General features: G+C 37.5%; 1 non-coding gene and 1 pseudogene across 1 annotated transcript; both read left to right on the top strand.

Annotated features, from left to right (window-relative positions):
• Positions 1 to 59995: 59995 nt before the first annotated feature.
• On the top strand, positions 59996 to 90102 carry LOC147577466 (non-histone chromosomal protein HMG-14 pseudogene; annotated as a pseudogene).
• LOC112850532 (U6 spliceosomal RNA) lies at positions 77608 to 77711 on the top strand. Its single transcript, XR_003222656.1, has one exon. It is a non-coding gene; the product is annotated as a U6 spliceosomal RNA (small nuclear RNA).
• Positions 90103 to 144179: the final 54077 nt, after the last annotated feature.

Raw genomic sequence — 144179 nt, 5'->3', positions numbered from 1 at the left:
GGCCATCCCATTGACAACAGTTGCGGACACTGTATAGAGGTCAAGTGGTGTTTGGCAATTAGGTGGGCTTCGGTGACAGTTGAGAAAAGGATCTCAGCAAATGTTGAAGGAGGAAGCCAGACTAGAGTGAAAAGGGCAAGTGTAGATTAAAAAACAAAACAACAATTTGACAATAAATTTCAAAAAAAAATAAAAAACAAAACAAAACAAAACACGACGCATGTAGATAAATATTTAGAAAACTTCTATACGAAAGAGAAATCATGAATATCTCCTGAACTTTCTGGATATTTTTGTCTTTTCTCTGTAAGGGAAGTCTAAACTTGAGACCATTAATTTTTGCCTAATTTGAGAACCACATCTCAATAATATACATATATAAGGCATTTAAATTTTGTCTCACTGTCTTAAATATTGTTATATTGCCTTGTAGACCACATAACATACAGGAGAGGGCTGTTAAAATGGGGAATTGGAGCATAAGCAATGAGAGATGTAGACAATATCAATAGCTATCTAGTTTTACTACTAGATAGTCTTGCTACTAGGTAAACCCATTTATAGGACTTATCTGCATCCTTGTTTAAAGCTTCAGGGATTTTGTTCTTGTTGGTGTTAGAGTTCATGATATTGTTTACCTAGAACAGTGATCTCAGTAACCAATTAGCTGAGAAACTACTTTTGACAAATAGCATACAATCCATGTAATAAGCTGCAGAACAATTAACAGTGTGTTTTTGTCTAATAAGAAAAGGAGTTTTGAACTCTGTCCCCTTCTCTTTAGTTACCTAGTGATATGGCCCAGTAACAGTCTGTCTTTCCAAGCTGAGTCAAAGAAAGCAGGTATGCGGAAGCTGCAGATGTTAAAATTGCAAATTTACACAGCAGAGAAGGCCCCTCGACACCCGAGGTCACATATAAATAGTGATGACACACATGCTTGAGTATACCTCTCCAATAGTACAAAGGGAGCTTCTTTTTTTTTAAATCACAAAAATAGTTGGCCAGCTGTTGCAGCATTTCCCTGACTAGTTTCGAGATCATGTCTCTTTCCTTTGATGGAGACAGCCAGCTACCTTTCCCCAGCCTCTTTTAAGCCTTGCAGCATCTGGGAGTTAAGGAAGGAGAGATTTTGTGTTTGTGTTGTCACAAAACAGTCTGCCACTGCTCAGAAGCAGCAGAAAAGATGTATATAAAGCATTATATGTAAAAGGAGACTGTCCTAAAGTTGGCAGGAGGAAGATGTGTGAACAGATACAAACAAGACTGTGTTACTCACGCTACTGCTGTAAGATGTGGGGTTCTTTGTAGAATCGAGCTGGAAGCATAGATCCACACCACTTTCACTGGGAGCAGAGGCTCCAAACTGAACGAAACCCATACCAACATTAGGCCCTTAGTAGTGTGGCTTTCACCCACGCGGTCCATTTGAAATACAGTTGATCCTGGAATAATGCAGGAGTTAGGTGTGCCGGCTGCCCCTGCACAGTCAAAAATCAGTGTATAACTTTTGACTCCCCCAAAGCTTAGCTACTAATAGCCTACTGTTGACCAGAAGCCTTGCTGATAACATAAACAGTCGGTTAGCACATATTTTGCATATGTATTATATACTGTATTCTTATCATAAAGTAAGCTAGAGAAAAGAAAATGTTATTAAGAAAATCAGAAGGAAGAAAAAATACATTTATAGTACTGTTCTGTACTTGTTGAAAAAAAATTGCGTGTAATTGAGTTTTCTACAAGAGCTAAAATAGCTAACTAGAATTTCTGGAAAGTAAGAGTCCATCCAATCTTAAGCATCTTTTTTTTTTTTTAATCTCTAGCATATCACAGTCTGGCACATAATATATATTCAATAAACAAAGCTAAACATTTCTCAACCCCCTCTGCTACTATATATGCACTTAGTGTTAATTGTCTTTTAATTACACCAAAAGTAATGTCTCTTTTGTGGTCGTGAGTGACCTAATCTTCAGAGAAGTCCCAAACGTGTTAGAAGACATGCATTTATAAATTACTTCCCATTAGGACCTTCATGCTTTATAAATATAAATGTTACCCCATTTTTCCAGATACCTACAGACTACCACTCTCACAGTCATTCTGTCCACTCCCCTCCCATTTCCTCCCCTAAATGTACACTAACCCAAGCATCTGTTGGCCTCACTGCTAGTTTTCTGCAAAGCTCTCTCCACTGCCCTCTAGGCTGCAAGACAGGGTCAGATCAGAGGCTAGGACAGTTGAGAAGGGGCACACACAACCAGGACCAGTGCTGAAGAGTGGTGTATAATCAACACCTACTTTTTGAGATCATGGTCATTCTCTCACCCTTACAGGCATTCAGTAGAGTCGCTGCTATACTACTTGAGTAGATGGATTTAAGCTTAAAGAAATAGAGTTTAATGTAGGCCTATCGGTAGTAGCATCAGCCTGTCAACTATAAATATCAAAAACATCACCACAACCTTTGCAGATTGACAGCAACTTTAGCCTAGAATAAAATCAAAGATTCTTGCTCCCTCTTTCTTCCTTTAGAATGATTGATGTATTTGGTCAGATTCTCATATTGTTCCTTTCCTAGCAGCCCTAAACTCAGATATCGGAGCTACATCATAAGATGGTGATGTCATTACACATTTGTACATCACCTTACAATTTTTTTTCTTATACATTACTTTGTCTGAACTCGGTATCACACAGAATGATAATATTGAATTGTTTTCGTTTATAGAAAAAAAATCAGAATTATGCCTGGCAGAACTTGTACGTATAAAAAATTATGGGAATTTTAAACTTGACATTCCAGAAAAGTTATATGGCTCACTAAGCCTCATTTTTCTGTTCTATAAAAGAGGTATGGCAATAGTATTGAATGCATAAGGTTATTTGAAGATTAAAGAAGTTAATATGTGAATATTGAATACAATACCGTCTGGCACATGGAAATGTTAGCTACAATTGTTTTGTGTCACTAGTGCTGTTAGTAATGTTAGTATTGTCATAGATTCATCCTAGAGAATTACCATTGCTTTGACTTCACAGACTTTTATGGTGGTGTCTATATAGAGCTTTTATAGTGGATTTTGATTTTAAAGCCAAGTTGAAGCAAGAATAAATAGGATATTTCCTTGTGCTTTTGCTGCTATCTGAAGGGGGCCTTTTTTAAAACACCTTTTTTACAGGCAAGTGGATAAAATCTAAAACTTCCAGCTGTCTCAGTCACCAGAGTAGTTAGTTATTACTGGGTTGTAGACTTACAACATTTTCTTCATCACAATCTCAGGTGTGATTCGTTTTATTTTAAGATTTACCTGGGGCGCCTGGGTGACGCAGTCGGTTAAGCGTCCGACTTCAGCCAGGTCACGATCTCGCGGTCCGTGAGTTCGAGCCCCGCGTCAGGCTCTGGGCTGATGGCTCAGAGCCTGGAGCCTGTTTCCGATTCTGTGTCTCCCTCTCTCTCTGCCCCTCCCCCGTTCATGCTCTGTCTCTCTCTGTCCCAAAAATAAATAAAAACGTTGAAAAAAAAAAAAATTTAAAGATTTACCAGAGTCATTTAAATGTTGTGATTACTTAAGGCCAAGTGTTTCCTAGTGGTGGGAAGTACTCTTAGTTTTATATCCTTTCTCTTCATAATTCAATGCATAATTACCAGTGAAAGAATGTGGTTCAGACTACGAGTTAAAAGATGGTACTATACCACAAGCGAACATTCAAATTTAAATTTTGTATTTTTAATTTCAAAAGATTGCATCTCCACTAATAGATTAAATCTGGGGCAAAAGATAGTATTTTCAGGCTTTGTTATGACACTGTGTTCTTCAAAATGTTATGTCCTGTCCTTAGCAGGAAAAGACAGTCAGTCCCAAGCCCCTCATCTCAGCTGACCCTCGCTCCACCCACTAAACTCTTCACAGAAGACAGAGCTGATTTTAGCCACCTGTGAAGTGGGAAAAGAATGTCTTCAGTGCTCTTTAGGTGCTGTTTCAATTGTTTGGGCAAACTCTCCACCTACCTTTATACATTTGCAACTTTGTTCGGTCTTCAACTCTAGGCCAAGAATTGCAGACATCCACAGTTGTGTAAAATCCCCACTGACAGTTTCTGGCCGAGCGCTTGCACAGATGCCCTCCCCATGGAATCTGCCCTGCCTTCCGGGGCTGGGCACTTGTCCCACAGGCTCCCAGGCCTCTCTTGCTCTGTGACAACGCCCATTCATTCCCCAGCACCTCTGGCAGTAATGGACACTGTATCTTAAGCCAAGCTGTTGGGATTGTCCACGCCTTTCAGTCTTCTTGAACATGTGTATGGTCAGCTTTCCTTTATGCAGTGCCCACATCTGGGAGGCAGGCCCTGCTCAGGTAGCCTTTGTCCAGACAAACTCTGGAGGTGCAGAATTACCAGTCCTTTGAACCCTCCAGACTGCCAACAGAGGAGTTACAGTTTCTTATCCTTTAGACTTAACAGGTGTGAGTCAGACACTAGTTCACCAAGCTCCACGGGACACATATGATACTTGATGTGGGGGATAGGTGTTCTCCATCACTCCTCCTTGGGTAGAACACTTGGGGATGGAGACAATTCAAAGAATACTGACAGTGGTCCCAGAAAATCCTCTCCTAACATCCAACCCGATATTTAGGAATCCATAAGCTGTAAATGAGGAATTGATTCACAAACTAGAATTGGCCACCTCCTGGGCAATGCTTGCATGATGGCCTTTCACCCAATTTTGGAACATTTAAGGGGCTCCAACAAAACTGAGAAAAAAATAGTTCCACTTCAAAATAATATAACCAATGTGTGAATTAGTACAGAAGCACATGTAAGAGGAGATTTCACTTTTTCTAGATGAAATTCAAAACATCACTGACCAAATTGAAGATCTCACAATAATAGAGACTCTGTTAACCTTCAGGGATCGATACATTTTAAATGAAGAAGCTATGGAGAAGGTGATGAGTAATACAATATGAAATAAATAATTCTAGGCTTTTCAAACATCAGTTGGGAGCATTATTTAAAAGGAGACCTTAGAGAGCTTTGCTCAGATTTCCCCACATTCTTATGCACATGATTAGGAAAGTGTAAGATCTCCTTATTAGCTGGCCACCAACAATGCAATTTAAATGACACACTGGACCAGATGGACTTAACAGATATATTCAGAACATTTCATCCTAAAGCAGCAGAATATACATTCTTCTCCAGTGCACATGGAATGTTCTCCAGAATGAACCATATACTGGGACACAAATCAGCCCTAAGTACAAAAAGATTGAGATCATACTGTGCGTATTTTCAGAACACAACACTATGAAACTTGAAATCAACCACAAGAAAAAATTTGGAAAGGTAACAAATACTTGGAGACTGAAGAACACCCTACTACAGAATGAATGGGCTAACCAAGCAGTTAAAGAGGAAATTCAAAAGTATATGGAAGTCAATGAAAATGATAACACCACAACCCAAAACCTCTGGGACACCACAAAGGCAGTCATAAGAGGGAAGTATAAGTTTCTCTGGATCCACATAAGAGTGAAAACATATGGTATCTGTCTTTCTCTGTATGGGGGGAGGGGAAAGAAAAAAAAAAGAGGTTAGAGTGGGAGAGAGCCAAAGCATAAGAGACTCTTAAAAACTGAGAACAAACTGAGGGTTGATGGGGGGTGGGAGGGAGGGGTGGGTAGGTGATGGGTATTGAAGAGGGCATCTTTTGGGAGGAGCACTGGGTGTGTATGGAAACCAATTTGACAATAAATTTCATATTAAAAAAAATATTTGTATAAAGCAAAAAAAAAAAAAAAAAAAAAAAAAAGAGGAAGTATATAGCAATCCAGGCCTTCCTAAAGAAGGAAGAAAGATCTCAGATACACAACCTAACCTTATGCCTTAAGGAGCTGGAAAAAGAACAGCAAATAAAACCCAAAACCAGAAGAAGACAGGAAATAATAAAGATTAGAGCAGAAATTAATGCTATCAAAACCAAAAAAAAACAAAAAACAAAAAAACAAAAAACAGTAGAACAGATCAATGAAACCAGAAGCTGGTTCTTTGAAAGAATTAACAAAATTGATAAACCACTAGGCAGTTTGATTAAAAAGAAAAAGGAAAGGACCCAAATAAATAAAATCCTGAATGAAAGAGGAGAGATCACAATCAACACAACAGAAATAAAAACAATAATAAGATAATATTATGAGGAATTATATGTCAATAAAATGGGCAATAGGGAAGAAATGGACAAATTCCTAGAAACATATACACTACCAAAACTGAAACAGGAAGAAATAGAAAATTTGAACAGACACATAACCAGTAAGGAAATCAAATTAGTAATGAAAAATCTGCCAAAAAACAAGAGTCCAGGGCCAGATGGCTTTCCAGGGGAATTCTACTGCACTTCTTTAGTTTTTGATGACCATTTCCATACACTGAACCTTTTCCTAAGATATCGATTCAAACTAAGCTCAGCACATGAACAGAACAGAAGACAAAAGGGGAGAGAAAGCAACAAAAGGAAAAAACATATGAAATTCTTGCAGCTTGAACAAAACTTTACCTTCATTTAAGCTGCAGTCTGTTCTGAGCTGTGTTCTCTTCTTTCAGCCACATGGATCCTCCCCTTCGTTGAAAAGATATTGATTGCTCTCCATTTATGTGAGTGTTTCCCATTACAGCTTAAGAGCTATGTTTAAACTCTTGTCATGAAGGTTCTTTTCCTTGCTCCCTTCCTCTTTTCCTCCTTCCTTACTTCTTTCTTCTTTTTTTAAGATAGAAATCTCTCTCCTCTCATTGCACCAAGAACTCTCATCCCTTCCACTCACCTCTCCGCAGCTTTTAGGTAGTTCACTGAAATGAGCCCTACCCATAATCCTAGTGATCATGCTTCCTCCTCTCTTTGTCTTTATCCTGAGATGTAAGCAACTGCAGTTTGAGGTTTTATACATGCAGTTTGGGCAAAACTGGAGCACTGAGGTCTAGTTAAGAGTGAAGACTCATCATGAAACTCTCACAGCTATGACAAACTAGGCCTTGCTATTTGTTTAAAAATGAAAGAAATGAAAAATACATTTCTCCTTATTTCTGGTAGCATTCAGCAAATCTATTTTATAATGTCTGACAAACTTTATACCACATCACCTTATTCATTACATTAGAAAAATAATCTTGGGGCGCCTGGGTGGCTCAGTTGGTTAAGTGACTGACTTCAGCTCAGGTCATGATCTTGCAGTTTGTGAGTTCAAGCCCCGCGTCAGGCTCTGTGCTGACAGTTCAGAGCCTGGAGCCTGTTTCGGATTCTGTGTCTCCCTCTGTCTCTACCCCTCTCCTGTTCATGCTCTGTGTCTCTCTGTCTCTCAATAATAAATAAACGTTTAAAAAAAAAAAAAGAAAAAAGAAAAATAATCTTATACTGGCACCATCTGCAGAAAGCATAAAAATGCTCAGGCTATCATTGAGCTGGTGAATAATCTATGGTGAAGTGGTCTAATAAAATCAATCTTCAATAGTTCAGCCCATCATTAATTCTAGAATGACTATTTGGCCTAAAATGGAATTGTATTCATTTCTCATCAAGTTGAGGTCAGTGTTACCTATATTCAAAAAATCCAGTTCTTTATGTGATTTCCCAAGAAAGAAAAGTAATAACTATTTAATTTTAATAATAGTAATGAGAATACATGATTAGGAATAGGTTTTTTAAGTAGTGAAACTAAGTAATCATGCTGAATGCAAAACGGAAATAAAAATGCAAATAGAAATACTATCAAAAGGAGTAATTTAAATCATGAACTTGATCCACAGTAATTACAAATAAATAGAAAATATTAAAAAATATATAGCCTACTTTTTAATGAATTAGAAATATAATCATTATCAAAAAGTACTTTTTAAACTTTGTAGGGTGAAAGTTAACACCAACTTTTGCAGGACTTTGAAAAAATGGAATCAAAAATATTAATATTTCTGTCCTTTAGCTTAGTAGTCAAAGTTATCAAAAATTTATAAATTATATTTGAGGATGTTCAAGTCTTTAGTATTTATAATAAAAAAAGCTAAAAATAATGCTTATGTCCAATATTGGTTTAAATAATTTACAGTATACACTTAAGAAGGAATATTATACACATTTCACAAATCATGTTTTCAAAGAACATTTAATAATAGTGAAAAATGCTATGAAGTGAAGAAAAGCTAATATAACTTTTTTTTTTTTTTGAAGAATGATCAAACATATGGAGAGCTCAATTTGGAGACAGAATGCAAAGGAACAATCAACACTAGAAAAAGAAAACGCCAAGTGTGTAGGAGTGGTCATTTTTGGTGATGGGTGTATTATAATTTTTCTTTATTTTCTTCAATAAACATGTATTATTTTATGATCAGAAAGGAGGGGAGATTCATTTTAAAAGCAGTCACAATGATGTAGATAAAGGTGGAGGAAACAGAATCAACTGGGTAATAAATGGAAGGAACGGAAAGAGAGAGAGAGATGGAGAGGGAGTGGTAGAGAGAAATGAAGGTGGGGAGATAGAGGAGAGGTGTGACACCAAAAGAGAAGGGGACAGGAGGGAGGAAGCTAATGTTGAAAATGTTTAGTAGAAGCTCCAGAATTTCCATCTAAGATTAGGAACAGCAGTCTCCCTCAGAAAGGTGAACTTAATTCTCTAATTGTTAGATACAACTATGACAATAGTATATTTGAACTTTTTGTCAGTCCTAGGTTTATCAATGGATGTCTGAATATTATATAAAACAATGGAGGAGTACTACCATTTTCATACTCCATTACCTTTTCTTAACTGTTTTTGTTTTGTTTTGTTTGTTTGTTTTAGTTATTTTGAGAGAGAGAGAGAGAGAGAGAGAAAGGGAGTGTGAGTGGGGAGGGGCAGAGAGAGAGAGAGAGAGTCCCAAGCATTTGGCTTGATCCCCAAAACTGTGAGATCATGACTTGAGCCAAAATCAAGAGTTGGACGCTTAACTGACTGAGCCACCCAGGCACCCCTTAAACTGGTTATTTTTAGTGACTTAAGTATTAACAGAGATAATTCTTCTCAAATCAACAAGGATTTTTAGTGAGAAGAAATTATCATCTTTTTCTAAGGAAAGGACATTTATTGAATTTATACCATATGACAGTTATAACTAGGTGCACTACAACAATCATGCAATTAAGGGATTATTATTCCCATTTTATTGTTTGTTAAACTGAGATTCAGAGAATTTAACTCATCTTCTCAGGGTCATACAATTTAGAACTCCTGAACCATAATATATCCCTAGTTTCTTTGATGAGTCCTCTTCACCATAATTCCTTTACTTACTGATGAGTCTCTCTCCTGGTCTATAGGCATCCTCCAAATGTGCTCTCACTGAGTCATCATAAAGAATTAAACGTTTGTTTTAATAAGGGGACATTTCTGTTTTCTATGTTATTGTCTCCACCACCAGAACCAAGACAACTATCTCAGCTCACTGTGAAAAGTTATCTAAGAGACATAGCAACCAAAATAACTACAGTGAATCCCATAATGTACCACCTGTACAGATCTGAAACTCTTGTTCTCAAGCTGCTCAGAGTGTTGGTGAGTATATCTTCACAACTCACCCAAAGTCATGCTGCATTTCCAAGAGCAGTGAAAATCCAATGACTGGTTAATAACTGGAACATAAACCTTTCACCAATCTCAGGCAACTTTTAAGGGTCATTCCAATAAGAGGGCTTCCAGTAGTATGGGTGAAAGCCTCTTGCATAAATCCATTGCAGTTGAATCTTGCCCTCTGCTCCATCCTGCTTTCTTTACTCCCTTCCTTTCTAGGTGTTGACCCTAGGAGAACTTTCCAGTAAATGTCCTGCATACAAATGTTCATCTCTGAAGCTGCCTCCAAAACAACTCAGTCTGAAACAGTTGGTGCTTCAGGGTCTGAGAAAGCAACTCTAAAATGAGGTTTTGAATCTGGACCATCTGATAACTAGGCTAGCAAGGAGAATATTATCACTAGTGGCCAATGTACAGATATAGCCCCTTTGCATGTGGTAGTAGTACAGTTGTTAAACTGTTACTGGTTGTGAATTGAAATAATATACTAGAGGAAATGCAGTAGTAGATGCAACGTGTAGGGCAATGAAGTGAATTGTGTTTATAAGGGCAATAGAGTTTGATGGCTATTGTTGGGGGCCATTGATGATTTTTAAAAAGACAATGAAAACCTGATGGTGATTTATTACCATTTAAGGATTCATATGAAAAATAGATGGCCTCAATGGCAGCAAAGAAACTCTTCACCTGTGTCAGCTATAGAGGTTTCTGTGCCCTCAACATACCTATCACTTCTCTCTTATCCATTTTAATTAACATTATGTCATGTATGTAGTAAATAAGTGTGATGTTCTATGGGATGTTCTCATAGTCCTATTAAGTCTTAGGCTACAGCTGTCCCTCAGTTACTTCAGACTCTGTGCACTAAGAGACCAACAGGCATGAATGAGGAATCGACATTTTTGCAGATTTAATTGACCTTAATCATGAGGAGTTGGATATGCTGTAATACAAGTGGGACAGTGAGTAATATGTTTAGTACCAAGTGATCTTGCACAAATTACTTAACCTCTATGACTTCATTTCCTGATCTGTAAAATGGAGAGATTAATAATGGTAATAATTAAGGTTATTATGATAATTAAATACATTAACATATAAAAATAGAGTAATTTGTGGTATATTTTATACAAGTACTATATAATATTAGCTATCATTATAGTTTCTATGAATTGTACCCAAATTTCATTGTTCACATTTAAAAAAGGATATTGTACTTTTTAAAAATGTTTATTTATTTATTTTGAGAGAGAGTGTGTGCACACGTGGTGGAGAGGCATAGAGAGAGAGGGAGAGATAGAGTCCCAAGCAGGCTCTGCACTATGAGCACAGAGCATGACACAGGATTTGCTGTAGGATTTGCTTTCACCTTATGGATCTATGCAACTAAAATATGACTTTCAGAGACAATTAGTTTATTGGTAGATGCTATTCTACAATTCATTTATGTACCACCACATTAATGGTGGATGTTGGCCATGGTTGTCATCTTGTTAACTAAATCTTTCTAAGCATTGTTGATGGGGAGAACACAAGGCTCAGAAAGATTATTTCCTAGATTTTCCCTTTCCCATTAAGGACCAAAAAAAAAAAAAAAATACAATGTAGGCCTTGACTACTAACCATGGTGATAATTTTCTACCTTATAGTTAAGCAATTTTTTCTATACCATATATGTCTGAAACCTGCATCAGATAGTTTAGTGTTTACAGCCTAAATATTAAGCAAACTCTATTTACTAGAGCAGTAGATCTCAAATGGTATGTATAAAAATCCTAAGAAAATGTTACTAAGTTACAACATCTCTTTTCCCAGTACACCTCATTGTATATGATAACTATTCTCACATTGAGGCAGGTGAGAATGTGGGACCTGGGTGACTGGAAAATCCTCCCGGTAATTCTAACAACTCCTCATGGCTAGCATCACTCCTTATTGATTGAAAATTCCAGGCCAGATCCTTTTCTTCCATTCTATACCTAATTATGTTCCCAGGAAATTATTCAAACTCTTTAAGGCTACTACCACTATATAGCTTGCCTTCCATATTTCTTGAGATTTTTCTGTCTACATTAGAGGCAGTATGATATTCCTGTAATCTATAATGCTTCAAATCTGGTTATTTCACAAGACCTTGACTCTGAACTTTCAATTTTATTACCCCTAGAAGATCTTTCCCTGACAAACAAAAATATTATTTGTTCTTTTTCCCATTCCTTGATAGAATTTTCTTCAAAAAGACACTGAAGTATCTAGATAATTGACCTCTGGTATGTCATTTTTATGTATTTCTTGAAGACAGAGCTCTGCCTTATTCAATCATGTGTCCCCTGCATTCTATGCTAATGCCTTGAACATAACAAAAGTTTACTATATATTTTTCCCTTTTCCTTTGTGAAGTCAACAGAATAGAGTGTGGTAATTTTTATCCTTTTCTGAGTATAAGAATCACCAGGAGAATTTGTTTAAGAAGTAAATCCCTAGCTTCTTTCAGAAGAGAGTTTTATTCAATGGATGAGGGAAGGAGGTAAGTCATCTGCCGGTTCAACAGCACTCCCGGGTGATTCTAATAATGATGGCCATTAGAATAGTTGAAAAAACAGGAGTCTAGAGTTTATTCCATAGCTTTACAGGCCAGGAAACTTGATTTTGCCAATAAACCCAAAGGTGATCAGGATCAGAGCAACACATTTACAATAAACTTGACCATAATGATAACATATTACCTTAAAATGAAAATTAGAACTACAGGGAGACTAATTAGCTAGTCAGTACATTTTTTCCTATAAGGAAATTAACATGAACTATTATAAAATTATAACCAGAAAATTGCTTTGTGAACCAGGCCAGTTGTGTGGGCGATGTTCCAATCAGTGACAATGGCCTATTCAAAGTTGCTTCAGAAATAAAAAAAAGCTCTATCATTCAGTTATAATTATTTTTATAAATTTCCTTCTAGCAAAGAAATGTAAAGTGTAAAGTCCTTTAGGCAAAGAAGTTCTAATTTTGCTGCAGAATTTGGTAGTTTGTTTCTACTAGATTGCAATATCTGGGAAGGGTACTGTGTGCATTTTCACTTGGCAGATGAAGGCATTTTATATGCATGTGTACACACATACTGAAAACCATGCCAAAGTTTAGAAAAGATAAAGCACAATGCCTTTACACATGTTAGGGGACAATTTAGAAATACAGAAAAATGGCTACCTGTCTAGCACCATCATCATCAGGAACGAAATGGACAATTCTTTTTTTTTTTCAATATATGAAGTTTATTGTCAAATTGGTTTCCATACAACACCCAGTGCTCATCCCAAAAGAGGCCCTCCTCAATACCCATCACTCACCCTCCCCTCCCTCCCACCCCCCATCAACCCTCAGTTTGTCCTCAGTTTTTAAGAGTCTCTTTTGCTTTGGCTCTCTTCCACTCTAACCCCCCCTTTTTTTTCCTTCCCCTCCCCCATGGGTTTCTGTTAAGTTTCTCAGGATCCACAGAAGAGTGAAACCATATGGTATCTGTCTTTCTCTGTATGGCTTATTTCACTTAGCATAACACTCTCCAGTTCCATCCATGTTGCTACAAAGGGCCATATTTCATTCTTTCTCATTGCTGCATAGTACTCCATTGTGTATATAAACCACAATTTTTTTATCCACGAATTGGACAATTCTAAACAAATATTCACTAGCAACTGATCAAAAAAGCATCAAGTTTCTGTCTATGAACAAAATAAGAAACTTCCAGAAGAACTACCAAAAGTAGCACAATATAGCTGGAAAAAAAGTAAAGAAGAAAATAACTGATTTGGGTAAGAAGGAAAACAGTATAAAACTAGGAGGAGGCCCAAAGAAGGCAGCCTCATTCCCTGGGGGATTCACACAAGCCTAGAACACATCTTTTTGTTCTCCCCCTCCCCCCATAAACTAGTTTAAAATAAATGTGTGGATCCACAGATGCTAACATTTCAACTTCTGCTTATTGATATTTAAATGGGTTTTCATGAGTAAAATGTGTTCAATAGCCAAATATTTGTGATATCTCCTTGACATTACAGGTTAGTTTTCAGAAGACTAGGGTAAACGGCGATTCTGTGCTATAGAATCACTAGAACAAAATCACTACAAGAACAATTATATGTGCAGTATCTTTTTGTAACATGTCTCTAGAACATTAGAGACTAAAACATTAGGAGACTTGGTGATGGAGAAAAGAAAACATTAAATTGAGAAAAGATTTCATGTGCACGAAAGCTACTAATGTGCATAAACAAGAATCTTTAAAATGTCATCCTGGTAGAATTTAACACTCGGGATATAGTATTCCCTTTAAAAGTACTCTACAAGTGGAGGATCTGCGCTTAAAGAATTAAGGGATTTATATATAATTCTTTCTGCTTCTCTGTCACTAATTAACCGAAAGACCTTGGTAGCAAGTCACTCAAATTCTCCAACCCTCAGTTGCTTCTCCATTTTCAAAACATAAATCAATTCTACAAATCTGGGGCCTGAGTTAAAATTAGTAAATGGTTGACTAAAGATGGCTACAGAATCTTAGCTCTTCCTCCCATCAAGAGGTAGAGCCAAATTCCCTTCCAGTTGAATATTTTTGTTTGAAGCCACTAAGTTTTAGAGTGGTTGTTTATATAGCAGTAGATAACTGGGAAAGTGTAAAAGCTTTGCAAAAGTCTGGCTTGCTAAAGCGGGTTTCTCAACTAGGTTCTGTAGAGCTCTAGGATACTACAAGATATTGATGGACGTTCTACAACAGATAGTAAGTTTTTTTTGAAAAAGCATGATTTTTGAGCTTTGAAACTGTGCAGTGCTTGTGCTCACAGTAATGGATGGTGACCAGGAAGTTCTACTATGAATTTCATTATTGACCCCACATAGAAGCAAACAGTAGAATTGTCTTTAGTTGTTAGATTCCATTCTCCAGTTTTGGCATGAGAAGCTCTTGACAATTAGTGCTTTCTGTGTTGGAAGAAGGGGATGATGTTAGGTTAATGACAATAACCTCTCCTTTCCAAATTACCTTCCTCAATTTCCTATTACACATCGCCAAGTGACTTACGGGCATGAACAAGCTCTATCAGTGTAATGGAATTTGGAGGGAAATTTTCACTATGAAGAAAAAATTATGATGTACTCAGGTGCACTTACCTCTTTTCTGTTGCTGGCCATATTGCAATACATAGATTACATAAATTAGAAATTAGTTGTAATGGGATGATTTTTATTTTTATTTTTTGCAATTTTCCCATATAGCTATTTTTATTCCCTTTGATATTTTATATTTCATTAATCAATAATATTGATTTTATATTTCATTAAAATTTTTGGAATTACAAGCATGTCTGAAGATATACAATGTGGTGTTTTTGAAGAGGAAGTATAAAGAGGAAAACAAGAATTTGAGATCTACCCTAACATAATTCTGATAAGGCTCATGATGAAGACATTGAAAAAAATTCCAATAACAAACTCTGTGATAAGTCAATTTAGTGATGACATGTCACAATGTATTAAAAAGGTTTTGTGTCATAAACTAGAAACCAATAGCTTCTCTAAATAGGTTGTCAACAGATGTTATCAGGAAATGTTATATTTCAGCATCTGTGAAATTTGAAAATGATAGTGAAATTCATATTTCCTTGCCTGTTGCAAAAAGCCGTCACCCAAATGCAAAAGGCAAAATATTTTTTTCTTCATTTTTTGGAGAAGAACTGTCTTGGTATCTATACTGGATGGTACTCCATTAGAAATTTATGTCTTTCGGGGCGCCTGGGTGGCGCAGTCGGTTAAGCGTCCGACTTCAGCCAGGTCACGATCTCGCGGTCCGTGAGTTCGAGCCCCGCGTCAGGCTCTGGGCTGATGGCTCAGAGCCTGGAGCCTGTTTCCGATTCTGTGTCTCCCTCTCTCTGCCCCTCCCCCGTTCATGCTCTGTCTCTCTCTGTCCCAAAAATAAATAAACGTTAAAAAAAAATTTAAAAAAAAAAAAAAAGAAATTTATGTCTTTCTTGGGAAAAAAAGAATATCATGAATGTGTTCACAACATACTATTTTCTTCACACCAAAAAGGTGCTGAGGTCAAATATTCTTGAAGATGAAGTAACAGAAGTCCTGAGTGATGGTCAAAAATTGGTTAGTTTTATTAAGCAAAAACTATTTCACTTAAGAATATTTCAGAAAACTGTGTAAAGACATATAAACAAGGTATTTAACTAAAGGAAAATTGCAGGAGTACTGTCAAGAAATTAGCCAACCAGATTTGGCAGAAATGCTTTGAAAATGAGGCACGACCACACAACATTGGTCTATGAACTTGGCAGACATTTTCAACACATGAACCATTTGTACATACGTCTTTTAGGTCCCAGAGAATATGTTTGACTTCAAATGTGGCTATTCTTGGATATATTATGTTGCAAAAGAAATCATAAAATGTCTCCTTTGCTGCTTGGGCCTGAGACTAAGAAAAGAGATGAATAAATCCCAAGTCACATGGAAAACTCTTGAAAGTAGGGCAGAACTCTACCGCACAGTCTTTACAGATAACTGGACGAATGAAACTTTCTCTGAATATTCTTGTCAGCCAAAGAATGTAAATTTGAGAGACAAGGATGAACTTTGTGAATTATATCTGATCATACACTGGAGAGACAATGGACTGATCTCCTCTAGACTAGTTCTAGATTTTGAGGGGTGGGGAAGAGTATCCTCCCATTTTAAGAAAGAAGTGAACATTTTGCAATACTTTTCAACTTCTTACATGTTTTTTTCAACTTCTTACATGTAAGCCTTTTCTGGTTCATCAAGCATCAAAAGCAATGGTAGAAATTGTTTCATTTCAGCTAAAAAAAAATTATCTGTGTGGCTTCATATCTGTTTCAATCATAAGTTGAGTATTTGTGCAGCAAAAACACAAAACAAAACAAAAAACGTTTTTCATTAAAAGGTAAACTTTAATTTTTTAAAATTTATTTTCAAACCTTACACTTCTATGATATATAGATACATAAGTAAGATGAAGTAACCAACTTGTGAATAACTGATACTTTTAAGTCTATGACTAAGTCTTATGTCACTTATTAGAAAATATATTTTCATAATTTGTATAAAGTTTGTGCCATATCCTATATTTTTACTCAGAGTGCTTTTGCTTATGACTTTATAATTTTGTCATTCTATATTACCAATAGTTTTTTATATTGCAAATAGTATCAACTGTCAGTTTGCAGCTTGCATTTAAATTAAATCTACCAAGTGTGCATTTAGAAGAAATAAATATGATTTTGGCTTAAGCCAGTTGTTTAACAGAAATTAATTATGTGTGCCTTATGAGTGTTTAAACCTTATAAAACAAGAAGAAAAAGATTATGGAAGATTAAGAAAAAGTGATTTGAGAGAAACCCAAAGCCATATCAAATCTAAGCAAAATGCAAATATGTTTACATCTTGTTAAAGAAGGGAACTAGAAGTCAGGGCACTTGTGCTTGACATTTTAGGGACAAAGGAGAAGGAGAGGAGTGAGTCATGCCAGAAGTTAGAAGATCCAAATGGCAAAAAGGGGAGATGTAGAGAAATGTACATGCTGCTGACTACTTTTTTGGAGAAATAAGTTCAGAGAAAACATGAGAAAATAGGTGTGGGACCGTGAGAGAGACAGTGACACAGAAGAAAGGAGAAGCTTTGAAGAGATGTTAGCTGAGGCTGAGGTGAGCCAGGAAGCCAGGGGATACAGAAGAGGCTGGTAAAGTGGATCATCCCCGAACTATGGGATAGACTGTATGTAAAGGAGATTCTCTGGGCAGTAATTGTAAGGGAGTATTAGAGAGCCTCTTAGATTGCCTGAAGAATATTCTTATTTGAATGAAAAAGTTCAGAAATTTTAGCTCTTCCATCTTCAAAGAGTTATGAGGTTCTTATTGAGGCCAGGAACAAGGCAGAGAAATAAGGTAAACAAGGAAGTGGAACCAGAACTGTATTCAAATCCAAATTAATGCATAAAGTAAGGAGTTCAAATGAAACAACGGAGTACATGTCATGAGTAGGAATATTTTTACTACTGCTAGTAATAACTCTAACTGAAGGACTGGGCACGTGCAAGGCTAAAGAAATCCTGTAAGTAGAGAGAACAAGAAGAAAGTGAAAATGGAACATCCAAGTCCCAAGACAAAAGACTGGGAGAGCAGTTTATTTCTGCTTCCTTTGGTGGTGGCCTTCAGAGCTGTCCACTCATGGAATGGGGGAAGACTCTGCTTAGCTGCGTTTTACCACATCTTTACTATATATCTGTGGAGAACCAACTTCGCCCTTTTTCTTTCTCAAAAAAAGTCTTGGTAGTAAAATATCCAACAATGATACATTAAATGATTCACTCTTTATGGTGAGAATTGGCTGTACTTGGCTGTTCCTTTTTCTGTATATACTTTCATTTCTCTACCATAACATGGTCACAAGCGTTTGGGGCATTACAGCTTTCCAAAATAGCAAAATATCTTACTGATATTTTAGGAGTGCTCTAATTGGCTCTATTTTCTTAATTACTTCTAAGTTCACAATTTTAGAACTCTGGTAGTATCTATATTAACATATATCTGATGACAAAATGCTAATGTTTTATCTTAAAAACATTCCTAAACCTGACAATATAAGCCACAGTGGACTAGAGAGTGTCTTCTCTAATTTTGGGTTCTGTCACTTCATTCTGTGTCACTTAGTTCCTCTGTCTGTCATCACTCAGATTTGTGTAATATATACTTTCTAAGTTACCCTGGCAATCAGCTTCTCGGAAGGGCCATGCCAGATCCTTTAATCTTTCCCAAAGCTTGCCTTTTCTCAGTCATAATTAAATGATAATTATAAAACCCTACATGATCCCAGCTAAGATGAAGTAGGTAATAAAATGAATTATTTTTTGCTTCTGATGTCTGAACTTCTTGCTGGACTGCTTATAAATTAATCTAACATAAGAAGAAAAAAAATATCTTCTGGTAGATAAATTTGTAAAACTTAGTAATCTAGAACAAAAGTTTTTGATGATAATCACAGCTTTTTTATTTGTTTCTGAAGTTAAAATTTCATGGAGAAAATTTTATTTATTTATTTATTTGCTTATTTATTTATTTATTTATTTATTTATTTTTGATAAGAGACATATAGTTTCTATGTATATGGATGACTCAGATTTCACTTCTTGTAATTGTAACCCAGTGGTCTGGGTTCTTTTTCTGAAAAGTACTGGAGCAAGGCTTAATGTTTTTGGGAATCCAGGCACATGCAAATTGTCTAAATCTTCATTACTCAGTGGAGCACTATATGACCAAAGGTCAAAATATACTCTAGAGGCAGTGTCATCACCCTTTGATGATGGTGTAAGGTCAGTAAATATTGGTAAGTCCCTTGGGTTCTGAGGATTCTGACAGTATGGCATGGAAAAATAAGATTAGACCGCAGAAATTATGGGCTCCAGTAGATTTTCTGCTATTTGGATTTTCACAAAACTGTGGACTGTGGCACATGGCTGAGCTCTCCCAATGCCGTCCAGACATTCCTTGAGGGTGACTCATCTAGTTTTGAGTATCACTGACTATACGCCTCACTGCTTTTTTTCACTTTTATACAGAAAGCCTAAGGATCATTGGGGGAAAATGAGAAATGAGTTTCAAAGGAGGATTTAACAAGTAAAAGGCATGGAGTTTGCACCATGGAGGAAGAAAAGCAATGGAGAAAGTAATTAAAGTGTGCAGAGACTCATTGAATTTAGCAAGCTAAATAAAGCTGTGGTTGGGCCTCATCATGGTTAGCATTATTCAGGAACACCACTATTTTCTTTCGTTCTTCTCTGGAAGTAACCATGAATCATATTCTTCCAGTTACTTTACAAAAGGTGGTGCTTGTGAGAAATTACATGTCATTGAGATGTGGTACATTGTCACTGAGCTGTGTGATTTGAATTGCAGTCAGGAATTCTCAGAGAGTTTTCTACCTGGATTACGACATAGTCATTCTGACAGGGGCGTCTTAGAGGTTGTGTGACTGGAGATGAGACATATTCCTCTCCTTTTGGGTCTGTTTTTTTGTTTTTGTTTTTGTTTTTTGTTTGTTTGTTTGTTTGTTTTTGGCAAGGCAGTGCACACTGAGCTTTGGTTAAAGTGTTCTTTACTCCGTGTATATCTGGTCATATCCTTCAGTGTTTCTACTCCAGTTACTGGATAGAGTCCAAAGCCCTTAGTATGACTCCACATGCCCTTCACAATATGTCTTCTGGTTCTTCCATCCAGCCTCATTTCTTGCCCCCAGTTCAAAACCCAGGCTTTGTCATTCAGAATACCTGTAGTCCCAGAAAGATTCTCATAGGCACGTACTGGCAGGTGCATTATCTCACCTTCATCAGCCTCGTCCCTTTCCTTCAACACACAGTACAGTTTTTGCCTCCTTTGTGAAGACATTTCTCACATCTCATAAAGTTCTTCCTGTTCCCACAACTCCTATAGCTTTTCTAGCACTGATCACATTTACACAGCCCTACCTCTTCAGCAAGACCATAAGCTCCTGGCAGACAGGGACTGTATCATATTCATTTTTACATCCCTTAGAGCACAGCAGTGCCTGAAATAATACAGGAGGTCCATTTATTTTTAAATTTGAAATTTTTAATGAATTTTTGCTTTGCCTGTAAGGGAAATGTTGCTGGTAGCCTCTAAGATTGCTTCCGAAAAACTTACCTTCTGCATTTATGCTCTTATATAATTCCCTCCCCTTGGACTGAATTTATTGACTCACTTCTAGCAAAGATAATGCAGCGGATGTGATGGGCTATCACTTCCAAGGTTAGGCTACAAAAAGATTGTGACCCCTACCTTGTTAATTTCTCTCTCTCTCTCTCTCTCTCTCCTCACTCCCTCTGAGCAAAGCTACACAATTTTGTGATCTTTGTGTACTCCTAGGGACTTAGTTTCTCATAATTTCATCTCACTCTGAGTTACTGCTTCTCTTCATTTCCATATTTCAATATCTTCTTTATTCCCATATCAATCCCTTCTCTATCTTTGTTTTGACTCAGGTGTTGGACACAACAAATTTTCCTAGATTTCACCAAATCCACTCACCCAATGCACTTGTATGTGTAGAAGACTCTCTAAAAGTTTAGGTCAGGGAAGAAATTTACAGTCCAATAATGTACATAATTAAAATTGCATGTTAGACCTTTCTTTTCTTAAGTCCTTAAGGGATGCCCACCCGTGGATCTGTTCAGCAGCATTTTTTTCTATCAAGTATCAGCTCAAAACATGTTTCCTGATTCTTTCTCTATTTTTCAAACTCTTTTCCCAGTAAGTTTATTTTTATCTCTAAGGATTTATTTATGTGCTTTTCTAAACAGAAGTATATCTACTCTGGATCTGAAACTTAAGTAGCCCAGAAAAATAGGCAGAAACTAGACATTCTCGTCTTTTTTTTTTTTTCCTGTCTCTTGTAACAGTCTGAAATAAAAAGGATGAAGATATTTTTCGCCACTGGTATGCTTTGTGTCATCTCAAAAAAGCAAAAATCTTTAATAGTTAGCTTTTTTTTAAAATATAGGTGCTTTCCCCAGAAGTGTATATAAAAATTTTAGCACATAAAAGGCATTTACTTCTTTTTGTTGTTATTCTTTCTTTAATAACTATTGGTCAAATTATTTCATCTCCGTTGGCCTTGCCAGCCATCTAGGCAACATGCAACATTTTTTTTCAATATATGAAATTTATTGTCAAATTGGTTTCCATACAACACCCAGTGCTCATCCCAAAAGGTAACACGCAACATTTTTTGAGCCCACATTTGTACCAGAAAAAAAAAAGATAAAATGATAAACAAAGTAGCCTCTTCCCTCAAGCTATTTGTTTCTGAATATAATACATATTGACTGTCCTCTCTATATACAGATATAAGCACGACTGTGTGGAGGGTTATGTGTGTATCTTTATGTGTCCTCTGTGTCTGTGTGTTTTCTGGAATATTTTTTCACACTAGTTCTACTTCTGCATGCTCAGACTCTCCATCTTCCATACTCAAGTCTATGGTAATCTCCCTCCCTCATTTAAAACAAAAAAGCCTTTAGGGGTGCCTGGGTGGCTCAGTCAGATAAGTGTCGGACCTCAGCTCAGGGCATGATCCCACGGTTGGTTGGTTCAAGCCCCTCATTGGGCTCTGTGCTGACAGCTCAGAGCCTGGAGCCTGATTTGGATTCTGTGTCTTCCTCTCTCTCTGCCCCTCCCCTGCTCACGCTCTGTCTCTGTCTCAGAAATGAATAAATGCTTAAAAAAAAAAATCCTTGAATTCTCCATTTTGAAGTTATGTTCCTGAACTTCCATAGCATGTTGTATGTACTTCTTTTATGGACTTCCACTTTCATTCATTTATTCTAAATCTATAAATGTCTCATATCTCCTTTTGACTATTGACAATTTGATGAAAGTCTCCCCATTTGGTTCCTTTTTGTGTCCTTCACAGTCCCTGCTGAAATGCTTGCCCCTTACAAATATGCAGTAAAAATTGACATTTTATCATCTACTTCCCCATTTGGAATCTAAGAATCTTCTTTGACTCTGTATCAATTACTTATTGCATCACTTGAGCCAAATTTCATGTTTCTTTTTTCATAGTGTACTTAAAAGTCTACTTTTCCCTTCTTACATGAATAAAATAAAATCTTTAGTCCCTCCCTGTCCTATCTTGGTAAACTTAAAACAGCTTTTTCTGGAAACTTATACTAGATTCTGTGGCCAAAATGATTTTCTCCTTTGTTCTCTTAAAAATTTCAGCTGCCTCCTTGAAATAAATCACTGCTTTCTCCTCAGACTTTCCATTAAAAAAAAAAGAAGTTCCTTGCCTGAGCTTCCTAGCTATCAGTCTCAATTATAGAATTAAATATCGTTGTTTATTCTTATTAATAAAGATATAAACCACACAGTAAAATATGTTTTGATAATTACTTTTTAGATTAATTTTTATCTCTGTAATGTTTTGCTCTCTGAGCATAGAGGGGAAAAAAGAAAAAAGAAAATCTGAGACTTTAAGATTATAATAAAGATATTTAATACCATAACCATTACTTTAAAAAAATAAAAGAAAGGCTAACAGTATATACTGGATTATTATGCTTTTTATATGTTTAGTTAATGCTAAATAGTTACACATTATTCGGATCATATTTTGGGATTCGTATGTATAAATATGTATATGGTAACCGCTCAAAAATATGTACTGATTGATGGCATTTCTAAAGAAGTTATATGAACAGATAAAAATGACATCATATAAATCTGATAAAATGAAAAGAAATATGCAACTTCTCAGAAAATACTTAATGGAGAATACCCCCAAATTCTATGGATACTTTGTAACCATGTAAATACTATGCCCTAACTTAAGAATGGCATTGGGGGTGGAAGGTAGCGACAAAAACTAGAAAATAGCCTGAAATAACCTTCATGGGACTGGGTTATATCAATTAGTTCATGTGGTTCTCTATTAAACAGAAATAAAAGTCTGGACTCCCTCACAGTCAATTAGAATTCCCAGGAACTTCTTAGATCATTGCTTTTTCCCAGGGAAACAGAATTTTCTATATTTCCTTGGTATTGGAAATAGAACAATTATATATCCTAGAGTGCACAGAACCATATATGTTTTTTAAAGGCCTTTACACAGCTAGATTGTATATCAAAATATATGTCCCAAAATATAATTCTGAAAAAAAAGGGAACCCTAGAATCTTTGGAATCAGAATTTCAGAATTTTGGTGTTCTAAGTTTTAGGTTTCCTCTTAGAGGCAGCTCTCTCTTCTCTAAACACTGTATTAATTCTACTAACAACGTGGATTGGTTGAATAAATAGAACAAAATAATACTTTACCTCCAACCATTGGAAAGACCAGAGCCTGGGGCCAATCCATTAGCTCAGCTATCAGATTCTATCTCTCAAACATAAATAAAGACTCTAGAACATGAGTTTGGGTATTTGAACTGAAACTGCATATAGATTCAGATTTGCTCCTTCATTTTCTTTTAACGTTTGTTTATTTATTTATTTTTTTTGAAAGAGAGAGAGAGAGAGAGAGAGAGAATGCAAGCAGGGAAGGGCCAGAGATAGAGGGAGAAAGAAAGAGAATCCCAAGCAGGCTCCATGCTATCAGTGCAGAGCCTGGTGTGGGGCTCGAACTCACAAACTATGAGATCATGACCTGAGCTGAAATCAAGAGTGGGAGGCTTAACCAACTGAGCCACACAGGTGCCCCTCTTTTACATTTTTGACTACATGTACAATAATGAGAAGGAAACAAAGCTGGTCTCCCCTCTTGACTAGAAAACAAAACAGACACACCAACAAAAGCTCCGGTACTGCAGGCCTCCAGGTTCTCAAAGATTGTCTCCAGTGAGGCCTGGCTGAGATTTGCTTCTTATTCTTCCATATAGCCTTCTATTTAAGTTAGCTTCAATGAGGTCTGTACCAAAACATCTGGACTAAAACACCAGTCTTTGAGCTATAAGTTGCTATTACTGGGGAAAACACCATAAAATTGAAGCAGATTTCTGCTCATCCCAATTGAAATATACTTTAAAGAGAGATACTTCATGGAAGGCAGATTTTTTTTTCCTTGACAATATTTCTTCTCTTCCTTAACTACCACAACAAATATTTTAAAGCAGAACTTACCTTAAACATTATTCCCTATAAAAAGTTGAAAAAAAATTCAAATTACTATTATAACCAATCAAAGAGAGCAGAGAAACAGCCTGATCACCTTCTTTTGTGCTTTCAACTAACTAACTGAATGGTTATGGACAATTCACTTTCTCATAACCATAGCTGGGAATCAAGGGCCAGTTGCCTCATCTAAACACAGAGGTTATATTAGAAGCCATCAAAGATTTGTGCTCACAGGAAAGAATTTCAGTTCTAAATTCATAGGAAGTGGTGCCAAAGAAAAATTATAAATAGGCACAATTAGGTTTTTCCAAGTTTTCAATTAACTTGCCCAGCTGTGAGCATTGTGATAAGATTGCGATGTAATTGTGATTAATGTTGTCATCATTATGATAATTTTTATCATAACAAATCAGGAGGAGATATCCCACAGCCACAAAGGCAACAATACAGCACAGGTTGCTGCTAATACTAACAATGTCTTTCATTTACATAGAGTTTTACAGCTTAAGAAAATACTTTCTATACATTATCACGTTTGATCTCACACCTACTCTATGAAATGTGCTTTGATAACATATGCCCACAGAAATTTGAAGGTAGAACCATGAAGCTCACCGACAGGGGATTTCCAACATAGGGGAGAAATTGGTATGATTTATAATGCAAATAAAACTGTGATTGCCAACATTTTAAGTGGGTATGTAGGTCAAAGACCACTTTGGAATCTGAAAAGAGACATAAACCTTTGCCAATAAATGTGTATGCCTACAATTATTGACACTTGAAATCAATAAATAGAACCCCTACAAGCTCAAGGATCCCTCATTATTTACTCTAGATTCTAAATCTAGATTCTAAATCTAGGATTTTGGACATTTTGGGAAGTCATTAAAAAAATGGAAAAAAAAACAATTTTCTGATATATGTAAATGTAGATAGAAGGAGGAAAGATATTTAATATTTGTTGAGTGATGCCTAAATGTTAAATATTTTATATTCTTGTCCCAGTTAACACTAATACAGTAAGAGTAATCTTCAACTTATAGTTAAAGTTCAGATAGATTTAGTAACTTGTCACACAATTGGAAAGCAGTAAGAATGATCTTCAATTTACAGTTAAAGTTCAGATAGATTTAGTAACTTGTCACACAATTAGAAAGCAATGGGGGAATTTAAAGTTAAGTGTCTCTGGTCTGCCCAAAGTATGACTTTAAACTTTATTATTATTATTTTCTTAATTTGAGAGAGAGTGTGTGTGAGTGGGAGAGAGGGATGGAGAGAGAGAGAGAACCTTAAGACCTGATGTGGGTCTCAATCCCACAATCCTGGGATCATCATCTGACTAGAAATGAAGAGTTTAGTGCTCACTCAACTGAGCCACCCAGGTGCCCCTAAAATAGTCTAAGTGTCTCTGGCTTATAGAAAGGATGTATTTTTGTAACTGCACCATACCAACATGTTAACATACTGTGTAGGAAAAGAAAATGAACACTTTGTTCTTGTAATTGTTGCTTAAGAATTTAGATGCCCATCTTTTAGAATTTAGATGAATTAGTTCTTTTAGAATTTAGATGTTATAACTACATGCTTAAAGTTTTTAACAAGAGGTGAGGAGAGATGGTGTAGTGTGTGAAGAGGTGATAATGTTGTGTTATATGTGAGAAGTTGTTCATATTGTAAGGATATATTTGAGGTAGAGAAGACTAGAGACATGGCAAGAGTTGGGTAAGCATATCTCAGGCCAGTCAGAAAATATGCTTTACCTCTGGCATCACAAGCAAGGAAGAGATATAAGCATTCCTACCAGAGTAAAATATAGGACTCCCATGAAGGAAAAGGTAGGGTCATAGCCGCCACCTATCTTTAGCTATGTAAGCTCTGCTTCAGGCCTAGAGCTCTCCTAGCACACTTGGAAAGATCACCCTTTGGTTATCCTTGGAGTTACCCCTTACCATGAGTGTGATCTTTGGTCTATCCTTACCATGCATGCCTTTATTGAGCTAACCCTGTAATTCTTACCCTATTTCCTTGAATGAACTTCACAACATTGTCCTTAGTACCTTTTAGGGTCATCAGTAATAGACTATGAGTGAAAATGAAGCTCTTTAGTTCTCTGTTCCTTGTTTCCCTTCAACCAGTCTGATTGCCAAAGGATGGAACCAGCACCCTAGAGTAGCTTCTAACAGAAGACTTCACCAGAGCAATTCCCATGGAAGCTTCTCCTGGGAATTCAATGCTACCATTTTTGGGCAAAGAGAAGGTCATTTCTCTAAAGACTAAGGCCCTGGAATTCTCAGTTCTTTGCTTTGTTGTTGTTGTTGCTGTTGTTATTTGTATGTAATATGCTTCCTTCACAATCTCCATGACAATGCTACATGATTCTCCAGCTTGGCCAAGGGTCAGAATCATCTGTTGATTGCAGGACTTTATGCTTAGGGCTTCCAATTTGGTAAATCTGAGGAGGGATCCAGAAATCTAGCCATTCATCTATCTATCTATCCATGTATCTGTCCACGTTTTTTTTTGTTAACTCCCCAGATTACTTGGTAATCAGTTTGGAGTATCTCTGCTCTATAGAACACACAGGAGCAGGTACACAGTTGAGACTTTTTACTTGGAATATCACTCAGAAAGAAATATTCCAAAAATAATTCAGAGTTTTGAATATGTTATAATGCATTTTAGGAGGCATGATCATTTTTATTAGGGCAGCTTGGAGTGAAGACTGCATGCAAATTAAGATATAAGTACACAGGTATGTGTTATTCATCAAGTTTGACACAAGCTGCGTGTGCCAAAAGGTTATTCTCTCTTCTAGTTAACAGATCCACCTCATGCTTGAGACTTCTTTCCTCAGCCTCAGGCTGAACCTACCTTCTTGGTATCACAACATCCAGAGAAAGAAAGGCACTTTTCTGTTTGAAACTCTGATTTATCATCCAAACTTCAAATCCAGAAAAACCTCCTCAAAGTCACTTGAACTTCTACAAAACCAGACCTTCTCTGCTTTAATTTCAGCCTAAGTGAGCACATCTTGGGTTTACCTCTATTCTGAGTTACCTTTTCTGTAATAACCTTAATATTTATGCCCATTTATAGCTCTTGTTTACCTAAGAAAGGCTACCATAATAGGTCCTCATTCCAGCTCTACTGCCTCAAGTTCGTGATTTCCTCCAACTTATCAGAGTTAGTCCATACATTTGTCTTTACCACATGAGACTTGTCAAGCAGGGATATCCTAACTTGATCAATAAGAAGGAGCAGTTTCTACAAATCTATGTAGTGCAAAAAAAAAAAAAATAGCTAGGATTCTTAACTTAAAAACAGCTGGATGGCAAGCATCACCACAGGGTTTTAAAAATTCAAAAGGAAAACTAAAGAATGCAGATTCTTGAACTTGCCATTTTAAGTTCTTTTTGAAGATGCAGGAGAAAAGACAAAGAACAAAGCAAGTCAAAAAATAAAATTGAGAAAGTAACAATGTAAGGTCACTTATAGGATAAAAGCTAAAACAAAAAGAACAAGTAATAGCAGAATGCTAAAAATCCAGGTGTGACTCCATATCTCAGCTAATTCGATTTGGTTATCTAAGCTCATCTTTATAAGGTTTTGCCATCTGGATTTATATGGATTACCACATGCAGCTTCTGCTATTTCCTTTGTGAGAGCCCAAATCTGCTATTTCCTGATTTCATTAACACATTTTCTTTACATTTCCCTGCAATTCCCAGTGATTTCAACTTCAATTTAGTGTAGGCAATAATTGACTCCTGGTTAGTTCTGAGCTTCATTCAGAGGAAAAAGATCAATATTGTGTACTGTAGTTTCTGAGAACTATTCTGACTGCGCTCAGAGGGAGACAGATTTTTGTATCTTCAAGACAGAAATCAGAGGTGCCTGGGTGGCTCAGTCAGTTAAATGTCCAATTCTTGATTTCAGCTCAGGTCATGATCTCAGGACTCATAAGATCGAGTCCAGCTGGGAATCAGACTGAGGTGACAGCATGGAATCTGCTTGGAATTCTGTCTTTCCCTTTCTCTGTGCCTCTCTCTCTGTCTCTCTCTCAAAAAAATAAATAAACGTTAAAAAACAATAGAAATCATGGGGTCTGGTGAACATAGCAAAGCAAGAGTCACAAAACAGAAGTTGGAGGGGACAGAGTTAAGATGGTGGAGCAGCATGGAGACCCTCAGCTTGTCTCATCCCTGAAACACAGCTAGATCAGCACCGAACCATTTTGAACACCTAGGAAATTGATCTGACGATTAACAAATCTGCATAACTCGAGCCACAGAACTCAACAGGTACACCGTGTGGAGAGGTGAACTTGGAGAGAGAAAAGCCGTGGATTGTAGGGAGCTGTTTTTGTTGAGAGAAGAGAGAGAGAGAAAAGGGGAGAGTATGGTGAATCAGGATCATGCAAGAAAAGGACTCCTCCAAAAGTAGCTGGAGAGAGAGAGAAAGAGTGAAAACACTCACAGGGGACTTAACAAGAAATTTGTTCTCCAAAATCATTGACAGAGAGAAAGGGAGAAGGTGTCAATTCTGCCAGGATTCTATAAACAGAATCAGAGTATGAAGTTCTGGAGCTCAGTGCCTGGTGGTGCTCTGGTAAGGAAGCAAGGAGCATCCCCAGGAGCAGGCACTGGGGACTGAGGAGTCCATGTACCACACGGGGAGAAGTGATTCCCCTGCTTGGTGAGCATTTGGTAGAGCATTTGGCCTCCCCACAAGCAAAGGTCCCAGTGGACCCCAGAGAGCAGCCACGTTTGCTGGTATTGGGACAGACGCCAGAGTGCCATGAAACCTGGTGCTGGCTATCTGTTGTGATTTGCCACAATCTCTGGACCTCTGCTGCTGTGTGGACAAGATGGCACCAGCCATTGCTCAGCAATACCCTCCTTCAGAGAGTTAGTACAGATCCAAGCTGCAGGGGGTCTCTGAAATGTGGGGTTTTGACAGACAACACCATCTGAGATAAAATTCTGGAGGGAGGTGCTGCCTGGCAAGAGGACACCTTGACATGTACAGGGTAGAGGCAGGGAGAAGACAAAGGCCTAAGACAAAGGAGGGGTGCTTCATCTCCCATCAGTGACCATGCAAAGTTCCTGTGCCAGAGACTAGGGAGCTGGGTAGTCATTTTCACCTCTCCCGTGCATGCACATGCTAGCTACACTGATCCATTCCAGTAAGCTAAGCAGCACCACCTAGTGGAGAACAGAGCCATTAAACCAAGCCCCACCCAAATGCACCCCCCAAGCACATCCCCTAGAAGACCAGCACAAGTCACTCCACCTACTTAGTACACACACTATAGAGTACTTCATAGTTTCAGTTCTAGGGGAAACTGTATGTAACTTTATTCAGATTTCATTCTGTTTGCTCCTTCATTTATTTGTTTCTTTTCTTTGATTCTGTTTTTACTTGTTTTCTTTTTTCCTTTTCTCTCTTTCTTTCTTTCTTTCTTTCCTTCTTTGTCATTCTTGGATACAGAAAGAGAAAAATTTATTTTTTTACATTATTTAAAAACTTTTTTATTCTATTTCATTTTCTTTATTTCATTTTACTCTATTTTATTAGACATTTTTTTATTTTTAATTTTTTAATCTTTTTTTATTTTCTTTCCTTTCCCTTTTTTCTCTATTCTATCAAGCTTCTTTCAACAAGTAGACCACAATACACATAGGATCCAGCTTTATTTATTTGATTTTTTGTTTTGTTTTTAATTTTTTAATTTTCATTTTTATTTTATTAATTTGTTTCTTCCTTCAAAATGACAAAACAAAGGAGCTCACCTAAAAAGAAAGAACAGGAAAAAATTACAGTCAGGGGCTTAATCAACACAAATATAAGCAATATGTCTGAACTAGAATTTAGAACCAAGATAATAAGAATACTAGCTGGGGTTGAAAAAAGCATTGAATCCCTTTTTATGGAGATACAAGAAATAAAATATAGTTGGGATGAAATTAAAAATGCTATAGCTGAGATGCAATCTCAAATGGTGCCACAATAGCAAGGATGGATGAAGCAGAGCTCCAAATCAGCGATTTAGAAGATAAAATTATGGAAAATAATGAATCAGATAAAAGAGGGAAACAAAGGCAAAAGATCACATTACCAGACTTAGAGAACACAGTGATTATTAAAAAGAAATAACATCCAAATCGTAAGAGTCCCAGAAGATGAAGAGAGAGAGAAAGGGGCAGAAGGTTTATGTGAGCAAATTAGAGTGGAAAACTTTCCTAATCTGAGGAAGGATACAAACATCAAAATCCAAGAAGCACAAAGAATTCCCATTAGATTCAACAAAAACTGACCATTACCAAGGCATATCATAGTCAAATTCACATTACACAGAAAATGAAAGAATTATGAAATCAGCAAGGGAAGATTAGGTTTGCAGACCTATCCACAGAAACTTGGCAGGTCACAAAGGAGTGACAGGATATATTCACGTTGAATCAGAAAAATATGCAGCCAAGAATTCTTTATCCAGCAAGGCTGTCATTCAAAAGAGAAAGAGAGATAAAGAGTTTCCCAGACAAACAAAAACTAAAGGAGTTTGCCACCACTAAACCAGCCCTGCAAGGAATTTTAAGGGGGGGACCCTCTGAGTAGAGGAAAGACAAAACAAACAAAAAAGACCAAAAACAACAAACTAGAAAGGACCAGAGAACATCAGAAATTCCAACTGTACAGGCAACACAGTGGCAATAAATTCATATCTTTCAGTATTCACTCTAAATTTCAATGAACTATATGCTCAAATCAAGACATAAGATATCAGAATGGATAAGAAAACAAGACCCATCTATATGCTGCTTACAAGAGACTCATTTTAGACCTAAAGACCTGAAGATTGAAAGTAAGGGAATGGAGAAACATCTATCATACTAATGGTCGTCAAAAGAAAAGATATAAGTAGCCAAACTTATATCAGACAAAATAGATTTTAAAATAAAGACTGTAACAAGAGATGAATAAGGGAATTATGTCATAATTACGGGGTCTATCCACGAAAAAGGTAACAATCATAAATATTTATGACCCCAAGGTGGAAACACCCAAATATGTAAATCAATTAATTATAAACATAAAGAAACTCATTGATAATAATAACATAATAGTAGGGGATTTCAACACCCCACTTACAGCAATGGACAGATCATCTAAGCAGAAAACCAACAAGGAAACAATGGCTTTGAATGACACACTGGACTGGACTTAATGATATATTCAGAACACTTCATTCTAAAGCAGCAGAATACACATTCTTCTTGAGGGCACATGGAAGATTCTCCAGAATATATCACATACTGGGTCACAAGTCAACCCTCAGCAAGTAAAAAAAGATTGAATATATCACATACTGGGTCACAAGTCAACCCTCAGCAAGTAAAAAAAGATTGAGATAATACCTTGCATATTTTCAGACCACAACACTATGAAACTGGAAGGCAACCACAAGAAAAAATTTGAAAAGGCAATGAATACTTGAGGATTAAAGAAAATTCTACTGAAGAATGATAGTTACCCAAGAAATTAAAGAGGATATTAAGAAGTACATGGAAGTCAAAGAAAATGAAAACATGATAGCCCAAAACCTCTGGGATGCAGCAAAGACAGTCATAAAAAAGAAATATATAGCAATCCAGGCCTTCCTAAAGAACAGAGAAAGATCTCAAATACACAACCTAATTTTACACCTAAAGAGCTGGAAAAAGAACAGCAAATAAAGCCCCAAACCAGCAATGGATAAAATAAAGATAAGAACAGAAATCAATGATATAAAAAAAAAAGTAGATGAGATCAATGAAACCAGGAGCTGATTCTTTGCATAAATGCCTAGCCAGATTGATCAAAAAGAAAAAGACACAAATAAATAAAATCACAAATTAAAGAGGAGAGATCACAACAAACACCGCAGAAATACAAACAATAATAAGAGAATATTATGAGCAATTATATGCCAATAAATTGGGCAATCTGGAAGATGTGGACAAACTCCTAAAAACATGTAGACTACCAAAACTGAAATAGGAATAAATAGAAATTTGAACAGACCTATAACCAGAAAAGAAATCGAATCAGTAATAAAAAATCTCCCAAAAAACAAAAGTCCAGGGCCAGATGGCTTTCCAGGGGAACTCTACCAAACATTTAAAGAAGAGTTAACACCTATTCTTTTGAAGCTGTTCCAAAAAATATAAATGAAAAGAAAACTTCCAAACTCATTCTACAAGGCCAGCGTTACATTGATTCCAAAAGTAGACCAGGACCCAACTAAAAAGGAGAACTACACACCAATTTCCCTGATGAACATGGATGCAAAAATTCTTAACAAGATTCTAGCAAACTGGATTCAACAATACTTTAAAAGAATTATTCACCACGAACAAGTGAGATCATTCCTGGGATACAAAGAGGTTCAATATCTGCAAATAAATTAATGTGATACATCACATTAAGAAAAGAAAGGATAAGAAATACATGATCTGCTCACTAGATGCAGAGAAAACATTTGACAAAATATAGCATCCTTTCTTGATAAAAACTCTCAAGGAAGTAGGGATAGTAGGATCATACCTCAAGATCTTTAAAGACATATACAGAAGACCCACAGCTAATATCATCCTCAGGGGAAAAACTGAAAACTTTTCCCCTAAGGTTAGGAACACAGCAGGGATGTTCACTCTCACCACTGTTACTCAACACAGTGTTGGAAGTCTTAGCCTCAGCAATCATACAACGCAAAGAAATAAAAGGCATCCAAATCAGCAAGGAGTAAGTCAAACTGTCACTCTGCAGGTGACATGATACTCTATGTGGAAATCCCAAAAGATTCCACCAAAAAACTGCTAGAACTGATCCATGAATTCAGCAAAGTTGCAGGATATAAAATCAATGTGCAGAAAACGGTTGCATTTCTATACACCAATAATGAAGCAGCAGAAAAAGAAGTCAAAGAATCAATGCCATTTACAGTTGCACCAAAAACCATAAAATACCTATGAGTAAACCTAAACAAAGAAGTGAAAAAGCTATACATTGAAAACTATAGAAGGCTTATGAAAGAAATTGAAGAAGACACACACACAAAAATGGAAAAACATTCCATACTCATTGATTGGAAGAACAAATATTGCTAAAATGTCAATACTTCCAAATCTACATATTCAATACAATCCCTATGAAAATAACACCAGAATTCTACACAAAGCTAGAACAAACAGTCCTAAAATTTGTATGGAACAAGAAAAGACCCCGGATAGCAAAAGCAATCTTGAAAAAGAAAACCAAAACTGAAAGCATCACAATTCCCGACTTCAAGCTGTATTACAAAGCTGTAATCATCAAGACAACATGGTACTGGCATAAGAACAGATACATAGATCAATGGAACAGAATAGAGAACCCAGAAAGGGACCCATAAATGTATGGCCAACTAATCTTTGACAAAGCAGGAAAGAATATCCAATGGAATAAACACAGTCTCTTCAGCAAATGGTGTTGGGAAAACTGGACAGCGACATGCAGAAAAATGAACCTGGACCACTTTCTTACACCATACACAAAAATAAACTCAAAATGGATGAAAGAACTAAATGTAAGACAGGAAGCCATCAAAACCCTTAGAGGAGAAAACAAGCAACAACCTCTTAGACCTCAGCCACACCTGGGTCTTCTTACTTCTTCTTGACATGTCTCCAAAGGCAAGGGAAACAAAAGCAAAAATGAACTTTTGGGACCTCATTAAGGTAAAAACTTCTGCACAGTGGAGAAAACAATCAACAAAACTAAAAGGCAACTGATGGAATGGGAGAAGATATGTGCAAATGACATATCAGATAAAGGGTTAGTATCCAAAAATCTATAAAGAAGTTATCAAAGTCAGCACCCAAAAACAAATAATCAAGTGAAGTAATTAGGGCAAAAGACATGAATAGACACTTCTCCAAAGAAGACATCCAGATGGCAACAGACACATGAAAAAATTCTCAACATCACATGTCATCAGGGAAATAGAAACAGAACCACAATGAGATACCACCTCACACCTGTCAGAATGGTGAAAATTAACAACTTAGGCAAAGACAGATGTTGGCAAGGATTCAGAGAAAGAGGAACACTTTTGCACTGCTGGTAGGAATGCAAACTTGTGCAGCCACTCTGGAAAACAGTATGGATATTCCCCAAAAGAGTAAAAATAGAACTACCCTACAACCCAGCAATTGCACGACTAGGTATTTATCCATACAGATATACTGATTCAAAGGGTCCCATGCACCCCAATCTTTATAGCAGCACTATCGACAATAGCCAAAGTATGGAAAGGGCCCAAATGTTCATCGATGGATGAATGGATAAAGAAGAGTGGTATATATATACAATGGAGTATTACTCGGCAATCAAAAAGAATGAAATCTTTTGCAAGTCATTTGCAATTATGTGCATTTATCGATGGACAAATGGATAAATAAGATGTGGTATCTATATCTATATCTGTATCTATCTATATCTATCTATCTATATACATACAATGGAATATTATGTGGCAATCAAAAAGAATGAAATCTTGTCATTTGCAATTATGTTGATGGAACTAGAGTGTGTTATGCTAAGTGAAATAAGTCAGTCAGAGGGAGACAAACCATACGGCCCTCTTATACACAGAGAACAAACTGAGGGTTGCTCATGGGGTGTTGGATGGGAGGTAGAGCTAAAGAGGTGAGAGGCATTAAGGAGGACACTTGTTGGCATGAGCACTGGGTATTATATGGAAGTGATGAATCACTAAATTCTATTCCTGAAATTTTTATTACACTATATGTTAGCTTACTTGAATTTAAATTAAAATAATAATAATAATAATAATAATAATAATAATAATAAAAACAGAAGTTAGAAGTAAGCGCTGTTCTTTAGGGCTTGAGTCAAAGTCCACCAGAGCAGAATTTTTGACCCCCTCCAAAAATTGGTAATAGAATTTTATGCATGTTTGTTTATTAAATAAGTATAATTCATTCATAAGAAGTTACATTTTTATAGTGATTCAAGACAGTGTGTAAACTATTCTCTCAGATTGTGTGTGAAAAATAAGTAATATTTTTATTGAAACATTAAAATAAACAACATTCTGTATGGTTCTAAAAATTGTATATTATTCAGTGTGTTTCCAAACACATTCCATTGTTTTATCTTCATGGCAGGAGGGACATAGATTCAATCCACTGTTTTTAAAGTGGAGAAGCCAATATTTAGAATAACAAAAGTTCTTTCTACAACTCACTCACCATGGCATTGGTGAAGACAGAATCAGAAATTAGACCTCATCATTTTGAGTCATTGGATCATGTCATTATCTACTCTGCTATCCCTAATTAATTTATAGCAGTATTTAAGATGTATTCTTAGATGAAAGCATCCCAGGACAAAGTATAGAGGCATACAAGCAGTATATATATATATATAAAATATACATTAAATATAATTTATGATGCATGAGAATTTATTAAATTTGAGAGACAGTAGAGTCATGTTTAGGAACACAAACGGTAGCTCACAGTCTGCAATCTTGGGCTATGCTCTCATTTCCTTGTCTGTGAAATAGACGTAACAATAGTATTTACCTAACAGAGTTTCTGTGTGGATCAAGAGTTAATACACATAAAAGATAAAGAACCGCTTGTGCAATGGCATTTTGCTTATAAGTGACATTTGTGTAAATGGTATTTGTATAATTACAAAATACAACCATGTATTAACTAAAATTTAACTGTAAATTTTTAAACATGAATTATTTCAAGTACAGAAAATAATATAATGGATATCTATATGTCAACTTTACCAAATGTTAATATTTTGCTATATTTTTTTCAGATCACTCTTTATAAAAAATATAAAAGTAAAACCTTACAACACAGCTCTGACCCCACTTCCTATTCCTTCTTACTCTCATCCCAGAGGTAACTACTATTCTGATGTTGATGTGTATTAATTTTAACTATATACCTTTTTAATATGTATACTGTTATTATATTTTTTAAATTTATATACATATCATCACACTATAAAATATCCTTTTATTGAGGTGCCTGAGTGGCTCAGTCAGTTAAGCATCTGACTCTTGATTTCATCTCCGGTGGTGATCTCATGGTTCATGAGCCCCATGTTGGGCTCTGTGCTGTTAGCGTGGAGCTTGCTTGGGATTCTCTCTCTCTCTCTCTCTCTCTCTCTCTCTCTCTCTCTCCCACCCTCCCTCCCTCACTTGGTTGTGCTTTCTCTCTCTCAAAATAAATTTTAAAAAGATTTAAAAAAAACTATATCCTTTTACCATTGAATCTAGTGACTTTTTTAGACATACATGTATTTTGCTACATGAATTTCTGGTTGATTCATTTTACTTACTCTGCAATATTCTACTTTATCAGTTAAAATTATCCACTTATTAATTTCCCTATTAAGAGATGATTAAGTAGGTTGTTTTCATTTTTCTTCCACTACAAAAATACTAAAATGATTTTTTTCCTGCACATTTGCGAGAATTTTTCTGGAGTAGGTATCTGGACATTTACTACTCTAGATATCAAGTAGAAGCCATGGGCATATTCAGCTCTACTGAGTTCTGACAAATTGCTTTTCAAAGTTTTGGTAGAATTCATTCTCCTACCAGCCAGGCTATTTCCCCACACACTTACCATATTATTAGACCCTAAATTTTGCCAATTAAAAGTGTGTGAAATGGTGTCCAATTACATTTCATTTGCATTGCTCTGATTACTAGAGGGATCAAGCATCTTTTTCAAGTTTCCTTATTTTTACATTTTTTATCTTTTGGTTGTTTTTTGAGGTGTTGTGTGTGCAGGTAAAGGCATAAGAGAACAACTAGTAAGCTACTAAAATAAGTGGTCCTACCTAGTTATAGACTGGAGGCTCGCAGTAACTGAATTGACCTCAACAATACCATTTATAAACAGAAAAATAATCTGTGATTGCTTACATTGTGCCATACTTGTATTACAGCGCCCATCCTCACAATTATCATGTATTTCTGCCCTTCTTCATATAATTGGCAACTACAGAGAAAAACAAAATAATAAAATAAGAATATTTTGAAATAATGTGATATATTCCTCTCAAAATTGACAAGAATGAGTAAAGTCCCACATGACTTAATGGTATAAAATGACCCTTTGAATATTTAAGTGAGTTGTGACTATCTGAAAAATTCAATTAATGAAAAAGTGAAAAACAAAGAAAGGGCAACATGGCCAAAGTCTCTCAGCTATTTCTGAGACAGAAAGGCTAACATGATTATGAAATAGTTCTTATCTCATTTTTAATTAAGGTTCTATCAATCATATAAGATTTTACTGTGGGGCATTTCTCTAGAAGAAATCATCCATTGTATCTCATGGAAAATCTTCAGTTCTCCATCACTGGAAATACATTTTTTATTAATTGCCATAGACATGGATACCTCAAGTGGGATGTTTCAAACACGTACAATTACTACAACAGCTCTGGATTTTTTGACATTTTGTATTTTTCCTTGATTTATATGCTTTTAGGTTATCCATTAACATGCTTTGTTACATTCCATATAAAATAAAATGAGATCAATGCACATCTTAAACTCATTATGCTGATATTACAAATGCAAATTGCCTGCTACCTACAGAGTAGTTAAATATCAACGTTCAGTTTCCTGTTACTTATGAACAATTTAGAAATAACATCTGCAATTTTAAATACGTTTTCTTTGTCTACTCAACCTTGCAGTGCTCCCAAATATATGCCATATCTTGCAGAAAGACTTGCAAAGTCAAACAGACTATGATCCCTTCGCTTGCTAGATTATTGGGTTAAAAATAAAAGGCATTGTCACTTGTTTTCAAGTTAAAATACCAGGAAATTCTGAATTGCTTTATTGTACATCTGACATTTCCATCTGTCTGCTGAAATACCAACACAAACACCTTGCTGTCCACAGATGGGACCACACTTTCAAGGAAGCAGCTTTCAGTCTTTAGAGCCTTGCATGATAATGCAGCAAGCACTGGACGTCCCTGGGCACCCCAAAGCAATGCGTTGTGAAACTTGTTCCATAAGCAGCGTCACAACATGGTGCTAATCAGGAAATGAATACCCAGTTCGGTCTCAGTGTGTAACAGCATTTTCCGGGATAACTTAGGCTTCAAAAGGACTAACTCTTATGTGCAAATATGGTTGGAGGGGTGCCTGGGTGGCTCAGTAGGCTGAACATCCAACTCTTGATTTAGGCTCATGTCATGATCCCAGGGTCGTGGGACTGAGCCCCGTTTAGGGCTCCATGCTGAACGTGGAGCCTGATTAAGATTATCTTTCTCCCTCTCCCCTCTAAAAAGGAAGCAAGAGAGCAAGAAAGAAAAAGAAGAGAAGAAAGAAAGAAAGAGAAAGAAAGAAAGAGGAAGAAAGAAAGAAAGAAAGAAAGAAAGAAAGAAAGAAAGAAGAAAAAAAACAAAGAAAAGATAGGGATGGAGGAAGGGAGGAAGGAAGGAAGGAAGGAAGGAAGGAAGGAAGGAAGAAAATGTCATGGTCGAAGTCTAAACAATTAGTATGAGAAGCATGCTCTATTATTAATCATCAAAAAAAAAATGTTTGACTTCTTTGCATCTGCTGGGCCTCACCATTCTCAAAGACTTGACTCAAGTTCCTGTTATGACTGTTCTCCTCTACAGGCTTAGGACTTCATTTGGTTTCTCAGTGAATCAGAATTTATGGCTGCTTTTTTTTTTTTTTAATCTCCACTTCCTTATTTTCACCACTTGTTTATTTGTACTCACTTCTTCCTTTAAATGTACACATTTGCCTGTTTTTGAACTTTTCGGAGCAATTGGCTATTTGATAAGCTCATCCATTCCTCTGTTCCGGTGGATGGAGAGTGAAGAAGTAAAGATATTCACTGATGGCATATGTTATAAAGGTTACTTTGTGTATTTCTTTCCAGTTATCCAAAAAAGGTGACTTTAATTGAAAATTTCAAACCAGAAGGAAAAGACAGTTGAAGAGGTGGTTTGGAAGTCATATTTTTGGAAGGTCATATTTTTGGATAGATTGGGCCTCAAACATAGTATATGAAATAGCTCTTTAATTTAACTGTAGTATATGTAAGGATGGTCCCAAGTATAATGATAATGCAAGTTGCATTATCCATTTGTTTCATCATAATGAAATTTTATATTTAAATTTACATAGTGAAATATTAATAAGGACATTGTGCTAGTTTGCTAGGGCCGCAATAACAAAATGCCACAGACTAGATGGCTTAAATGATAGAAATTAATTTTCTCACAGCTCTGAAGGCTGCAGTTTCTAGATCAAGGTGTTGGCAGGTTTGATTTCTCCTGAGGTCTCTCTCTTTGGCTTTTGTGTATAGCCCTGGTGTCTCTTTGTGTGTCCACATTTCCTCTTCTTATAAGGACACCAGTAAGATTGGGTTAGGGCTCAGCCTGACTGTCTCACTTTAACTTAATTGCCTCTTTAAAAGCCCTAAATCCAAATGCAGTCTCATTCTAAGATACTGGGGATTAGGGCTTCAATCTATGAATTTGAGGGAACACAATTCCATCCATAAGAGACCTGAGAATCATTATCCTCTATTTTGAATGCTCAAAGCTAGAAATGCTTTAAGAAGCATTTTGACAAAATGGATTATATACATAGAATCATGAGACAGTTTGAATTCTGGTCTTTCTTTCCAAAAGAGTACATTTAGGCCAGTTGGTAATGACAAATACCTAGCATAAGTACTGTCACCTGCTGTCTCACAAACCTGACTCTTGTTGGTCACCGATTAGGCACATGGTTGCTGGGTTTCTTCCACCACAACTTTCTAAGCTATTGCTTTAGAGTTGGCAATAAAAACAAATGTATTTGCCCTATTCAATCTATACCTTAAACTTCAGAATATAAAATTAAAAGCAATTTTACAGATATATTTTAGTTAATATGTTAATGTCATTCTATTTATCCCTAGACACTATTCTATTACTACAAACTATGATTGCAGTTGCTCTGTGTTTTTCTAAGATGGCATTATTGGCATGTTGGGTAGAACAACTCTTCCTCATGCTGGGCTGTCCTCTGCATTGTCTACTACGAAGTGTCTGCAATGTCCCCAGTATTGTGACAACAAAAATGTCCCTTCACATTTCCAAGTGTCTCTTGACATACATAGGTTCTGCTACCAATTTTGAAACACAGTGACTGAAGCAGCCATATCACTTAAGTGATATAACATTGTCTCAAATCCTTCAATAGTATTCAAAGATAGTGCTTCTTAAACTGCTGTGCTTGACCAGTCTTGTTGGTGTGTCTGTTAAATTTTATCTTGTTGACTTGGCAATATTTACTACAATTTGACGGGATTTACCCTTTGGCCTTGCATTTCTTTTTTCAGAAATTTAAAGATATATACAGGCAAGTACATATAGATAAGGATACATGGATGTTTATCAGATTTTTTTTTTATAACGACAATAAATGACAAGCCACCAAATATTAGCAGGAGAAGATTGTTATTAAATGTGGTATATCTACCTTTTGGAATACTATGTAGCCACAATCATGATGAATGAGATAGAAATTTATTAACATAGAAAGATGACAATAATTAAGAAAATAATACAATAGAAACAGTATTATAATGGGATCTCATTTTACAAAGTGAGTTTGTATGTATATAAATACATATAAAAATCATAAGTATATATATCAAGTTTTACAAGTGATTGTTTCAAGCTACTTAAATGAATTAAGATATTTGTTAACTGGGTGTGTGTATTGTATGACACCTGGCATATAACTTTTTATGTGGCTCTAATTTTTTTTGCAATAAGTATATGTTACCTTCATAATCAGGAAATTTTTTTTTCTAAATTTATCTTGTCACATTTAATCCATAATTCCACCCTAAGAATTTATGGATACTGTTTCAATTGTTTGATATATTTTATATTATTTCTAGACCTGAAAAAGAAAGTCTACAAATTTTTAGCCAAATTTTGGATAAAAAGACTCAACTGCACAGGACTAGGGATTGAGCCTTAGTTTAAGCCACTAAAAACATCATTTATGGGTGAATGCCCTTTTGGATAAGTTAACCAGTCATGTGGTCCACAAGCAGGTTCGTAGAGATTTATTTATGTTTTTGTTTTTACTTTTGGTGTTTTTGTTTTTGTTTTTGTTTTTGTTTTTTGAGAGAGAGAGAGAGAGAGAGAGAGAGAGAGCAGGGGTAAGGGGTGGAGGGAGAGATAGAGAGAGAGAGAGAGAGAGAGAATCCCAAGCAGGCTCCATGCTTAGCTCAGAGCCCCCCCCCCCCCTCAGTGGGGCACACTGAGCCACCCGTGGGCCCCAGGTCCACAGAGATTTAGTGTTACATGCCTTGCTGAATTCCTAAAATGTATGTCAGCTGCATTTTCCTCATCCATTTACAGTAGTAGTAGTTAGGAAATGTTTTAAATAAGTAAGTAAATAGAAGGACATTGAATTAATAACTTGATTTGATTTGTTCTTTGTGAAATCATACTGATACCTAATAATCCTTCAATAAACTGTTCTAGAATCTTTCTTGAATGCCTAAAGCGCCTCTTAACTACACCAAGCTCTTTTTTCCTTCAGGTCATGGCCTGCCCTATCTTTTCCTTCACAGTAGCTCTCTCCATTCCCCTCCCCCAACTTGTCCTGCCTCCCTCCACCACACTTCTTAATCTCTTAGCGGGACTTCTGCTAAGAGATTAAAATCTTCCACTTCAGGCTCTTTTGAGTTCCTTTTTGTGTTATTCATATTAATTGCCTATTTACTTGTATGTAATCTCCACTAAGTTATAAACTCTTTAAAAGTGATTGACAGTTTCCATTCATCTCTCTATCTGCAACACCAAATACCATGTCTGGCACATCAGAGTTCAGTAAATTATTACTAAATGGCTGAATCCAAGAATTCATGTATGTATTACCTACTGGTTGTCATCAGTCGCTAGCAGCCTTGAGTTTCTGGAATCTTCCTACTTCTCCTTTTTGCATACTACAGACACACTGCCTGTTTGCAGTTTTCTGGAATCTTTTTCATTCTCTGAAGAACCCTTCCAATTCCAAACCAAGCCAGTAGCTTTAAATTTATTTAAAGGGCCCAAAGGCTCTCCTTTCAGGACTTCAGTTTCGTTTTACTAATATTACTTCATATATTTTTTTAAATTTTGTATAAAATCTAATTTGGAATTCATATTTAATCAGTCAAAATCATGAAAGCCATTGTTATAATTTAAACTCCTATGAAATGAATCCTTGATTTAAAATTTTTTAAAGTAATTTTTTTCAGAATGAATAAATACAAAGTCTTCGAGTCTTAGCATCTTGGAAAACAAAGAAAATTTGGCAAAGAAATCTATCAACTAATTGCTGATAAATATTGACCAGAAATAATTAAATGATAATAGTAATAATCAGAATCACAAAAGTAACCAAGTCTGGCTTCTCTTCTCACATTTAAATGCCCTCAACTGTAAAATTCATTATACACTGTGAAATTACAATCCTTTCCTAGCAGAAGTGATCATTTGTGCTTGTGACCAATTTCTAATTTAAATAGAAATTTAAAGATCTGCCTCTGATTCATGGTATATGGAGAAAAACAGACAAACAAAACTGGCATTTTATTGTGTGCATTTTTCTGGGTCACAAACACTAGATTTTCTCAAATAATTTATTTAACATATCAACATTATCTAATAAGTATCGAACATTTTAGTGCCCAGAGGCCATAAAGGGGCTTGTTTGATATTAGCTTCATTTGCCCTCACAATTCTGAAGACTTTTTCAAAGGAGATAATCAGCATAGTGAGATGTTAGAAAGGAGCGTGCAATGCAGAGGTGAATATGAGGTCACACTAATGACTTTCTGAAAAAAAATATTGAAAGCAAAATGAAAAAAAAAGACCACAAAAATCTTTTAAATGGTCTTTAAATACAGACAAAAAAAAATTCACTTCCAAAGCCATGTTATTTAACACTGCCTAGTTGGGAAGATCAAAGACCTAAATTCTGGTTCATAAATCATGAAACACACATCTTTATAATTTAAATATATAGTCCAGTTACTTCGGAAACACAAATATGTAAAATTTCCTCCCAACACACCTAAAGAGTAAACACTGTCTTTTGCTGAACGTGAAAAGAGCCTTGAGGGGTTTCTGTGATCTGTACAACTGTACATCTTATATTCCCACACCAGGCAAGCTGGTAGAGTCCATAACAAAGAAAAACATTCTCAAAGCAACCAAACAAATATGAGTTTAATAGGATCACAATGCCATGATTTGTTTAGTCCTTTGAGGAATTTTGCATAAAAGAAAGTTGGGGTTATGGCTGACTATAATTTTCTATTTTAAACTTGTCTCTATTTTCCTAACTTCTTATAATTTCAGTTTATTATGTTTGCAAATATAAAACAAAAACAAAAACAATATTTTGCTATGATTGTTGGGGGTGGCACAGCTAGGCTGGGGTAAAGATTTGGACTAAATTACATTAAAGATTGTTCAAAATTTAGTCACAAGGAGATTGGAGAAAGAGAAATGTCATTGGTCAGAGAAAAAGTGACTTTTTTTTTCAAAAAGTGGCTTTTAAAGAGCAAATTCCTGTTAGGGATAATTGATTACTTCTATGTGTAGCAAAGACAATGAGTGCAGTTCTTCATGAATAATTCTGGGATCACTTTTATCTAACGTCTTATAAATAACCTGAAACAGAGGCACAGAGTAAAATCTCACGGTTTGGAACACAGAAGTCTTTTTTTTTTTTTTTTAAAGAAACTCTACACCCCATATGGGGCTCAGACCAATGACCCAAGTCCAAGAGTCATATGCTGTACAGACTGAGCCAGCCAGGTGTCCCAAGGAGCATACAAGTCTTAGACTGAAGTGACAACTGAACGAAAATAAGCAGTGGCAGGGTTTTCAGAGTCTAGGCAAGGGCTCTCGAGCCCTTTGAAGGAGATACCCATGTAACTTCATTCATCTCTGTATCTCCAGTTCCAATCATAGGATATAGACCTTATTTATTTATTTTTTTTGTAAAAGGGAAAAGAAAAGTTTGTAAAGATGGACAACTAAGAGGTTAAGAAGTCAAATAGAGCAAATCAAGCAGGAATGTATAAACTATAAAACAGTCAGCTGGTATCCATGACCCTGCAAAGGGATGTGGGAATGGATGGAAGAAGTTGGCTCAATATGCCCCTGGCGACAAAATCAATTCAGTTCAATTCAGCAAACATTATGGAGCACATAAAAAGAGCCAGGCACACATAGACCTGAAGTAAAAGCAGGCAAACAGGCCTGGATTAAATCATTTTACTCTCAATTTGAGCATAATTTAATTTGTTATAACTTTAATTTTAGTTAGCCATTGGCTCTTAGTGTGTACTCTGATAAATCCCTGTACTTGTAATAAAGCAACTTTACCCAAGACAATGACCTAAATGTGTGTTGCTACAGAGACATTAGAACAAGAGATAAAGTGAAAGACTGTTTCCATGAATGAAGCCCTGGAGAGTTTGGGTGGAGCCAGGAGAAGTGACAGTGGGGGAAGACAGCTACTGCCTCTCTTCCAGTAAGCATTAGGCTGGTATTTATTAAGACTCTATCATGTGCCCAGCACTGAGGATATAAAGGTAGAAGTAATAAGGGATTAGCAAAACTTCATCTAGTGAAAAATGCACCAGAAATCTTTATGTACCAACACATTTAATCCAATCTAAATTAGTCACCTGTGACGGGGATGGAAAGGATAAAGGGAAAGAGAGGTTCCCAGCAGGAGACGAGATGTGACCTAATGATGCTTCTAATGCAGAGGATATTTACAAATGCTCTTTGGAAACTCCCTTCTGAGATAGTGGGCATTGTATTGAGTATTTTCTTTAAAAAAAAACAAAAACAAAAACAAATGTTTATTTATTTATTTATTTATTTTGAGAGAGAGACTCCCAAGCAGGGTCCACACTGTCACTGTGAACCAGACACAGGGCTCAATCCCAGGATCATGAGATCACAACTGGGAGATCATGACCCAAGCTGAAATCATGAGTCTGATATTCAACTGACTGAGCCACCTAGGAGCCCCTGTATTAAATATTTTCAATTATGGTATGCTCCCTTCATTTGAGGACATAAATTAAAAAAAAAATAATGTTTATTTATTTTTGAGAGAGAGAGAGAGAGACAGAGTGCAAACAGGGGAGGAGCAGAGAGAGGGGGAGACACAGAATCTGAAGCAGGTTCCAGGTTCTGGGCTGTCAGCACAGAGCCCAAGGCAGGACTCCAAGTCACGAACTGTGAGATCATGACCTGAGCCAAAGTAGGGCGCTTAACCGACGGAGCCACCCAGGCACCACGAGGACATATATTTATTATTTAAACTTTTCATGGAAAATTTCAAACATACACAAAAGACAAGAGAATAGCATAATGATTCACCATGCACCCATCAGTCAGCTGCAACAATTATAAATCCATAGGCAATCTTGCTTGGTTTGTCTTTGACCTGTTTCTTCAACTTCAGATTACTTTGAGCCCAATCCATGCATTGTATCATTTTATTTTTAGTTTTTGCAGCTTTTGAATCACTAAAAGATAAAGATTCTTTATAAAAAATATGACCACAATACCATAGTAATGGAACTTAAATATAATTTCTTAGTATCATTAACTATTTAGTCAGTGCTCAAATTACATTGTCTCATTTTTTCATTGCTTGTTTTTTTGCAAATCAGGAATCCAAAAGATCTATGCTTTGGAAATAGTTGATATGTTTCCCAAGATTTAAAAAAATTCTTTGATTTATAGGTTCTATCACCATCACCTTTTATTTTAACCTTGCAAACTATTTTTTGAGAAGTTCAGGTTTTGTTTTTGTTTTTGTTTTCGTTTTTTTCTTTTGTCCTGAGACTTTCAGGCTGGATTTTGGGGCTTGCACTCCCATGGCAATATTTAACACATTTCTCTGTCTTCTTGATTTCCTGTGGAGTGGAAGAGGCTTCAGCAGATTCTGGTTTCATTTTTAGGAAGAATAGTATTTGAGGGTATATTTATTGTAATAAACACTCAATTGTTTTTCAGAGTCCAGTGTGATGAGAAAGATGGGGTGTTTGCTTGAATAATATAATTTTGTATCTTTGAAAAAATGTGACTCAAGAATAAAAAGAGATTTGTTTACTCAAAAAGCAGAGAGACAGACCCATCAATACAGAGGACAAGCTAGCGATAGATGAGGGATGGAGGTGGAGGGAGGGGCAAAATGGGTGAAGAAGAGTGGGAGATACAGGCTTCCAGTTCTGGAATGAATAAGTCATGGGGATGAAAGGCACAGCATAGGAAATATAGTCAATGGTATATAATAGCATTATATGGTGACAGATGGTAGCCACACTGGGCTGAGCATAGCATAACTATAGAGTTGTCAAATCACTATGTTGTACACCTGATCATTGTGTGTCAACTATACTTCAATTAAAAAAAAAAAGATATCTTTACTCATTTTATTCAAATTATTCTCTCCAAGCAATTCCAAGACTAGTTGCAAAGACTTTTTTTTAAGCAATAGAAATATCATTGATATAAATATAAAATGGTCCCAAGATGATGTTACCTTTTTGTGAAGTATGAAGTTCCCTGTATGTTTGAAAATTAGTACTTTAATATGTGTTAGTATGTTGCTTTAGGATGTTTTATTACCCTGACTCTCAAGAACTTTATTAAAAGCCTAGTTGGCAACATATAGCAGATACAATAAAACAATTAAAGAACACAAACTAATGCATGAGAAGTTATTATAAAATGTATTGGGAAGAGAGAATTTTCGCCCTCCAAAAAAGTATTTTTTATACTTGGGAAATATAAAATACTATAAAGAGCTTGATAATGAAGCCAAATTGGGAAACAAATAGTTAGTGGCAGGAAGAGGTGTTTAAGGATAGGGTCATTTGATGAGTTGTGAGAGAAACAGAATGACAGGGGGGAAAAAAATCATTGAAATGATTTGATTTCCCAAAATTCAAATGGTTAAACAAGTTGTACCTGTGTTTGATTTTAGATTTCTATCGAACAGACTTCAGTCAGGTGCAATCCTGTTCTCTTGAGTTAGCAAAATTAATAGTATATAAGATTGTATTGGCTATGGATACACAAACTGGTCATGATTTTAATAACTTGGGAAAGCAAGTTAGAAAGTAATAGGTTAGGAAACATCCTTGTAGGTTCACAGAATAATAGAGTCATTTCCACTTATAGAATCAGAGTGTGTGAAAATGTGCTTACAGGAAGTTATTAGTAAATTAAGCTGATCGTAATAATCAACAGAACTTCTCATCTAAAGACATTTCTCTATGGAGATTTCTATTTAGGAATTCTCACATAACACATTCTGAAAATAACAAAATATGCCTTAATGAGACACGTTGATTAATGGAATCCCAAATGTACCATATGGTAAAATATCATGTGGGGCGCCTGGGTGGCGCAGTCGGTTAAGCGTCCGACTTCAGCCAGGTCACGATCTCGCGGTCCGTGAGTTCGAGCCCCGCGTCAGGCTCTGGGCTGATGGCTCGGAGCCTGGAGCCTGTTTCCGATTCTGTGTCTCCCTCTCTCTCTGCCCCTCCCCCGTTCATGCTCTGTCTCTCTCTGTCCCAAAAATAAATAAACGTTGAAAAAAAAAATTAAAAAAAAAATATCATGTGATTTTACAGTATAGCTTGGTAAGATGACATATAACAATGAGTACAATGTAACTTGAAAATTGCCTAATGAAAGTTTTGAGTGGATATAATACAAACCGTGTTTGCGCTACCCTATCGCCCTCTCTCATCATGGGTCCTATGAAAAGCCCCTGAAGTTTCCACAGGATATCACCTTATACTATATTGTGGAGCAATAAGAGTTCCAGGTGTCAACCTACAGTAATCATAACATAAGAAGAAAGTATAGGCATATATTTATGTGTATATGTTTGTATGTTTACCTGAGATGTAACTGTGACTAATAAATCTTACGCCCACTGGGAATTTACCTAAACTTTTCTTTCCGACCTTTCATGTGGCAAAAAGATAGCAGGTGTTTAACTTAACCTGCTGACATTTGCTCAAACGTATTTTCCAGTGATCAAGGCAATGCATTTTTACTAATGCATCTTACTTGACCTACCAGCAGCATTTGACGGTTAATTTGGTACTCTCACTTATTGAATTTCTTCTATCCTGGCTTCCAGGACACCACACTTCTCATTTCCCTTTACATTCTCTTTTTCCAGCCTCTCATCCCTCTGACCTCAGAACATCAAAGTGCCATAGGGATCAGTCCTCAGATCTTTTCTTTAAGGACACTCATTCTCTCGGCAATCTTATTCAGTCTAGCAACATTAAACACCCTTTGTACGCACAGACTCTCAAATTCAGACTTCCAGCCAGATGTTCCTCATACTCCCTCTTCAGCACCTTTGCTTGGTGCTACTGCCTTCCTGGTTTCCAACCCCCACGTGTTTCCCCTGCAGTATTCTCCATCTATTAAATGTGGTACCACCTTTCCAATTGCTCAAAGGACCCCTAGAGTCAGTCCTGACTCTTCTTTTCCTCCAAACTCTAAATCCAATCTCTCAGCAAATCCTGTCGGTTCTCGTTTCAAAGTATGTCTAGAATTATTTGTCTCCACTTCCTGGACCCTAGTTTGTAAACGTCCAGATCCAAACCACTGTCATCTCTCACCTGGGTTAATTCAAGAGCCTTCTAACTGGTATCTCTGGTTCGCATTTTGGCCACCTCTCCTCCCACCCCATCCCAGTCTGTCCCCAATCCAGGAGCCAGTGAGATCCTTTTACATCTTGGCATGAAACTCATTTGCTCAAACTACTTTTGATCTTACCCAGAATAACCTTACTCTGGAGGAGTGAAGAAAGAGATGAGATCAGCGAGAAAATAGAGTTGGGAGCAAATTGTGGGGGCTTTGAATGCCTTGGTGGGAGCTTGGAATTTTACTGCGGCAGGGGGAGGGGAAGCTTCAACGTGTTTGGATGATGCATCGAATGTCAGATAGTGATAAGAGCTCTAAGAAAATATAAACTAGGGAAGTGGGATAGACCAGTTGTAATATTACACTGGATGTGTCAAGAAAGTCTAAAAACTCATAAGGGAGCAAGTTGTATGGATAGCTGGGTAATTGTTCCAGGCAGAAAAAACAAACGTAAAAGTCCTGATTTATGAGCATGGCTTACTTATTCAAAGAAATTTTAGGGGCGCCTGGGTGGCTCAGTCGGTTAAGCATCCAACTTTGGCTCAAGTCATGATCTCACAGTCTGTGAGTTGGAGCCCCCCATCAGGCTCTGTGCTGATAGTTCAGAGCCTGGAACCTGCTTTGGATTCTGTGTCTCCCTCTCTCTCTGCCCCTCCCCTGCTCATGCGCTGTCTCTCTCTGTCTCAAAAATGAATAAAAAAATTTTAAAAAAGAAAAAGAAACAAAAAGAAGTTTTAAGGACAATATTTTTTTCAAACCAGCCAGAAATCCAATGTTTTACCCACCCCCCTTGAATTACAGATTAAAAAAAAAAATTTCCCACTTCTGTATCCCTACATTCTAGAAAAATATCCCACATGATATACATTTAATAAATTGCTGAATAAGTGAGTAGATAGCTCTAAAGTAAGGTGTAATTACATAGTCTGATACAAACTTGAAAATTATATTCAGTGGTCTGGTTTCATAATTAATGAAGTCCCAGTACATATCCCAGAATGCACTGGCTTTCACATGGCACTAGCTGAAGAAAGCAGAGAATTCTTTGAGTACACATAAAATAATCTTTTCCTGTCCACCACAGTCCTAGTCCAGATGAGGTGCCCTTTCTGTGCTATTACTCTACTCTCTATTACGTTTAATCTTAGCACTAATTATACTGAATATTAATTATAGCACTATTATATACTAAGCATTATATACTATAGCATTATATACTAAGTATAGCACTAATTATACTGTACTTGTCTCTATTCCCACTACTGAAATTTTAGGAATAATAAATAGATTATTCTTTTTTGCCCAAGAAAGATAGATAGACACGGGAATCAAAGAGATGGACATTTTAAAATGTCAGTTTTATTACTGACTTTCAAAAAAGAGAAAACACTGGAATGAAGGGTATGGCTAAGGTATTTGAGCAAATGGTCATGATATAATTCACCACTGAGTTAGATATATGGCACTCACTCTACTAGTTGTCACAGTTGGACAATTATGGGCTTCTGCCTACGTGAAAAATGTCCCTTTTACATGACAGAGAGCAGATCTGAGCACTTGCTTTCTGCAAGCAGAAAGATTATAATCTGAGTGGTTCCAGTAGAGTGAATCCATGCATGCCCAGAACCCAATCCTAAACTCCCCATCAGGTAAACCATTTACCATCCTCTGAGGAAGATTGGTAAAAAGGGTAGAGAAAATTCAAGATTGATAATTTTTTCTTTTACTTGAAAATACTAAAGCTAGAAGAAAATTTTCCCACCTAACCTCAAACACCCACTGAACTATAGACCATGGATGCTCGTCTGTCCTGTTCTCCATTTAATTCCTAATGCTTAAGACAGAGCCTAGTATACAGAAAGTGAAAAAACAAATCTTAGACAAACTAAATTGTTGAAAGACCATGTCCAAGAATCTAATATTATACCCCCTCCAAAAAATGAAATAAAATAAAATAAATAAACCAACTAAAATCATCCAGAGGAGGCAGGTAGAGAGAATATATGCTTAAACTTCTTGCTGGGTTTCCACTGGGCTCAGGGAAAAATGTTCAGAACTTACTTTTATGTCTAGTTCAAAATTAATCACTAGTATAGAATTTCTCATCCAGAGAATAACCACAACTGAAGACAATATCAAGACCTGGACTCCTGTTTTGGGTAAGTAGGAGCCAAAGACTGCCCACAGGGTATGGGATGGGCCATCAGGGTGATCCAGTACAGTATAGACAAAAGGGATGTACCATCCAACTGAGGAGCCATTCTAAAGAAAGTAGGCAGAGACACAAATACAATTTTAAGACAGCAATTTACAAGTTAGGAATACTAGAACACAGCACAAGAGAGGAGGCAAGAAGAAGAGGAGACAACGTCTGAAGAGAATCCCACTCAGATAATACAGGAAATTATTGTTGGTGCCCTCGACCATGCAAGTCATTACCATTGTAATTAGCAGACTTAAATCCATATTCACTTGTTCCTCCATGAGGAGGAAAAGATCCAATAAAAAGCTCTTTCTTCAAAAGATCTTTCTTTTCTTTCCTCAAGAAAAAAAAATCCACAAAGGAGGACGTGTCATTTCAATTGAATGATTACTGACACAGTGGGAATCATTTTACATTTTTATGCATGACCTCTCTTCTACCATGTGGGATCTTATTTATGACAGGATGGCAGGGGTTGAGGTCTTAGCTTTTTTGAGTTTTATTTTTCATTTCCAGCATGTCTGCAACTAAGCATGTTAAGAAGTAATTAGGTAATCATCTCCTGGCATTCTTATCATTGCTATCCTCTGTGTAACATAGATTCTGCTTTCCTGCCTCATCAACTTTAAGTTTTTCCTTTCATATTTTCATAATTTTGACTATGAGGCACTTCGGTGTGGTTTTTCTTGTATTTATTCTCTGCGCTTCATGGATAAGTGGGTTGATGGTTTTGGTCAAATACGGAAAAATTTTAGCCAAATATTCCTTGAAGCTATGTTTTGTCCCATTGTATAACTCCTCTTCTAAAACTTGAATTGTAGAAATGTTTCATCCCCTAAAACTGTCTCACAAGTCACAGAGGTTCTGTTTACTTTGCGCAGTCTTCGTTTTTTCCAATCTGTGTTTCAGTTTAAATGAATAATATTTCCTGTTTTGAAGTTTATTGATTCTTTTATCTGCTGTGTTCAATCTGCTTTTAATATTCAGTATACTTTAAAAGTTTCAGATGGTGCATTTTTAGATCTTTGATTTCAGTTGATTTTTCTTTTTCTGCTTTAAAAATATCTCCTGGAATGTCCCTTCTATTCACTCATTCTTAGTTTAATATACTTCTGACAGCTGTTTAAATTCCTTGATTCATAATTTCACTATCTGGGTTATCTCTCAGTCTGTTTCCATTGACATTTTCCTGATTTTTGTACTTCTTTTTTTTTCCTCTTTTTTTAAAATTTTTTTTAACGTTTATTTATTTTTGAGACAGAGAGAGACAGAGCATGAACGGGGGAGGGTCAGAGAGAGGGAGACACAGAATCTGAAGTAGGCTCCAGGCTCTGAGCTGTCAGCACAGAGCCCGACGCGGGGCTCGAACTCACAGACCGTGAGATCATGACCTGAGCCGAAGTCTGACGCTTAACCGACCGAGCCACCCAAGCGCCCCCCTTTTTTTTTTTTTTTTGTAATTTAATGCTTAGTAGTGTGTCTAAAAGAACAATAAAGGTCTGGTCTATGGCACACAGACTTCTAAGGTGGCCCCAATTATATCTAATTTCTGGCATCCTTGCCCTTGTATAATGACTTCTGTTGAGTATGGGCTTGAGTTAGTGACTTGCTTCTAAACAACTGAATTTCTGAAGGTAATGGGGTAGCACTTCCATGGAAAGAGTGTGACTTCCATCTTTATAGCTGAATTTATCTATTGACTGCTTGTGTTGCACACTTGGATGAAGCAAGCTATCATTTAGAAAAGGCTACTTGAGAAAAACACATGCATGTGACAATGAACTGGGGATTATTTTGGTGTTTGGTAATATTCTAGACTCAAATTCAATATTCAACACAGATTCATCAAAAGTTTGTGTGGTTTCTTTTTCTCTAAGCAAAGATAGTCTTTCTTCTCCTTTCTCCTCAGTTGGAGCCAAACACGAAAACATCCCATGTTGCTTACTTATTTAGGAAGGGCTTGTCCCTCTTGGAGTTTAGCTACTTTAGACTTATTTGTGCACCTAGTTCTTGAGTGAGATTTTTAAATGTAGGATTTGTTTGTTTCTCTTTTGATTTTTATCCAAAAGCAAAGCTCTTATATTCATTTCTGAAATTATAAATTTATTAAAGTAAGTTGATTCTCTTTTATCTATCTTAACTATCTACCTATACAATCACTAATCAAAGTAGATATTGAGATTGCCAAGTTAAAATCTTAAAACTAATATATTCTCAGTTTCCTGTTAAGTATAATGATCTATTCTAGGTCAAAGTTTGTACTATTTTAGCCTAAATAAGGATTGAATGAAATTTAGTTTTCTATTCTTTTAAAAAGCCTTAGAGAATCCAATAGAGGTTTGTGCCTAGGATTTAAATGTGGAGAAGGGTCAAAAAACATCTTTTGTCTGATTAATTAATTCCACCTCTTATTTGCATAACAAGACTAAACCAAATGTAGAATAAATTGGACTACTATAATCTAGTTTCAGAGTTTTTAAGTACATTACATTCTCAAATCACATTGATAAAATCCATTTCAAAAATTTCTCTGTGTAGTCATGAAATTATTCTGGAAACAATTTAAGATTACACTTTAAGTGGTTTTCCCAGTTTCATATATTTATATTTATAAATAAGGAAGTTTTACATTTGTTTATTGAGAGGCAAAGAAGTTGATTACTATTTTGGATGAAATGTACTTATATTTTCTTTCTTTAATATAGTATCTTAATACCCTTTGATTTGACGTAATTATGGTGAACTTTCTTCCAAATGTAGTTTAATCGTAATTTTTTTTTCTTCAAAGGACATGGTAAAAGGGTAGGGAAAGGTCATGATTATGTAACTTAAATTGGAAGCTACTTTAATTATAATTACATTCCAGCAGTGGTCAGTGTTCACAAGAAAAAAAAATTCTGTTAAAATATCACAATATGACATTGTTTTTTTCCCCTGTATTTGAAATCATAAGAAGTACAAAAAAGTATCAGTTATTCTGAAGGTTCTAAACAAGAGAAGAGGACCCTCCTACAATTGTCAGATAACTTATTTTTTAATTGCAGATTAGAACCGAAATCCTTATTAATAAACAGCAAACAAAACCAAAACAAAACACCCAGATTTGTCAATGTAATATAAAAAACAGTGATAGAGTTTATAAGAAATGTTTTCAAAACTTATACCAAAAACTCCATTCAAAAGATCAGTTAAATGGTATCATGGAAGAACTTTGAGAAAGAGAAAAGAACAGACATGGGGGACTCTTTGAGAACTAATAGTTAAGTTTCTTGTGAATTGTGGAAGATTTACTAATAAAATTATTAAGGCCTATTTTATTATGATGTATGTTTGAGCTAAGCTAACAATAACAGAGAAACATGCACAACCTTTCAAAGGTTTTTGACTGTTGAATGATTTATTTACTTCTTTTTCATAATTTTTCACCAAGTGAGATAATTTATTAGGACTTTATATCTATCAGAAACCTCATAAATAGAGAATACAAATATGGCTATCTTCTTACATGCATCATAAAACTCAAAATGAAAGCATCACACTGTTCACTTCATTGTGTAAGTATTATGGAAGGGGCAAATCGCTATAGTGGCCTAAAGTTGATACTCTGAGTTGAGCTCATCAGAGTTGGCCCAAGTGGCAATTTCACAAAGCGGTCTATAAGGCTTTATACTAGGCAAGAATGGTTCATTATTCTTGGGCCCAGGTTGAGAGCAAACTTTCCAGTCTTAAGCCTTTTAACCTTCTCCATTTGCTTTTTTTTTTTAAGTTTATTTATTTACTTTCAAAGAGAGAGAGAGAACAAGAGGGGAAGGGGCAAAGAGGGAGAGTGGGGAACAGAGGACTTGAAGTGGGCTCTGTGCTGACCGCAGCAAGCCCAGTGTGGGTCCCACAAACCGTGAGATCATGACCCGAGCCAAAGTCAGATGCTTAACTGACTGAGCCACCCAGGCGCCCCTAACCTTCTCCATATTTTAAAGGATATAATCATACTTCAGTTTTTCTATACTCAGTTTTTCTAAACTCACATACCAGGATTCAATACCTTGATATTTTAGCCTTACATTTACTATTATTTGCGGGCCAAAGAGCCTTTTACTCTCATTATCTTCTTCTTTTTTTAATGCTAAAACTTCCCCTCAACCCATGTCTAAATAAAGACTAACCCATTGGGGCGCCTGGGTGGCGCAGTCGGTTAAGCCTCCGACTTCAGCCAGGTCACGATCTCGCGGTCCAGTTCGAGCCCCGCGTCGGCTCTGGGCTGATGGCTCGGAGCCTGGAGCCTGTTTCCGATTCTGTGTCTCCCTCTCTCTCTGACCCTCCCCCGTTCATGCTCTGTCTCTCTCTGTCCCAAAAATAAATAAACGTTGAAAAAAAAATTAAAAAAAAAATAAATAAATAAATAAATAAAGACTAACCCAGACTGACTTTCAAAAGGCTTCCAACTTTTTAAAAGTGAATAAACATTACCTTTGATCACAAAACATCCGGATCACAAAACGTATGGGCAGTTTTAGATCAATGATTTAATTCTAATATATCCAAGACATATGCCTTCCTTAAAAAGTTAATCAGTGAAAAACAAATGAGAAGTCAGGATGCACATTTGCATGTCACGGTAATAAAAGCAACAAAATGTTTTCAAATTTCTCAGCATACACACCTCCTGTATTTAAAATGAAGTCCTACAACACAGAGAGCAGAAAATCTAAATTTTGCCACTACATGTTGATAGCACTATTGTAGGAAGCTACAGTTTTTCTTGATGGCCCCAAATTCTGTTTTCACGTGTCTCACACATTAATAATAACATAGGATGCACTGATGAAGTCAGAGGGTAATTTTCTTTCCAAATCGGTAGAGGCCTCAGATGCATTGTCTCTCTTCTCTAGTTCACACAGGCTACCTTAACCCTTTCCTATCAACTTTCATTTGTAAAGGCTTTTGAACTCCTGAAAAAATTATATGCTTCATTTTCTTTCATTATAGTTTTAAAAAGATGGAATCACATTAAATAAAAAGGACACTAAGTGATCCAAAATTTACAAATTGGTCATCTGAGAGGATTTTGTACTGGTAAGACTTATACATAGTGTTATGCTGTGGAATTAGTATGGCATAAGTTTAATGCCTCAATTAGTATTTTTGAAGCTTCTTCGGTTTGTCTGGTAGATCCTTTCTCTATTACATACATTTAAGTCAGTGTTATTTAATTTCAGCTAAACTCAGAAGAAATATATTGAACATCCACTGTATGCCACAGCAGCAGATAAACATGATACTGTTCTTGTCTAGAAAATAGTTAATATTCAACAAAACACAAAATACTCTGATTAAGGGAGACTTCAAGGAAGATTCAAAAACTGTGAAGATGCATCAGCAAGAGAGCCTCTTTGTACAAATTGACAAACTAAGACCCTATTGGGTTAATTCCTTGCAGAAAACCACCCTAAAACTTGGACATAATGCAAAAAGCAACTCCCTGAAGGTACTGGAAAGAAACAGAAACAGCTTCTCTCAAAAGTGCATAGTTTAACTTGAGGATAAAAGATAGAAGCTATCTATACTGGTAAGTAGGTCTACAAGGCTTTTATCCTTGAACTAAATTCTATTTATCTATCACTTGACTTTTCAACATTCAATTTTTATGAACATATTTGGATGCAGGTAAGGGAAGATCTGTATTTAAAGCTGGTTTGTTACATCACACTTTACAATTGGGGGCTGACCTCTTATATGCCAAGCAACAATTTTCTTAAACATGAGGCTTCTGACATCAAAATTTAAGCCTGCCCTGGAAAAGATATAATTTTGTTAAAGAGGTATAAAGTTTAAGATAATTATGCTATACGGAGTGACTAAGAGTTTTCAATGCTACGTAAACAGTCACTGGCCAGCTCTGACCCCATTTTCCTAATTTCTCCAGAATCCTGACAAAATACAATCTGTGACAAAAAGGAATCAGTTTTCAGCAGGTTCCCTGGTGATATTTTGCCTGTCATGAATTGCTTTATTAAAATTAAACCATTTTTTGTTATGAGGATTAAAATGACTTGAAATCAAAATTAACCTCCAAGGAAAAAAGAATCTGTTATTACTTATATTTATAGGCACTGGAAATCTTGGTAGCTCGCAGACCCACACAATAATGCAGAATTTAAACCAACAAACATTTCTCAGAAGTTACAACTCAGATTTAAAGCTCTGTGGCTGACAGATAATTTAATAGAATTGGTTTTTCATAACCCATTGAGGTGAGAAGCAAGGGCCCAGAGCCTACTCTCTGCCCAAAACATACGTGGCTCTGTAGTTCATAAAACCTACGCATCTGCTATCAGTACAGAAGAGGATCTGTACAAAACACGCCAGAACTAGAAGGTGATTTTCCAAAGCATGATGGGAGCTTTTTGAGGCAAAGATCTGTGTTGTAAGATTAAAATTTGGCATCTAGGAACTTCCTAGTATGTGAATGATCTCCCTCAGGTAAGGGAAGGTACAGGCATAGATGGGAACAGACACTCAAACAGTGTTAAGTGCAAACACAGCAGCTATTCAGTAAATTTTTGCTTGCTGATGTATTCACTACACAGAAAGCATTCAAAGAAAAATGGAAAAGATAGAACCTTACATCTTGAAAATATCTCACTTTACCATGATACTTGCAAATAACTAAATTGTGTATGTAATATAGAAACATTTGCAGATTAGAAACTTTATAAAATAATCCTTTTATTAATTCTTTGCATAACTCTTCAGTAGCTTTTTAAAAATTTCATTTCCATTTGTACATGAGGCCATTCCTGGTCACTCCAGATTATAGAACATTTTAGATAGAGATAGTTAAGGGGTTTAGTTTTAGAAGGAAAAATAAACCACACATTACTTTAAATACTAATCAATTGTTTTAGTTTGTTTTGAAAGAACTTTGAAATCATTTGAAATCATTTGTTTTAACAGTAAGCTATCGTTACCCCTGGTGCCCTCTATAAATGTTAGCAAAATAAATTAATTTTTTAAAATAAGAAGCCCTCTCCTCCACTCCTTGACACCATTGCTACCCTAACTATATGGAAGAATATAATTTTCAGTGCATTTTGAAGTGCCTTATTTACATGAATCGATGAACTGAATTCTTCCATGCATCGTACTGAACACCTGCTCTGTATTGAAAGATACACCCAGGTGATTTTTAGGTACTTTGTTAACTGGTTATTAGAAAGGCAATATGCCAATGAGAAATTAGAATTTCTTTTGTAATAGTTTAAAATTCTTACAGGCCTTACTCCTACCAGGCTGAAATGATAAATATATCAGACACCTCATGCCCTTCTCAGAGTCAGGTCTTCTCGGCCCACCTTCAACTCCAGTTTTTTCAGAGCACCACCTTTGAGAAAGTGTAACACGATAAACTACTTTCAGCTCTACCTGAATTTCTCGCATCTGTTCTTGGGCTTCTCTGATTCAGCAGCAAGCACTCACACAAATACATGGGAGTCAATCCCCAAAGAGTCACTGCAAATCAGTGTTCCCTCTTCCATCCCTTGGGTGAGCATTCTGGGAGACAGCTCCTCAGAAGCTCTCAGGCTGATGAGCCCCTGCTGCCCGCTTGTACTGTACCCTGCGTTGGCTTGTCTTCCTTTCCAAGTTCCCTCATCCCAGTCCCCTCTCCTACTTCCTAAAGTGACTTCTCAACATAAACCACCTCCATGCAAACCATGGTCTCAGCCTCTGCTTTCCTATGGGAACCAGGCTAGGACAGCGAGGTTTCACTAAAGTCACCAAGTCCAATGATGCACATAGGTGAGAATCCATACACTGCCTCAAAAGTTCGCCTCTTCCCCCAAAAGCTTTCATTAATATATTCTTCTATTCACAACGTATCCAATAAAAACCTAAATTTTCTGCCTGGAGTTAAAGGTCCTTGATATCTGCACCTTCACCCCAGCCCCTTCCACTCTCAATATCCAAGCTTATTTTCACCTTTTTGCTCAGCTAGAACCTCCTTCTAAATATATTCCCACCACTAGTCAAGCATATCCTGACTTGACCTACTCTTTAATGGCTTTCATAGCCTATACTACCAAGTTTAAAACAATGGTATTGTCTCAAAATCTTATTAATTATTTGGGTTTTTTTAACTCTCTCCAATTATATTTTAGCAACTTGAGGGTAGAGACACTAGTAATATTCTGCTTTTGCATTTCACAGCACTGAGCAAAATATCCTTAAAAAATATACACTGTTGATTGATTCACCTTCCAGCATACTTGACAGGCTACTAAAAGCTATTCCAATATCAACTGGCCAAGAAAGATAGCCTAGGTTTTCCCCAAGGTAAGACTCATCACTCTGCTTTTGCAAAAGATCAAGGATATGACCAAGTCTGATAGAAATTAGAATGCACACATGCATGTATACAGGCAAAAATAACTACTAAGTTTCTGCTTCAGGTTAAAATGTCCTTATTTTTTCACAAGAAGTTTTTAATCAGTGTCAGTAACTCAAATTGTTAGGGAGATACAACTTTTTAACCTTCTCGGGGAGTTTAGAATACAAAGAAAACTGTATCTATAGGGAATCACTACCCATGGGTCACACTCAGACCCCAGTAATGGTGCTGTTACTGAACCCCCCTTCTTCTAAGCTAGAACTTAGTAGTCTACCATGTAGTTTGGGGGATGACGACTTGTAATGTGCTAAAAGTTCCTGACAGGTTCAGACAACAAGGCCAAGATGGGTTTGCTCATTGCCTTAAGTCAAGCCCTTACTACTCATTTTCTGGATTGGTATGTAAAACTGCCTGGGGAATGCCCACTGGATAAAATCATCTCCTTATTATGACCTTCAAGGTCCTTCATGGTTTGTTCTCTGTATACTCCTTCAATCATATCCTTCACATGCTTGTACCACTCCAGAACCTAGTCATTCAGGGATGCCTGGATGGCTCAGCAGGTTAAGCATCTGACCGGCTCGGGTCATGAACTTGAGGTTCATGAATTTGAGCCCTGCATGGAGCTCTGTGCTGACAGCTGCTGGAGACAGCTGACAGAACCTGGAGTCTGCTTCAGATTCTGTGTCTCCCTCTATCTCTGCCTCCCCCACCACTCATGCTCTATCTCTCTGTCTCTCTCTCAAAAATAAATAAACATTTAAGAAAATAAATTCTAGTCATTCAGAATTAATTGCAGTTTTCTTTTAATTGTACCTTTTATATTCTACCTCCTCATTATGAAAGGCTCCATCTTTCTTCACTTAATTAAATCATTCTTGGTGTTCAATGCTCAAATAAGTCACTCTTCCCTCTAGAGAGAAACCTCCGATAACTCTACCCTAGTTTAACAATTTATTGATATGTGCCTATTATAATTTTTATATCACACTAAATTGTATTTAGCTCTTTTTCTGTAGTTAAGTTCCATTAGCCTACAAGTTTCCTAAGGGTTTGGACTAGTTCATATGTATATTGGTTTCCTCAACATATAATAAGCCCTCAATTTTTAAAGAATAAATAAACATATTAAAAGATATTTAAATAAGAGCTAGTATGTCATTCCTGTGAAAAAGAAAAGTATAAAGCCAAAGTTCTTAATTATAAAGAGAAATTTGGGGGAGAAACGGAACTAAAACGAAGTGAAAAAAAAAATACAGAGCAACAATGTGGGACTTAGGTGGTCATGTGAATCCATGACTGGTGATACCCATGTTGGGCTGTCCAGGCTGTCCCATGGAGGGACAAAAAAGCTCAGACAAGAGATTAAGATAAAGAGCTCTATACGTATAGCTTGCTATATATGATTTATAGAATGGAAATTCCTTACACTGGTAAGTAAGCTCCTCTTATATACTAATTGACTCAATGATGACTAAACTTGGGTATTTGAACCACACTGACAGCTACAGATTTGGATCCAGCATTTACTTGCTGTATATGCTTAACATTTCTGAATCTGTTTCCTCACCTATAATGTGGGTGACTTGCATATGTGGGTTGGAGTGAGGGTTAAAATGATGCATGCAAAGTCTGTAATGCAGATCTTAATAGCGCATTTATTTAATAAATGGCAGCTGTGTTAGAGTTCTCCAGAGAAACAGAACCAATAGGATCTATATATACACTACCAGCTGGAGACCCAGAAAAGCCGGTGGTGTAATCTGAACGCCTGAGAACCAGGAGCACCAAGGGCAGAAGATCATTTTCCAGCTCAAGCAGTCAGTCAGAGAGAGAATTCAACCTTTCTTTGCCTTTTTGCTCTCTTCAGGCCCTCAACGGATTATAGGATCCCCACCCACATTGGGGAGGGCCAGTTCACTACTCCAATTCTAATCTTTTCCCAAAACACCCTGTCGAACACACCCCAAAACAATGTTTAACCAGCTATCTGGGCATCCCTTGGCTCAGTCAAGTTGACACATAAAATTAACCACCACGATCAGCAGCAGTCACAGTGGTGGTTATTGTTTTCATTTTAGCAGTAACAATAATAATGTTATCTAAAGAAAAAAAATCCTTGATTCATTAGGTGTCTGTAGCAGAACCAGCTGGAGGTAAAGGGAGAAGAGAACTCTTCCACTGAGGTAAGTTCACTATGTATTTTCATCCTAGGATCTGGGTCACTTTCTTCTTTCCCAAGTGTGCTGCTTTCAATGGTCTGGGCTAGCACAAGCATACCAAATTGTTGTATTATAGATGAAGACGGAGAGGCTCTGCCTAATTTGAGTTCCTCATTACCACATGACTGAGGAGATGTTTGAGCAATCCCCCTCATTAAGAGCATTCCAGCAATTGAGCATCTTTTCACTCCTCCATTTTGTGATGACTTTAAGACCACCAGAGAAGAAGAAAGAATAAGGAAGTCACAGTAGATGGGACATAGGACTACTTTTCATTGCTTTTCCACCATGTTTTACATTCTCTCTCAGCCAGCCTGCCTGCCAGCAGCCCTGGATACCTCTAAATCCCTGAAGCTGGGCAAGTATATTTTCTAAATTTTCTGAAAAGCAAATTATTTTTTAACAGTATTTCCATCTCTCCTTCCAAGCAGAGCGTATTACTAAGAAACCACCCTCCCTCCTGCTGACTGCCATCCCTCGCTCATCTCAGGATAAATAGACCACTTTCGTGTTGATAACCACTCCATTTATGTTGGGATTGCCAAATTAAAGGAACACACTTGAAGTATGTGGGGATCCAATTAGCTTTTACTAACAAACATGATATTATTTTTGAGTTTGATGTGCTACAGGAGTTTATACACAAAGTAAATATCATTGCTTTGCCAGGATCTTTCTTGCAACTCTCCTTTAATCCAAGTTTGAAGCAAAATATAATAATGAGACACAAGCCTACTGAACAACATTCAAATACTTGTCTGATGGTAAAACTCATTAAAAGCCACAGGGCTCTTATGATGAACCCTTACACTTCACAACAAGACAATATGTGCATGACCTTCTCAAAGAACCAGTTGGAAATACACCTTATCAAAAAGCAGGGTCAGACTAAGAATTAGCCCACAGAGTGCACACAAAAATCTCTGGCTTTCTGGGAGAGCCAAGAAACAACAAACCAACTGCCTGCAGTAGCGTCTATTTAATGATAAAAAGAAAACACTGCATTTCTGTGGTAATCCATCCTTACAGCTTTCCCAGCTACCTAATCCTAAACTAACATCTAGCAAATTCCAGAAATATAGAAGCAATAAATTTCATCCTTAATCTATGTAGGATACTCCTTCCATTTTACTATGTTACTTTAGTAAACAATAGAAATATTTAAAAATAGATATAAGAAGGTATCTTCCCAGTGATGCATTTGAATGTAGTATGTATATTCACATAGAGAGAGCACTTTATGGAAATACACTCACTGCTGTACAAATTAAAGCCCAAAATAGGACAACATATTATCACAGACCTATACTTATTACTGTATATAATTCATAACGTAGCAGCTTTCAAGAAAATTACAGGTTTCCATAAAAAGCTAACCCACAGTCTTTGGTTGAGATTATTCCTTTGAAGCTGCATGTTCCTAAACCTAGGAATTTGGAGTTTTAGAATACTCTACCTGTAAAATCAGGTACGGTTGCTGATGCTGTTGCCCAACTAGGATCTTGAATGATCTTTTTACCCAAAACTCCATTTATGCCAATGCATGTATATAGCAACACATTTTTTTTCCTTCTTTAATTATAATCATGATTGTATTTTTTCTCATCAGGACTTGGAGACATTTATAGATGTACATATTGTCCCATTGTCTTGGTAAAATAGGTTGAAGCAGATTTTTCACTTTTCACCCAGAGAAATGAAAGTAAAAGGACTTTCCGAAGGTTGATACTAATGGCCTTAGTATGACTACATCACGGGTTTTTGTTATCCACAAGTTGAATACTTATCATTTCACTATCTGTTCCTCTCTCTGTAATTTAAATATCCAATCAGAAACAATTTTTTTCATACACACAATACCTATATGTGTAATATCTATGGTTCTTAACGTATGGTTAACCATGGCTCTAAAACATATCCCCAAATTACAATGAGGTTTTCTGATGCGTATCTACTAGCGTTTTTCCTAACCTCTCTATAGCACCCACTACTCCTATTTGTCACGTTTTTTCAAGACATAGCAGTTCAGTTTGAGAGGCTCGCTGAGATATCTTCAATGTGGAAGAGCCATCGGAAGAGGATGCTTAGAAAAACAGGAAATTCTCCTTCTAAATACAAGGTATAGAAATATACACAGTCACACATTGGCGAAGGTAGCATACTGTTGCTATTGAAATGAGGTATGGTCTTTGGATTACATTGAAAGGAAGGCTTTTTAGATTGTACAGCTAGCTAGCAGATGGCAGTTGGAAGTGCTCAGTGTGGTTTGCAGATGAAAAGTTCACCGTGCCTTTACCTAATTTTTTCTCCCCATTCTTTGATAACCTTTTGAATGGAATGTTGAAAATAGCAGCCTTCAGAAGTGCGTGGACACATAGCAGGCTTGACTTTTCCTAATGACCTTTCAGTGCAAAGCAAAAGGTCGACAGCTAGTGTCACTCACACTGAGGCTGACGAAGAATGTGACGACACATAAATGACAAAACCTTAGTGGTGGAGGTCACTTTTGAATTGACTTTCCTGACATTAATTCTTGTGATAACCCAGGCAACTAGTCGTAAAGTTGCGGTTCTCTCTTCAAAGTCCATCGTATTATAGGTACTTGTCAAAGACACAGGTCACTGCTTGCTTACTCAGTTACATGGATAGTCTATAGAAATTAACCTCCACATGTTGCTCATTCTTTCATATTTTGTCACATTTTATTTAAACTAAGTGGAGTTTCAAGCTACGTCTCTAGAACCTTAGGTCTTTGATCTCTGTCAGTGTACCAGGTGCGTTAATACCCTGGGTATGTTCACAGGGTCTTCTTGGTTCCTGTGCTTTTTCAGGGGGTGCCGTGGCACCGTGGAATATGGATGGACCCTCAGATGACCAGTGCCCACTCTGACATTCACCATTTTTAAAATTAGAATTGCTTGGGATTTTGCTCTTAAACTCTGAGGCTTCCTAAAAGTTTATATAGGAGTCTAGTAGACAAGGGTTCTGTCACCCAAACTGTTGGGGTCTCAAGTTTCCTAATTTATAACTTTGGGATTTGTATAAATGATCCAAAATTGTGGTTGCACTGCATTGTATGTCTAGCATGTTTGTCTTCTTTCATCTTCAGCTGCATTAGAACAACTCAAACATTCAGCAGCTGCCAGATATTCACATTAGATTGAACACTCTGCTCTTCACCACTCTTTCAAATTTGGCAAACATGTTTTTAAGGTACTTCAGACAATCCAAGGCATGCTTACCAGAGTTTTCCAATCAGAGTAACTTCCTTTATTATGCCCCATAGAGAAAAGAACTATCCCATAAGTTCAAGTTCAAAAAAAAAAAAAGAAAGCATACAACCTTAGGCTAGAAGAAACCTGCAACTGTCACATATTTCATCTGTGTTACTCACTGACTGTTCAAATCAGCTGTGCCCCCGCCAAGAGGTCTGCTAGACTTGCACTGTCCAATAAGGAGTCACTAGCCATGTATGGATGTTTACATTTAAATTAATGAAAATAAAGTAAAATAAATATCCAGTTCTTGATTTGTATTGGCCACATTTCAAGTGCTCCTAAGCTGATACATGTGGCTAGTGGCTTCCATATTGGACAGTAGAAGCATAGAGTATTTCCATTATCATGGAAAATTCTACTAAACTTTAGTAAAGTGCCAGTGCAAACTAAACTTTAACACTATCATGACAGTAAACTCACCACCTCCTAAGAGAAGCTATGATATTTTTAGAACATTACCTTTTTAGGATTTTTTTCCATATATGGGATCAAACTTCTACCCATTTGTCCTAGCTCCATTCCCTAAAATAATCCTGCAAATCACATGCTTTTCCACATGGGATTCTTTCACATGTTTCAAGAAAGTCATCACAAACCTCCTCTACTGTTTTGTATCCTCCCACATGTCTATCTCCCGTACTTCAGGTTCATGATAAAATTTGATGACTTGCCCTAAAAAATTCTGAAGTGTGAGTTTTATTCTGAGTCACAAATTTGCAAACCTAGGTGACAGCTATATAGATGCATAAACATTTAACATTAGAAGGAATAATTGTGTATCCTCCAAATCCTCCACTCCCATCCTGATTGCCAGGCATAAAATGGCCAATCAATACATATCAGCTGAATTAATAAACGAACACATGTAATCAGAGCATGTTACTCAATGCTTGCTTTTCATGTGTAATCCTCTCCATGTAGTAAATTAGAAACTCTTCTGATTATAGAATAATATGCATTATAGATAACCTTGAATATATACAAGAAAAAAGAACCAAGATGCTACTTAGACATAACTTCTGTTAATCTTTCTGTTGTATAGTCTTTTTAAACAAAGTTGCAGTATACATATATTCATATTTTGTATATTTTCACCTCATATATCATGTGCATTGTTCCATGTCACTCAGGAAACTTCTAATGCCTTTTATTTCTTTATTAGCTACATTATATTAGATTATTTTATATTACGTCAATTTGGATTATTTAACATTTACTTTTTGGACTGAACTGTGTCCCCTCCAAATTCATAGTCAAAAGCCTACCCCCCAGTACCTCAGAATGTGACTGTATTTGAAAATAGAACCTTTAAAAAGGTAACTAAGTTAAAATGGGATCCTTCGTGTGGACCCTAATTCAATATGACTTGTGTCCTTTTTTTAAGATTTTTTTTAATGTTTATTTTATTATTTTTGAGAAAGAGAGACAGTGCAAGTGGGGGAGAGGCAGAGAGAGAGAGAGAGAGAGCTGAAGCAGGCTCTTTGCTGACAACAGAGAGCCACATGAGGGGCTGGAACTCACAAACTATAAGATGGTGAGATCATGACCTGATGAAGTCAGGAGCTTAACCCATGGAGCCACCCAGACGCCCCATGTGACTTGTGCTTTTATAAGAAGTGGAGATTAGGACACAGACCACATGGACTGAAGGATGACCATTGAGGACACAGTGAGAAGGCAGCAATCTGCATATCTGCAAGTCAACGGGACAGACCTCAGAGAAAACCACACATGCTGACATCTTGATTTTGGACTAGCTTCCAGAAGTTTCAGACAATTTTGTTTTTCAGGCACCCAATCTGATCATTTCTTAGGGCAACCTTAGTAAACTAATATACTTTATTTCCAGTTTTTCATTGTATAAATATTTGAAATATAAATATTTCAAAAAAATTGCGTACATCTCTAATTTTTCACACAAACTTTTTACAAAAAATTGTTTTTGAAAATTCACGAAAACTAATATAAACTAATATACTTTATTTCCAGTTTTTCATTGTATAAATATTTGAAATATAAATATTTCAAAAAAATTGCGTACATCTCTAATTTTTCACACAAACTTTTTACAAAAAATTGTTCTTGAAAATTCACGAAAAGACCTTTAATATACATTTTCAAATTATCTCATTAAAAATTACGCTTGCAAACACGCAGGATTTTCCCAATTCAAGAAGCAAAGACAAAATTTATATTACTCTATGTGTTTAATTTTGCATTTTTAAAAAAATTCCAGTGAAGTAGAACATTTCTTTCAAACAATTATTGGCCACTGTTTTCTGTGGCAACGTGATGTGCAAACTTTAGTCTTAATGCTCACGTAAATACGTGTTGATTTTGTGTGTATTTGAACATATACACTTATATATGATATATATTTTCTGCCCTTGCTTTGGCACTCAATGTTATTTTGATATTGATTTGCATGATACAGTTAGTTCATTTTCATTATTTTATACTATTATTCTGTATGACTACATCTCAATTATTCATCATTTCTCTTATCGATGGATTTTTAGGGTTTTTATTTTTAATTTTTTTGTTATCAACATAATTGCTGTAAGCATGCTTATCTCTTTACACTGTGAGCAAAATTTTACTATGGGGTATGTCGATAAGTGAAATTACTGGATTTACTAGTTAGAAGGGTCAGCATAACACAACAGTTAGGAAGATGAACTCTGAAATTGGACTGCCTGAATTCAATGCTGGGTGTACCAGTTAGATGGTTTTGATCTTGGTCAAGGTACCCAACCTCTCTGTGTCAGTTCCTTCATATATAAAGTGATTGAGATTGCGGTACATACCTCACAACTTTACAGATAGTATTTGTACAGTTAGGAAAATAGCTGGAACATAGTAAACACTCCACAATCTTTATTACATCTCCAACAGTAGGAGATAATAAATTATTTCCCTAAGTGGTCATATGCATTGATACTTCCAGAGTGGTGCATATGAGTTCATGCACGATATTGTTGGACTTTTGTCCAAGATTATTAATTGCAAATAGTGATAGTTTTCACTGTTGCTGTCATATAGCACTTGATTGTATCTTTATATCTCAGTTTCATGATTCTCCTCTCGAAGGAATTTTAGATTGTTCTCAATCTAATCTCACTATCATAAACCTCACTGCTGTGAACATTCCTGTGTGTGACTCCTGGTTCCCATGGGAAAAAGTTTCCCCCCTGGTATATGCAAAATATAGGTATCTCAAAGATAAGAATATATCTGAAATTTGAGAGTAAATCTATTACAGAGACCTAGATAATGTATCTATATACAAGATTTAGCCTCTAATATCCAATTCCAGAAGACTTCTAGAATTCCTCTCCCGACCACAAATTAGTCTCGATAGACACAGTATTCCCAAGACGTAAAAACTAATTAGTTTTCTCTCCTGAGAAGGGATTCAGTTGTGGCTGAATCCTGGGAAGGAATGAAGGCTTTGAGAGAAGAACTTCAGAAATGGAGTAATAAGTGCCACAGCATGCCCATAAAATGTATCTATCATGGATGGATAAATATGTTCAATAGCCTCAGGGTTGCAGAGCTGCATTAGCCCTCCACCAGCCATAGTTGCTGATCGATCCTTGGACGGACAGCAGCACCAAAGCACCACAGAATAAAGCAAAGATTCTAAGGTTATTTCAGAAGGTGCGGGTAAGGTACATGCAGCATCTGAGACTGAGAAAGAAAAAAATGATATTGTTGTCTGCCTTCCCTCCCTGCTGGGATGACACAAATCATCCTCAATTTCTTGCCCTTTTATTTAGTCACTTCTTTAGTATTCATCTCTAATAATATGTAACCACAACCTGTCATTACAATCAAAGGACAAAATCAAACATAAAAATGTGAATAGAGGCTACATAAAAAAAAGAGTCCATTTGCTCATCACAGAAACCCCTGGCAGCTGCCTTAGTTCACATTTGGCTCCATCATCTCATTTGCTTTTCCTCAGCCTAGGATTCTCACCCTTTCTTCTGCAATGACCACAGACATTGGCCCTTTCCACCTCGGCACCTACAAGGTGGGAAAAGAACGGCCACGGGTGCAAACGACCTTTTAAATAATTACTAACTCTAAAAAAAAAAAATGGCGAGAATCTCCCACAGGATTAGAGACTACAGTATGTCTTGCAACTTAATTCAGACCTAGGCAGAAATAAATCCAGAATAAAAACGTCAATTTTTACAAATACTGGAAATGTAATACAAAGTTAGTCCTCGTTTACAAAGTGCTTGAGCTCAATGCTGTCAAATTTCCCATAGTTACAATGCTAGAAGTTTTTTGAAGGGATAAAACCCACTTAGTTCATGTTAACATGGCCTAAAGCAACATCGAAAAGTGAAATGAGCACCAGAATGGAAGTCAGGAGGCATGGCTGATCTTTTATAGGCTGTGTTACTTTAGACCAGTCACTAAATTGTCTGATTTTATATTCTCACTTTGGTAATAATAAGCATGTAACTCCATAATTATTTTCACTCAATAACCTGAATTGTTGCCTCCTTGATCCTTGCAGGAGGGCAAACGGGCAGAAGTCTGGAATGCTCCCGTCCAGATTAACCAGAGCTAGTTTGATCTGTTTCATATATTGTATTAGATGATCACTAAGGTGCTTTTCATCGCCTCTAAATCACTTTAGAAAACAGCTATTGTCCTCAAACCTGGCTGCAAATTGGAATCTTCTTGGGAACTAGAACAATCCCAGTGCCCAGAACACACCCTCAGAGACTGTGACTTAATTGGCCATGCTGAGGCCATGCCAGGAGTATTTAAAAGCTCCCCAGGGAATTCTTTGCAACTAGGGTCAAGAAACCCTGCTCCCAGGGTTTATGCATACATGACTGGCTTGGGACTCCTCCTGGTTTGTCCTTTTACATTAGTCCACATGCCAAACACCCAAAATTATTCAGTCGGCAAGAAATGAGGCAGCAGACTTGAAAGAAATTGAATAAATATTTCCTCTATTTTTTAATCTCTCTGGCTAGACTTTTCATGGACATAGATTGTTATAAAGTGAGCCTTAGCAGCAGAAGCTGGTGTATCCCTAGGCCACTGAGATGGTGAACAAGGGACTATCTGTCTGGGAAAAGCTAGACTAGGATGAATAGATTCAATGAACTTCAGTGCACTTGGTGGAAATTTGGTAAAGCTTTCAGAAAACCTGCAGGCTTCCTAAATCAATATCCCAGGACAGGTTTCAGCAATAACCATGCCAATCTTTCCTACCATGTGTGGGTGAAGCAAGTATCCATGTATTAGTGGCAGTTCCGTTCTCATTCAATATACACCTGGTCTGTCCCTGGTTCAACAGCTGTGGCCACTCAGCTGATTCCTGTTGGCTCTTTTCAGCTCCAGACTTTGTGACCTCAAAAAAAATCTGTCTTCTGTAGATACATAGCAACCTGTTCATTAGCTCTACTAACATTCTTTCCAAGACGCGGGATCAATCTGCATTTCATATATTACAGAGATGCTCTTTGCAAAATTTGCATCAGAAAGCTGAGTTAATTCCATTTCTATTGCCAAAAATGCAAAAATTTATTAATCCAATTTAGGCAAAAGTGAAGAAACAACAAAAATTTCTTTGTAATATGAATGTACCTATTATTAAAACAAACTTGATTAAAAGAAAAGCTGGCTTTTCATTACACTGTGAAAGCATACTCATAAGTGATAAGTGCGAATAATAATTTATTATTATTAATACGTATTACCATATATTAATTATCCATAACCTTATGTATATAATCTGAAAAATGGCTTTATAAAAGTAGATAGATGATAGCTAGAGATTGATAGATATTCATAAATGGGGTGAAAATGGCAGATAATATCATTAAAATTGAATAGTCTGGCAATGGCAAAAAACAGAATTATATCAGACACCAGTGCAAAAAACCTTGCTTTAAATCAGAAGCTACTTTCGGGCAATGATTGGGCCTTGTTAGAGATTGGTACATACAACGTCAATTTTTTTAGTTAACATCTAAATGCTCACATTTTAAGGTAAATTGTCGACGGGGAGGAAAAGGTGGTGTCTCCTCTTTATTTGAGAATATAAGTGGAGGAAAAAAGCATGAAATAATAATAATAAATTAAACAAATAAAAAGCATAATAATAATAATGGCTATTACTTAAAATCACTATGTATTAATAGATATATGTTTCACATACCTGACCTCATTGACTCATGGAAGATGTATATTACCATCCCTGTGTTACAGGTGAAGAAACTGTCTCTTACATGTGAAATAACTAGCCCAACAGCATAGGAGTCCTAAATGACAGAGATAAGCTCGAACCCTGCACTGTTTTTACTCTATGTAGGTGTTAACATACATAATTATTAGAATGCATTCCAATTGATACACAAACCTAGGAAATGTTCTCCACAAATGGCACCGGTATTCACCCAGCTAGACACATGGAAGCCATCCTGGCCTCACACCCATGTCTAATTAGGCCATCAATTCCAACCATTTCCCCTTCTAAATAGCTCTCACATCCATCTCTTAATTTCTATCTCACTTACATGCATAAGTTCAAGCCTTAAGCAATTCTCACCTAGATTATTCTCATCATTCTTTCATCCATTCTTTTACTTCCTATGTGAAAGATCTATCTAAAAGGCTAGTTTAGCAGTGCCTGGGTGATCAGTCGGTTGAGCATCTGACTTCGGCTCAGGTCATGATCTCACAGCTTGTGAGTTCGAGCCCCACATTGGGCTCTGTGCTGACAGCTCAGAGCCTGGAGCCTGCTTCAGATTCTGTGTCTCCCTCTCTCTCTGCCCTTCCCCCACTCACATTCTGTTTCTCTCTCTCAAAATAAATAGACATTAAAAATAAAATAATAAAATAAAAGACTAGTTTGATCAGTTACATTCCTGTGATTCTACAGGGTATATAGTATATACTATAATCCAGCAACTCCACTTCTGTGGATAATAACCAACAGAAATGCATTCCTCTATTCACCAAAAGACATATACTCAACATGCGTAACATCTCTATACAAATAAGCTAAAAATTAGAGACTACCTAAACGTCTACCTTTAGGATGGATGAAAAGATTGTGGCATATGAACACAATGAAATATTATACAGCAATGTGAAAAGGCAAACTAAAGTATATAGCAATAAGATGCTTGTATGTATAAGCATTCAATCAGAATTCAAAAACGTGTGAAACTCTTAGAAGTCAACTGTGGTTACTCATGGGAATTTGGGATAGGATCTGGGAGAGGGGGGTGGCAATGTTCCATGTCTCTACCTAGGTCCTGATTACATGTAAGTGTTCATATGAATTTCTACAAAGACAATTAACATGCATAAATGTTTACTTTTCACTGTGTGTGTTATATGTCAGTAAAAAATAAAAAGAACAAAAGAACAAAAATGATTTGATCATTCTCCATTGCCTTTCATCTTTTACTTCTCTCCTATATTTGTCTGTGTTAGTCAATTAATCTATTTCCCCAGAGAAATAGAATCAATAAAAGGTATAGAGAAAAAGAGTTCAAAGAATTGGCTCATGCAGTTATGGAGCCTTGGAAAGTCCAAAATCTGCAGCGTAGGCCGGCAGGCTAGAGACCAGGAAGGAGTTGCCATTTGAGTCCAAAGATGGTTTGTGTTAGAATTCTCTTTTCTTCAAGGGAGGTCACTCTTTTTTTAATTAACGCCTTCAACTGATTGGATGAGGCCCACCCATGAAACGGAGAGTACCCTGCTTTACTTATAGTGTAGTGTGCTGATTTAAACGTTAATCTCATCTAAAAAGTACTTCCACAGAAACATCTAGAATATTGTCTGGCCAAAAATCTGGGTACTATGGCCTAGTCAAATTGACACATGAAATTAACTGTCACAGTACCTACTCTCTTCTAAGCCATATTAAATTACTTGGAGATCCTCAAATATACCCATCTCTGTAATATCTTTCTATTAGCACATTTCTCCCCCCTAGGAATTTCTCCCAAAGCCTTTGCTTTCTCACTTTCTTATTCCCCTTTTCTGCTTCATTGATTCCCACTCATTCTTCAAGTCATAGTTCAGGTATTACTTCCCCTGGAAAGTCTTTCTGACCCTCTACTTTTTGTTTTGTCTTACTCTGCCATAAAGCTTACCACCACAGGCAATATTCTACCCATTGTTCTAGTTCTCTCTTTCTCCCTCTAAATCATTGAGTTTTGTAGAGGCCAAGACAGCACATACACCCCTAATTAAAATCAGAAGCACCTAGGGAGAGTTAGTTTGGGTCCAGCATGCTATGCAGACACAGATGACTACATCTGATTAAACGAAGTGAATGTATATATAAATAGGATTTGTACCTGCTATCACAGATTTTGTACAGTGTTATTGCTATACAGAGTTTTGGCCTCACCACCACCCCATACTTGGTCTTTCCATTTTTAGCTCACAATATAGCAAATGTCTAAGGCTAACCTCATACCATACTAAAACCATCACTTGATTCAGTCATCAGTGAAATCAAATACACATATCCTGATCACTTGTTTTTAAGATGATCATATTGTTACTCAAAATAACTGATTACACCATTGAAGTTTCAATATAAATTTCCAATTACTCCAGCACATGGAATCCTATTAAACTGGGAGGTAATTAGCATAAATTCATATCATTGGAGTTTTTATATCCAAGATGGAATTATGTCACAGACTTAGACGGAATGATCACTCGCTCAAGTTTTTTCCCCAAACAGTGGTAATTACTGGTTTGTACCCCATTCATTCCTCACAATTTCTGAGCAAATTAAGCTGTGTTAGGTCTTCCTGTCCCTCTCCCAGCACCTCATTAAGGATATCTTTGTTTTTGTATTTAATATAAAACGTAGTCCATAAGCTTTAATGAGGAATTTGTTCAAAAAGTCAAAAGGTCAAATTTAATAGCGATGTTGTTTTTATAAATTGTCACTTCATGCAAATTATGCTCTGCTCTGAAAATGCCCAAATTGAAGAAAATATTCATTTGCTTGCTGAATAAAATCTAATATTTCATTACTTAAAAATGCAGCTTATTACCAGCTTTTAAATCCATTTCTTTTTATAAATTAATTTAAACTTTCCAAAGTCCAAGAAGGTGTTTACCAAAAGAAATTCTGTGCTCAAACACCCTTCGTGAATGCTACATGCCACAGTACGTCAAATCGATCAGATACACAGCACATATTTTTTCTTAAATTTTTTGAAAAGTGCTGCTTTAAGGAAATCTGTTCAACCTAGTATTTTCTAAACCTATCCTGACCACAGAATTATGTAATTTTTAGCCCAAATAAACTATTGTATTAATTTATTTACTTTAAAATTTTATCATTACTAGTTAGCACTAATTTTCACTAATTTTTATTAATTGTTATAATGGCTTTCTCTGTGCAGAGCACTTATCTAGCATGGAAAATACAGAGAAGGATAAGCCATGAATACTAAACACAGGTGCCATAGAGAGAGAGAGAGAGAGAGAGAGAGAGAGAGAGAAGATGCATGATAATATTATAAACTCAAACAGACTTGCATTTAAACTTCAGATCTGCCACTTAGGAATTTTGCAAACTTGGACAACAATATTTAAATAATTTTTATATAAATGTCTTCCTCTGTAAAATGAGGATAATAATGTGTACTTCATATTATTATTGTAGGGATTAAATATTGAGTATAATATATTTAATACAGTATATGGTACATAGTAAGTGCTCAATAAATGGCACCGATCATGATAGTCCAAAAATGGAGGAGGAGAGGCAAAGAAGCAAAAGATAACATGAGAGATTTTGTTAAAGGTCAAATTAATTATATAGTTACTCTGATCAACTGTGGAAAAGATCAACAAAGATGGATGAAATAAATTAACCAGAAGAACCAATTTACAAGTTAGGTAGAGATTTGTGGTTTATATTCACATTCTACCATATATATATATATATATATATATACACACACACACATATATATATTCCTATTTTATTTTAATTTATTATTTTATTTTATTTTAGAGAGAATGCATGCAAGTGGGGGGAGAAGAGAAGAGGGAGAAAGAGAGAGAGAGAGAGAGAGAGAGAATCTTAAGCAGACCCCCACTCAGGGCAAAGCCCCATGGGGGGCTCAATCACCTGACCCTGGGATCATGACCTGAGCTGAAATCAAGAGTCAGATGCTCAACCAACTGAGGCACCCAGGCACCCCTATCTTCTCCTATTTGAATGCAGTGTTGATGCTAACAATTTTCATTATTATATTTTTTCTTTTATTATCATTATGTAAATTGTTAAATGATATGAGACTTAAAACAAGCAGGTAGGGCAACTCTATTTCTGTTTTATAGAAGAAGCTGCAGACAGGAAAATAGCCAGTCAGAAACAGAGAATCTCCTAGTTCATGACTAGGGCTCATCTCTTAGACTTCACTAATTTCAGAATCTAATTCTAGCCCCACAACACAGATCCCTTACCTTAACCTTATTCTCCTATCTAGGCACAAAATAGCATGGCTTTCAAACTATTTGATGACAAGATTTTTTTAAGGCATCACATCTAATTAACTTTGTAAAGAGTAAATATCTGTAAGGGTCAGAATTTTTCTCTATAAAGAGCTAGATAGTAATATTTTAAGCTTTGCAGGCCATCTGGTTTCTGTCACAAATACTGAACTCTGCCATTTTAGCAAAAGAGCACACACACAGCACCACCACCATCACCACCACAAGCTGTTATTAATATGATCTTGAGCTTAAAAAAGAATGGTTTAATTGCACAATGTCTTTATTTCTTCTGAGGAATATGTTGCTGGCATACTGTTTTGTTTTGTTTTTTTTTTAAGTTAATGAGTATTTACTACCTCTATGACTACATTTATTATCTTCCCTTATTTTAGTTTCAGGGATGTGATTTTTTTTTTTATATTAGTCCTTCCTGGGATTTGCTAAACTTGTTAAATTATGGGTTTTCATTCATTAGTTTTGGAAAATTCTTGACCATTCTTTCTTCAGAAATTGCTTCTTTCCATTTCCTTATCTCTTTTCCATCTACCATTCTACTTAAACATGTGTTGGACCTTTTCACATATTCCATAGTCTCTTACCTTTTATTTTGTATTTTCTTCCTTTTAGTCTCTCTTTAATTTTGAAGTTTTCTCTGGTCCTGAATTTCTGTTCCTTACTACTCTCCTCTTTTGTATCAAGTGTGTAGTTACATCACTTTTTAAATCAGTGCCTAATAATAATTATAAACTGATAATTTGTGGATCTGTTTTTGTTGTCTGTTTTTCTTTATTGGTTTTCCGTCTATCTGGTCTTCCTTCCTGAAATGCATGGCTATTTTGAATAAAGGATAGAAGGAGAAGAGAGAAAATGGAAAGAATAACAGTAGAGATTTTGGGGATTTTTATCTTCTTTCAAAGGGAATCTAATTTTGTTCTGGAAGGCACACTGAGTATGATCTGAAACTATGGAAAATATAGATTGAGACTCAGAGATATGTTAACCGAACAAAAAATAAGCCACATTAATTCCATACTAACTCCTTAGCCATCACTAGATGAGGCTGCTTTGGGAGAGTTGAATATTCAGAGCTTGCAGTTTCCCCACACATGAGACAAATGAATTCCCTCAGGAAGACCAAAATCTTAGGCAGAAAGTCACATATATTTTCAACATGAGTGTATTGGGGTAATTGGTGTGACACCAAAGGTGTATGCTATGACTTCTCTCCAAGACCTTGGGTCCTCAAGTTCTTTCTGACTTGGAACTACTTCCTTCATGGGCCTTCAAACACTTACTGTTTTCTTATGTCTTATAATATCTATTTCACATATTCATTCCAGCTTTAATCATTTTCTTGGTAGGAAAGAAAAATAGCAGTCATAATAGCTAGAAGTAGGGGCGCCTAGGTGGCTCAGTTGGTTAAGTGACCAACCTCGGCTCAGGTCATAATCTCATGGTTTGTGAGTTCGAGCCCCGCATCGGGCTCCGTGCTGAAAGCTCAGAGCCTGGAACCTGCATCTGATTCTGTGTCTCCCTCTCTCTCTGCCCCTCCCCCACTCGTGCTCTGTCTCTGTCTCAGAAATAAACATAAAATTTTTAAAAAAAAGAATAGCTAGAAGTAGAAGTCCGCTGCTCCTTTTGTTTTTAATTTAAAATTTTTTAACATTTATGTATTTTTGAGAGAGAGAGAGAGCAAGTGGGGGAAGGGACAGAGAGAGAGTGGGACATAGAATCCAAAGCAGGCTGCAAGGTTTGAGCTGTCAGCACAGAGCCCTATGCAGGGCTTGAACTCACGAGCTGGGAGAGATCGTGAGGTGAGTCAAAGTCAGATGCTTAGCCAACTGAGCCACCCAGGCACCCCTTGTTTTTAATTTAAAATATAAACAGTGCTTGCATCCTCAGCATATATACTAAAATTGGAATGATACAAAGATTAGCATGGCCTCTGAACAAGGATCACATGCAAATTCATGAAGCCTTCCCTATTTTTAAAATAAATAAACAAGCTTTTGTGATATAAACAGTGAGAGGCACCTGGGTGCCTCCATTGGTTAATCTTCGGATTTTTTAATTTGACTCAGGTCATGATCTCAAGGTCGTGAGATCAAGCTTGGGCTGTTGGGCTCTGTGCTAGGCATGGAGCCCTCTTGGGATTCTCTCTCTCTCTCTCTCTCTCTCTCTGCCCCTTTCCTCTGCTCATGCTGTCTCTGTGTCTCTTTAATAAAGGGAGGAAGGAAGGAAGGAAGGAAGGGTAATGTAAACAGTGATACAGAAGCTTCAGAATACTGAGAGATGAGTCCATGATGCCTTCTATAAAGTAATCCTGCAAAAGATGAGGTTTGAAGCTCAACAAAAATGAAAAAGTGGAGAAAATTCCCAAATATTTTGAAACCAAATAGCACATCTCTACAATAACACATGGGTTAGAGAAGGAATCAAAAGGAAAATTAGAAAGTGTTTTGAGTTGAATGAAAATGAAAATGAATTGAAATTTGTGAAATTCAGTTAAAGCATTGCTTAGAGGGAAAATCATAGGGCCAGATGATTATGTTAGAAGAGAAGAAAGATTTCAAATCCACCCATAAAATCAGAAAATTAAAACATAAAAAGAGGAAACATCAGAGGATAAATTAGTGAAAAAGAAAACAGAAAAACAATAGAGAATACCAATAAAACAAACAAAAAAACGGATTTTATGAAATCAGTAAAATTGGTAAATATCCAGACTTATTAAAGAGGAAAAATTTTTAAAAATACATATTATAAATATTAGGAATAAGAGAGGTGACATCACTAAAGATGTTACATATATTGAAAAGAAAATCAGGAGATTTCACATACAAGTTTATGGTCATAAATTTAGCAAATTATAAGAAATGGAAAAATTCTTTGAAATACACAAATCAAAAAATAAACCAAGTAGCCTCCTGGTTACTAAGTAGATTTATTTTACAGCAAAAAAAAAAAATTTGTCCACAAAGAAAACTCTAGGCTCAGATGATCTTATTAATGAATTCTACTAATGAGTTAAGAAGGAAACAGTAGAAATTCTACCATGAGAACATTCACTGATACCAAAACCACACAGTGACATTGAGAAGAAGGAAAATTATAAGACCAATATTTTTCATGTGTATAAATATTTAAATTATTTTTTAAATTTAGTAAATCATATGCTGCCATATATAAGTCATATCCAAGTGAGGTTTATCCTGAGAATGGAAACTTGTTTTAACATTTAAAAATCAATCAAGGGGCGCCTGGGTGGCGCAGTCGTTAAGCGTCCGACTTCAGCCAGGTCACGATCTCGCGGTCCGTGAGTTCGAGCCCCGCGTCGGGCTCTGGGCTGATGGCTCAGAGCCTGGAGCCTGTTTCCGATTCTGTGTCTCCCTCTCTCTCTGCCCCTCCCCCGTTCATGCTCTGTCTCTCTCTGTCCCAAAAAGAAATAAACGTTGAAAAAAAAAAAATCAATCAATAAAATTCATCATATTTACAAAATAAAAGAAAAACCATGTGATGTTCTCATGAAATGCAGATAAAGCATTTGACAAAATCCAATATCCATTCCTGATAAAAACTCTCAGCACAAAAGAAATACAAGGGACCCTCCCCAATTTATTATGAATATTTACAAAAAAACATGAAGCCAATACCATGCTTACTCCTGAAACATTGAATACTTTCCCCCTAGGGTGATGAAAAATACAAGAATATTTTCTTTTACCAGCCCTATTCACTCTCTCCTAGCCAGTGCAATAAGTCAAAGATAAAAAGACAAACAGACAGACAGACACAGATAAATGGCATCCAGTTGGAAAAGAAAAAACATGATTGTCTATACAATTCTATGGAATTTACAAAAACACTACTAGAACAAATAAGTGAGTTTATCAAGTTTGCAGAATAAAATTTTATTATACAAAATTTAATTATTTTTCTATATTAGTAAAAATCAGAAATTTCAGTTATAAAATATTATTTACAATAGCATCAAAAATTATAAAATACTTAAGGATAAATCTAACAAAATAAGTTTAAGATCTGTACACTGAAAACTATAATATGTTGCTGAAATAAAAGAAGATCTTTATTTAAAAAAATTTTAATGTTTATTCATTTTCGAGAGACAGAGAAAGACAGAGCATGAGTGGTGAAGGGTCAGAGAGAGGGAGACACAGAATCTGAAACAGGCTTCAGTCTCTGAGCTGTCAGCACAGAGCCCGACGCGGGGCTCAAACTCACAAACTGTTAGATCCTGACCTGAGCTGAAGTCGGCTGCTCAACCGACTGAGCCACCCAAGCACCCCTAAAATTAAGAATCTTTAAAATAAAGAAAGAGACCTATATCATGTTATGTGTCAGAAAATTCAGTATTTTTATAACCAATTTTTGACAGATTGGTCTATAGATGCAACACAGTGCCCTTCCAAACCCCAACAGCATTTTCTAAGAAATTGACAAGCTACTTTTAAAATTCATGTGGCAATGTAAAAGGCTAAGAATACTTAAAACAACTTTGAAAGGATTTTCTGGTTTTAAGACTTCAAATTATATAATTAAAGTTTATTCTTCAAGTTATATAATTGGCATAAAAATAGGCAAATAAATCAGTGGAACAAAATTAATCCTGAAATAGTCACGCGCCTAAATAGAAAACTGATTTTTGACCAAGGGCAAGATCAAGTCAATGGAAAACGAATAGCCTTTCAACAAACAATGCTTGAACAATTGGACATGCTTATGCTAAAATGAAAACAAACAAAACAAGACAAAACCAAAAAGCAACAGAAAAAACTTGAATCTACACTTTATATAAAAAATAAAAATAAATCTACATGTAGAATTTAAAACTATAAAACTTCTGAAAGAAAGAAAACACAGAAGAAAATGTTTATGAACTTGGATTAGGTTCACATTTCTTGGAAATGACATCAAAAGTATCACTGATAGGGGGCGCCTGGGTGGCTTAGTCGGTTAAGCGTCTGACTTCGGCTAAGGTCATGATCTTCCAGTTTGTGAGTTTGAGCCCCGGCGGGCTCTGTGCTGACAGCTCAGAGCCCGGAGCCTGTTTCGGATTCTCTCTCTCTGATCCTCCCATGCTCATGTTCTGTCTTTCTCTCTCTCTGTCTCTCAATAATGAATAAACGTTAAAAAAAATTTTTTTAAGTATCATTGATAGAAGGCCATAATACATAAATTAGATTTTATCAAAATAAAAACTTGTTTTCGGCAAGGCACAGTTAACGGAATGAAAATGTAAGACACAGACTGGGAGAAAATTTTTGCAAGTCATATATTTGCTAAAGGACTTGTGTCCAAATTTGTAAAAGCTCCAAGCTTAATAATAGGAAAACAAATGGCTCAATAAAAAATGAACCAAAGACGTGAACAGACACTTCACCAGAGAAAATATGTAGATAGCAAAAAGCACATGAAGAGATGCTCATTTTTTTCTTTTTCTCACCTTAATTTGTCATTAAGGAAAAAGGCAAATTAAAACCCCAGTGATATACCACTGTACACCTATTAGAATGACTAAAATTTAAAAAACTGACCATACCAAGTACTGGCAAGAACGTAGAGGAACTGGAGGTACTACATGTTATTAGCAGGGCTATGAAATGGTTTAACGACTTTGAAAAACAGTTTGCCAGTTTCTTAAAAAATTAGACATACATTTAGCATATGATTTCGCCATTCCATTCCCAGATATTTATCCAAGAAAAATAAAGGAATATCCATACAAAGACTTAAAAATGAATGCTCATGGCATTCATGTATCTGTAATTATACTTGTAATACTTACGCATGTATGATTTACAAAAACTAGAAACAACTCAAATATCTGTCACAGGTGAATAGATAAAGTGTTGAATATTGGTACTATGAAATACTAATCAGTGATAAAAAGAATGAACTGTTTATGTATGCAATAACATAGATGAATCTCAAAATAATCATACCGAATGACAATTCTAAAATATGCAAACAGCAAATTCAGGTTGTTGCCTGAAGGGAGAGAGAGAGAAGAACAGAAGGGAAGATTACAAAAGGGCATGAGGGAACTTTTGCATGGATATGTTGACTACCTTGATCGTACTACTGATTTCATGGCTGTCTTCATATGTCTAAACTTATAAAATTGAATGTTTTAAATGTGTGGAGTTGGTTTTGTATCTATTATTCCTCAGTAAAACTACTTCTTGAATGGATTAACCAATGTGGTATGTATATTATACATACAAACACACACACACACACACACACACACACACACACACAGTGGAACATTATTCAGCCTTGAAATGGAAGGATATTCTGACACATGCTACAACATGGATAAATCTTGAGGACATTATGCTAAGAAAAGTTAGCCAGTCACAAAAAGTCAAATCCTGTATAAATTTACTTACATACAGTATCTAAAGTAGTCCAATTCATAGAAACAGAAAGTAGAATGGTGGTTGCTAGGGCTGAGGGGAGGGGAGAATGGGGAGTTATTGTTTAATGGGTAGAGTTCAAGTTTAATAAGATGAAGAAGCGCTGGAGATTGGTTGCACAACAATGTGAATATATCTAACACTCCTCAACTATACACTTAGAACTGGTTAAGATAATAAATGCTATGTAATGTGGTATTTTGTACCAAAATTTCTAAAAACTGCCTTAAAAAAGTTCAGGAAGTTCAAGGTGTCCATTCACTCCTCCTCGCGTCCAGATGTGAGGTTCTGCCTGCCACACTCAGCATGGGTCTGTAGAGACCACTTATGGAGGCATGATGGGCAGTAACCTCATTTGAGCCTATTACAGTGGGATAGACTTTTTCTAGTCTTTAGTATAAGCATTAACAAATGAAGGAAGAAGAACTTCGGTTCAAAGAAAACTTTTGCAAAAATACTGCTAGGATGACTTATATTTTGTAAAAAGCCCCATGCAATCACTTTGTCACATTGATTCATTCTATCTTTCCCAACACAGAGAAAACGTTTTTGATAGTTGCATAGTGAAAGTCAAGAAAGGGTTCTTTGGACTCAGAAAGGGGGCTTTTCCCAAGACCGAACCAAGAGCCAAAGTGTATCATCAACTGGACCTTAAATACCAATATTTGAGAAGGGAGAGGATATTGTATCTGTGGAAACACAGTGGTCAAATCAGTTTTCAAATAAGAATAGTGAAAAATTCAATATTTTTTTGCAAATATTTACATTATCAGTTTTCCAACTTTTCAGATGTCTGTTGAAATGTCATCTCCTCAGGTAGGACTCATGATGTAACACTGCATGATGTTAACCCTCAACCCTCTTACTCTATTGCCTTACGCAACTTCATTTTTTTTTTCCTTGGAGTATTGTCAGTACCTGACATTACATTATGCAATAATTGAGTGTTTATTTGTTTACTTTCTTGCCCATAATAATATCCATGAGTGCAGAGACATTGTCCAAATATCTCATTCACACAATGTCCTTAGAGCCTAAAACAATGCCTGGCACATAGAACAGGCTGGAAAAAAAAAATGTTGCATGAATGGAGTACCAACAAGCCATTGGACTTGCGTATATCTCTTGTTGTCACAGGGCTGAGAGGGGCTTAGGAGCCAATCGGTGAGCTAGATCCTATCCTGCCATTTCTCACCCCAAACTCAGAGCACCTCATGGTCACAGACACTGTCTAACATGATCATTTGGAGTTAAGCCCATACTTCATTTTTGTTCTTTTTTATGTGTTCTATATCCCAGGCAGGTGAAAAGGTCCCTTAAAACTCACATCCTAGAAAGATTCCCCATTATAGGCTCTCTGGATATTCTTGTAAATAAAAAGAAAATCAGTGAAAAATAATTAAATTTGCATCTCTGGACCAGCAGCCTTGTTTTATTTTCTATCATAAATGTGGCTCCTGGAAAAAAAAATTCATTAGGATTTATGCAAGAAATTTCACACTGAATAAAATTCTTAGATAAAATAAAAAGTCTTCATATAAGCAGGGAGCTGACAAGGCTCTATAAACCTTGGTGTATAGACCCAGACGCAGTATCTGCTGGGTAGATTTGATGAATCACTACACAAAAAGGTACCCTCTCCTTAGCTTACCTGTGTCCCATCCCTGTGATCCCTCCTCCACTCTGGACAAGCAGGGGTAATTGTCTCAGCCCCAAGACTTCCAAGTAGACCTGAAGGTGAAGAACTTATATGGGTCCCATTAACATGAGTCTGATGGGGATATCTTGGTCCCATATAATTTAATAATGTGGTAACCTCATAAGAGGGAAGTCCTAGAACAAGTTCTCATAACTCAGCTGAGAATAAAGCAATTAGAAGTAATATGTGCTTATATCATTTCACAGCCACACCTCAAAATGCTACTAACCTGTAATTAACCACAGCTCACCATGCTCAATCATCTCCTCATATTACAGGCGCCAGAAGTTTATAATTCCTTAAGAGATGGCAAAAAAAGGAGGACTGATAAGAATCAATATGTGCTGCAAAGTTCATCTCCTTTTGCAGGTATCACAGGATGCAGGAGGTGGAAGAACTCTAATTAATGAGATGTTAGATCCTGGTCCAATCAAAATGAATAAAGGGAGGTTCTGGAGGTTAAATGATTTTCCCACATTCTGGAAGAAGACAGAGCTAGAATATAGCTGTGTCCCCCAGGGCCCCATTTCAGTACTTTTTCTACAACTACCAATAACATTCTGGATTTGTGGTGTTTAAACATTTTTATCTTTTGCAGAAGAACCCCTTCTTCAACCAAATTCCAACTCAACATGTGATGTTAGCAACAGAGAAGTGAGTAGGTGACCTGGTGAGACAATGGGGGAACTACTTTGATTTTCCTATCCACAGTTGAAGATTGGAAGGAACGTCTAAGAAGGGATTGTGAAGTCTTGAAATATGTCTTTAGTGCTCACAATGCCACTGTTCTATTTCCCTTTTCTCTCTTTGGGAGTCTGGCCTGTCCCTGTTTTCATGACGTTAGCCCCTCTGCATGCTCACCCTCTCTTTCATTTGCAGCTGAAGGTATTCAGTGTTACTTTGAATTGAAATCATTCACACTAATACTTATCCAATTGCAGTTCAATTTTTTTATAAGGCTTTACTTTCTCTTTATTTGTGAGATATAGTCTCCTCTCCCAGTGAACATTTCAAACAATTGGGTTGGATAATTATTTTGGCAAGAGACGTCTGGTCTGGGGGGTGCAGTAGAGTTGTCTAACTAGCTTCAGCTATTGTAGGCATGCATCCCAGGTAGCAATCAAGAGACACTACATAATATTTTTTCAGCTCTCCGTGCCTGGGTTGTAAAGCTCACTCTGCTAGTTACTTCCTATGCAACCTTAAGTAAATTGCTTAACTTCTCATAGTATCAATTCTCTAGTCTGCCAATTAGGCTTAAGAATTCTCCCTCAGGGGCACCTGGCTGGCTTAGTCAGTAGAGTATTTGACTCCTGATCTCAGGGTCATGAGTTCACCTCCCACGTTGGGTACAGAGTTTACTAAAACTAAAATAAAATTACATGCAAAAGAAGAAGAAGAAGAAGAAAAAGAAGAAGAAGAAGAAGAAGAACAAGAACAAGAAGAACAAGAACAAGAAGAACAAGAAGAAGAACAAGAAGAACAAGAACAAGAACAAGAACAAGAACAAGAACAAGAACAAGAACAAGAACAAGAACAAGACATCTGCTTTGGAAGACTGTTAAGAAACATTAAATATCATAAGGAGTGTGGTATATCTTGCAATTGTGAGGACAGCAAACAAACATTGATTCCATTCTCAACTCCCTTCTCCCTTTTGGAAGAGGTCAATTGAGGTGAAATGGACTGTGACTTCTGATGATCTATTCCCAATAACTGGTGGGAGGGAACAGACCACCAGCTTTTGCAACTGGAATCTATTTTTCCCAAACAAAAGCTCACCCACCCTTTCCAGGCCCTTCCCAGTCTTTGCTCCTGCTCCCCTTTGCCTTCTAGAGCACAGACTGGTTCATTCATTCAATAAATGCATGGCTCTAGTCTTGCTTATGCATGTGTGTGCACACACACACCCCCACACACACACACACAAATAAAACACAGGTTCATCACCCTAAGAAATCTACATTTCAGTTGCGATTTTATATATATACATATATGAGCTATACACTTTTCCTTTAACCACACCTATGTAAGGGTTTCACAGGGGATCAGGGGTGTTGTTGATTAGTAGGAGGTCACAGTAAAACGGTAGAATTATAGCAATAATCACAGCTTTGTCTATAAAAGAGGTGGGTGCATATGGTGCATATCATGCTCATCTTAATTTAATAAACAGCAGCATATAGTTCATTCTGTAAAGTGACATTAATTCTCATCTTTTTGTGGTCTAAAACAACTTTTCAGAAGTTAAAAAGAAAACACTACAGTAGATGGAAGCCAGCGACAAATGCAGTAGGATTTCAGTGTCGAGAGTGGCCAAATAAAGCTACAAGTCTTCCTGTCTCAGTCATACATCACTTGAAAAAGTGATGTGTCAGTCTCCTATGTAATACCTTCTCCCCTTCCCCGGCTCTGCTTGGTTCCAGAGGAAATATTTTCCAGGCTCTTCTGCCCCCAGGGTTCTGGGAAACTTAGCCAATTGGAAGGCAGTGACCAAGGACTGAAGGACAAGACAAGCAAGCAAGGTGGGGTATTTCTCCTCCTTCTCTGGGTCTTGTGGTGTTTTTGGCAGTGGCTACCATCTCCTCTGTGACAGCAGCTCCCGTTGCACAGGCCAACTGTGTTTCAGTTGCTGTGGGACCACAGTCCATCTCCCTCGTCTCACTGGCAGGTGATAGGAGCTTCCTACTGACGCTAACCTCTCTGTTGTCTTGCCATCTGCTTTTTGGATTCCTAGAGATTCTATCACCTGTGTAACCAATTCCTGATATTAAGTTTCTTCAGTTTTAAATGTTTACAGTGATAGCTGTGTGCCTGTTTTGACTTTGCCTTGTACATAGGGCTTGATCTCGCGTAAATGCACCATGCATTCAGATGTGCATTGTGTGTGTGTCTACAAGATACTGTGAGCACAGTAGAGACAAAAATTAACTTATATAGGACATCCAACACTAGCTGGCATGCAGTAGGTGTTTAATGTGCATTGCTTATAAATTAACTGGCTATAGCATTAGGAGAAATAACCTAAAAAAGTAATTCAAATATGGAAGATTCATAGCAACTATACACATTTCATGAATTTAAAAACATTTATACCCTTCACTGTATTATACATATTCACAGTAATATACATTATACATGTGTCAGAACAACAATGTTCAAAGTTTCACTTGACTAAATATATAAACTATACATAGGTACTCCCCTTGACTCTTCATGAGTTACAGTATATAATCGCCCTCTCACTACTTAAATATATGTAAATATTTTTAACATATATTTAAATAAATAAATAAATAAATAAATAAATAAATAAACAAACATACATATCACTTGACATGCAGAAGATCCCTTCCTCTAAAATCCTAACCCTAACTCTAACCCATATCTGAGAGAGTGACTTCTTGAACAGTCGATAAAAAAAGCTGAGAAGTTATCCTGGAGAAGACCCCAAACATTTAGGAACTGATAATATTTCCAAAAATGGGTGAGAAGGTAGAGAAAAAAACAGAAGGCCTGATTGAAAAAAATAATACTAATAAAAATTTTGATTCATATTTCGTTTGTAATCAATCAATATTTTTCATGGCATTATATCAACACTCTTCAGAGTTTGTAAAGCAAGTAAGAAAACAAAATTTGTAAAAACAATATCATGATACGGTATTTAATAAGATGCACAATGACTAAAGAGAGTTCACATCATTGGAAGCTGTAAAAACCTGGGAAGCTTCAGGAAGAAGGTGATCTTCACCTGTGTCTTAGAGAATGGCTGGCAGGTTGACCTCTCCCACATGCTATTCTCTCCTTCCCATTCAACTACAGTGTTTCTGCTTTCATCTGCCTGATATGCTGAGCTTTTATATAAGGTTTATTATGTATCTAAGAGCAGGTGCATTCTTTGATCTGTAACATCCCTGTAAAATATAAATACTCTGAGTTATGGACACAAACAAATAGAGAACAAAACTTTGAAATAATTTGCCATGGCAGAAAGTAGGAAACTAAGTCAGAGAAATATTTTTAGCAAAGTGCTTAGAATATTAAATCAGGATTTTTAGGAAGATTAATCAGTGATGTGGTAAGGTAGATGAAAACCATAAATTAGGGGACTATTACAATAATTAATGTGTAAGATAAAAACACCCATGACAGTGGTCACCATGCAGTGAAAAGAAGCAATGGGCACTTGAAACCTAGTAAAGAACACATTTTTAAAAAGCAATGTCATCTTGATTTATAATGAAAATAATGCTGACATGTATTAACGTTTTAAATGCCATCGAAGTTTCTAGTTGGGATACCTGGAGAAATTGTCCTATCACTTAGAGAAATTTAAGGCAGAACGAGGAAGAGAGCTAAAGAAACGCTGGACTTGGTGGGTACAAAGTCTGAGATACCAGCAAATGTCCAGCAAGATGGGAAATTTCAAGCTTGTAAAACCTTCAGACTGGATTGAGTATTTGCTAAAAGGTACATTAAACTTAATTGTAGGTGTATTACATTCTTGTCCAGCTAACTAGTTTGTCAAATACCTTAGGTGGAAAAAAAAGTCACACACAAAAAATGGTTTCTAAAGCACCAATGAGGGGAATGCGTTGATTTGTTCGTATACTTGACAGTAACGAACACTGATTTTGCTCAGCTTCAAGGTGAAGAAATTTAGGATTTCCACAGCAGTAGCCAAGTATAATCTGTTGGCTTCATCCATAATCTTCTACACGATAGTCTCTTTTGGAGAAAATTTACACTTCCTCCTCCGGCTGCCTTTATAAAAGACCGGAGTGCGTTGCACTACCTCCCCTTCGGCAGATTTAATTTTATTTTGTAATTAACAATAACTAGTTTGGGAATTATGCAGTGGTGTCTCTTGGTTTTGAATTTTCATTGAGTCTTTTTATGAAAAATTACAAACTGCTCAGAGGGACTGCTGTAGTTTGTTGCCATGGATAATTGTCTCTAAATAAACTCAGGGTAGTTAACTGGAGATGAACAGATGGAAATAAATTGATGGAAGTTGACTATTGCGCCTCTTGGCTCCTGTTTGTCACCAGCGGCACATCTTTTTATCTTGTCATGCCTGGCATTTTACACACTTGAACTTTACCAATGTCAGCTGGATCCCTCCTCAGAGCCTGCATGATACTGAGCTCCAGGGTAGAGCCCACTACCAACCTGATCAGAGCCACACTAGAGACCATGGCCTAATCACAGTTCTCTAAGCCCCGTAGAAAGGAAGGCTACACATTTCGGTATGGCTGCCTAACCTCGGCCATGTTCAACTAACCTCAGCTAGAAATGCAAGCAAGCTCTGTTTAGCATCACCATTTCTTTGCCTTTACTTTACATATGGGGAAAATTAAGCCAGGGGAAGGGAGATGATTCAGCTTAGTGTCCAGTCATTTATTGAACTAATTCCACAATGAGTTATTAAGTGCCAATGGTAGGCTACCTACTATTCTGGACACTGGGAAGACCACAGTGACAGGGTACAGGCTCTGCCCAGGTGAAGCCTGGTGGTCAGGAGCTCCCCAGCACCAGGATCACATGCCAGTGACAACAGATGGAACCAAAGAACACCAGCCAAGGCAGCCGCTACTGGATTCCAGGGGGTCTGATCCTCCCCTCCTGGGAATATCATTTTAGAATAAAAAACTATAGTATTTCGTGTTAATTTTTTTGCTCAATGCACACCAAAACTGAAAGAGTACGTTGTGCAGTTTTGGTCAGTTGATCAGTTTTACAACATCACATGGTTATTTTGTAGCATATTTTGAAAAAGAGAAACAAAGACAGGTATTATATAACGGACACGATATTATATAACGCATCAAGATTATAAGCATTGTAAGTAAAATGTGTTCCATTATGTTAATATATAAAGGTCTGGAGCTAGGAGAGGGGCAGTGGCCAGGCACCCACAGGCATCAACCACAACCACCACCAGGCGCCCAAGAAGAAGGTCCACTCCACCAAGGAGGCAACAAAGGAGGAGGACGAGAGGGAATCCACGCAGTTGTCAGCACCTGCTTCTGCAAAAGTGGAAACGAAGCCAAAAAAGCAGCAGGAAAGGATGAATCTTCAGACAAAAAAGTGCAAACAAAAAGGAAAAGGGGAGCAGAGGGAAAACAGGTGGAAGTGTGAACCACAAAACTAAAAAAGACTTATCTGCAGAAAATGGAGACGCTAAGGAGAGTCCAGCCCCTGATGAAGTAGGAGAGAAAGAAGCCAAGTCTGACTAATGTCATATGTCATGTCGTATCAGTGGTCGTTAGTTCAGGAATATTTTTACCAACTGTTTTGTAAATGCAAGTTTTTAGTAGCTCTAGAAACATTTTTAAGAAGTAGAGAATCCCACCTCATCCATTTTTTTAAGTGTAAATGCTTTTTTTTTTTTTTTTAAGAAGTGAACTAAATCATTTACTTGTTGTTTATTTTGTGGTGCCACCAGAAAAATGTAGGATATTGAACCAGAGGTTTTGATTGTCTTGGGTGTCAGTTTAACATTCCATAGATGGACGTAGTTTTTTATCCTGTAATACAAAGCATACTAAATGACAATTCAGTTGTGCATTTACTATGTCTTCAATATTTTAAATTATTTTTATTCCTGTGTTATTTTTGGTAGATTGTTCCCTAAAAAAACCTACTCCTTGATCTTGGATCCTCTTGTCAGAATTTTGTGCACTCTGTAACATCTTTGGTTGGTGCTTGCTTTTCCTAGTAACTTTGTTAATGTGCTGGGATAGGTTGAAAATTTGAATATGTAATGTACATGATAATAAACTGTGAATTAGTGGGACTTATAATATCACAACGTATCAACACTTGAAGGTATTGGTACTTAATATCCTGTCAAGGAAGATTTGCCTCCAAATTTTAAGTTAGAAAGTCACAAAGAGAGGCATCTGGGTGGCTCAGTCAGTTGAGCATCCGACTCTTGCTTTCGGCTCAGATCATGATCCCAAGGTCCTGAGATCAGGCCCTGAGTCAGCTCCTTGCTGAGCATGGAACCTGCTTTAGATCCTCTCTCTCTCCCTCTTCTTCTCCCCTGTTCATACTCTCTCTCTCTCTCTCAAAAATAATAATATATAAATAATAAAAAGTAAAAAGAAAGTGATGAATAACTTTAAAAAGAATCAAAGCTACATGGTTTTTTAGATGTTCAGCACATATGTTAAAAATTATACACAAATTGAACTGTTTGTGCACTGATCCTCAGAATGACCAATAATATCTCAGTTATGAAAGAAAACAGAAAAAATATGAAATTAGAATGTGTACAAAATTAGCTAATTCAGCCAAGTAAAGATGAAAGAGATCATCAATACAAGAGGTAATATTAACAAATATGTGGGAGAATGTTCCGATTTGTTAGTTTGTAAAAGTAAATGTAAACTTTGGAATAATTTTAAAGTATTAGCAAGTTGGGGGTGTGGGGTGGGGAATGTAACACTGCATGTTTAGGAAGTATTGTATTGTATTGCATTTGTATTGATGGTGGCATTGTAAATATCCTGCCAGCTCTACTTTAAAAATCTGGGTGCCTCAGACTCTTGGTTTTGATTCTCAGGTCATGATCTCATGGTTTATGGGACTGAGCTCTGCACTGTCAGTGTGGAGCCTGCTTGGGATTCTCTCTTTCCCACTCTGTCTCCCCCACCCCGCTGGTGCTCGTGCTCTCTCTCTTTCTCAAAATAAATAAATTAATGTTAAAAAAATATATATATGTGGAATCTGAGCACTTCCTATAAGCATCTCAGCTACACCATGGTCCAAGGCACTGCCATCTTACCTGCGTAATTGTAAAGCTTCCTAACTGGTCTCCCTGCCTTTATTCTTACCCCGTCAGACGCATTCTGCGAACAAGTCAATCCATATCATTTCTCTGTTTAAAACTCTCCAATAGCTCCCTATTTCATCTAAAGTGAAAGAAAGTCAGAGGCCGTACTGAATTCGTCAAAGCCTTATAAGATCTGGGCTCTGTTACCTGTCTGATCTCTTCTCCCACTGTTCCATTCACGGGGACTGCTTGCTCTTCCTGGGACCACAGCCATGCTAGGCATTATTCTGCCCAAGGCCAGATATCCCAGACTTTTCTCTCACCTTTTCAAGTCTTTGTTCAAATGTCACCTTCTCATCAGGCCTCTTAAGCTATCCTACTATGACATCTGCCACCCTCTGTATTGTCCAGCCTCTTCCCTGCTTTATTTTTCTTCAAGCTTACAACATAATTCGTTCATTTATTTCCTGTGTTCTTTCACCAGGATATAAGGTCCATGAGGGCAGGAGTTTCCATCTGTTGATGCCTATATTTCATTGCCTAGAATAGTGCCTGGGATATAGTAGGCACCCAATAAATATTTAGTAAGCAATGTGATAAGCCATTTATCTTAGCATTATTTAAAAGAGCAAAATAGGGGCGCCTGGGTGGCTCAGTCAGTTAAGCGGCCGACTTCGGCTCAGGTCATGATCTCGCGGTCCGTGAGTTCGAGCCCCGCGACGGGCTCTGTGCTGACTGCTCAGAGCCTGGAGCCTGTTTCAGATTCTGTGTCTCCCTCTCTCTCTCTGCCCCTCCCCTGTTCATGTTCTCTCTCTCTCTCTGTCTCAAAAATAAATAAACGTTAAAAAAAAATTTTTTAAAAAAAGCAGCCAAACTGTTTAAAAAAATAACAATAATAAAAAATAAATAAAATGCATGCCATAAATAAAATCCCCGGTAGCCCTATCTGTGGCCTTAACTATTCACACAGGAGCTCCTGGGTGGCTCAGTCAGTTAAGCGGCCCACTTTGGCTCAGGTCATGATCTCTCGGTCCGTGAGTTCGAGCCCCGCATCCGGCTCTGTGCTGACAGCTCAGAGCCTGGAGCCTGTTTCAGATTCTGTGTCTCCCTCTCTCTGACCCTCCCCCGTTCATGCTCTGTCTCTCTCTGTCTCAAAAATAAATAAACGTTAAAATTTTTTTTAAATAAATAAAATAAATAAATAAATAAAAGAGCAAAATAGTGGAAATCATTTACATGTTCAACAAAGGAATAGCTAAATGAATAATGATACTTTTCAATAGAATACCATATGCCCATTATGATAATAATATTAACTGCATCATCTGTATAAATGTTTACAATAAACTAATTTTAAAAGTAGAAAACAAGCAATCAGGACAACTAAATCAAATTGCATGTGAATATGGAATGAAAAAAATAAAAATGCCTTGTTAGAATTATGGATACAGTTTGGGTTTTTAAAAAATAATGCTTAATGTCTTTGTGACCATAAACATTTTTTAAATGAAATTGAGCTATATTGGAATATTGAAAACTGAACTAGAGTTATATTTTTAGCCAGTTGGATTCATTGTTACTTTGTGGAATTTAAGATAATAAAAAAAATTGGGGCAGCTGGGTGGCTCAGTTGGTTAAATGTCCAACTCTTGATTTCAGCTCAGGTCATGATCTCACAACTCATTAATTCAAACCTTGCATCAGGCTCTGTGCTGACAGTGTAGAGCCTGCTTAGGATTCTCTGTCTCCCTTTCTGCCCCTCCCCACTCTCTCTCTCTGTCCCTCTGAAAAATAAGCATTAAATAAATAAATAAAATAATAAAATTTAAAAATCTAACTTTATTCTGATGATTAAAACTAACAGCTTTATTTTTTAGAACAGAAAATTAAGTGATTTATTGAAAATACATTGATGAAATAAAACTTCTCTGTCCTGGGATACTGAGTTAAACTATTACAAAGTTTACTTTTACTCTGTAAAGTATGAAAATAGAGTTTTCCTTTGGCACAAAAGTAGGAGGCTGTCATTATGCTGATGATACGTATTTTATTTACATTATGTTGATAATACATACATCTACTTACATTCTTTATGTAAGTAAAATTTATGATTTTAAAATATCTTGGTGCAGAACCCTATGCAATAAAGTCTGACATCAACAAGGGAACTCAGGACTTCAGAAGAAACGTTGCTCGTGAAAAGAATTTCCCACTGATGGAGAAAGGCTGATACATTTCCAGGTACATTTATGTCTAACACAAAGGTGAAGATATTTTTTGGTTTTGCTGTAATTACTGCCATATCCTCGACCTTCTCTAAATTCCAGCAACACCCAACAGTCTTATAGTAAAGGCAGCGCAGAACCAAGTGCAACAGAACAGAGAACAGAAAACAGTCACCAGAGGTCCACTGGAGCTGGTGTGTGCATACCATGGCACATCCGAGGAAGGTGATCCTTGGAAGGGGAAGAATTGGGGGACCTTGGACCCTACTTCCTTGTGGGCAGAGGCCATGCAGGTGGGGACACTTTGATCATACACAGTTCCTTTCTGACCCTCAAGGCTATATCTTGCTATGGCTAATAAAAATTTGTGGGACAGCACCCATGGCAGTTAATTTTTTTATACAGATACAAAATAAGTAAAAATAAATGAGTAATTAATGTAAATAAATGAGTGAAAGAATGAATGTGAGAAAAGAAAAGAAAAGAGGAGGGAACAAAAAGCAAAGAAAAGAAATACCACCCCTGAATGTGAAAATCAAGAAAAAGAAAAGAGTAAGAAATGACTATAGAATATCAGAATGAAATAATTAGATAAAAAAAAAGAATTAGGAAAAGGGGGAAAAAATGAACTAAGCTAGGTTTCTAGGAAAGGAAGCCAAATGGGGCAAAAGAAAAATCCCTGGGATGCTCAGCTAGCTCCATAGAGCACTTGACTCTTGATCTCAGGGTCTTGAGTTCAGGCCCCACACTGGGTATAGAGCTTACTTAAAAAAAAAAAAAAAAAAAAAAAAAAAGACCCAGTTTTTGGAAGATAACATCAACACGTCTAGGTTTCCTCAAAATTCTGGAGGAATCACATGCAGAAGGAAGAATGTCTTCAGCCTGCAGGAGATTGGAAAGATGCCAATGGGAAGAGAAACATAAAACATTGGTTTTAAAGGTATCCAGTGAATTTGTCCTCTTATCACTTTGTATATCTAGAATCAATCACGCTGAAAGGATATTTCACTAATATTATGTTATGTACTGTGCAATAAAACACTACTTCATATTTTAGAAATCACATTATATCCAGAGGTAGATGTCAAAGAATTAGTCAACCCTTTTATGAAGGGCATCATTATTATTGCATTTAAAGGCTAATTAATATTTGGTGCCACCTGGGTGGCTCAGTCAGTTAAGCGTCTGACTTTGGCTCAGGTCATGATCTCATGGCTCATGGGTTTGAGCCCCACATTGGGCTCTGTGCTGACAGCTCATAGCCTGGAGCCAGCTTCAGATTCTGTGTCTCTTCTCTCTCCCCTCCCCTGTTCATGCTCTGTCTCTCTCTGTCTCTCAATAATAATTAAACATTAAAACATTTTAATTAAAAAAATAAAATAGATTATAGAGCAAGATCATAATGGTTCAGGGAGCAAGCGCTTGCTTATATTATGATAAATTTGGTATAAATTTAAATTGCTAAATCTAAACACCTATCCTAAAGCAATGTTTTTACATTTGTAAATACCTTAAAATTAGGTAATGTGGGGAATTGTGATTGTAATAACATAGTTGCCTAGGAGATCAAATTCTGTAAAATAAAACAGAGTCTGCATCTAGAACCCACTAACTTCTGGCAGCTTGATAAATAAATGTCCACAAGATTCCAAACCTTAAAAATTCTTGGTTTTTGCTATTTATCTCTGAGACCCATATGCTGGAAATCATGTGTATGCATGTTTTGTATTCTGCTATCTATCCCCAGCTCCTTATATTCCCTTTTTGCTAACCCAGAACATCCATGTATCTCCTACTTCTCTTATCAAGGGCCCAGGCAAGTGCTTATAGTTCTCTGCGTCTTTCTCCTTCGTCAACAGTTGGGTCTAAGTTTAACTTCCTTGTTGTTTCAGAAAAAAAGTCACCCATCAAATACTTAATTGGCAAAATGCAGCAGAAGTGTAACTGTGGACAGAAAATGATATGCTGAACTTCAGAGCAAGTCAGTACATTATGTATGTGGAGTGCAAACATAGGAAAATTCTCCTTTGTAGAGACCCTCCAGAAGTATTGAGGTCTTGATGTTACCTATACGTAAGGGCATGAAAAGGTTCAACTCCAATGGGGGAGAATTTCACATCATAGAGAGGATGCTAAACAGATTTAGACAGAAAACTGCCAAAGGTGAACCCTGCTTCTCTCCCTTTCAGGAAGCCCTGCCCTAACTCACCCAGGGAGTACTAATCAATGCACCGATCTATCTGAGAGAGGACAGAGGCCCCACCACCTAAGTCCTCCGCTATAGCATAGATTATTATAAAAGGCAGACACTTGCACTTTTTGTTGGCTTTTATGTAATGGAAACATTTAAATGTAAGTACTTACACTTCCCCTCTCTCAGCCTTTTTTGAAATATAAGCCCCCGAGTATCTCATGTATATTTAGTTGAGTGAGGTGGATGCAACGAAGAGAAGCAAAATCCAGCCTGGCCCTCTTTCTGACAGAAGCTGCCAATTTCAGTGTCTCAGAATGGGCTACGTGGGGACTGTTTACTGTTTTAAAGCATAGACTGGAAAGTGCCATATGGGAAGAAAGTGTGGGGTCACCAGATCTTCTGGATTGCCGAGGAAAGCAGAGGTATCTGGATTTTAACATGACATATTCTGACTTTCAAAGGTTGGCAACTAATTCAAATTTTTCAACACTCCATGAAGGCCACAAATACCCCTGGGCTATATTCAGCTTGCTGGCCATGAAGCGGTGACCTCAGCTTTTCATACCAAAGACTTGAGTGGCCAGAGGAGGGACTAGGAGGGAAAGTTAAGAGAGACAGAGCTTTAGATATCTGTTCTAAGGAGTGGGAATTTGGAGAGAAAGAGATTCTTAAGGGGAAATTTCAGGCCTGTTTTCAGGGTGATGAGTGGTATTACTCCATTTGTAAACACCTTCAGTGCTTTTAAAATTGGGTTTGTATTTTTTTTTCTTTTGGATGTGGTAACATGCTAATACTGGCCATAAAGTAAAAGGGAACCAGCCTGGCTATATATGCTTACATTTATAAATGATAGATATTGTAGAGCCAAGTTTTTGTGCAAAGATCATATTGGATTTCATGTCAGAGTTTATGATAAAACCACAGCTCTTGGGAATTTAGTAAGGCCTTCAAAGCCTTTCAAACACAGCACAAAGGTGTAATGCATCTCCAGGTTATTACTATTTCCAAATAGCAGATCAACCCAACACAGAGGATAAGTGCAAAAAGATGGACTGAAATGATTCCAAGACACCTGCTTCTTCTCTGATCTCCACCAGACACACGTGAGCATGTGCACACACATGTATGTGCGATTCACTGAAAAGGTATCCGCAAAAGGCTCTTCCTCCTCTGAGTATTCAATCTACCTCCACACAGAGGCAGAAATCTTTATCGTTTAACCAACCGACTAGAATACATTTTAAAATCAATCCTTAAATAGCGTGTCATCACAGAAGACCACAATTGACACTGTCAGCTATTTTACTCATTTAAATGCAGTTTTTAAATTTAGTTCTAGCAGTCTCCATAACACTATAAATATTACTTGTAAAATCTGCAATCTGCATCATGTTAAATGAGAGACTCCAGTTTAAAGAAGACGGGCTGTGCAGTTAGCAAGACCCAGGTTAAATGGTGAACCTACCACTCACTAACGGTGTGGCACTGGGTGTTTTATTTAACCTGTCTGAGAAAGGGATTCCAGCTTTCTGAAATGAGGATGCTACTCCCTACCTGATAAAGTTGTCAAAAGTATAAAAATGAGATTTGTAAAACATCTAACACAGTGGAAACCGTGAAAATTATTCTGCTATCTCCTCTTAAAAAATTAAGCTGGTGCTTCAATTCAACTACACTGACTTTTAGAATCATCCTTGGGTAGCGATGAGGATGAAGTTTTCCCTAGGGGCAATTGCTAATTCAGGAAGAGGTAGCTAAAGGCTAATAAGCTGATCAGAACTAACAGGACCAAGGGGACAAAAATAAAAATAAAAGATTGGACTCCCGGGCCTGCACAAGTAAAGACCTCTTTTTTTTTTTTTTTTTTTATTTTTGGGACAGAGAGAGACAGAGCATGAACGGGGAAGGGGCAGAGAGAGAGGGAGACACAGAATGGGAAGCAGGCTCCAGGCTCTGAGCCATCAGCCCAGAGCCCGACGCGGGGCTCGAACTCACGGACCGCGAGATCGTGACCTGGCTGAAGTCGGACGCTTAACCGACTGCGCCACCCAGGCGCCCCAGTAAAGACCTCTTAAAAGCTATAAGCTTTGGGCCGGGACAATGAAGGACTCCCCATTAAGTAAGAATGAACCAGAAGTAGATCAGTCCTTGCTGTAACTAAAGCCATCACTGAATTAGCTCAATCCCTGAAAATAGGTTAAGGAAATTTTAGCTTTCTACTGTCCCAGATTGAAAAAAACAAAACAAAACAAAACAAAACATATATCCTCTACGGATGTAGATACCATGATTCTAGTTTGCAAATTATTTCTGCATTTTTCACATGTACTATCTAGTATTCAATCAAAAATTATGATGCCCATGATGAATTGGAATCGTATTAAAGAAAAAAAATAGCAGGCAGTAGCAATGATCTACAAGGGTTTAAGAGCCAAAGTTACTTGGAAACAGCTTGATCCTTTTTGGTCTTGCTTTCTAAACAGGGCTGCTTCCTGAGCATGTGACCTTATGCAGCACCCAGTGCTTATAGAGGTTCTAGTCTTCAGCACTCTACTCTCACCAATTCAAAAGTCTTAATGATTTTGAACATGGGATCTAGCATTTCCATTTTGCACTGTGGTCTGCACATTATGTAATTGCTTTTTTTTTTAATTTTTTTTCTTAATGTTTTTATTTATTTTTGAGACAGAGAGAGACAGAGCATGAGCAGGGAAGGGGCAGAGAGAGAGGGAGACACAGAATCGGAAGCAGGCTCCAGGCTCTGAGCCATCAGCACAGAGCTCGATATGGGGCTTGAACTCACAGACTGTGAGATCATGACCTGAGCCGAAGTCGTACGCTCAACCGACTGAGCCACCCAGGCGCCGCTATGTAACTGCTTTTAAGATGTGTTAGGTGGGACCTAAAGCAATGTACTCCACCCCAGTACCCTGTGAAGAATCAGATTTTCCAGTCAAACTGGAAGGATCAGGTATTATGCCTCCCCTGTCTGAGTACAAGGTATTGTGCACCCCCCCCACCCCAGTATACTCAGGTGGTTCTTTCTCCTGCCTCAGGTAGTTTACTCACATGCATGCACTGATAAGTGTTCTTCTGAGTGCTCAAAAGGAACCTTCAAGACTCCCAGAGTTCTCTCTCTATGCAACTCTCTCCTGTCCCATCCTCACCCTTACAAACTCAGGGAATCCTCCTGGGATCTCCCTCCTGCATCACAGACTGGTAACTCTCAAGGCAGTAATCCAGGGTGATCATACAGCCATCTCATGTGGTTCCCATCTCGGGAGAATCACTGTCCTTCATCGCCTGATCTCCAGAGGCTTGAAAACAGTTAGATACCTTGTCCAGTTTTGTTGTTATTTCAGGTGGAATGATTCATCCCATCCCGTTATCCCATCTTGGTTCCAAGCGGTAGTCCATAGTATTTTTTTAATAACCTCCAAATCAAAACATCCCCAATGTTCATCAGCAGTAAATGCATAAACAAGCTGTGGTACGTTCATAAAATGAAATACTATTATTGAAATGAAAATGAATGAAATATAATCACATTCAGCAACAAGGATGAATCTCACAGTGTTGGACACAAGAAAGCAGACATAAGATAATGGTGTATGACTCCAAAAGCAAGCAAAACGAAACCATTCTATCAGAAGTCAGGGGAGTAGTTATCTTTGAAAGGAAGGGAGGGAGGGTCATGATGTGGAGGGGACCCACAGGTGGCTTCTACGCCCCTGGCAGTGTTATTTTCCTTGACTTGGGTGGTGGTTATGAAGCAATCTCTCTGTGATAATTACTGCAGTACAATGTTTGGTGCACTTTTCTGTATACATGATGAAGTATAGCAAAGATGATATGAAAATAACAGTAAAAGGAAACATGTAACGAACAACAATAATATGTATAACTTTCACAAAATTCAGAATCCCCCTGAGCACATTTGGAAAACATTTTTATCAGAAGGTGTGTAACATCTTTGCCAGGAATATTCTAAAATTCCTGAGACGAAAGCTGTAAAATGACTTATTGAAGCAGGGTGGTTTTTGACATTGATATACATTGTTATGAAGTATGTTACATGTCAAGAAATCTCTCTGCTAAAACAAGCCACATTTCACCAAATTGTTTCCTTGTTTATGGAGATTATAAAGTGTATTTATTTGCAATCATTCCCATTAAAATATTCGGTAAATGACTAATACCTTATTTCTGGATTATTGATAGGTGGCTTGACATTCCCTTTGAAGTTCACAGGTACTGCTGAGAATGTAATTTTGTAGCCAATGCAGCTCCCATGCCCAGACATATCCACATCTGCAGCTTATGTGGCGGGGCTGGCAGCTAATAGAAAACATCAGCTCTGGTTTTATTTTGCTATCAAATCATATGCGATAATGTCATGACCAGTAAGTTTTCTTTTTAGATATGTGTTTGTGCTGACTTGACAGTGAACTTAAAAAGTGAAATAGAAATGAAGAACAAGAGAAATTCTAAATTCTCACCCTTTAGAAGTTTTGATATTTCCAATTTGCCTTTGTCACCTATAAAAAAAATCATACAAAAATAAGTCTCTTCCTTTATTACCATCATCCTTGGCATACGGAAGATGAAAACAGATCCTACATGAGCAAAATAGTGACAACACTAACTCAAGTTATTTTGAACTTGATAAGACGAGGTATTTGGATTTGTATTATTTTTGAGGTTTACAAAAAGATAACATGTAATCCCGTCGTCTTTCCACTACAGGTAGTGAAGCAGTTTGAGGTAAGAGTAAGGGGTGAGTATTTGAAGGTAGAAACTCAGAGCTGGTCTCTTCATCCCACACTTACTACCCGTGCTAACTCTATTAAGTAGCCAAATTTGTTTAATTTGATTATCATTCTATGCATCTATGAAATGATGAAAACATTGACAACTGTCTCAGTGGGCAGATATAGCTTTAAGCTGAGATGAGATGTTCTGTGCCTGAACATGTGTGAATAGCACCTGTTCAACCAGCCCCTCGTTTTACAAAGGTGTAAACTGAGACTCAGAGAAGTTAAGCGATGGGACCAAGGTCATGGTTGAGCAAATCCCTGGCATTTGTGTTCCCTTTTACTGAGTAAATTGAATCCTTCTTTCACATTCCCTCATTGGGAATTCCCTGCCAGCGCTGTGCAGACCTCCCCTGCTGAGCTCAGTGAGTGAGGTGTTTGTTCTGAGTAGTGTGGGTGAAGGAGGCTTTCTGATGAGAAGGCAAGAGTCATAGCAGCACAGCTTGAATTTTCATTAAGTAACGAGGCTGGATCAATGCTGGTGGACATTGTAATTTTCATTGCGAGTCTTCATAGCCTTTAATCATACCTGACTTACGAGCAAAATCTCTTCAACCACATGCTATCACACAATTTACTCAGATTTGCCTGATGTGATTCTCAGCAATAGCAGGTAAACAACCTATTTTTTTAAAATAGATGGTAGAAATTTATTTATTTATTTACTTACTTATTTTTTATTTGAGTAGAGTTGACACACAATGTTACAGTAGTTTCAGGTGTACAACATAGTGATTCCAAAACTCTATACCTTATGCTCAACGTAAGTGTAGCAATGGTAGAGTTTGAATTGTCAACTTCCAAAGCCCACTGGGGTTTAGATCTACTGGAAGCTGCACCCAGCTTTCCATTCCGAGAGTCTTTTCTCATACACAGTAAACTCACCACATGTATGCTTCCCCTCGTCCCACATGCACAAGTACTTCCGGGTAATGAAGTAAGGCCACTATGTGGAATGAAAAGATCAGTGTTGATTAAAAATAGATGACACCTCACTGCAAGTTATGAAGTGCTATATAAATTTAAGCATCTATGAGATGAGGAAAGAAACCTATTGATTTGGATTATAAAACAATGTGCTGAACCTCTACCTCTATACTATAGGAAAGGGGAGGTAAAAAAAAAATAACATTAAGAGAGGCTCTGACTTAATAGAACTCATAATCTCATTATGGAGAAATAGGTATACCCATAAAATGGCAACAATACTAGGCATTTTATGATTAAAGATGGAATTACTTAGAATAGTTACTTAAGGAACTACGGACTGGTAGAAATGGGACTTGAACTGGAATTATGCTGTGGCTCTGTTCCCTGACTCATGAAGAAAGTCTGATTTGCAACAAGAGAATATGTGAACAACAACCAGAAAAAAGCAGGCAGGCAAGATGGCAACAAAGAGAGAACCCTGACAGCAAGTAAAGTCCCCAGTTCTAATCCCCAAAGCTGTTTTTGTCCCCACCCCATTTTTTTCCCCTATTACTTATGCTCCCATAACATTTTTTGTTGGATTTTAGTGACCAAAAGAGTGCCGAGTTGGGTTTTGGTCACCAGGAGTGCTGTTCTTAATATCTGGTTTTCTGATCCCAAATTTTCCAACAAATGTCCACATGTTTTCTCTTGCTATGGAAACTTAACGTAGAAAAGCTAAAATCTTTGCTGTTCCTTCTGTGTCTGAAAGTATAGCTATTCTTTGGACTTATCAAGTAAGAGAAGAGTAGAAACAATGGTCAATCCTTAAAATAAAAGAGAATGGAGACACAGGTATATGTTCATTACAGCTTTCTTTCTTTTTCATTCCCCACAGAGTGTTGTCAGGAAAACGATTCCTCTTTTTGAGTAAGGATTCAAAATTTGTCACATAGTTGATGTCATGACCCCCAAAATGAAAATACCACTGCCTCCAGGCTGCCTGCTGGGAATGGAAGTCATTCTGGCAAAGGGTGACTTTGACAACTCCCAATGGAAAACAATTATAAAATCATTTCAGGAATGTGTGCTGGGTCCTTATTACAACCTACTTAAGGATTCTATGACACTGTGGAGTTTGATACTTCTGGGTTAGCTAACTCATCGGCAGGACATACTTATCTATAACCATAGCCCTAAATCCTCATTGGTAATAATAGGGCTGTGATCTTCAGTTTCTGACGGTCTCAATAGGGTCCTATGAAGTCCCCAGACCTACTAAAACAGAAGTGTTCTTTATGCAAGAGCTAAGGCAAATGGAGCTAAGAGGCCCTACCCTTTATTTTAGACCAGCGGCTACCTTTGATTGCCATCTCAGCAATGGAGTTACTACACTTCAAAAATGCATTTCTTGGGGCGCCTGGGTGGCTCAGTCGGTTGAGCGTCCGACTTCAGCCAGGTCACGATCTCGAGGTCCGTGAGTTCAAGCCCCGCATCGGGCTCTGTGCTGATGGCTCAGAGCCCGGAGCCTGTTTCAGATTCTGTGTCACCCTCTCTCTCTGACCCTCCCCCGTTCATGCTCTGTCTCTCTCTGTCTCAAAAATAAATAAACGTTAAAAAAAATGAAAAATGCATTTCTTCCATCTCTGCTCCCTACCCACCACTAAAATTTGGAAAGGAAATTCATGTTTTTCTCATGTGGACTTGGAAAAATAGGGCATAGAAATTAAGAAATATGAATGCCTTTCCCTACTATAAGAGTAAAGTAAGGGAGTGAACAGTGATTAATTTTTCTAACCCATCTTGCACAGTGTCTGTTGGAGAGTGTATCATCCTGAAGTCAGCTGCTGATCCACAGGAAACGGATCAGCAATGGAATCCAGAAAAAATTTACTCTATTCAAGTGTGCAAAATGCTGATCAAAGTAGGGGGAAGTTTGTGTGACTAAATACAATAATTCAATTTAACAATATTTTTTGAAGGAAAATTATTAACTGAGTGGTGTGAGGAAATGAAAAAGTATGAAACATGGTCTCTACCCTCAAAGGTAACATAACTGGGAGAAAGGAAAAAAGCCGAACGCAGGAAGCTTCTAAGGAACAATAAAAGATCGTGTGTAATTAGCTTCATGGAAAAGCTTAATACATAACCATGAATAAATGCTGGTAATACACATTTTATAACTTTTTTTCTTTTTTTTTTTTTTCAATGTTTATTTATTTTTGGGACAGAGAGAGACAGAGCATGAACGGGGGAGGGGCAGAGAGAGAGGGAGACACAGAATCGGAAACAGGCTCCAGGCTCCGAGCCATCAGCCCAGAGCCTGAGGTGGGGCTCGAACTCACAGACCGCGAGATCGTAACCTGGCTGAAGTCGGACGCTTAACCGACTGCGCCACCCAGGCGCCCCACATTTTATAACTTTTAACTTCTGTGGGTTTCAATATCTTCATTGATAAGATGCGGACAATAACCTGCCCAAAGTCAAGATTAAATAGGATAAGGTATAAAGTGCTGATGACGTTTTGATGTACAGCTGATCCTCAATGTGTGCGCTATTATTACTCTTGACTTTTTTAAAAGACTATACTGTTAAACCCTTTTCCCTACAGTCCAGGCAATTGAATGTGAAAGATCTAAATCTGTTAAAGCAAGATGATTGTTCAATAGAGATTATCTCACCGGGCAATCTATGTTAATAAGAATAAGATATGGACTCAGAAGCTTAAATGTAGCCAAAGAAACTTCCGGCTGTAGAGAAGGGAACAGAGTGTAAGTTGAACCATATTTCAGGGTTTAAATAACCTGAAAGAAGTTCATTAACTAATCAGAAACAGATTACCTATAGTGTGCTTAAAACAAGTGTAGGGTTCAGTTAATATTTGTTGTGGGGAAAAAAAAAACACAAAGAATAAAAATGGGAAAAGAGACCTCTATGAATGAGGAACCCACGATTCGAGGGGCTACTTGAATTTCAGTCCAGGCAAATAACAAACCAGTAGCTATAGTCCCTCGCCATTTGATCCCGGGGATTCCCCAAAGAAACACAGGAACTAAGAAAAGAGAAAGTGCTAACATAGCAAACATAGCTTGAAAGTGTTGACAAAACTAAGACACCTCTATAAAAATTCTGGCACCGTCACTGTATGCGTGTGGGGATACAGAACCCAGGCAGAAGGTAGAGGACTTCCCTCAGCCACTAAACAGAGAGAATAGGCTATATATTTGTATGTATGAAGATACATATGAGAGAAGAAATTGGAAACGAAATGAGAGGTGACAGTTCAAGTCTGATCATTATTTTAAGCTCAGTGAAGCAGAATTGAATAACACGACTAGTATTTGCCATTTTAGAGGTCTGTCTTTGCAAGGTTTTGTTAGATTTGCAACATTATTTGCAACAATATAAGTGACTCTTACCAGTTGAGCACTAATCTGAACTACAGACGAAAGCTACAGATTTAACCATGGATTTTCCTCTCATTACCTTTGTAAAATGAAATCAGAACACTTGATTGAAACTGCTGGAAAAATATGTGAAGCAGTATCTCTAGATACTATGTTTGGATGAATATGGTATTATTATATAACCATTAATTAAGGAGAATTCAACTTTACTTGTTTCCTTACTTTTTATTTTGCCTGTCAGTAAGTAACAAAAAATAAAATAAAGAGATAAGAAAGTGAGAAAAATTTAAATATTAATATTTTAGTATTTTAATAGAAGATCATTCTGTTCACCATTACACCCATGTAACCTGCACTATTTAAATAAAGTAAAAACAAAAACTACAAAATGTGTGGCTTATCTCATTATTTTTCTTAAATTTTATTTATTTTATTTTATGTTGTTGTTGTTGTTGTTAAAATTGGTGTTGGTTTTTTTCGCTGTTTTTTTTAATATATGAAATTTATTGTCAAATTGGTTTCCATACAACACCCAGTGCTCATCCGAAAAGATGCCCTCTTCAATGCCCATCACCTACCCTTCCCTCCCTCCCACCCCCCATCAACCCTCAGGTTGTTCTCAGTTTTTAAGAGTCTCTTATGCTTTGGCTCTCTCTCCCACTCTAACCTCTTTTTTTTTTTTTCTTTTTTTCTTCCCCTCCCCCATGGGTTTCTGTTAAGTTTCTCAGGATCCACATAAGAGTGAAAACATATGGTATCTGTCTCTCTCTGTATGGCTTATTTCACTTAGCATCACACTCTCCAGTTCCATCCACGTTGCTACAAAAGGCCATATTTCATTCTTTCTTATTGCCACGTAGTACTTTGTTGTGTATATAAACCACAATTTCTTTATCCATTCATCAGTTGATGGACATTTAGGCTTTTTTCACAATTTGGCTATTCTTGAGAGTGCTGCTATAAACATGGGGTACAAGTGCCCCTATGCATCAGTACTCCTGTATCCCTTGGGTAAATTCCTAGCAGTGCTAATGCTGGGTCATAGGGTAGGTCTATTTTTAATTTTTTGAGGAACCTCCACACTGTTCTCCAGAGTGGCTGCACCAGTTTGCATTCCCACCAACAGTGCAAGAGGGTACCCGTTTCTCCACATCCTCTCCAGCATCTATAGTCTCCTGATTTCTTCATTTTGGCCACTGTGACTGGCGTGAGGTGATATCTGAGTGTGGTTTTGATTTGTATTTCCCTGATGAGGAGCAATGCTGAGCATCTTTTCATGTGCCTATTGGCCATCTGGATGTCTTCTTTATAGAAGTGTCTATTCATGTTTTCTGCCCATTTCTTCACTGGATTATTTGTTTTTCAGGTGTGGGGTTTGGTGATTTCTTTATAGATTTTGGATACTAGCCCTTTGTCCGATATGTCATTTGCAAATATCTTTTCCCATTCCGTTGGTTGCCTTTTAGTTTTGTTGATTGTTTCCTTTGCTGTGCAGAAGCTTTTTATCTTCATGAGGTCCCAATAGTTCATTTTTGCTTTTAATTCCCTTGCCTTTGGGGATGTGTCAAGTAAGAAATTGCTACGGCTGAGGTCAGAGAGGTCTTTTCCTGCTTTCTCCTCTAGGGTTTTGGTGGTTTCCTGTCTCACATTCAGGTCCTTTATCCATTTTGAGTTTATTTTTGTGAATGGTGTAAGAAAGTGGTCTAGTTTCATGCTTCTGCATGTTGCTGTCCAGTTCTCCCAGCACCATTTGTTAAAGAGACTGTGTTTTTTCCACTGGATATTCTTTCCTGCTTTGTCAAAGATTAGTTGGCCATACTTTTGTGGGTCTAGTTCTGGGGTTTCTATTCTATTCCATTTATCTATGTGTATGTTTTTGTGCCTATTTTGTTATTATTTAAACTCAGGTTAGTTAACATACAGTGTCGTCTAGGCTTCAGGAGTAGAACCCAGTGATTCATCTCTTATATATGACAGCCAGTGTTCATCCCAACATGTGCCCTCCTTAATGCCCATCACCCATTTACCCTATCCTCCCAACCACCTCCCCTCCAGAACCCCTCAGTTTGTTCTCTGTATTTAAGAATCTCTTATGGTTTGCCGCCCTCTCTATTTTCCTTATTTTTCCTTCCCTTCCCCTATGTTCATCTGCCTTGTTTCCTAAACTCCACATGAGTGAAATCATATGATATATGTCTTTCTCTGCCTGACTTATTTCACTTAGCACAATACTCTCTAGTTCCATCCCTGTTGTTGCAAATGGCAAGATTTCATTCTTTTCTGTTGCTGAGTAGTATTCCATTGTGTGTGTGTGTGTGTGTGTGTGTGTGTGTGTGTGTGTGTGTATGCTACATCTTCTTTATCCATTCATCAGTTGATGGACATTTGGACTTTTTCCATTATTCGGCTATTGTTGATAGCACTGCTATAAATATTGGGGTGCATGTGCCCATTTGAATCACCATTTTTGTATCCTTTGGATAAATACCTAGTAGTACAATTGCTGGATCATAGGGAAGTTCTATTTTTAACTTTTTGAGGAACTTCCATACTGTTTTCCAGAGCAGCTGCACCTGTTTACATTCCCACCAACAGTGTAAAAGGGTTCCCCTTTTTCCGCATCCTCGCCAACATCTGTTGTTGCCTGAGCAGTTAATTTTAACCATCCTGACTGGTGTGAGGTGGTATCTCATTGTGGTTTTGATTTGTATTTCCATGATGATGAGTGATGTTGAGCATTTTTTTTTCATGTGTCTGTTAGCCATCTGGATGTGTTCTTTGGAAAAATGTCTATTCATGTCTTCTGCCCATTTTTCAACTGGATTTTTATTTTTGTGGTGTTTATTTTGATAAGTTCTTTATAGATTTTGGATACTAACCCTTTATCTGATATGTCATTTGAAAATATCTTCTCCCATTCCGTTGGTTGTGTTTTAGTTTTGTTGATTGTTTCCTTCGCTGTGCAGAAGCTTTTTGTCTTTTTTTTTAATTTTTTATGTTTTATTTTATATTTGTGTGTGTGTGATGTGTGTGTGAGAGAGAGAGAGAGAGCACGAGCAGGGGAGGGACAGAGAGACAGAGACAGAATCTGACGTGGGCTCCAGGCTCCAAGCTGTCAGCACAGCCCGATACTGTGCTCAAACTCAAGAACCGTGAGATTATGACCTGAGCCGAAGTTGGACATTTAACTGACTGAGACACCCCAGGCACCCCAGAAACTTTTGGTCTTGATAAGGTTCTAATAGTTGTTCATTTTTGCTTTCATTTCCATTGTCTCTGGAGACATGTCTAGTAAGAAGTTGCTATGGCCGAGGGAAAGAGGTTGCTTCCTGTTTTCTCCTGTAGGATTTTCATGGTTTCCTGTCTAACATTTAGCTCTTTCACCCATTTTGAATTTGTTCTTGTGTATGGTGTAAGAAAGTGGTCTAGTTTCATTCTTCTGCATGTTGCTTGTCAAGTTGTCCCAGCACTATTTGCTAAGAGACTGTATCTTTTCTACCGGAAACACTTATCTCATTTATCCAACACATCGTCCAAGATCCTCAGGTTAGTAGGATGATTAGGGCACAGAGACAGAAGGACAAGCAATGGGATCAAGCTGAAATCAAGTCAAGAAGGGCAGTTCTGTTGGCAGTCTGCAAACTGGAGGTAGACCTTCAACACGCCCCTCTTTGCCTGAGATATGGTCCCAGACATTTCGTTGATTCTCTGAGCTGGAGTTTCAAGTCTTCTAAGCGAACTCCATACTGAAAAGCGGCTGCAATTTATCCTCAAAGAGAAGAGGTATGAAGTCTTATAAAATCAATACCTTTTTTGCTTAAAAAAAGTATTTTAACTAAATTACGGACAAATGCCAACTAAGTTACAAAATTCTTTTTATCTAGTTAAAATGTTTAGAACGTCAATTAACCTAATCAATAGAAGTCTCAGGTTTTAGAATCAAACAAATATAGATTTTAATCCCAGCCTTTCCACTTAGCAGATATGAGACTTTTGCAATTTCTATGTAAAGTCCGTGAGCTTCCGTTTCCTTACCTTTTCATCAGGGATAAAAAATAGCTAAAGATTTGCGGACAGTATGAAATGAGAGAATACATGTAAATACTTAGGAGTGTGTCTGCCAAAAAGTAAGTACTCAATAGAGGTAACTATAATTATTATTCATATCTCTCTTTAATATATATTTTTGGGGCACCTGGATGACTCAGTCAGTTGAGCGTCTGACTCTTGGTTTCGGCTCAGGTCATGATCTTGCAGTTTGTTCCAGCCCCCACCTCGGGCTCGGCACTGATGACGTGGAGCCTGCTTGGGATTCTCTGTCTCCTTCTCTCTCTGCCCCTTCCCCACTCACTCACTATCTCTGTCTCCCCTTTAAAAAATATTTATATTTTTAAGCTGTGTTTCTAGATCTCATCTGAAGCTAGTACAGATTATGGCAGAGACACGAACTTTCACATTCATAGTTTCAATTATTGAGGGACTAATTCCATATTTTTATACAAGCATGGCGCATCACCTTTACTTACTACTGCCCTAAATTTTAAAGATATTACATTAACATGAGCCAAACAACATTGATTTCTAACAACTTTACTGTAATCACACACTTGAGCCCTATGTAAACATGAGGAAATATGTAAATGATGTGTTATTTTCCTAAAGGGAGAAATAAGAAGTGATAGATTGAATTTTCAAGTACTTATTTATTTTCAAACAAAAAAAAATTAATCCACAATATTTAAACAACTAAAAAAAAAGACACCAAATCACTCAATCAATACATATCATACTGGATGCTGTTAGACAAAATCCAAGGACATATTTTCAAGGCATAAATATTAATAAGCCAAGTTTGACTTCAAATTTTAACATGATTGAATCAGCCAGATGTTCTTCCATTTATTTCTGTTATTTTGATTTCTGCACAGGTATTCATTCTACCATAAAAATGCCTTCAAAGATAGTGAAAATATCACTAGAAATTGAAAGATAGAAGTAAACGGAATGCAGAATGATTCTTGAACTTTTTATTGGCTGATACCTACTTTTGCTGTATTAATAATCCCATCCAGATGTCAACATTTAATTTTAAGAAGGTATGTGAAACAGTAGGTCACACAAAGGACCCACTGAAGGACCAAATGATATTCAGTCTGCATTACTGTACTGTCCTTGTCTCTAGCAAGCATAGAAAATCAGCAGCCCCTGCAAAATATTGTACCCTCCCCAACACATCCACACACAGTATAAAGGGAAAGAATGTCATTACGGCATTTGTTAAAATGCAACATGACTTGGGGCGCCTGGGTGGCGCAGTCGGTTAAGCGTCCGACTTCAGCCAGGTCATGATCTCGCGGTCCGGGAGTTCGAGCCCCGCGTCGGGCTCTGGGCTGATGGCTCAGAGCCTGGAGCCTGTTTCCGATTCTGTGTCTCCCTCTCTCTCTGCCCCTCCCCCGTTCATGCTCTGTCTCTCTCTGTCCCAAAAATAAATAAACGTTGAAAAAAAATTAAAAAAAAAATGCAACATGACTTTCAAAACTTTGTGTTAAAAGATGCAGTACTTAACCTATGAAGCATGTCTCCTGTGTCTGTTTTTTTCTTGTTCATTTATATGCAGGGACTCTATCTCCCTGTAGGCCCTTAAGTGTGTTTACCTTCTTTAACACTCTCTCCCTTTCTCTCTAGACAAATTAACAAGAGAAAAACAAACAGAAGTTCTGTAACATGTATATCACATATATACATGGAGATACTCAGAGAAGTGAGGAACTCTCAAGGAAGTGGCTTAGGATTCAGGCTTAAATACCGTCTGCAGCTAAATCAAAGAAAGAAGGCTGTGGAGGAGGCCAGTTACAGAAAGGTGATCAGGAAAATGTATGGCAGACAAGAGTAAGGCCTTTCATGAAGATTTAAGAAAGTGCCTCTCCAACTCTAAGGTTCTTTTATGATTTAGAATCATCCTTCTCTTCCTGTTATCCTTACAAATGGATGTCCTTACAAATGGGAGATATCCTTGCAAAAGGGTAACTTCTACTTTGTTTGCAGAGTTTCTGCTGTGTCTGCTATTTCTCAAAATATCCCTTACACCGAAAAGGTGTATTTGGGTATTCTAGTTCCCTACAGTCATAGTGTGGGATGGCCTATTCTGGTCTCCTACATTTTCATGAGATGAGAATCAAAACATGACAGATGGAAAAAGGCAGTGACCAGAAGAAGAAGTATTGATTGCAATACTCGTGTAATTGTATTGTATTCAGCTAAGGACCAGAAACAAACGGTTATAACAGAAACAAGTACACATTGCAAGGACTCAATACATATTTACAGAATGGATATTGTGTTTTAACCTCGCTGGTAACCCAATAAAATGTGTACTTTTATTCCCCAAAAGTAAAAGAAAAATTGACGTTGGAATAGATTGGGTAAATCGTCCCACAGCAGAAAGGTAGCATATTGGAATGAAAGCTAACATCAATTTGGAAACAAAGCACCCATTCTTGTCATCGTGTCTGTCACACCTGCCCTCCCACTGGTCTCTATATATTTATAGCTCTCTATCTCTCTCCATTGTAACATAGTTTCTTCCTACCTTTTTTATCTCTTTCTCCCTCAAAAAAATACCACTATGCAAATTTAAAAAAAATTGTTGTGATTATTGAGTAACTGTTCTTTGGTTCCTATTTTCAAAAGGAATTGAAGGGCACAGAGGAAAATGTTGAATTTCTTTTGTGAAAGAAATAGAGTAAGGCAGAGACCCTATAATTTTTTTCTCCCCTATGGATCAGGTCAATGAAAAAAATAATAATTTTCTATCCCTCCCTATAACCTAGAACAATGTGTCATATTTTACTGCTACTAACACCCCAACTCAAAGCACCTCATATGTTTGAGTGTTTATACTTAAGTAACCAACAATATAAAAGGAAATATGACAGATGTCGGAACAGACAAGATAAAGCCATTTTTAGCTAATTGCATTTTTAAGTGGACACTTATTTTTAAGCCCATTCTGTTGCATTTATTGGTCACCCCAAAGGCAAGGGAAAGAGGAAGAAAAAAGAGAGTGGGAGCGATCAGAGGAAGGACAGCAGATCAAAGATGTTAGGTTAGATGAGGATTGAGGGGAGAGGCGCTGAGAAAAGACTTGGGAAAATAATACTTCATATACAGAGGATTCAGATACATACTTTTTTTTTTTTTCCTCAAAAAGATGTAAGGGGAGAAAACAGAGCCCCAAAGCAGCATAAGCCTCCTGGCACCACAGGAAATCCATTCCTCTTGTCAGAGCTGCTTCTTTGCCATTTCCCCGTGGTGTCTAAGGTCTGAACATCTGAGCCTGACTTCAGGTGTACTTTTCTGCTTCCTTGACTTCCCACAGGTGAGAGGTACATGAAAGGATGCAAAACCACAGAGACAGTTCAGCTCCCCTCATATCCTAGTTTGTCATGCCTCCCTTCACTTCTTCCTTCAGAACTGAATTAGGAACACACCTCTCTCCAGAAGTTTTCCTTGATGAGGCACACTCCATTCTAATCTGTCCTTCTTCACATCCTCCTTTGCATTAATATATTCCATTTGTGCTAGATAATCTAACATGGTTTCATGCAGTATCATAACACCTGCAGGGCACTTAAGGTGGAATTTGAGATCTTTTCTGGTAACCTTTCTTGTTTTGTTCAAATAAGGACTGCAGAGGTTAGGCAGCTTGGAATAGTCACTCAGACAATTAAAGGTAAATTTAAGGCACACAAACCTCATTCTAGGACTCATTCTATTATATTACATTATTTGACTCATTTATTCCTTCTGAAAAAGTTAGTGGCTGTGCTCTATTTTGAAGATTTGAAAAGAATCCTTTAGTCATTATTAAGCTTCTATCATTTAAATAGTCTCACACTCCACGAGGTATAAAATTTCAGGTTAAATGCAAAATTCCATGTTTCAAGTAATAATATTTTCAAATTTTTGAGAATCCTAGCATCCACAAAGCCAACAATTCCAATAACACTATTTCCTCTGAATTCCTGTTGGGGAAAATATTCAAGACATATATTTGTCCTAGATAATGTAATACACACACACACACACATACACACATACACACATACACACATACACACACACACAGAATTAAAGAATCTTATACCCTTCCCAATCTGGAAAAATCCTAAACTGAAGTATTCTTTACCTTGACTGCACAAAAGGAGTCTGTTATCAGCCATTTGATTGCAACAATAGCAATGACTACCAAAATTTATACAGCACTGCGTGCTGCTAGGCACTATGCTAGTCATTGGAGGGAAGAAAAAGAAAGAGAGAGGGGTGGGGGGGGGAGAGAACGAAGAAGGAGGAGAAGAAAAATGTGGATTTGCTGGAACAGAGGGACATAGAATCAGATTTTTCATGTAATATGGAAAGCAATGGCATCAAGTCACGCGATCTATCCATAGAGCGCTCAATCAAATCTGAGGATTTAGGGAGAGGGACATTCTGGAGGTTTTCCCAGAGGAAGTCTTAAAGGATACATAAGAGAGAGGAAAGTAGGAAGGGCCTTCTAGGCCAAGCAAAGAACTAGAATAACGTGTCGTATGCTGGGAGCCATTAGCAATTTGAAGTTACTGGATTAAAGCATGTAACACGAAGAGCAATGGGAAAGAGGTTTGAGAAACAGACACAGGAAGTTCATAGAGAGCTGTTCCTCAGTGTAACAGTCTTTCCTGGAACTGATGGGAAGGAATACCCACACTCGTCTCTTAGTTACCTTATAATTATTGTAAAATTGAGTTGTTATATTTTCCCAGCCTTCCATCCCCACTGCCACTTTTCCTAACAAATTGAAATGAACACATATGAGACAGAGACTAATCTTCAGATTCTTTCAAAGAGAGCTGCCTTAAAGGCGCATGCATGAAATGTTGTTAAATGAAAGACCTGCTCAGAAAGACATGAAAATATGAGCGAATATTCCTAAGAGCAGAAGTGACTACATGTCTCCCACATGGAGAAACCAATTTCACCCTAGTGAACATAATGGTAAATACTTTTTTTTGGTCATGAACGTGGCAAGGTCATGCTTTTCCAGTTGCTTTTTCAATAAACAAATGGCAGCCAAAGCTTTTGAAAAGTATAAAGTTTCCCCCTAAATTATGAGGCAGCCAGGCCACACGGGAGCCCTCTGTTCTTGATCCCCTTCCAGGCCTATTGACTGTTTTCAGCCTTTGCAAAATGTAGAATTAACAAAACCCAAATCAAGCTGCTCCACAGCACGCGCCTGATCTCAAGTGGTCTACAGTTTCTTTTCACTCAAATACGATGGCTCCTTTCAAATCCTCTACTCCATGTAACACATGCAACCACAAGTGACATCCTGTGTTCACTTCTTTGGCTTTCCTGAGGAGCGTGCTCTGTTCTGAGCCTGCTGGGCTAACTAAATACATTTCCCTTCTAAAAGCCACCTTTTTTCTAAGCTCCAAGATTTATCCCAGTCAGCATCCGTCAACTTCCGAGTATTTGTGTGTGTTTAGGGCTGTGCTGGGATGGAGAGATACACCAGTGAAAGAGGGATTCCCAGCGCCGCTCTCACCGAGTTCATGATCAGGTTCGGGAAGACAAGACTAACACACACAAGCGACGACTGAAAACAATTGGAGACAGGGTATAATTAAGTGCTGAATGGAATACTGACTATAAGTGCACAATTCTTCACTAATTACCAATTGCTTCAAGGAATTAATACTTAACTGCGGGGATTTCAATCACAATTTCTCTATAAGCATTAATTCTTGTAACCAGCAATTCGATTCGTTTCAAAGAGTTACAAACATACCCTAGTTTTAGCCCATTATCAGCATTGTTCTCAGAAATGTTTTTTCCATTAAGCAATTAATTTAAATCCTGATTGTTCTGACCTCCAGGGCCTTTTGGGGGGTGCTTACTCCTCAGACGTAATTTAATTTTTCAAATGAATTTTATTTTGGCTGGTACAGGAGTCTGAGCCCTGAGAGGAAGGAGTCTGCTTTCTCCCCAGAAGCAGGGAAACAAGAAACTTGGGTCCCTCATAGGCCACTCTCCCCTCCAGTGTTGGGCTTCTTGTCTTTACCCTGTTTTCCTTAATTCTCTTTTATTTCCTGTCTTTCCCCACCTTCTGCCTCCCTGTTTTGGTTCTCTTCTTCCCCCTCTTCTCCTTTGTGTTAGTCTGACAGTCCCATCTATGGGGAAACCTTCCTCTGCTGGCACCCCTCAGGATGATGGGTAATGCTAACCCTGCCTCTCTTGCCAGCATGCTGGAGATGGGCCCAGCAGGGATTGTAGCCTCAGAGAGCAAACTCAGTACATCTTTGGAATCAGCCAGCAGGGGTGCTAGAAGGACTGCAAACGTAGTTTTAAAATGTGCTTCCAGAGGCCTCATTGGTTTCTCACACCTTCCCTGAGCTTTCCTGGGCGTCTTCATGGGACCTCCCGGGGACAGCATGCAGGGCTCTGGAAAACAACCACAGGCAGGATAACCACATCCAAACCTGCTTTTTGTTTCCCTCTGACCAGTAAAGAATTGGCAACTGGTATGCGTGACATGACACTTATCTCCTTACCTGAGTGTGGTAGAGGGTAGGAGGCCAGTGCAAGTGACTTCACTTCCCTGAGTTCCAGTTCCTCCTCTATCAGAAAGTGAGGTGCACACCACAGCTTGCTGTGGGAATTAACCAGCATGATGGTATGGAGCTGGATTTCCTGGCTTCAGGTCTCAATTCTGCCTCTTCCTTGCTGGGTGACCGAAGCAAATTAGGTAACTTTCTGTGTTTCGATGTCCTCTTCTGTGCAACAGGAAGAATAAGTAATTACCTCACAGACTTCATATCTCAGGATTCAATAAGTTGAATCATGTAATATGTACACAAAACACTCAGTAGATATTAACTTTTCTTATTTAAAGTTATTTGCACATAGTAGATCCTCTGCAAACATAACCTCTCCTTTCTGTTCATTTGTACCGAGTTAGTGGAAGGTAAAGTACCAGGAGACGGACTGTTCCATGGTGTCAACCTGGAAATGTGACGTCTTGTGGCCAGAACTAGATAAATTCCAGCCCTGCTGTACCATTCAAAACCCCTATTTTACCGTCAGTAGAAGAATACGTTCTATATAATCTGATAAACCTCAGCAATATGCGCTGAAGGATTCCTGAATAGAGCCCTGAAAACATTCAAAAGTGGTCAAAACAGGACAAGCCGAGTGCCACCATCAAAAGCATTTTTGTGGTAGACCATGCTCCATAAGCTCTTCCACAGACTGTACAATTAGGAAATGTTGATCTGATAAAAATAAAAATACCCAAGAATGCTCTAACCATTTAGAAGGTGAATGTGGAGCCAAATGGATTTGGAAAGGCTCTGCCATTAGGCCACTTTCTGCCAAGTCAATAGAAAATACAATTGGGGAAATGGATGAATAAAGATAGTTTTTCTTTTAACATACAGCCCTACCATAGTTGTCAGCATTTCTCTCCTTCTACCTAAGAGAGTTCACAAGTGCTTTTGACTATGAGCACATTATTAGATGGACCAAACTGATGTTAGGGATCAAAAGGACAACTCCTAGCAAGTCTCCCATCTTCTAATTACTAAAGTTCAGAGGAGCAATTTCTTTCCAAAATCAAATTCTTCAAGAGCTAAATGACTTAGACGATGATGATGGTGATGATGAGGCTGATAGTGATGGCTGAAACATATTGAGTGCTTGCTATAACTGTCCAAAACATATTACATTTATGATCTCACCTAATCTACTCATATGACCTCATTTCATCCTACCACAACCTAATACACAGAACCTATACTTATTTCCATTTTACTAATGAAGTTGTTCAGAGAATTAAGGGTCAAGCAGCCAGAAGGATGATCCCTGCTAGTAAGAAAGCAGACAAGGTAGGGACACCTGGGTGGCTCAGTCGGTTAAGCATTCAACTTCAGCTCAGGTCATGCATGATCTCACGGCTTGTGAGTTCCAGTCCCACGTCAGGCTCTGTGCTAACAGCTCGGAGCCTGGAGCCTGCTACAGATTCTGTGTCTTCCTCTCTCTCTCTCTGCTCCTGCCCCGCTCATGCTCTGTCCCTCTGTCTTTCAAAAATAAATAAACATTAAAATTTTTTTTTAAATAAAGAAGGCAGACAAGGCAAACCCAAAAGCACTTGGCAATGCACTTGGAAAGCAGTTGAATTAGGTCGAGTTTTGTCACTAGCAAGAGCTATCCATAGTATAAAAATCTGAACACTCATTAATTTTTATGGTAGTGATATTGACTTTAAATACCAACTACCTCCTTATTTGCAAAGTCATAAATTCTGCTCCTAGGAGCCAAAGACTAAGAAAGCTCACAAGCTACTACAAACATCTAGTTTCATTTGTGCTGCACCGGTTCCTTCCAATTCAATTTATAAACCAGGAACACTTTCACAATAGAAAAGATCAGAATACAACTTAATCGTTCCTTTCCTTTCACAAAAAAACAAGTGACCAGGAGGCTGGCCAGTTTATACAACAGGTACCATGGCCTTCAAATTCCTAACAGCCTTCTGCTTATCAAGAAAGTTAATTATTATCAAACCCCTAGCTCTCAAAAGGAGGCCAAAAGTCACCTTGCTCCAAAGCTGTTGCCTGGTAAAATAACATAGGAGAAAAATGGCAATTTTATTCTGAACCAAACTCTTGATGCTCTATAATAACGCAGATAAATTTAGGAAACCAGATAAAATTTGTAAGAAAAGTTGCTACATGGGGCTGGGAGTGGGAAGGAAGGAGATGGTGGAGAGTAAATTACTTAAGAACCACAAAGAAAGATAATGCAGGGCAGATGATCAGCTATTTCTAAGACCAAATGATAGAGCTTGAGTAATGTATGTTAGAACATTGCTTAATGAAGAGCTAATCTAATAAGATCGATTGCTCTCTTACTGTGCCTAGAATCTTAAAAGCTACCCAGGCAGTGTCTGAAGGAGAAATGCCTGCCCATACAAGATCTGAATGCTTTGGAATTAATGTCTTGCGGAATCCCTTCCATTCCCAGAACCAATCTAGAGCATAGGATGAAAATATAGTCCACCGGTCTACATATGCAAGGATATGAAAAGGGAGAGAAAGAAGAGAGGGAAAGAGAGGAGATAATAAAATAATAAATTTCAAAGAAAAACCAGTAGTCAAAATATGTTTTACCTTATAGAATCACTTGAAGAGGTTAAACCCTTGTTTGCATGGGATTTTGGAAAAATTGATTTTTTTTCCTAAAGCCAAATGGATAGTGAGTTGTGTTTTCACAGAGAAGTAATCATGGTGGCCTTTATCATTCTCATAGATGGCTCTCTTGGCTTTGAACATATGGACTGATGTGGATTTAATAGATTGTAAGGGAATTCTAATTTATAAGCCAAATTTGTTCAGATGAATTAGGAAAAATAAAATTCTGCAGAAATATTTCTCAATGCAGTTGAGCCAAAAACAGAATTTGTGGTGACTGATAACATACATAAAGATTTTACTATAAAGCACTGATTGCATAAGCCACACTCAAAAGAAAAAGAAAAGAAAAGAAAAGAAAAAGAAAAAGCCATTTTAATTGATGCATAGAAGCATATCATAACATACAGGAATAGTGTCACATATAACTTACATTTCCAAAGCATGATAAATAATTGTTTTCTGGTAAAAAGATCAGTAGAATGTAGATTGGGTTTGCAGCAAGGTCAGTTCCCTGAATGACATGGAAAGTGTATGTAGCACATACCATACTTCTTGAAACAAAGGCAATGCCTCTTTGAAATCTACAGCTACCTGTTATCTCCTTTTGCAACAGTGATTACATTTGGGTTTTACATTATGGGTGCAATGAAGCTGGAATTTACTGCCTGAATAATAGATCAAAGCAAATCAGAAGATAATTAGTTGATAGAGCAAAGGGCTGCTTATCTGAATGACTTGGTTCACGAAACATAAAGGAACACGAAACCTTTGACTTAAGCGTTTGAAATAAAGAGGAAAACTCTACCAAGCACAGTTTATCAGTAGAAAGGAAATCAACTACATCTATTCTTTTCTCTTGAAAAATAGTTCCCTTTCTTCCTTGGTATTAAACTTCCTAATCTGAGAATCCATTTCCCCTTTCAGTATATGTTTCTCTGGAGGATGCATATTCATTTTCTAGATATTAGATACCCTATTTACCACAGCCTGTAGCCTGCAGACGTTTTCTGTACAGGCTTTTTCCCCTCCCCTTTCAGTGAAGAATTTTATGGTGAAAATTACTGATGAAGGAAGTGAGTGACAGACCCCTGATGGGCAGCCTGTGATCACTACGCATTTAGATTTTACATTATTATTATCTAGCATATTAAGTGCCTGCTCTATCATCATCGTGGGTGACTTCTCAGGGAGTAGCAAAGCATTCAGCTCGAGGAGGACAGAGTTTAATATTAGGTTGAAAATGGTTAACAACAGGCTGAAGGTCTAACGAAAACACATTTAGAAAGTCAACCAGAGGGATTTTTATTTTAATGAAAAAGAATAATGAAAATCCCTCTGCAGGGAGAGCAAATTTGACAAGGTTATTTAAACATATATGTGGGCTTTAATGTTTCAAAAGAGGTTTTTAAAAATAATGGGATTTAATCTAATTTGTGAGTTTGGGCCAGAGCCTCTGGGTGGCCATAAGATAGTTTTGGAAAGCAAGACTCCTTTGCCATGTGTGAGTTTAGAATAGATGCGAGGATGCTTGAGTTGGATGGGGACTTAGAGATGATCTAACCTAACCGCTTCATTCACTGGGCAAGACTCCGAACCTAAAAAGGTGGAATGAGTTCCCATGCAGGTGGTAAGGTGACAGAGCTACACTAATAGTGACCCGATAATGAGGAGTTAGGCAGACCACGTCTGTGAGTAACTTTGCATTCTCTGTCTATAATCCACAGCGGACCGTGAGCAAATATTGTCAGTTCACAGATAAAGAAATGCAAACTCAGAGGAAACACCTAACTTACCAACCTTCGCACAACCAGAACAAGGTGAAGCGCAGACTTAACCTGTATGATCCTGGGAGGTGCCTTCACTGCTTATTGCAGCAGAAGGCAGAGCTCTCTATGGTTTTCCACGTGGCCTTCACTCTCCAGTGCGCTGAGTCTCTGTAGACTTTGGTAGGTTCTGTCTACCAAACCTGTCCTGTTTTGAGTTACCTTCAAGCTCTTGACTTAATATCTTGAACCCACTCTAGTTCCCAGTTCAGCCCTAACTCTTCAGGTATTAGATCCTATTCCCTTCAGCTCCTGCCTGGGATGGCTCCCATCCCCCTCCTCCTCCACATCCAGCTCCTGAGACCTCAGCTCAGGCCAATGCCCTGAGCTCAGAATCAACCGAGGGGCAGGTCAGATGGAAATAAAATCTACCCAATTCCAAATGGGAGATGTCATGGAAAACGGAGTAAACGCCTAAGCCACCGTCAGGGGGCGGTCAAATCTTCAGCCATGACGCACCTGCTACGTAACTTAAGAACTAAAGACAAAAGGCAAAGCTAGTTTCTCAACGTTCTAAGCAAAAGAGAAAGAAGGAAGTATAAATACCCAAGGAAGGGAGTCAGGAAGAAGGGAGAGATCAGGGACAAATCTGGCAACTCAGTGACTCAGCTATCAATTGTGCCACCAGATCCTACGCTTAGTGATCTAACATAATACTAAGCCCTGTCCCAGGGTGGAGCAGAAGCTCTCATTTTGAGGAGGGCAGCTTCAAAAAAATGGCAGCAGGGCCCCTCTCTGATCCCAGCAGTGTGGAGCTATAACAGGAGGAGGCAGGGGGCACCCGAGGCACGGCCTGAAGCATTGCCCCCCACCTCTCTCATGATGGAACAGACAGACAGGAACTGAGACTACCTTATCCTCATCAGTCACAGTTGTGTCTGTGATTGGCTTAGTCAATTGACTTTGAGGCTCAGTCTTTTGTTCTGGTCATAGTCAATCCCTTTTGCTTCAGGCACCTTATTTCTTAAGAACGCCAAACACATCAGGGCAGAGTTACTGTGGCTCCTGAGCCCCTTTCCTGGTCAGTGCAGTATCCCTGTGCTAGATATGCCCTCCCTCTGCTCCTTCCTCTGTATTAATGAAAGATACCCTGAGGCAGCTGTGGGCAGCTTATTCATTGCACTGAGCTACATAAAAGCCTATAGTTCCCTGTGGTTCTGTGGATAGTGCTCTCCAGAGGCCCTGCTTCCATTCTTCTTTCATATGCAGTGTTGGATTTAGTATCATCTCTGTCGTTACTTGAAAAGGCATTGGGAGAGCAGGTAGCGTGTCAGTGTGGATCACCTGATCTAGTTCAGATTCAAGGGGATCTGGTCCATGGTGGATTCCTCACTGTGCCATCCTAGTCCCACCAGGAGAGCCCATGTGACTGCCTCTCCAGTCTGCAGCCTGCAAGTGAGACCGGTTGCAGATAGTCAGCATGGAAAGGACAAACTCCCCTACACTCTGTCCTCATCAGTGCCATCTGTGTGGAGAGAATCATGGTTTTCTAATTTTCCTCCATTATATCCTGAGTCCACCCTTTACTATCACTATTAGATTGCAAGAGCCTTTTAACCTCTTTCAGTCTCAGTTTTGTTATCTCTTAAACTGTATATACCTCGAAGCTTTGTTGTGAAGAATGATTGAGTAGCTGTGGTTCCAACTCTGAGGTTCCCTAGGGTAGCAGTAATAAATCAGGGTTATCCAGAAAAACAGAACCAATTGGATAATATACATATCAAACTTATTAATTTATTGTAAGGAATTGGCTCCCATGATTATGGAGGCCAGGATGCCCCGAGATCTGCAAAGTGGGTCGGCAAGCTGGAGACTTGGGAGAGCTGATGGTGTGGCTCCAGTCTGAGTCCAAAGGCCTGGAACCAGAAGAGATGATTGCGTGGTTCCAGTCCAAAGGCTGTCAGACTCAAGGCCCAGGAAGAGACGGGGTTCCAATTCAAGTCTAAAAGCAGGAAAAAGCTGCTGCCCCAGTTAAAAAGGCAATCAGGCAGAAAAAAAAATTTCTGTTGCTCAGAGGAGGGTCAGCCTTTTTATTCTATTGAGGCTTTCAACTGATTGGATGAAGCTCACCCACGTTGGGGAGGGCTAACTGCTTTACTCAGTCTACCTACTTCAGTGTTACTCTCATCCAGAAACATCTTTGCAGAAACTCAGAATAACATCGTATCAAATATGTGGGCACCCTGTGGCCCAGTTAAGCTAACACTTAAAATTGACCATCACACCTAATAAATTCAAACATGCTAAATCTTAGCCAGTTTAGGCCAGCACGTGCATGGGAATAAATTCACACATGTATCAATCTGGTCTTTATGATGAATTTTTATGTCGGGTAGATCACACAATATATTCTGTAACCCAAACACACAATCTATGTGCCTGAAAACTGCCATTAATGTGGCACATATCATAAAAATATGAGAGCTCCAAAGGACTTTAAGAAACACAACTTGATAAAACACAACTTGATAAAATTTTCATTCTTGGGTAAATAGATTAAGAATCAGATTAAGGGCAAGCCAGTATGTCTATAGCATAAGGTTTTATAAAATAAAAATTAAAAAAAAAAAATCTAAAAAAAAAGAGAAGGAAAAAAAGATCTGCCTCTAATCTATTAAATTCCCTCTATTTTAAATAAGATATACCTATATCATACTATATAAGGGACCAAATAATTATATTTGCTCAGTTTTTCACAAAGCTTTTTGATAAGCTTCCTTATAACAGATTACTAAAGGAAAGAAGTCACCGGAGGGTAAAGGTCAGGATACTGTCAGTTGCTGTGAAAGTCATAGCAGCAGTCTTTGTGAACAGAAGTGGCCAGGAATGAAGTTAATAATTAGACACCAGGCGTCCAGCTTTGGTTCTGGCATTGTGCAATACAACATATTTAATGTGAAGGAGTTGAAACTTAGGAGGTCACTTGGTAGGGACATAGAGTCTGATTGCTTAATCTGCCAATGACTCTGCTTTTGCTAAGTGGAGAAAATCAGAACCATGAAAAGTTATCACATAGCTTCGGTGCTTTGGGATTTTAGCAAAAATGAAAGCACTAGAAAGTCAACTTACACCAATAGTCAAAGCATAAATTAAGTCAAATTTCTCTGAGATTTTTTCCTAATGTTTATTTCTTTATTTTTTTAATTTTTTTAACGTTTATTTATTTATTTTGAGAGAGAGAGATAGAGCACGAGCAAGGGAGGGGCAGAGAGAGACACACACACACACACACAGAATCCAAAGCAGGCTCCAGGCTCCAAGCTGGCAGCACACAGCCTGATGCAGGGCTTTAACTCACCAACTGCAAGATCATGGGCTGAGCTGAAGTTGGATGCTTAACCAACTGAGACACTCAGGTGCCCTATTTATTTATTTATTTATTTATTTATTTATTTATTCAGAGCATGTACAAGTAGGGAGGGGGTGAGAGGGAGAGAGAGAGAGAGAGAGAGAGAGAGAGAGAGAGAGAGAGAGAATCCCAAGCAGTTTCCATGCTGTCAGCATGAACTGTGAGATCATGACCAGAGCCAAAATCAATAGTTGGATGCTTAACTGATTGAGCCACCCAGGCACCCCTGAAATCTCTTTTGAGAAGTGGACTGGTTAAAAGAATATCTCATTTCTACATGAATGGACAAGAGATAAGACAAGAATGCAGTTGTAACATAAGCCAGTTGTTCAAATAAGAAATTTAACAGGTTACTTATGAATGTCTATAAAATTATGGTAACAAAGACAATTGTTTGTTGATCTTAAAAGGATTAAATAATTTTTGGTTTCAATCTGAAGAAGGAGTCACTTTGAAGATGGATTCAGGGAGAAGGGAAATAATTCCATGATACTGAGAAACAAAATCTTTGGCATAACACCATACTGAATTGAAGTTACTCAGTGATTGGTGGATATTATCATTAGCCTGCGTTGCTCTGGGCCTTAGAAGCCAGTGACCCAAAAGAACACACATCAGCATTGATAGACAGATTTCCATAGCTAATATTCCACACTCACAACACTGCCTCCAAAATGTCAGGGTTTCCTGGGGTGGTGCATGTAAGACCAGCATTGTTCCTTTCCTGTTTCTGTATCTGGATCCCCTGTGATATCTTCTACATAAGAGCCAGGAGAAAAGCCCACCTCACGACAGGACTGGTGCCTGGATGCTGCATGAGAAACCTCCATGCCTAATATCTCCTCAGTACTTCTAAAACTCTTTAACCCTGATGAACTTCTGCCACCCCATGAGTCTTTACAGAAGATTGCATTTTCCAAAATTGGTCACAGCATAGCTTTTGGTCCACTGTGCTCTTCCATGATTTTGCCACTCCCCCATCAAGAAGTAGATTCTACATGAATCTACTCCTTGAACCTGGGTAGCTTATGGATGTCTCGAACAATAGAGTAAGGCAGAAGCAATACTGTGTGACTTCCAACCCTAGATCACAGAAAGGACATAGCTTTCTCCCGGCTCTCTTGGCTCTTTAGGATTTGGGCACTTGGAACCCAGCCACCATGTTGTGAGGAAGCACAAGCTACATGGAGAGGCCATGTGTTTCCACCAGCATCCTTAGCTAAGGTTTCAGCCTACCACCAGCATCAATTCTAAGATGTGTGAAAAGAGACACCTTCAGACCACACCAACGCCCAGCTTCAGAGGTGCTCCAACACCTACTTGAGCAGCAATGAGTTATTCCTGCCAAACTCTGCTCAAGTTGCCAAAAAAGTTGAGTAAAGGAAATGCCATCATTGCCTTAAACCACTATTTGGGGGTTGGTTTGTTATGCAGCGCTACATAGCTGAAACAATCCTCCTTCGTTAGACTCACACATATTTCAACACAGAACTGAGGTGAATACCAACGTCCCCAACTCTATGTGGACATTTGGACATGAATTCCAAGCATATGCCTGCCCAAGTACTAGACATCCCTGCATGATAACATGCCTTTCAGCTTCTGCTGTAGATATCTCTAAATAAGAAGCAGCTGAAGAGCCTTGGCCAAGCACCACACTGCCATTCTCACTGTTTCTCTGCAAGGAGCATTAACCCTAAATTCCCTCCTAGCAGATTATCTCCTGCCTGCACTTTGAGTCATGTCAATAGATGCCTGGAGATTGGGGGTTGGAGTGAGGCAGTGGCCCAAACTTTCAGATGGAATAACCAGATTGACTCAAAAGCCACTTCTACTATTTTTTACAAACCACCTCTGCAAAAGAAACCTTCTGAGAGGCTGTGATTTCATTCTTGTTGTGTCATTTTACATGGAGTGAACCATGTAAAAAAAGTGACCAAGAAATAAAAATATAAATAAAAGGAATCTGTGAGAAACTTTCTGGTCAGAAATATACTTGATGAAGTTTATAGGACTATCATAGTAGAAAATTCAGAAATTGTATTAGCCCTTAGAAAGTTCCCATGCTACCAAGCTAACTCTTAAGTGAGGTGAGGTAGGAGAGCTGTAGAAAAAAACTCTATGCTTTAAGAAAAACATCGGCTAGAGGACAATTGAGATCTGAGGGGTGCCTGGGTGGCTCAGTCAGTTGAGCGTCCAACTTCAGCTCAGGTCATGATCTCGGGGTTTGTGAGTTCCAGCCCTGCATCAGGCTCTCTGCTGTCAGCACGGAGTCCACTTAGATCCTCTGTCCCCCTCTCTCTGCACCTCCCCGGCTCACGTTCTCCCGCTCTCTCTCTCTCTCTCTCTCAAAAACAAATAAACATTAAAAAAAGAAGCTAAAAGAATATTTCAAATAAGAGAACAAAAAGTGAACAAATCTCTTGCTGAGAAAGGAATGGGACCTAAAATCAAGTGAGACCTCTGTATAACCCTTTGTCCCACCCTGTAAGATTGTGTATGCCTTTTATAGAAGAGGACTCTCAAGTTGCATTCAAGTTAATGGAGATATTCAGAATTTGAAGTAGGTACAGTAATTTTATTTTCCTTTTTGTTACCCTAATTCTACTAAAATAATACAAATTGAACAGTTACAGATTTATATTCAAAAGGAATACCAATTTGAAAAACATACATAAATATAATGCTTTATAATGTCTCATGAGTCCATTTAATAGTTTCATTTGAAGCTATATTTGCCCTTATAACTCCAAAAAATATTTTTTTTAATTTTAATATCTAATTACAGCTAATAATAACTGTAGCTTCCAGCTATATAGAGCTCAATGGAGAAAGTTGCCATACTAATCGCTGACAGTATCTTACTTCAACTTCACAATTATCCTTTGAGGTAAATATTATTATTATTTATTATCTGTAGACCAAAAAAATTTAAATAACTTGCCCAGTGCCTACAGTTGGTAGAACTGGTCATACAAGGCAAATCTGCCTGGTCCAAAAACCTATGTTCTAGAGTCCTGCAATAACATCCTCCCACATACAGTCATGTGAACTGTAGCATCGAAACTTCTGTTTTAAAATGTCCTTCCCACTAGTTTAGGGTTAAGAAGACACTAGGGCTGAATCTGATTCTGATTTTTCCAGTTCTTGCACTCTCTCCCTCGCAGAAAAGAAGTCAGTTCTCTTCTCTCTCCCTTGTGACAGCCACACAACATTCTGCCTCAGTGGTCTTGATTTTCCTGGATCACAGGAATGTGATCTAGAACTCAAGATTTAAGGAGTGTCGAAAAGAGGAATTAATTATTGAGGGAAAAAAATACTATCACTTCCATGACAATTCTTACCACAACCACACACTTCAAAACTCTAAGAAACTCCAAACTTCTCTTTTGTTTTTTGTTTTTTTTTATTTTCTTAAGAAAATATTCAAAATACATGCAAGCCAATGCAATGACACTGTGTTTTACTTTCCTCTTATTTAAAAGGTCAGGGAGGAGTGCCTAGGTGGTTCAGTCGATTAAGCATTGGACACTCTAAGTGGCTCGGCTCAGGTCATGATCTCATGGTTTGTGCCAGCACAGACCCTGCTTGGAATTCTCTCTCTCTCTCTCTGCCCCTCCCCTGCTCATCAAAACAAATAAATAAACGTGTTTTTTTTTTTAAGTTTTTTTTTTTAATTTGGCTTTTAGAAAAAGAAGTAATAGTAGGCACATTCCAAACATAGAAACATCTAACGGGTTTGGGTAGAAAAGGCATTCTAGTCTGTTGAACACTCAGCTACAAAATCACTAATGTCAGCCTTCCATGATCATCAGTGCCAGAGACTTGAAATTAACGCAAATGTGCATTTTACACATTATCAAGGTAACCATTGGGTCTTCCTCTTGTCTATTAGCCAGAACAATTCATCCTTAATATACCATATATTTTTATGATTGAAAATTATATTAGTTAATGTACTCTCAGGCAACATTTGTAGGATGGCTGCTTTAATCATTAAGATACAACTAAGAATGGAAATTCACACATAAAATAATATTATCAAGCAACCTGTACAGATTTTCCAGGGGATGTGACTGAGGTTGACTGTTTACAGAGAGTGACCATAATCTTTCCTATGAACCTTTACTATACAGCCTTGCAGCTCTTTCCATCAAGAGAAGTCTCCTGTTCCCTCTCCCCTTGTGACTATATTGGATTTATGGTTTCTTTGACCAATAAAATGTGGCAAAAGTCATGCTATGCTGATTCCAAACCTATGCCACAAACAGCCTGGAAGCTTCCACCTTAACTCTTAAAACACGGCACTGTGGGGGTTCCTGGGTGGCTCAGTCGGTTAAGCATCCGACTTCGGCTCAGGTCATGATCTCACGGTCCGTGAGTTCAAGCCCCACGTCAGGCTCTGTGCTGACAGCTCAGAGCCTGGAGCCTGTTTCAGATTCTGTATCTTCCTCTCTCTCTGACCCTCCCCTGTTCATACTCTGTCTCTCTCTGTCTCAAAACTAAATAAACATTTAAAAAAAAAAAAACAAAAAAAAAAAACACGGCACTGTGAAAAATAGCCCAGGCTAGACTACAAAATAATGAGAGACCCTATGGATAGAAAGGCCTCAGACTTCAGCCATCTCAGGCATATGAATGAAGATACAGTAGGTTCTCCAACTCCATCAGGTGACCTTTAAAATGAACGAAAAGCATGAGTGATGCCAGGCAAGAGCAGCAGGTCCTAGACTTGTGAAGCATAATAAAACATTGTTTTAACCCACTAAATTTTGAGACGGTTTATTATCCAGCAATAGATAATCGGCACAGTGGGTTAAATTAATGCAACAGTAAATTTGGCTCTTGTTTCCCTAACACCCAAATACCATTAATTAAAAGTGCTTTTTCAAGTTTGTTTGTTTTTTTTTTTTAATGTTTATTTATTTTTGAGAGAGAGACAGAGCACAAGTGGGGATGGGGCAGAGAGAGAGGGAGACACAGAATCTGAAGCAGGCTCCAGGCTCTGAGCTGTCAGCACAGAGCCCAACGCGGGGCTCGAACTCACAAGCTATGAGACGATGACCTGAGCCAAAGTCGGATGCCCAACAGACTGAGCCACCCAGGTGCCCCAAGAGTGCTATTCAAAGTTTAATCATGTCACGAATAGTCTCCCAAATTAGTAGATATGTTCATGTTGCATGGTCAATCAGCATTCTTGTTCAATGTTAGATAAAGACCAGGTATTAGACCTTACTCCTATCAATAATTAATAAAGAAATACCATTTTTTACTTTAGTTCTATATTGATTGTCTTCCCTAAAAGAATTAATTTATTGCTTAACACCATGTTTTGGCTTTGACAAAAATTATTTTTTCCTCTCAAACACAAATGTCAGATTTCCCCACATCCTTTCAGTGGATGAAAGGGAGACCCTTTATCCTTTTAAATCCCATCCTAAGCTTAAAAGCTTTGACTCAAACACCAGAGAGGGTGGGATTCAAAATTCAAAACCTTTAAAATAAAGCCATGTTTCATGACAAAGGCAATAAATACTAGGGAGGAAAAAAAAAAAAAAAAAGACTTGTACCAAATCTAATTTACAGTCCATTCACACTTGAGCCACCAGTGTCACTTACTTAAGAACTAAACACGACCTTGAGGGGTCACTTGTTCAGTGTTTTTTAAATGGTGTTTTTAATCCACAGATTTTTTTCCCCTTTCCTTATGCCCTATTTTTCGCAATATCAAAAAAGCTAAAGAATTCCCCAGCTTGATAATGACTTGGTTAAGAAGTATTTTATTCAAATATTCAAAATTTTGGATGGGAGGGAATTGTATTTTTCTTTCATGTAATCTTTTGCAGTTGGTCAGCTGGTAAATGTTTAATGAGGAATTCTCGGGAAAAAGAAATGTGTGCGTATACATGTGTATGGAATTTTACTATGAGTTTAAGATGTACAGCACACGATTTTCAAAAAAATAAGAACATATTAAATACTATTTATTACACATTCCGTGTCGCCAGTTGATTCTCATGGAATGCTTTCAGTGATTTTTGCCAGTCTTTTATGCATAGTCAACCTCTAGGGCAATTCAACCATGACTGGACAAATGGAATTGCATCCCGATCCAGGGATTTTTTTTTTCCCCAATAACCTTATTGTCATTATTGTGATACGTGATGTGCGGTGAAGCCAATTCTCACTTTTGTGCAAAAATATTGGCCCTACCTTTAAGGTAAACTGAAACTTCTGTCAGCCTCAGCACTAGACACGAAATACTTTGAACTCTAGTCTTCATTATTAACATTTTCTTCCTTGCTATCTTAAGTCTTGACAACCAAAAAAAAAACAAAAAACAAAAAACTAATAAACCAAGATTTTATCATAGCATTTGCTGACTTCCATGGGATAGATACTTTCACCGCGACGGTTCTCCAGTGACCAACATGACATCATTAGTTCAGGTTTGGAAAGAATTGTGCAGTGCACAGCGTCAACTACCATTTCTACGTTTGAAGGGTATAAACAAACTTAAGATGGCAGTGAAAAAATCAGAAAGCAGTGTGGCTTGATAATTTATTACCTTTGTTTTGGGTATAATGTATTTAATTTTAACTATATAATTTCATTTTAAGTAATGAGATTGTGATTAACAGCTGATTTGTAAAGTCTGGTGAACCTGTACCAGCTGGGGTCAGTCAGCATACATTGCTAAGATGCAGTTGGGTGGACGTTGTTATTTTTGTTTTCGTCTCTAAAGAAACAAGTACTTATCATTAAGGCCACCTCTATGCTAAAGTTAGACCGATGCGGAAAGGAACACTGCCAGCAGACTAAATTCGGAGAAGAGAAATTCACGGCCTTGTAAGTGGTTCTGGAAAGTTTATTACCTTAATATCTTATATTCCTATTTCCTTATTCTGTTCTTTGTGGATATGAAAAATAAATGAGTTTTGACATGCATATACAAAAATCTGTTCCATCATAAGCTTAATATCTGTTTGGCTATGATAGGTATAGCTCTTCAAATGTGGTTTCATTTGTCATTCTCCAATGTGAGAAATCCTGAAATAAGAAGATAAAGATAAGCGATTTGAATTTAGGAAGATGAATGATATTTAAAAGGGAATGGGGGAAAATGTTGAATGTATTTAACATTAAAGCATCTTCCCTGCAACCTACTCACAGCATAGGTGCAGGCAGTGCTCATTCCTCACAAACAAGCAGCCTCCAGGCTGACAGACCCACAATTTGGGAAACCCTTGAACCCTTCTCCCTCCACCTGATCAGATAAAAACCCTCCAGATTCCTGGGGCTCCGCTCCATGAGAGAGGCGGCTGAGAGGACTGCCTTCTAAACTTGAGTCCTACAGCTATGCTTAGAAGGACTTCTAAAGAATTCATTAGTACATCAGGTTACTCTCCCATTTTGCTGTTAAAGTATGCCAAGAATGCTCTTCTGTATTTACTGTGTAGACTCTCAGAGGCTCCATTAAGAAAGTACATATTAAAGATTAAATTTTCCCAATTAACTCTGGCCAAGTTTCTGAGCGATGAACCAAGCACTGATTTTAGGTAAATTCCTTTATTTCATTGGCTTTATTTGGCTGCGTGTACATGGTTTCTCTGGGACCTTCTTTGAATATAAAATGCTGTCTCTGTTTGAAAGCCATTTATAGCTTTATCTTACTTTTCTGTGCTTTGATCTTTGTGTATATTGCTAACCTCCCTTCCTAGACTGTAATCTCCTTGAGAGGAGGGACAGTGCTTTATTTTTCCACACAAGGTCTTCCTGTAAAGATCTTAATGAAGTGTATTGCACAAATCATAATTGATGCTCTGTAAATTTTGTTATAGGGCCTACATAAGGTGAAGCCTGAGGTCTTTGTCTTCTATTTTAGAAGTTCACAAGACTGTGGCACCTGGGTGGCTCAGTCGGTTGGGCAACCGACTTTGGCTAAGGTCATGATCTTGCAGCTCTTGGCATTGAGCTCTGTGCTGACAGCTCGGAGCTTGGAGCCTGCTTTGGATTCTGGACCTCCCTTTCCCTCTGACCCTCCACCACTCCCTCTTTCTCTCTCTCACTCTCTTTCTCTCTCTCTCTCAAAAGTAAATAAACATTAAAAAAATTTTAATACAATAGAAGTGAACAAGACTGAAGAATACCAGACTCATTAGTTCCTTTTATGTCTAGGTAAAACAAGTGTATCAATCAAGCACATAAATCTTGTGTTTATTTAAAAGACTTTTCCCCATAACAAATAGATTTTTTTTTCTTTTAATTTGATAAGTAGCTGGATCACAGTATCAGGGACCAGAAATTTCCAGCAGGTCAGTTACACCTGTCAAAAACAAAGCTACAGGAAAGCATAAATCACCCTTAGTGATAATTTAAGAGAGTGAATTTTTAAAACTTTTACGTGGCGGATATTGCCATTGATTAATTCAGGACGTATTTTAGAGACTTTTAACTCTTTCCTGTTAGCTTATATTCTGAAGAAAAAGAATGCTTTCTATACATACTTTTCTCTTATGTGAAGTTCTGAGAACACAAAGATTAGGAGAATATTGGCCCTACCTCATCAAGATAAAAAGCTTCTGCACTGCAAAGGAAACAATCAAAAAAACTAAAAGGCAACTGACGGAATGGGAAAAGACATTTGCAAACGACATGGCGGATAAAGGGCTAGTATCCAAAATCTATAAAGAACTCACCAAACTCCACACCCAAAAAACAAATAATCCAGTGAAGAAATGGGCAGAAGACATGAATAGGCACTTCTCTAAAGAAGACATCCAGATGGCCAACAGGCACATGAAAAGATGCTCAACGTCACTCCACATCAGGGAAATACAAATCAAAATCACACTGAGATACCACCTCACGCCGGTCAGAGTGGCTAAAATGAACAAATCAGGAGACTATAGGTGCTAGAGAGGATGTGGAGAAACAGGAACCCTCTTGCACTGTTGGTGGGAATGCAAACTGGTGCAGCCGCTCTGGACAGTGTGGAGATTCCTCAAAAAATTAAAAATAGAACTACTCTATAACCCAGCAATAGCACTGCTGGGAATTTACCCAAGGGATACAGGAGTGCTGATGCATAGGGGCACTTGTACCCCAATGTTTATAGCAGCACTTTCAACAATGGCCAAATTATGGAAAGAGCCTAAATGTCCATCAACTGATAAATGGATAAAGAAAATGTGGTTTATATATACAATGAAATACCACTTGGCAATGAGAAAAAATGAAATCTGACCATTTGTAGCAACGTGGATAGAACTGGAGAGTCTTATGTTAAGTAAAATAAGTCAGTCAGAGAAAGATACCATACGTTTTCACTCATTTGTGGACCTTGAGAAACTTAACAGAAGCCCATGGTGGAGAGGAAGGAGAAAAAAAAGTTACAAACAGAGAGGGAGGCAAACCATTAAGAGACTCTAAAATACAGAGAACAAACTAAGGTTTGATGGGGGGCAGGTGAGAGGGGAAAGTGGGTGATGGGCATTGAGGAGGGCACCTGTTGGGAGGAGCACTGGGTGTTGTATGGAAACCAATTTGACAATAAACTATATATATATATATATGTGTGTGTGTGTGTGTGTGTGTGTGTGTGTGTGTGTATATATATATAAAACCACAGTCAAATGGAAAAAAGAATATTGTCCCCGATTGGGAAGAAACCATCAATATTTCTGTGTCAAGCCGGGAGAAAAGCAACCACAACGTATTGAACATCTATTCTGTGTTTGACACTGGTTAGATACTGTGGACATATTTTTTCTCATTTGCTACCGTGCTGGTTGTGTGTGACACCATTACTGTGTTAGCTTACATGACTGTGGGTCTTATGTTCCCAGTGGGCTTATAAACTTCAGTCTTTAAATTCTTTATGCTGCCATGGTACCTCTGCAAAGTAAGTAAAATCTGGATGGAACATTTTCCAAGCTGAATTTTATTTTCCAGTATTCAAAGAATTGCCTTTTTTAGCTCCCTTAATTATTTTTATTGATCCTTCTCTATAGTTTCCTTATCAATTCTGTGCCAGATTCTCCTTTTAAAACCCCAGTTTCCCACTCACTTCTTAAATGCTCCTAATACTTGTATCTTCATGTACCTACATGCACTTTCATGTGTAGCCCACCAGCATTCCTATAACAGTAGACACCCATTTATTGATTATACCTACTTAGACTTCCCTATATATTTTTATATTTTATTTTCTTTTATTTTATTTTAAATTAAAACAGTACTAAATAAGGGGAGATCTGATACTTTTGTGAGCCTAGTACATCAGAAGTATTACATAGTAAATTAGTTTTTGCTTCTACAGGAACCTTGCATATCAAACCACCACAAACTCAGTGACTTATGAGTATTCATATTTCTTGCCAATGGGTCTGTAGGTTGGTTGGGCCATCCTTGATTCAAAGTCGTTCAGATATACAAGACTTCCCCACATATATTCATTCGGGATCATTCTAGGCTAAGGGGCAACGTTTTCCGAGGTTATGTTCTTCTTATGACAGGTCACAGGAGTGAAAGAGTAAACTCTAAAATCTCTTTTAGTTTGAAACTAACACACACTGCCACATCTGCTTTTATTCCATCCACCAAAATGATCCACATGGTGAAATCCAGATCAATGGGTCAGCAGTATATGTCACTTACCCTTATACATTGTAAGACCACACGGTAGAAGAGAATGAAGACTGGGGAACAGTTCAACCCACACAGGTGGTTTATCTCATTTATTCTCCATGTAGAGAGGTGTTAGAATCCCAATCATAATCATGAGTAAACTGAAGCTCTGATAAATTAAATAAAAAGCCCCATTCCACACAGCAAATGAAAGCATAAGCAGGAATTTGAATAAGGTATAATTTGACTTCATAGGTCCCATGCAATTTTCATGACAGCAACAATCTCTTTTATAGCACTCATGTTCCTAGTTTTAAAAAATAAAAAAGCTGAAATTTTGCAGGTGGTAGAGTCTTTTTGCTATAAAATGGATAGAGATGCAAAAACAAATGAAAGTACTCACATCGATAGCATCAATTACTCCTCTGTTCTTAGCCCTAGAAAAGAAATGAAATTGGCCTCAAAGTGACTCTCCTTTCCATTGTTATATAAATTATCTATTGTGGCTGCAGTCACTGGACTCCACACAACATATGCTGTTAATTAGCCATGTGTGGTGGCTTAAAATAAAGTCTTTCATGAGGCTTGTAAAGTTAATTTAACTTTCTCTTTCTAACTAAAGAGGGACTATAAAGAGTGACTACAATAACAATGATCGTCATTTTAATGCAGTTCTTCTGAAAACACTGAGAACCAAGAAAAGGTGAATTTTGTAACAGATTTGGTTTTTATTAATGTTCTATGAATTTGGGGAGAAAGTTACTATGACCAGTAGTTTATGTTGGGTGACTAATGAAGTGAGGGTCACGTTGGGCCAAGGCATCCACCCAAAGTAATTTCCCTCCATAGACAGCTTATGCCAATGACTTTGGCTCTTAAGCAACATTCTCTTATGCCCTGCTTTCCAAATATGTCAGATCTTAAAAATTACCTTGGGATGCTTGTTAAAATTGCAGATTACCAAGTAACTTTACAGGAGAATCTGATCAGTAGAGTCCATTCTGGAAACCTAAATTTTTAACACATACTCCTGATTATTCTCATGATCAAATAAGTATGGGGGTTAATGCATTTTTAAAACCTGTGTATCTTTAAGGAATAAATTATACAACTTTCTACAATTATACAACTTTCTCTTTCAGAGAAAGGAAGCAGAGAGAATACTTCCTAAGTCTTACTTTAGATGCTAGACTTACCCTAATATCAACTCCAGACAATGATAGTCTATGTCAAGTTGGGAAAGTTCTCCTCTAGTCATAATTTACTATGAAATAGTAAGTGAGATAAGGAAAAACCTACCAACCAATATCTCTCATGAACATACCTGAAAAAACCCTCAACAAAATATTAGTAAATCAAATCCAATAATTTATACAAAGAATAATACACCATAGCCAATTGGGATTTATCTCAGGTATGCAAAGCTGATTAAACTTTTAAAAATCAATCCGTGTAACCCAGCACATCAATAGAAGAAAGAAAGAAAGAAAGAAAGAAAGAAAGAAGAAAAAGAAAGAAATCACATGATGATATAAATATAGGAAAAGTTCTTGACAAAATCCAGTGTCCATTCATGATAAAAACTCTAAGTAAACTATGAATAGAAGAAAACCTTTTCAACATGATATAGACTATCTACAAAAACCTTATACCTAACATCATATTTAATGGTGAGAAACTCAAAGTTTTCAAACTAAGATCAGGAACAAGGTAAGGATGTCTCCTCTTACCACTCCTTTTCAACAATGTGCTGGAAATCCTTTGTAATGCATTAAGGCAATAAAAAAAAAAAAAGGTATACAGATTGGGATGGAACACACAACTGTCTTTGTTCACAGATGGCATGACTGTCTATGTAGGAAGTTCAAAGGAATTGACAAAAAAATCCTAGAACTAATAAGTGATTATAGTAAGATTTCAGGATACAAAGTCAGTGTACAAGTCAATTGTTTTCCTATACTCCAACAATGAACAAGTGGAATTAAATTAAAAACACAATAGCATCTACATTGACACCCCCAAAAATTAAATACTTAGGTATAAATATAACAAAACAAATATAAGATCTATATGAGGAAAACCATGAAACTCTGATGAAAAAAACCAAAGAGCAAATAAATAGACATTCCATGTTCATAGAGATGAAGATTCAATATTGTCAAGATGTCAGTTCTTACCAATTTGATCTTTAGATTAAATGTAGACCCACTCAAAATGCCAGCAGGTTTATTTTATGGATATTGACAAAATGTTTCTGAGATTTATAGGGAGAGGCAAAAGACCCAAAATAGTTAATATAATATGGAAGGAGAACAAAGTTGGAGGACTGACACTACTTAACTTCAAGGCTTACTAGAAAGCTCCACTAATCAAGATAGTGTGATATCTTTTTCTTTTTTTTTTCCTTTTTTGAAAGAGACACATTTGATAAAGTACTGTTACCTAAAATATACAAAGTACTCTTAAAACTCAACAGGAAAACAAAAAACCTGATTAAAAAATAGGCCAAAGACTTTAACAGACACATCAACAAAGAAGACATAAGAATGACACAAAAAATGTATATATATGGATACACACACACACACACACACATATAAAGATGCTTTCATGAAAATATGTAATCAGGGAAATGCAAATTAAAATAACAATGAGATACCACTATATACTACTGGAATGGCCCAAATCCAGAACACTGCCAATACTAAATACTATCAGGGATGTGGAGCGACGGAAATAGAAATTCTCTCATTCATTGCTGGTAAGGTTGCAAAATAATACAGCCACTTTGGAAGACAGTTCAATGGTTTTTATACAACTAAACATACTTTAACCATATGATCTATCCATCATGCTCCTCAGTATTTACCCAAAGGAGTTGAAAACTTACATTCACCCAAAAACTTGCTCACAGATATTTATAGCAGCTTTATTCATAACTGCCAAAACTTGGAAGCAACCAAGATGTCCTTCAGTAGGCGAATGGATAAATAAACTGTGGGACATCCACACAATACATTACTATTCAGCTCTAAAACGAATGGACTACCAAGCCATGAAAAGAGGTGGAGGGCCCTCATATGCACCAAGTGAAAGAAGCAAATCTGAAAAGGCTACATACCGCATAATTCCAACCATATGCCGTTCTGGAAAGAGTAAAACTATTGGTACAGTAAAAGGATCAGTGGTGGCCAGACATAGAAGTGGGAGAGAGATAAATAGGCAAAGCACAGAGGACTTTTCAGGCAGTGAAAATACTCTAAGATTACAATGATGGATATACATCATTACACATTTGTCCAAACCCATAGAATCTACACCAAGAGTGAATCTTAAGGTTAACAATGGACTTTGGGTGATTACGATGTATCAGGGTAGGTTCACCCTTGGTAACAATGTACCCTTCTGGTGGGGGATGTTGATAATAGGAGACGCTATGTGTGTGTGAGGAAAGAGAACATTTGGGAAACATCTGTACCTGCCTCTCGATTTTACTGTAAACCTAAAGCAGTTCTTAAAACCATAAAGCTAAATAAAACTTAAAAACTAAAAAAGAAAAGTAAAACGAAATAAAAAACCGAGTAGTCATAATTTCTGTTGAATGGTTGTTCCTCACATTTGAAATTGAGAGGAGAGCTGATAGTTTAAAAACTTATCTCACATTATTCTTAAACACTACCTGTTCTCTAACTTTAAAATTATAACGTAAATGCATTTTGAATTTTTTTAATTACTCATTATTTATCTGAATTTCAAATTTAACAAGACGTCCTATATTGCTAAAAATTTTTAAGTTTACTTACTTATTTTGAAAGAGAGACAGAGAGGAAGAGAGAGGGGGAGAGGCAGAGGGAGAGGGAGAGAGAGAATCCCAAACAGGCTTCACATTGTCAGCCAGAGCCTGATGTGCGGCTCTAACTCACAAACTGTGAGATCGTGCATGACCTGAGCTGAAATCAAGAATCAGACACTTAACTGACTGAGCCACCCAGGCACCCCAGTGCATTTTGAATTATAATTAAATTCTTGTAATTCTATTTGGGGGAAGTGATGACGTATTCAAGTTTTCAAAAATTGTTTTTCTTTATCTCCAACTGTTTAAACTCAAACTTTATTCTCTACAGCTTTCTTTTTTTCTCTCTTTTCTATAGCTTGATCCTTTATTCGACTTTTTTTTTTTTTTAAGTTCTATACCCAACAAGGGTGCTTGAACTGAGTTCAAGAGTCATGTGCTCTACCCACTGAGCCAGGCAGGTGTCACTCTATTGCTTGATCTTTTATTCTTAGTCCTGAATCTCCCATAGCATTTCCTTGGTGCTTCTCCAAACCGCATGGATGCAAGTAGCCATACATGGTTGGTCTCTGTCCTGTACAGTGCATCCCTCTTTCCAAAAACAGCAGCTGCCTTTCACTGAATTCTCTCTCAGTAAATTGGGGCCATGAGCTTCTTATAATGGCTCTTAACTCAAAACTAATGGAGAAACAGGAAAACCTGATGGGATGACAGATAGTTCTATACCTGCAAAAGTTCTATCTCTGCAAAAGGAGTATCAGAAAATGCTATAATATGTCAGGATTATAGAGAGATTAAATCTAAGGTAGGGCTCTGACTGGATTTATTTTTAAACCAGATCTCATGGCTATTTGTGGACTGTGTGTCCACTGAATGCCAGTTTGAAATGAGATTACGTATCTTTCATTAGCAGCGAATCCTTGAATTTGGCTTGTTTTATAAAATACTGATCAAAATAGCCATTTTAGGTACATAACCAGCTAGAAAGTGACCACACCTTAGTATGTGTCTGATAAATGGCAAATTACCTTGAATAACAGGAAGCTGAAATTTATTTCCCATCTTGGCTACTGATTGGTGGCCACTGTGATCAAGTCCTTCAACTTTTTCTGCCTCGATTTGATTTTTTGCCTGCAACATAAATGAGCTGATGTAAAACACGTTCTCTATAAAACAGCTGTCTTCAAAATTCTAAGCATAATCACTTGTGATTGTTATCCAGACAGTTTAGAAGCAACTGAAAAAGTCAGTCTTATCCTTCCATTTTTAGCAGAAGCAACACAAATTAGTAATGATATGTCCAAGAAGGAATCTTGATGGTGTATCTTTTTTCCATTCCTTTTATACTCCAAAAGATTTTTCTTCCTTCTCATTATACTAAGAATTCATGGAGAATAGGACATTCTTTAAAACTTTGCATCAGCATAAAAAAGATTGCTAAATCTTTGAAAACCCCCAAAGGGCATCACCTCAGTACCTATATCATTGTGGTTGTGGGCATATTGTGTGGAAACCGACAGCATCTGCCACACAACTAGTAAGTTTCATTGTTGTTGTTTTTCCCCTAATACTGAGAGAAAATCTGCCATACTGCTGGTTTCATTCACTGGCTATTTATGTGTTTATTTGATGCTCTCTCATTACTTAGGAAAATGTACACAATTAAATACCATAAAATAAAATTTAAATTAAACAAGTGAAAAATTAGAGAAAATGGAAGAGAAAATAAGGGAAAACCAGGAAGTAAATTATTGCATACAAGACTGTCCTTGATCCTGTACATTTGTTAAAAATGGGACATCAGTTTGCCTCTGAGAATTCTAACGGCCACCCTTTGGTCTGACTTTTGCTCCCTAACGCTACATATAATAAATCAAGTCCCTTTTCCACATGGAAGTCCCTCAAATATGCAAAAAAAATTTGAGTCCTCTAGGCAAAATAAGAATGAATAAAACTACCTATTGCCCAGAAAACATTATTAATTTACTTCACCTTTATAAGAAAATTCTGGTCTATTCTATTGCTTCTGTGCTAAAGGACTCTAGGGCATTTGACTGCCTAACCTCATTCCATTTAACTTTTTTTTTTTTTTTTTTTTAAGAAGAAGAACACATTTTTTACATGGAATTGAGCCATTTGTGGGTGAATGATGGAATTGTTAATAACAAGACCGTGGCGGTAGCAAAGTCCAACTTGAAAACCTTCTGCCCTGACCTAGGTGAAATCGGGACTCATTTTTGTATACCCTTCTAGTAATCCACAGAGCCTGCATAGATTGAGAGCCATTTTACTTCTAGGGGCTTGAGTAATTATTGATCTTCTTTCTTAGCTTGATAGAATTTCATTGAAACTATTTTTTTTTAATTTTTTTTTTCAACATTTATTTATTTTTGGGACAGAGAGAGACAGAGCATGAACGGGGGAGGGGCAGAGAGAGAGAGGGAGACACAGAATCGGAAACAGGCTCCAGGCTCTGAGCCATCAGCCCAGAGCCCGACGCGGGGCTCGAACTCGCGGACCGCGAGATCGTGACCTGGCTGAAGTCGGACGCTTAACCGACTGCGCCACCCAGGCGCCCCTCATTGAAACTATTTAACATCATGTTTTTTAAAAAGCTGGCAAAGGGGATTGTGTGCAGGGATTGGATGTTAGCATAATCTGGTTTTGATATCTGTCACGCTTACAATGTCAGCATTGTGGTCCAATGTATCTAACTGGTAGGTGTGCTATGCTTTTCTCTCACACTACTCCTTCCGAAGCCTACCATCTGGTAGAGAGGATGCTGTCCGACAAGTACTCTCCCTCAGAAAAAACACAGGAGAATCTGAACTTCTGTATTCAAACCTCCATTGAACAAACAAACACTATTTGGGCAAAAAAAAAAAAAAAAAAAAAAAAAAAAACTATGAGGACTTTTAACCTGTGGTCATTCGAATAAGATCCTGAACCCAGCTTTTAAGGTGAGAAAGGTTTTAGAATGCATCCAAGCCCATCTACCACCCCACCTACCCACTTCCACTATAGGCAGGAAACAACCAGGGTGTCTGTCTCCAGTGATCCCACAGCATATTAGTCTGAAACACACACTGTCTGGCAGCCTTAATATGTTTAAATGTCCCTTGAATTCAGGTGGCAATTATGCCTCAGCCAGCTGTCGTCTTCATTTAATCCATCCCCACATTCTTTTCAGAGGTCATTTGCTTAGGTATTCTAGAAAGATTCAAGAGGAACCAAAGAATTCAGAGATCAGAGGTAAATATGGCCCCACAGTTGTGTCCAAGTAATTAGAGTTCAGAAGTCCTAAGAGACAAAATATTGGCACACCTGTATTATGAACTAACAGCAAGCCCTCTATGCATGCTGCTAGTATCATAATAGCTTTAGCACCAAATGTTTCACAATGATGTCTCCTGGAATTTATTTTCACCTCTGACCTCTTAGAAGTAAGTGGTTCAGAGTTCTATAGAGATTTTTGATAGGCTGAGTGGTGATGGTACCCACAGCAGGTAAGGCAGTACTCAGTTGTCTTGGCAACAAGATGCAAGGAGAGCCCAGATTTCAAGTATTGCTCTTGTATCCTATTTTTGGTCTTGGCCCCTTGGCCTTACTGAGCTGTTGTTCAGTTACTAGAGCATTAAGACCCCAGTTCTTCATACTGCCATATAAATATAACAATTTGAGAGATAACCACCATACCTCCAACCAAGAGAATGTCAGGCTTTTAACATTCATCCAAAGCACTTTGAAAAATCTTGTAAGTGGGGCGCCTGGGTGGCTCAGTCGGTTAAGCGTCCGACTTCAGCTCAGGTCACGATCTCGCGGTCCATGAGTTCGAGCCCCCATTGGGCTCTGGGCTGATGGCTCGGAGCCTGGAGCCTGCTTCCGATTCTGTGTCTCCCTCTCTCTCTGCCCCTCCCTGTTCATGCTCTGTCTCTCTCTGTCTCAAAAATAAATAAACGTTAAAAAAAATTTTTTTTAAAATAAAAAAGAAAAGAAAAATCCTGTAAGTGCAGAAACTGAAAAGGAATAAAGTAATAAGAACTCCCAGGAAAAGAAATACAGCTATACAAGAAAGGTATGGTCCAAACAAAAGGAAAACTATAACATAGCAGCATGAGTTTGGGTGATTGGTGAAACATATACCAAAAAAACAAACTTGAAATTGATACCAAGACTGGTATATTTTGTGAGTCACAGACGTTGTGACCCTGGAACTGTAAGAAAAGATACATAATCCTTGTAGATGACTTGGGTATGTAGTGAACAAGTTTTAATTCTCATTATGAGAATAAGCACACTTTTCCTTTTTTAAATTTTAATATCAATCTAGAGACAAATTGCAGAAGTCATCAGGCTTGACTGTGCATAGGTCATTATAAGTTTCTAGGTAAAAGTGATGAGAATGGGCAAAGGAAATAATGTCCTTATATTCCAGGGTGAATACCAAAGTATTCTATATGATTGATGTCATAAGAAATAAATATTTAAATTATGTGGATAGAAGTTGAAGTGAAGGAATGGAGACCAGTAAAATATACATTTAGCAATAAGTCAGAGACAGAGATGGGTCAATGAGAACATTTATATCTCACATAGTAGAAGGCAAATTTAAAAATAAATTCTAGGGGTGCCTGGGGTTAAGCGTCTGACTTCAGCTCAGGTCATGATCTCACGATTCGTGGGTTTGAGCCCTGTGTCGGGCTCTGTGCTGACAGCTCAGAATTTGGAGCCTGCTTCAGATTTTGTGTCCCTCTCTCTCTTCCCCTACCCCACTCACGCTTTGTCTCCCTCTCTGTCTCAAAAATAAATAAACATTAAAAATAGTGCCTAAAATGAACAAATCAGGAGACTATAGATGCTGGAGAGGATGTGGAGAAACGGGAACCCTTTTGCACTGTTGGTGGGAATGCAAACTGGTGCAGCCACTCTGGAAAACAGTGTGGAGGTTCCTCAAAAAAATTAAAAATAGATCTACCCTATGACCCAGCAATAGCACTGCTAAGAATTACCCAAGGGATACAGGAGTGCTGATGCATAGGGGCCCTTGTACCCCAACGTTTATAGCAGCACTTTCAACAATAGCCAAACTATGGAAAGAGCCTAAATGTCCATCAACTGATGAATGGATAAAGAAATTGTGGCTTGTATATACAATGGCATACTACTTGGCAATGAGAAAGAATGAAATATGGCCTTTTGTAGCAACGTGGATGGAACTGGAGAGTGTTATGCTAAGTGAAATAAGTCATACAGAGAAAGAAAGATACCATACGTTTTCACTCTTATGTGGATCCTGAGAAACTTAACAGAAACCCATGGGGGAGGGGAAGGAAAAAAAAGAGAAGGAGGGAGCCAAACCATAAGAGACTCTTTTTTTTTTTTTAATTTTTTTTTTTCAACGTTTATTTATTTTTGGGACAGAGAGAGACAGAGCATGAACGGGGGAGGGGCAGAGAGAGAGGGAGACACAGAATCGGAAACAGGCTCCAGGCTCCGAGCCATCAGCCCAGAGCCTGACGCGGGGCTCGAATTCACGGACCGCGAGATCGTGACCTGGCTGAAGTCAGACGCTTAACCGACTGTGCCACCCAGGCGCCCCCATAAGAGACTCTTAAAAACTGAGAACCGGAGGGTTGATGGGGGGTAGGAGGGAGTGGAGGGTGGGTGATGGGCATTGAAGAGGGCACCTGTTGGGATGAGCACTGGGTGTCGTATGGAAACCAATTTCACAATAAATTTCATATTTAAAAAAAAATAATAATAATAATTTCTAAGGTTAGAATATTGAGCAGCAGTCATGGTAGCCCGGTCAATAAAGTTGCAGAGGCAAACACCAGAGGAACTAAGTAGGGAAATGGAGTAGGAAGAAATCACTTCAGAGGGTGGGGGGCTGGAACTGGCGGCCAGAGTAGTGGACTATTATTTACCATTTTAAAATTTTTGCATTATTTATATTTAAGAAGCCACATAACTAGGTGTTTTCAGTGCATCTTTGGCTATTTACTCTGTATATTCCACAGAAACCCGGGTCAACAACTACCATTGAAGTAGAAACTGACCACCCAAGCCCTCTTCCTGAGAGTCCTAGTTCTAGTTCTATAACATTTACATTAAGTGCATGAAAAAAAACTTCAGAGGTTTCTGATTTTTAATAAAGACAGAGT

Source organism: Puma concolor, chromosome C2 (genome assembly GCF_028749965.1).
Source record: "Puma concolor isolate L17-30 chromosome C2, mPumCon1.1.hap2, whole genome shotgun sequence".
Taxonomy (NCBI): Eukaryota; Metazoa; Chordata; class Mammalia; order Carnivora; family Felidae; genus Puma; species Puma concolor.
Note: the sequence above shows the minus strand (reverse complement) of the source record. Positions and strands in the feature narration are given on the sequence as shown.